The sequence below is a fragment of the Capsicum annuum genome, chromosome 6 (genome assembly GCF_002878395.1).
Source record: "Capsicum annuum cultivar UCD-10X-F1 chromosome 6, UCD10Xv1.1, whole genome shotgun sequence".
NCBI lineage: Eukaryota > Viridiplantae > Streptophyta > Magnoliopsida > Solanales > Solanaceae > Capsicum > Capsicum annuum.
Genome location: NC_061116.1, coordinates 201,367,444 through 201,475,640, shown reverse-complemented (window position 1 = coordinate 201,475,640; position 108,197 = coordinate 201,367,444). Strand labels below are relative to the sequence as shown.

General features: G+C 34.8%; 7 protein-coding genes, 1 long non-coding RNA gene and 1 other non-coding gene across 15 annotated transcripts; 5 read left to right on the top strand and 4 right to left on the bottom strand.

Annotated features, from left to right (window-relative positions):
• The first annotated feature begins 4,091 nt into the window (after positions 1 to 4,091).
• Positions 4,092 to 8,548, top strand: LOC107876122 (protein CURVATURE THYLAKOID 1C, chloroplastic). The gene is made up of 6 exons (XM_016723132.2): positions 4,092 to 4,359; positions 5,931 to 6,025; positions 6,385 to 6,471; positions 7,676 to 7,738; positions 7,900 to 7,937; positions 8,239 to 8,548. Exons 1-6 carry the CDS (start codon positions 4,251 to 4,253, stop codon positions 8,291 to 8,293), a joined length of 447 nt encoding a protein of 148 aa, XP_016578618.1. The 5' UTR covers positions 4,092 to 4,250; the 3' UTR covers positions 8,294 to 8,548.
• A 16,263-nt stretch (positions 8,549 to 24,811) lies between these two features.
• LOC107876121 (golgin candidate 5) lies at positions 24,812 to 42,283 on the top strand. Of its 2 annotated transcripts, none has more exons than XM_016723131.2 (19): positions 24,812 to 25,359; positions 26,646 to 27,724; positions 28,664 to 28,735; positions 29,688 to 29,759; positions 30,681 to 30,795; positions 35,876 to 35,937; positions 36,023 to 36,070; positions 37,112 to 37,396; positions 37,473 to 37,532; positions 37,615 to 37,698; positions 37,802 to 37,867; positions 37,939 to 38,037; positions 38,112 to 38,330; positions 39,058 to 39,169; positions 39,250 to 39,455; positions 39,697 to 39,756; positions 39,889 to 40,002; positions 41,796 to 41,870; positions 41,997 to 42,283. In XM_016723131.2, exons 1-19 carry the CDS (start codon positions 25,197 to 25,199, stop codon positions 42,030 to 42,032), a joined length of 3,027 nt encoding a protein of 1,008 aa, XP_016578617.2. In that variant the 5' UTR covers positions 24,812 to 25,196; the 3' UTR covers positions 42,033 to 42,283. The 2 variants fall into 2 exon arrangements, with proteins under 2 accessions (XP_016578617.2, XP_016578616.1); XM_016723130.2 differs by having other exon boundaries at positions 24,828 to 25,359; positions 39,244 to 39,455.
• A 1,599-nt stretch (positions 42,284 to 43,882) lies between these two features.
• LOC107876120 (probable plastidic glucose transporter 3) lies at positions 43,883 to 52,081 on the top strand. 4 transcript variants are annotated; one of them, XM_047413763.1, is made up of 14 exons: positions 43,883 to 44,067; positions 44,550 to 44,714; positions 45,473 to 45,584; positions 45,713 to 45,780; positions 46,116 to 46,248; positions 46,629 to 46,728; positions 46,792 to 46,904; positions 48,532 to 48,625; positions 49,466 to 49,619; positions 49,706 to 49,849; positions 49,940 to 50,013; positions 50,163 to 50,251; positions 50,586 to 50,700; positions 51,381 to 52,081. In XM_047413763.1, the coding sequence occupies exons 2-14, from the start codon at positions 44,618 to 44,620 to the stop codon at positions 51,561 to 51,563; spliced, it is 1,476 nt and encodes a 491-aa protein (XP_047269719.1). In that variant the 5' UTR covers positions 43,883 to 44,067; positions 44,550 to 44,617; the 3' UTR covers positions 51,564 to 52,081. The 4 variants fall into 4 exon arrangements, with proteins under 4 accessions (XP_047269719.1, XP_047269716.1, XP_047269717.1 ...); XM_047413760.1 differs by having other exon boundaries at positions 43,987 to 44,304; XM_047413761.1 differs by lacking the exon at positions 43,883 to 44,067 and adding an exon at positions 44,074 to 44,315.
• A 3,126-nt stretch (positions 52,082 to 55,207) lies between these two features.
• Positions 55,208 to 57,092, top strand: LOC107876119 (protein PLANT CADMIUM RESISTANCE 8). Its single transcript, XM_016723127.2, has 4 exons — positions 55,208 to 55,632; positions 56,218 to 56,289; positions 56,459 to 56,671; positions 56,842 to 57,092. Exons 1-4 carry the CDS (start codon positions 55,446 to 55,448, stop codon positions 56,922 to 56,924), a joined length of 555 nt encoding a protein of 184 aa, XP_016578613.1. The 5' UTR covers positions 55,208 to 55,445; the 3' UTR covers positions 56,925 to 57,092.
• An 8,826-nt stretch (positions 57,093 to 65,918) lies between these two features.
• Positions 65,919 to 71,672, bottom strand: LOC107876118 (transcription factor bHLH68). 2 transcript variants are annotated; one of them, XM_016723125.2, is made up of 8 exons: positions 71,182 to 71,664; positions 70,200 to 70,614; positions 69,830 to 69,904; positions 69,648 to 69,713; positions 68,660 to 68,725; positions 67,184 to 67,252; positions 66,618 to 66,662; positions 65,919 to 66,397 (listed from the first exon to the last, which is right to left on the bottom strand). In XM_016723125.2, the coding sequence occupies exons 1-8, from the start codon at positions 71,364 to 71,366 to the stop codon at positions 66,269 to 66,271; spliced, it is 1,050 nt and encodes a 349-aa protein (XP_016578611.1). In that variant the 5' UTR covers positions 71,367 to 71,664; the 3' UTR covers positions 65,919 to 66,268. The 2 variants fall into 2 exon arrangements, with proteins under 2 accessions (XP_016578611.1, XP_016578612.1); XM_016723126.2 differs by lacking the exon at positions 66,618 to 66,662 and having other exon boundaries at positions 71,182 to 71,672.
• A 5,076-nt stretch (positions 71,673 to 76,748) lies between these two features.
• On the bottom strand, positions 76,749 to 89,499 carry LOC107876117 (peroxisome biogenesis protein 2). Its single transcript, XM_016723124.2, has 8 exons — positions 89,008 to 89,499; positions 83,618 to 83,731; positions 83,374 to 83,527; positions 82,356 to 82,492; positions 80,488 to 80,588; positions 78,192 to 78,309; positions 77,693 to 77,859; positions 76,749 to 77,145 (listed from the first exon to the last, which is right to left on the bottom strand). The coding sequence occupies exons 1-8, from the start codon at positions 89,149 to 89,151 to the stop codon at positions 77,016 to 77,018; spliced, it is 1,065 nt and encodes a 354-aa protein (XP_016578610.1). The 5' UTR covers positions 89,152 to 89,499; the 3' UTR covers positions 76,749 to 77,015.
• A 194-nt stretch (positions 89,500 to 89,693) lies between these two features.
• TRNAS-CGA lies at positions 89,694 to 89,775 on the bottom strand. Its single transcript has one exon. It is a non-coding gene; the product is annotated as a tRNA-Ser (tRNA).
• Positions 89,776 to 90,367: 592 nt separating this feature from the next.
• On the bottom strand, positions 90,368 to 95,102 carry LOC107876116. Of its 2 annotated transcripts, none has more exons than XM_016723123.2 (4): positions 94,630 to 95,102; positions 92,583 to 93,023; positions 92,299 to 92,414; positions 90,368 to 90,983 (listed from the first exon to the last, which is right to left on the bottom strand). In XM_016723123.2, exons 1-4 carry the CDS (start codon positions 94,632 to 94,634, stop codon positions 90,565 to 90,567), a joined length of 981 nt encoding a protein of 326 aa, XP_016578609.1. In that variant the 5' UTR covers positions 94,635 to 95,102; the 3' UTR covers positions 90,368 to 90,564. The 2 variants fall into 2 exon arrangements, with proteins under 2 accessions (XP_016578609.1, XP_016578608.2); XM_016723122.2 differs by having other exon boundaries at positions 92,583 to 93,027; positions 94,630 to 95,057.
• Positions 95,103 to 100,079: 4,977 nt separating this feature from the next.
• Positions 100,080 to 104,334, top strand: LOC107876115. Its single transcript, XR_001675977.2, has 5 exons — positions 100,080 to 100,355; positions 101,857 to 102,178; positions 102,351 to 102,960; positions 103,617 to 103,701; positions 104,075 to 104,334. It is a non-coding gene; the product is annotated as an uncharacterized LOC107876115 (long non-coding RNA).
• The last annotated feature ends 3,863 nt before the right edge of the window (positions 104,335 to 108,197 follow it).

Here is a 108,197-nt window from a genome sequence, read left to right as displayed (position 1 = left end):
ACTTACAATTCATCTTTAATTTTAGTTAAATCAATATAGTTATTTCTAATTATGGTTTGGTTTAATCATTTCAAATAAAATTGGTCAATTGATCACTCTACTCAGGACGAACACACTTAGTTGATAGTGTAATTACCATGCGATTAATTGAAACTGTAATTGAACTTATTAATTCATGTTTAATTCTAGTTAAATAATTTAGTTATTACTAATATAATGATTTAGTATGAATTAATAGATGACTAACATGTTGCAAAAGATAAGTAATCTGCTGAAAATGACTAAACAAATAAAGACATCTGTTGGAAAGGACCAGAGAGATAAAGATATTTGTTGGAAATGACCAAACAAATATAGACATATGTTGGAACAGATGACTAACTTGTTGCAATAAATAACTCATCTATTGAAAATTGTCAAATAAATATAGACATCTGTTGCAATAGATGACTAAGTTGTTGCAACAAATGACTCATCTGTTGAAAATTATCAAACATATAGGATATATGTTGGAAAATAATTTTAAATACTAAAGCTCAAATGTTTTTAAGAGAACTCAAATGTTTGTCCCCTTGTCTAAGGTCTTGTCTTTAATTTTAGTTAAATCATTTTAGTTATTGCTAATAATTGCTTAATTTGAATCATTTTAAATAAAATTTATCAATTGATCATTCTATTAAGGACGAATACATTAATTGAAATTGTAAGTGGACTTATCAGTTCATTTTAAATTTAGTCAAAATTTATTTATTTATTTATTACTAATAATGAATTAATTTGAATCATTTGAAATAAAATTGGTCAATTGATCACTCTCCTCGAGACGAATACGCATAGTTGATCATGTAATTACTATGAGATTAATTGAAATTGTACGTGAACTTATCAATTCATCTTTAATTTTAGTTATATCAATTTAGTTATTACGAATAATGGCTTAATTTGATTCATTTCAAATAAAATTGGTCAATATTGATCACTCTAATCATGACGAATACACTTAGTTGATAATTTAATTACTATGAGACTAATTGAAATTGTAAGTTTATCTTTAATTTTAGTTAAATCAATTTAATTATTACTAATAATATCTTAATTTGAATTATTTTAAATAAAATTGGTCGATTGATCACTCTACTCGGGACGAATACACTTAGTTAATAATGTAATTATGATGAGATTAATTGAAATTGTAAGTGAACGCATTAATTCATGTTTAATTTTAGTTAAATCAACATAGTTATTACTAATAATAACTTAATTTGAATCATTTAAAATAAAATTGGTCAATTAATTATTCTACTAAGGATGAAACACTTAATTGATCATTTAATTACTGAGTTTAATTGAAATCGTAATTAAACTTACTAATTTATCTTTAATTTTAGTTAAATAAATGTAGTTATTTCTAATAATGGTTTAATTTAAACTATTTCACATAAAATTTGTCAAATAATCATTCTACTCGGTACGAAACACTTAATTGATCATGTAATTACTATGAAATTAATTGAAATCGTAATTGAACTTACTAATTCATCTCTAGTTTTAGTTAAATCAATATAGTTATTTCTAATGATGACTTAGTTTGAATCATTTCAAATAAAATTGGTCAATTGATCACTCTATCCAGGACGAACATACCTAATTGATCGTGTAATTACCATGAGATTAATTGAAACTGTAATTGAACTTATTAATTCAGATTTTATTTTAGTAATCAATTTAGTTATTACTAATAATGAATTATTGTGAATCAATAGATGACTAACATGTTACAACAGATGAGTAATCTGTTGGAAATGACCAAACAAATAAAAATATCTATTGAAAATGACTAAACAGATATAGACATCTGTTGCAACAAATGACTCACTTATTGCAACAACTAATTCATCTATTGAAAAATATCAAACAGATATAGACATCTGTTGCAACAATGACTAAGTTGTTGCAACATATGACTCATCTGTTGGAAATTATTAAATAGACAAAATATGTGTTGAAAAGCAATTTAAAATACTAAAGCTCAAATGTTTTTTAGGAGAACTCAAGCGTTTTTCCCTTGTCTAAGGTTTTGTCTTCAATTTTAGTTAAATCAATTAAATTATTATTAATAATTGCTTAATTTGAATCAACAAATGACTAACCTATTATAAGCATTTATCGCAACAGATGACTAACTTGTTGCAACAAATAGGTGATCTGTTAAAAAATAATTAAAATATTAGGGAACTCAAACATTTTTAAGAGAACTCAAATTTTTGTCCCATCATCTTAAAGACTTGTCTTTAATTTTAGCTAAATCAATTTAGTTATTACTAATAATTGGTTAATTTGAATCAACAGATGACTAACATGTTGCAACAGATGATTCATCTATTGGGAATTATTAAATAGATAGAAAATTTGTTATAATAGGTGGGTTATCCATTAGAAAACAATTAAAATACTAGGGAACTTAAATGTTTTTAGGAAAACTCAAACGTTTGTCCCCTCGATCCTTTTACATTTGATGTATGATACACTATTTTTGTCTTCTTTACCTGTTTCATGAAATTTTTCATGTGTTTCACTTATTCGTTGTGCCCTTGTTGAAATTTTTAGAATTTTTTTAAGTCAAATTTTGTTCGTATATCACTTGGACATTACTTCATAGGTGATTTTGTAAGTATAATTATAATTTTTGTTGAATTTTTTATTTGGTATATTTGCTGCTGCTACAATGGATAGAACCTGCAACATGAATCAAATATATGAGTCATTTATTGCAACAAGTGAGTAATATGTTGCAACATATGACGAATCTGTTGCAACATATGGGTCATCTGTTGCAACAGATTAGTCATATATGTTGCAACATATTACTCATATGTTGCAACAGATTAGTCAATATGTTGCAACAGATTAGTCAATATGTTGCAACAGATTACACATATGTGCAACAGATTACTCATCTGTTGGATTCACGTTACATATTTTATTTACTGTTGAAAAAACAGCAGTAGCAGATACACCCAGATGAGAAATTCAACTAAAAGTTATAATTTTACTTACTAAAATCACCTATAAGTAATTTTCAAGTGATATACGAATAAAATTTGACCTAAAAAAATTTGATCAAGTAGCAATAGTAGCGGTAACAACAATGTTCAACAACAAGAAGATGATGATGATGAACAAGAAGAAATGATAATGACGAAGAAGATGAGGATAATAAAGAAGATGATAAATAAAGCAACAACAACAATGAACAACAAAAATCACGAAGAGAGAGAAAACTTTAATAAATAAGAAGAGAGAGAGACATACCTTTTTTTCCCTCTATTTCTAGTTATATTAGGTTTTACATTGGATCAGAGTATAAATTAAAAAACTTGTGGGTTATTTTTAAACTTTTCTTACTTTCTTAATCTTTAATAAAGTAACTGTCACCTCAACTCAATTATCAAGACTTGTGTCACCCACACTTTATTTTAAAACTCTTTTGTCACCTAGAGCCCAAAACCCCTAGAGAAGGGGCCAAATAATCCAAACCCCTGTACATTAAAGAGTATTTTGATCATTTTCAATCATGGTCTAGCCTTTCTTTTTTGTTTTTGGTTTTTCATTCAGTGTTTGGTATTTGCTTTGGAATCCGATTAATTCGGATTCACATCGGGTATGGCTCCATTCGAAGGATAGAACTCCCTCTCTATCAAAATTTTTTTTCATACCCAAACTTAAATACAAAATTTATGATTAAGAAAGGAACAATCTCATCCAATCCACCTCATCATTTGGTTGTATGGCCTTGCCTTTCGATTCCCCACAATTGTCTTTAAATTGTCAGTCTTATGTTACTTTAGATGTTTGATTTTTTCATAATATTTTAAAAAAATTAATAATAGGTATAAATTATTTCATATGACCCATTACACTTACAATAAATATTGTTAATTATTTTTTTATTGAATAACTAAAAATAAAATTAAAAAAAAGTGTTAAATTATTTTTTAGATTCTTTAAACATGTTAATTATTTTAAAAAGTGTTAAATTATTTTTTAGATTGTTTAAACATGTTAATTATTTTAAAATAACTTTTTAAACAAGTATATCAAGGTATTTGTGGCGCACGCAGGTGCGTGGTCTTCACTGCCTAATCTGCTTCCTATAGCTTTCTTTCTTTCTTTCTTGCTGTATCCTTCCTCTCTGCTTAACTGTTGTTTCCATTTTGACAAAAAAAAAAAAAAGTAACTAAAATTGTCAGATGGCTTCAATCGTAATAGCTAAGCTGCATCCTCCTCCTCCCCCCTCTATCACTGGAAGACACACCCTTTTTGGAACTGTTCTTACATCTACTGTTTCTGTCCCCACCAGTAAGTTTACTTCTTCAACATCCTCAATTTCAGAATTTCATTTTTCTTCTTTTGAACTCTGTTTCTTGCGTACCAACTCATCTGAAAAGTAAACAGTTACGCCGTTTTAATTTGTTTGGCTTTTTTTTCTTTATCACGGAGTTTTAAGAAAGTAAAGTAGACGGTGGAATAATGTGGTCTTAAATTAAAGATATTTTAATTTCATCGTTAAGCATGCGATAATGCTCCTTAATTTTGTGTTTTAAACATGTTAGGTGGAAATTTCAAATTAGATAATCGCTAAAAAAGAAAAGGTTCATTCTTTTTGAAATGAACTTAAAAGGAAAGTATCAGATAAATTGAAAGGGAGGGAGTACTTTGATAAGTGGCAGTACGATTTTAATTCTGAAAATCCATTATTTATTCTTGATTATGCAATTGTATTGAAACTTCTCATTTTGTTATTGATAGTACATGAAGTTGATTTCTCAGTTGTCACTGGACTAGTAGTTATTAACTCATAAAGCTACTTTCTTTGTTGAACAAAACTGGAATCAAGATAAAAAGAGAGGACTTTTTGAGATAATAATTGCTAGTTAGTTGACCATTTGAGAAATCAACCCGTAGTACATGATTTGAATTTGGGATAACTAAAGCTCATTGAAGTATAATCTTGAGGTTGTGGTGCGTATTGATTTGATAGGTGAAATTTCTGTTGTAAAACTGGGTTTGTACCTTTTGGTGAAGGGAAAAAGGACCCGTTTTACAATAGTAAACTGTTGACGTATATAACTCGACACTTCCCAAGTTCCATAGGCATTTCATGCAGTCCTCATATAGTTTAAGTTGGAGAAGGTGAATTTTGCTGCTCATCTGGACATCTAGCTTTTATGTAGTGCACGTTAGATGGAGTTAAGAACATGGGATGACACTACATTTCACTAGTTTTATTTTTTGGTCGTGTCTGGGCCTCAACTAAATCCACAAGCTACATGCCACCAATATAGTTACCAGATAACTTTATCCACAAGATTTGGATAGTAGGCAAGAAATCACCTTGTTTTTGCTACGTTTCACTTGATAGTTTAAAGACTAGTATGAATGTTTCTAGTTAAGGTGTATTTTGTCCATAGGAGAAGACTTAACAAGACGAGTTAGAGATTACTCAATGAATATACATCATTTACTAGCAAAAGAAATATTCTTATTCCGTATTTACTATAGATAGAAGTAAATGAGCCTGTGAATGAGGATATCCTGAATTGTTAATTAACCTTTGTCTACTATGGAGATGAATGAGCTTGTAATAGGACACTCGTGAAGATTCATTTGATTACAAGATACAGGTCTCAATTAACAGTTATAGACCAAGTGATACCGCTCGAGTCTTAACCAGCTAAGATTGACCTTAAAAGCTTATTAAAGATGCCAAGTCATAGTCAGATTGTGGGTTCTGATAAATCACCTTGGCAGTTATGTAGTTTCTCCCGCTCATTTTATGTCTTGTCTCCTCCTTGGTTTGTTTTCATGCTTTCATGTTTAATTAGTACTAACATTTTACAGATTCCTTCTGACTGTTACTGTTTCTGTAGCAAGACAAGGTCATCTGGTCATCACAGCAAAGGCAACGAGTGAAAGTTCTGAATCCTTATCCTCCCCAAGTGTTGTTAAATCAATAAAGAATATTGTGAGTGTCCTTTCTGTCCATTTTGTATTCTCATCTTGATTCCTAGAGTTTCATTGTAGTGACACACTGACACTCGTATGAGAAACCGTATAAATCCACTGCTCATTTCTCTTGGGACAACTCTAAAATGGAGCTGTCAATTGGTTTTTAGTCTTTTTCGTTCTTGCACTTTTTCATCGTTTTATTTTTTGTGGATCGCACAAGAACAAAGATTCCATGCTACACCCCCCCTCATCCCCCTCCCTCTAGAAAAAAAGAAAATAAGTCTCCCGCTGACACTATAAAGCAAAATAAGTCTTGTGACCTTCTTTGTTATGCTTAGATTCGTTGAATTGTGTTTTGTTTGATTGTTGAAACAGTGGGACACGCCTGAAGACCGGATTGCTGTAATTGGGTTGGGAATTGCTGCTGTTGTTGGTTTCTGGGCTGCTTTGAATCTTGTCACGGTAATTTTGTTGCTTTATATATGGATGCTGGAGTTATTATATGTCCATAGTCCATACCACATTGAGAAGTCTACAATATTTGTTGGGTGTGCGTACCAAACTCCCACATTGGTAGCTGAAGTAATTGGGAAGCTACATATAAGGTGTAGGTTCTTGTAATGGTGTGAAACCTTTTGGGAAAATCATGCGTTTAGCGGGAATATGGGATTAATATGTTGATGCGGCGAAGGAGTGTAGGGCTCGGTTTATTACCCTTACGAGCTTGTAGATGCACACACAAGGAGAAGCTAGTTGTGGACTTCAGTTGCCATGTGGATGACACACAATCTTGTTGGGTGTGGTGGCACAGAGTGAATCTCAAAAATTGACATGTGGATCATGGTGCTAGGCCACATGAAACTTAGTTCGAGGGAGAGATTGTTGAGTGTGCAAACCAAAGTCTCATCTGAAGGGATGGGGAAGCTATAGGATCTCTTAATGGTGTGATGCCTTTCGGGCAAAACTGTGTGGACTGCTCAACAACTGGTATCAGGGCCCAAGTTTAGTGGGAATGTGGGATTAATATGTTGATGCGGCGAAGGAGTGTAGGGCTCGGTTTATTTACCCTTACGAGCTTTGTAGATGCACACACAAGAAGAAGCTAGTTGCAGACTTCAGTTGCCATGTGAATGACACACAATGGTGACACAGAGTGAATCTCGAAAATTGACTTGTGGATCATGGTGCTAGGCCACATGAAACTTAGCTCGAGGGAGAGATTGTTGAGTGTGCAAACCAAAGTCTCATCTGAAGGGATGGGGAAGCTATAGGATCTCTTAATGGTGTGATGCCTTTCAGACAAAACTGTGCGGACTGCGGCTTAGCCCAAAGCAAACAATATCACACCATAGTGTATTTAGGCTGGATGAACCCAACAATATTGCCTCTTTGGCAGTTGACAGAATCTTTATAACCAAATGAATCGACAATACCTATCCAAGAACATATTAAGCTCCAACAACGCCTAGTGGAAAAAAACCACTAGTGCAACCTACGACCTCATACGAGTAGTTTTACATCATCCGTAGGCCCATAATGGTTGTTTTCCTTTCCTGTGTATTCTCGGCATGGATGTAGTGTTGTTTTAAAATATACTGTTGAGAGATTCAAAGTTTTTTGTTATTGAGAATTGCGAATGTACTGATGTTTTTTTAGCTTTGAATAGGCAATCGACCGCGTGCCTCTCATTCCAGGTTTCTTTGAATTCGTCGGGGTATTGTTTTCTTCTGTAAGTTCTGAATCACACTTGTTTCCCCCTGTCTTTATTGAGGAACAATAGAAAGATTTCTGTCTCCTTATCGTTTCAGTTGTCAAATAGTGATATGTTCTTATTCTAATTTCCTCGGTAATCACTAACTTAACACGTTTCCTGTTCTTTCTCTTTTGCAGTGGTTTGTATACAGATACCTCTTATTCAAACCCGACAGGTAAAGAACTCTACCAAGGATTGCCTTTTCTCTTATCTTGTGTCTCCAATCTTACTTCCTCCGTTCCATCTGTTAGCTGTTATGTCTGTTTTGCACGTGTAACAGAGTGAAAAATAGTTATAACTTGCGTCATTCGTATGTCCACATTTTTATTTTCAAGCTTCTCCAGATGCTTCATGCAAATGCTTTTATTGTCTTATACCTGTGTTCCAACCATACACATTGAATTGTTTGCTTCACTTTGATCACAATCGATGTTATCGCTCTCCACCTCACGTGTTCTTCATTTTTCCTATGACAGGAAAGAACTGTTCCAAGCGATCAATAAATCAATATCAGATATCTTGGGCCAGTGATCTGAAGATAATCGGATAATACAATTCATATTGTACTTCTGTATCCAAGCATTACAAAAATGCTGAATCATTTTACGGGTGAAATGATATTTACACAAATGAGCTACTTATACTCTGATCGAAAAGCAATAGCAAAGTTGGAATCAGGTTCACGGATCAATTTATGTAATTGCAGCTCAAAAAGGAAGCCTTTCGTTTTCACAGACTGCGATTTCTTACATTTATAATTGTTAATATGCCATTTGCCAACTGGAACCAAAGTGCTTTCACCATCCTTCTCTCAACTTCCTTTGGTTTCTCCTGAGCTGCCATAATCATTCTTGATCCAACAATGGCTTCACGGGTTCAGCGGAATTCAATATGTCAAGGTACAACTCTAGGGAAAAACTAATTTAGATGGAGTTAAATGTACATTTAATAACAAACTTTCTAGTGTTAGAACTCACAGGTTTAAAATTTGGATCCTCCATTGGCCATCGTCAACAATAACATACCCGGTGTGATCTCACAAATGAGGTTTACAGACTTGTGCTTACCTGAAGAAACCCAATAACAGCAGATTTGTCATATATAGACTACTTAACTACAAGTCAATATGACCGCAGAGATCGCATGATTTTAGTTCTATGTTAAAGCTGGTAGGGGATAATCCATGTTGAGCATGAGCTCTATAACACTATGCTAAACGTTAAGAATGTTGTTTATTGGGAGAAAATGAGCAAATAATTACTTTTTTGAGCCGCTAATAACTAATTAAGCAAGACCCAACGTTTCAAAACTAATTAAATTTTTTACCTATTTTTTATTCACGAAACATCATTTGAGGTTTGTTATTTTCAATGTTTTCGGGTACACAAATTTGTATTTAGGCACACAACAACATCAACACAAATCAAGTTATGAAGTTACACAACACCTTCAACACAAGATTAAAAATAATCTATCCAAGAAGTGTGTAATAGTTTCAAAAATAAGATGAAACAAAAATTTAAAGTCAAGTCCCCCGATTTCACGGAATATCTTTAAGGAATAATTTCCCTCACTGTACCTGAGGTTATGGAATTTTTCGTCCAGTATAAAATGGCTTTCAATCCAACAATAGCGGTACCTTAATTTATTGGATTCGTCGAACTCACTCAACGGCTAATGATCACACTGAGTTTTTATACAGAAGAAGAGTGTTTTTGCTGTCAAAAATCATGTTAATACCTGAGGAATATGTCAGGTATTTATAGCCTTAATGTGTCCCTTCGGAAAGGATGCATTGGTTCTGAAAAAAGGCACCTTTTCAGTACAATCACGTCACCTGTGCCCAGTCTGTGCTGGACCTGTGCCTGATCTGCGGCCGCAAGTGACACTGTCTGAATTCCAGTGGCTACTGCGCTGCACCTGCGCCCGCAGGTTGCCTAGGTGCGCGCGCAGATCACCCTATTGCGCGAAACAGTGTGCGTTTTACCTCGAAGGGTCGCATCCTTTCGAGGAGCGTTGTGCATGCGTTTGCATGGAGTCCGAAATGCGCCCGCACATAGAAAAGATAATTCTATCAGATTCTTTTGGATTAAATTTCATTTTTTTCTTCAAGTTTCAAATAAAATTTGTCTAAAAAATAGATCTCATCGATCGATCTCATCTTGTCGAGCCGAGCGAGCGACGAGCGACGACGGCGTGAGGCACCTCTTGGTTCTTGCCTCATTTACCATGTGGATTAAGTGTTCCTGATTATAAAAACTTGAAAGTTCTTTCTCCCACTAATGTGGGAGAAATAGTGAACTTTCTATTTTTTAGTACACTTTCTATTTTTGAGTGTTGTCTCAATTCTTTCCTCCACTTGGTTCCCTCTATTTTCCATTCACACACACACATTGAACCCAACAATCCCCACATGAATGGGGAACGGCTATCTTTTAAAGAATTTACGGACAAGCATGTGATCATTTAACAAAGACTAATTGCATTTGGATAAGTGAGTTTTTCTTTGAACTTTTCGTAGTGAACATGCATCGGATGCACTTGGTCAATCGGTAGATTTAATATCTTTGAACCGCCGAGCTTTAATGTACACCTAGACAATACATGTCACACAACCAGCCTTTTATCGTTTCTGGTTCTCACGGTTTTATTCTTTTCAGCCATGAACACATTCCGGTTTCATGAGAGCTTAGAAAATAGGCCTTTACTAACATTCTGATACAAGAATAATCACGGATATGAACTTAAGAGAGTGCGTGTTGGACTCGAGACTTGGTGGATGCAAATAAAGTGCAAAGGAGCACCTAAATGAACACCAAAACCATCCATACATAGAACTCCAAGGGCGCCTACTTGAAGTCATTCATTAAAGGGTCTTTTTGGTCATTTCACCTTGCTTTTGTAATAAGTCTATAAATAGACTAGTTTAGGTTATTTAGTTGATTATTGTTGTAAGTTCTTGAAACACTTTTGAAACATCAAAGTCCTCTCTCTACATGAGGCAACCGAAACTAGGACAAGAAACTAGTGTGGATTCACTAGTGATTGTATTTGCTTGGAAACATTGGCGCTTGAGTGGTGGACTCCTCTCTTGTTTCATTGTAAGAACTTGGTGTTAGTTTACATGTTTGTAGGGTTTTAGAGTTTAATATACTCTCTAGTTCTTATCTTGCATGTTCTCTCTATGTCAAGTTATTTATCCCTTTGTATCTTAAGTTAGTCTTTGTTGTTGTTGTCGTTTGATGTCTTGTTCGTGTGGGCTGGTTTTGTGAATTTGTGAATTGTTTGAGCCTTCTTAGATACCGAATGGTATTATTTGGTATCAGAGTCATCATTGATTTCGTTCCCACGAGATCAATCTTGGGTTTTTCACTCAAAAAAAAAGTGTTGAAAAAAAACTGAAAAACTCAAAATAGTAATCTGTCCACGTTTTTGTGTTCAGGCCAAAATTTAAATCCTTGTTTTCTTGTGATTTTTGTGTGTTCTAGTGTTAGATCTTTGTTTTCTAACACTAGAAGAGATGTCCAAGGTTGAAAATCTCACAAAAAGAGTTGTGTTCTTGAGTTTGGTGTTCTTGGCCGAGAAAGTTGTTCTTGTTGTTATCTTGGCCGAGATTTGTTCTTTGAGTCTAGATCTAGGTATATTTCGTGAGTTTTGAGTGTTATTAGTGTTGGTTTGTGCTTCCCTAACACTAATAGAGTCAAGATCCAAGTTGAACTCCTCTTGTGTTATTGTACGGATTCAAAAGTTGGGCCGAATTGTTGTTGGTATTGTGGTGGTGGATTCAAAATTTGAACGTTTAAAGGTGTGTTGTTGGTATTGTGGTTGTGGATTTGTGTTGAAAGAGGTGTTGTTATTGTTGGAAGGTTCAACTTGAACCTTGGTCTTCAAATCTTGTTGAAGGTTCTTGGTGTTCTTGGCCAATCTTCATGTCTTGAGAAAAGAAAAACCTTCAATAAATAGTGTTTGATCTTAAGACCAAGTGGAAGAGTGTAGTCTTCTTGTTTATCTTGAAACAAGTTCCAAGACTATACTAAAGTAGTAAGGGACAAAGAGGGCTTTCAAAAATACTAGTTACCAAAAGGGAGTAAAGGGACTTTTCAAGACTAACCAAAAGAGGAAAGAGCTAACCACCCTTTAAAAAGATGTTTTGCCCAAAAGGTGCAAAGAAAGTCAACCTATTTTGAATGCGGAAAAGTCTCTAAAACTTGTGTATTTCCCCTTCAAAACTGAATTCACTCTTCCACAAGTTGGAAAAACACTAAATTTTTCAAATTCCACAACCATTCCAAGGCTTCCACATCACTATCCGCAACCAATCAAAGGCTGTCACGTCACCCTTTTGTACAACTAACTTATTTTTTTTTGTAGGTAACTTTTGGCTACAATGGATAACAATGCTCTTAGTGCTATTTTGGTCGATATTGAAACTCTTTCCCGTGAAGTGGCTAGAATGAATATGGGTCTTGATAGATTAGGCTCGAATATGACATCATTTGGTGAGAAGTTGGATCGTTTGGAGAGTCGAAGAAACTCTCGTACTTCTACTCCCAAAACTTTACATCCAGCGATCAATCCTCCAAGACCACCATAAAATGCCATAAGCCAAGTTTTCAATTATCCTCAAAATCGAGACCTAAGTAGGCCACCTCCCCTGCAAATTGATCAAGTCCAACAAGAAGGACTTGGAAGCCAAATGCCTCCACCAAAACCAAACTCTCCTATCCAAGCTCCAAAACCAAACTCTCCTATCCAAGCTCCAAAATTGAACTCTCCCGTCCAAGCTCCACAATTGAAACTCTACTTCACCAAATCAATCCTCTCAATCGAAACTCCACTTTTCCAAAGCCGAGACATCCATGTAGAGGTATATAGTAAAGAGGAACATAAAGTATATGAAGTCTATGATGAGCCTTATATGATGGAAGAAGAGTTTAAAGGAAGACATACAGATCAAAGGGGATACCGAGGGCATGGAGGAAGAGTTAGTCAATGGAACCAACAAGGAACCCGCCACCAAGTAGAGATATGGGAATTGAAACGGATGAGATTGAAGGAAAATCTCAAGATGGAGAGGAAGCTAAGGTTCAAAAAGAAGAAGTTGGCCGAGACTTGTGTTGATGAGATCCCGTGTTACTCATGTTCTTTGTGGACTGTTTTAGTGCCATGTCATGTTTTGTGGGTTATTTTGAGTGGTTTCTTTTGAAGTGGCTAATTGAGCGAGGTGAAGCCGTAAATATGTAGGCAAATTCCTCTCAAGATGGAGAGGATGATACAAGAATAATCACGGATATGAACTTAAGAGAGTGCTTGTTGGACCCAAGACTTGGTGGATGCAAATGAAGTACAAAGGACCACCTAAGTGAACACCAAAACCGTCCATACATAGCACTCCAAGGGCACCTACTTGAAGCTATTCATTAAAGGGCCTTTTTGGTCATTTCACCTTAATTTTGTAATAAGTCTATAAATAGACTAGTTTAGGTTATTTAGTTGATTATTGTTGTAAGTTCTTGAAACACTTTTGAAACATCAAAGTCCTCTCTCTACATGAGGCAACCGAAACTAGGACAAAAAACTAGTGTAGATTCACTAGTGATTGTATTTGCTTGGAAACATTGGTGCTTGATTGGTGGACTCCTCTCTTGTGTCATTGTAAGAACTTAGTATTAGTTTACATATTTGTAGGGGTTTTAGAGTTTAATATACTCTCTAGTTCTTATCTTACATGTTCTCTCTATGTCAAATTATTTATCCTTTTGTATCTTAAGTTAGTCTTTGTTGTTGTTGTCGTTTGATGTCTTGTTCGTGTGGGCTATTTTTGTGAATTTGTGGACTGTTTGAGCCTTCTTAGATACCGAATGGTATTATTAAGCAAATGATGCCAAACGGTATCTAAAAGAGCACAAAAACAGTCCGCACACACACAAACAATCCATACACACAAGACACTAAATGAAAACAACAAACTCAAACTTAAACGATAAAGAAGATATGTAACTTGACACAATGAGAACTCATAATGCAACAACTAAAGAGTGTATTAATACTCTAAAACCTCTACAAAACAAGTTAACAAGCACCACATTCTTACGGAACACAAGAGGAACTCGGTTTACTTAAGCACTCTCGTTTCTAGCCGATACACACAACACAAGAAGAAACCATTTCTTGTGATGTCAAAGTGGTGGTCTACTCTGTTCTTGAGATAAAAGTGATGTTCAATATTACAAGTGATTCAAGAATGAGCTAACTAAGCAAATAAGACTAAGGGGTTCCTACTTATAGTCTATTACAAAAGAGATGGGAAATGACACATTTACCGTTAATGAAGGGGGTGGGTTTGGAGTGTATAAATGGGGCTGCCTTGTAGTGTTTTTAAGACACTCAAGGCATGTCTTCACACTTTAATACATACACTCCCTTGGAGAACTTAAGACATGCTCAAGCACATCCGTCTTCATGAATGTGCCTTGAAGACGTTGTAGTTCCCGAGCTTGGCTCCTAGGGAATGGTCTTGAGCTCTTGATACCCGTTTTCTACTCTTTTACAAAGGCCTTCACACTCTTCCCTCTTGTTGGATATGGTTCGAGTATGGCTTCTTGTGCTTGTACCCTCTTTGCACTCGTATCACTTGTAATCCTTGTGCTTTTTACGCTTGTATCACATTCTCCTTGAAGCAGCTTCCACTTCGCCCACACATAGTTGATTTCTAAACGTTCAATCCTGTAGATTAAACCATTTGGTCAAATCTGCCAAATTTGGATAATCATTAAAAGATTTCATACCGTAAGTCTTATCCTCGTTTACTAAATTTGTCTACATCATGAGAATGGGTTGGGTATAACGACAATGTTGAACCTGTCAGACACAACTTTGTTTGGTCTCTTTGAACCTAACTTTTGAGATCTCCAGTCTGCTAGGTAGAGTTACCGCCATGCTGACTTGTCCTAGGCCTTAAACCCATTCCCTTGGAATGTACTCTCAACTCCTTCTCTCGACAGACCTTTTGTAAGTGGATCCGATACATTATCCTTTAACTTCACATAGTCAACAGCGATAATTCCACTAGAGAGAAGTTCTTTAACGGTAATATGTGTCCGTCTTATGTGACGAGATTTACCGTTGTACATCATGCTCCCTGCCCTACCTATTGCCGCTTGGCTATCAGTGTATACATAGTGGTGCCACTAGTTTGGGCCAATAAGAAATATTTTTCAAGAAATTCTGGAGCCATTCTACTTCTTTAACGAGTTTATCCAATGCGATGAATTCAGATTCCATTGTACAGCGAGCAATACATGTCTGTTTGAATGATTTCCAAGAGATCGCTCCTCCACCAATAGTAAATATATATCCACTTGTGGATTTTACTTTGTTTGATCCGGTGATCCAATTTGCATCACCATATCCTTCAAGTACCGTGGGATAATATTATAATGCAAATCATAGTCTTGAGTATACTTAATATTCCCCAAAACTCTTTTCATTGCCATCCAATGAGTTTTATTAATATTACTTGTGTACCGACTAACTTACTAATAGCGCATGTTATGTCTGGTCGTGTACAATTCATTATATACATTAAACATCTCAATACTCTTGCGTACTCCAATAGTGAGTCACTTTCACCTTCATTCTTTTGAAGTGCGAAGCTTACATCCAATGGAGTCTTAGCGATACCAAATTCCATATACTTAAATTTGTCAAGTACTTTTTTGATGTAGTGAGACTGTGACAATGCCAATCCTTGGGTAGTTCTATGAATTCTTATTCCTAAGATCACATCCGCAACTCCAAGGTCTTTCAAATCAAACTTGCTCTCAAGCATTCATTTGTAGCATTTATGTTCGAAATGTCTCTAACGATGATCAACATATCATCCATATACAAACAAACAATGACTTGATGATTTGGAGTGTCTTTAATATAAACACATTTATCATATTCATTAATCTTGAACCCGTTTGCCAACATGGTTTGGTCAAACTCCGCATGCCATTGTTTGGGTGCTTGTTTTAGTACATAAAGTGACTTAATAAATTTACACACCTTATTTTATTTTTCTAGAACCACAAAACCCTCAGGTTGTTCCATATAAATTTCTTCCTCCAACTCTCCATTTAGGAATGTTGTTTTCACATCCATTTGATGGATTTCAAGACTATATACTGCCGCTAAGGCAATTAATATCCGAATTGACGCTATCCTCGTCACTGTCGAGTATGTATCAAAGTAATCAAGGCCTTCTTTTTGTCTAAAGCCTTTTACAACAAGTCTTGACTCGTACTTATCAATAGTACCACCAGTTTTCATTTTCCTTTTGAAGATCCATTTAGAACCTAAAGGTTTATTTTCTAGAGGAAGATCAACCAACTCCCACATATGATTGCTTAAGATTGAATCAATCTCACTATTGACTGCCTCTTTCCAAAAGGATGAGTCCGAAGACGCCATCGCTTTTTTAAATGTTTGAGGGTCATTTTCTAAGAGAAATATTACAAAATCCGATCCAATGAACTAGACATAAACACACAGTCCACTGTCTTAGGTCATATCTTTACTCTTTTAGGCATATGAACTTGGACCTTCGCTAGACATCCCCACACTTTGAAATATTTCAAATTGGGTTTTCTTTCTTTCCATTTTTCATATGGAATTGATTGTGTCTTACTACGGGGCACTCTATTGAGTATTCGGTTAGCTATAAGGATAGCTTCTCTCCCACAAGTTTTACGGTAAACCTAAACTTATTAGTAAGGAATTCATTATTTTCTTCAAGGTTCAATTTTACCTTTCCATAATTCCATTAGATTGAGGTGAATACGAGGTTGTAGTTTGATGGACAATTCCATTCTCTACACATATTTGTGCAAAGAGAGATTCATATTCTTCACCCCTATCACTTCTTATCGTTTGATCTTTTTCTCTAACTGATTTTCAACTTCTGTTTTATATTGCCTAAACGCATCTATTGCTTCATCCTCACTATTTAGCAAATATACATAACAATAACTTGTGCAATAGTCAATAAAAGTTATAAAATACTTTTTTCCACCACGAAATAGTGTTGACTTCATATCATAAATGTCAATGAGAATTAAGTCTAAGGGATTAGAATTCTTTTCAACGGAATTCTACAGATGCTTAGCATACTTTGATTCCACACATGTTTGACATTTTAATTTATTTCACTCAAAATTTTGCAAAACTTCTAAGTTAATCATTTTTCATAATGTTTTATAATTAACATGGCCTAATCGTTCATGCCACAAATCGTAAGACTCAAGCAAGTAAGATGAAATTAAACTTTTATTGATTTCAACATTCATTACATTCATTTTGAATAGGCCCTCATTGAGGTATCCTTTTCCTACATACACTTCTCCTTTACTAAGTACAATTTTTTTTTGAAAATAAATACACATTTGAATCCGTTCTTGTCAAGAAGTGATACAAAAATCAAGTTCTTTCGTAAGTCTGGTACATACAGTACATTATTCAAAGTCAACTCACTCAACGGCTAATGACCACACTGAGTTTTTGTATAGAAGAAAAGTGTTTTTGCTGTAAAAAATCATGTTAATACCTGAGGAATATGTCAGGTATTTATAGCCTTAGTGTGTCCCTTCGGAAATAATGCATTGGTTCTGGAAAAAGGCACATTTTCAGTACAGTCACGTCAACTGTACCCAGTCTGTGCTGGACCTGTACCTGATTTGAGGTCGCAAGTGACACTGTCCGAATTCCAGTGGCTATCTGTGCTGCACTTGTGCCCGTAGGTTGCACAGGTACGCACGCCAATTACCCTATAGCACGAAACAGTGTGCCTTTTACCTCGAAGGGTCGCATCCCTTTGAGGTGTGTTGTGAATGCATTTGCATGGCATCTGAAATGCGCCTGCACATGGAGAAAATAATTCTATTAGATTCTTTTGGATTAAATTTTATTTTTTTATTAGAGTTTCAAGTAAAATTTGTCTAAGAAATAGATCTCATCGATCATTATCCAAATCCAAATTCAAATTCAAATCCGAAGTCGAGCTAAGCAAGCGACGATGACGATGGCTCGAGGCACCTCTTGGTTCTTACCTCACTTACCATATGGAGTAAGTGTACCTTATTATAAACACTTAAAAGTTTTCTTCTCCCACCAATGTGGGAGAAATAGTGAAGTTTTCATTTTTTAGTACACTTTTCATTTTTGAGTGTTATCTCAATTCTTTCCTCTACTTGGTTTCCTTCATTTTTCATTCACACACACATATTGAACCCAACAATCCCCCACATGAATGGGAAATGACTATCTTTTGAAGAATGTATGGACAAGCATGTGATCATTTAGTGAAGACTGATTGCATCTAGATAAGTGTGTTTCCCTTTGAACTTTCCATAGTGAACATTCATCGGATGCACTCGGTCAATCGGCAGATTTGATATCTTTGAACTGTCGAGATTTAATGTGCACCTAGATAATACATGTCACACAACCAGCCTTTTACCATTTATGGTTCTCACGGTTTTATTTTTCAGCCATAAACACGTCCCGATTTCATGAGAGCTTAGAGAATAGGCCTTTATTAACATTTTTCTTGAAACAGCTTCCACTTCGCCCTTACATAGGTGATTTTTAAATGTTCAATCGTATAGATTAAACTATTTGGTCAAATCTGTCAAATTTAGATAATCATTAAAAGACTTTACACCATAGGTCGTATCCTCATTTTCTAAACATTGTCTACATCATAAGAATGGGTTGGATATAACGACAATGTTGAACCTGTCAGACACAACTTTGTTTGGTCTCTTTGAACCTAACTCTTGGGATCTCCAGTCTGCTAGGTAGAGTTACTGCCATGCTGATTTGTCCTAGGCCTTAAACCCATTCTTTTGGATATCCTCTCAACTCCTTCTCTAGACAGGCCTTTATAAGTAGATCTGACACATTATCCTTTGACTTCACATAGTCAACAGAGATAATTTTACTAGAGAGAAGTTCTCTAACAGTATTATGTCTCCGTCTTATGTGACAAAATTTACCATTGTACATCATGCTCCCGGCCCTACCTATTGTCGCTTAGCTATCACAGTATATACATATTGGTGTCACTGGTTTGGGCCAATAAGTAATATCTTCCAAGAAATTTCGGAACTATTTTGCTTCTTCACCGGTTTTATCCAATGTGATAAATTCAGATTTCATTGTAGAGCGAGCTATACATATCTATTTGGATGATTTTCAAGAGACCGCTCCTGCACCGATAGTAAATACATATCTACTTGTGGATTTTACTTCGTTTAATTCGGTGATCCAATTTGCATCACTATATCCTTCACGTACCGCGGGATATTTATTATAATGCAAAGCATAGTCTTGAGTGTATTTAAGATATCCCAAAACTCTTTTCAGTGCCATCCAATGAGTTTTATTGGGATTACTCATGTATCGACTCAACTTACTAATAGCGCATGCTATGTCTGGTCGTGTATAATTCATTATATATAATTAAACATCCCAATACTCTTGCGTACTCCAATTGTGAGTCACTTTCACCTTCATTCTTTCAAAATGCAAAGCTCACATCCAATGGAGTCTTGGCAATACCAAATTCCATATACTTAAATTTGTCAAGTACTTTTTCAAAGTAGTGAGACTGTGACAATGCCAATCCTTGGGTAATTCTATAGATCCGTATTCCTAAGATCACATCCACAACTCTAAGGTCTTTCATATCAAATTTGCTCTTAAGCATTCGTTTGTAAAATTTATGTCCGAAATGTCTCTACTAATGATCAACATATCATCCACATACAAATAAACAATGACTTGGTGATTTGGAGTGTCTTTAATATAAACACATTTATCGCATTCATCAATCTTGAACCCGTTTGCCAACATGGTTTGGTCAAACTTCTCATGCCATTGTTTGGGTGCTTGTTTTAGTCCATAAAGTGACTTAAAAAGTTTACACATCTTATTTTCTTTTCCTAGAACCACAAAACCCTTAGGTTGTTCCATATAAATTTCTTCCTCTAATTCTCTATTTAGGAATGTTGTTTTCACATCCATTTGATGGATTTCAAGACCATATACTGCCGCCAAGGAAATTAACATTTGAATTGAATTATCCTCGTCACCGGCGAGTATGTATCAAAGTAATCAAGGCCTTCCTTTTGTCTAAAACCTTTTACAACAAGTCTTGCCTTGTATTTGTCTGTAATACCATCAACTTTCATTTTCCTTTTGAAGATCCATTCAGAACCTAAAGGTTTATTTTCTGGAGGAAGATCAACCAACTCCCACGTATGGTTGCTTAAGATTGAATCAATCTCACTATTGACTGTCTCTTTCTAAAAGGATGAGTCCGAAGACGTCATCGCTCTTTAAATGTTTAACGCTCATTTTTTAAGAGAAATATTACAAAATTCAATCCAAACGAAGTTGACGTTCTTTGACGTGTACTACATCTTGGATTCTCATCATTATATGCATCACTTAGTTCATTTTGAGGTCGTTTAGGCCCCCTACTAGACTGTTCATGTCTAGTTTTATACGGATAAATGTGTTCAAAGAATTCAACATTATCTGATTTAATTACCATATTTTCATTGATATCCGAATGTTCAGATTTATGAACCAAAAATTGACATACTTTGCTATTTTTAGCATATCCTATGAACACGCAGTCCACCGTCGTATGTCCTATCCTTACTCTTTTAGGCATATGAACTTGGACCTTCGCTAGACATCCCCACACTTTGAAATATTTCAAGTTGGGTTTTCTTTCTTTTCATTTTTCATATGGAATTGATTGTGTCTTACTACGGGGCACTCTATTGAGTATTCGGTTAGCTATAAGGATAACTTCTCTCCCACAAGTTTTCCGGTAAACCTAAACTTATTAGTAAGGAATTCATTATTTTCTTCAAGGTTCAATTTTACCTTTCCATAATTCCATTAGATTGAGGTGAATACGAGGTTGTAGTTTGATGGACAATTTCATTCTCTACACATATTTGTGCAAAGAGAGATTCATATTCTCCGCCCCTATCACTTCTTATCGTTTGATCTTTTCTCTAACTGATTTTCAACTTCTGTTTTATATGGCCTAAACACATCTATTGCTTTATCCTTACTATTTACAAATAGACATAACAGTATCTAGTGCAATCTTCAATAAAAGTTATAAAATACTTTTTCCCACCACGAGATGGTGTTGATTTCATATCATAAATATCAGTGTAGATTAAGTCTAAGAGATTGAAATTTCTTTCAACGGATTTATACGGATGCTTAGCATACTTTGATTCCACACAAATTTGACATTTTGATTTATTTCACTCAAAGTTTAGCAAAACTTATAAGTTAATCTGTTTTCGCAAGGTTTTATAATTAACATGGCCTAATCATTCATGCCACAAATCGTAAGACTCAAGCAAGTAAGAAGAAATTGAACTTTTATTGATTTCAATATTCATTTCAAATAGACCCTCATTGAGGTAGCCTTTTCCTACATACACTTCTCCTTTACTAAGTACAATTTTTTCAAAAATAAATACACGTTTGAATTCGTTCTTGTCAAGAAGTGATACCAAAATCACGTGCTTCCGTAACTTCGGTACATACAGGACATTATTTAAAGTCAACACTTTGTCTGATGTCACTTTTCCTGTTCCTTCAACTTTAGCAGTTGCAGAGTTGGCCATGTATATCTCCTCTTCCCTTTGAGCCGGAGCAAAAGCAACAAATAACTCCTTATTAGCTCAAACATGGCGGGTGGCACCGGAATCCATTCACCATTCTCTAGGATTTCCCATAAAGTTGCATTCAGACAGCATGGCACACAAATTATCTGTTTCTTTCTTGGACTCAGCCATATTTTCCTGGTCCTTCTTCTTCCCTTTTTTTGGGGCACGAACATCCGTAGACTTGTGGCCAATCTTGTCATAGTTAAAATATTTTTCCTTGAATTTTTTCTTGGGTTGATTACTTTCATGTCCAACATTCTTCCGCTTTTTGGAGTTGTTTTGGTCGTCTTCTACACTATTTGCTCCACTTATTACAGAGTTTCCCTTCGACCTTCTTTCCATGGCTTTATTATCTTTTTTAATGCACAGTCTTAGTATAAGATCTTTGACTGACATTTCCTTTCTCTTGTGTTTCAAGTAATTCTTGAAGTCCTTCCACATAGGTGGTAACTTCTCAATAATTGTTGCGACTTGAAACGCCTCATTCATGATCAAACCTTTCGCGAGGAGATCATGGATGATTACTTGCAGTTCTTGGACTTGCAATACAATAGACTTGTTTTCAATCATTTTAAACACTAGGAATCTTGTAACGAAGAACTTTTTAGTTCTCGCATCCTCAGTCTTGTACTTCCTTTCCAGCGCCCCCCACAACTCCTTTGCCATTTTCATCCCACTGTACACATTGTATGGTTCATCTTGAGGCCATTCAGAATGCAATTCCTGCATAGAAAAATCTAAGTGTTTCTAAGCCTCCACAATGACAAATCGCTCTTAGTCAGAGGTTCCCTCGGCACCTCTGGAGCGTCTTCAAATGTGAACCTTTGAAGACAAAGAGTTGTAAGGTAGAAGAACATTTTCTGTTGCCACCTTTTGAAGTCAATACCCACGATTTTTTTGGGTTTCTCCACTGGTGCCATTGCTTGCGGAACATTAGTACGACTCGTTGTGGCAACACTAGTTACTGCCACAGTCGTTACATCATTATGCACTTGACTATCCGTAGTCATTTTCCTGCACCACAAGACAGTAACTTTAGTATATCAAAATACTCTTAACAAAGTTGCAGCAACTTTAAACACCCCTTGTTTCATGTTTAACGATGAAGTTTTTATGACTTTCAATCGTCAACCGAATGATCTTTAACTTGTGATGAAGATTTTATTTCTTCAAATCACTAGTTAAGTTCAAACGGAGTAGAAAGCTTAAAGCTTTAATCTCCAAAAATCAAGCAATACAGATTCCGAATTTATTCCTTAAGATTGTTATTTTCAATGTTTTCGGGTACACAAATCTGTATTTAGGCACACAATAATTTCAACACAAGTTAAAGTCTAAAAATAAGAACACTTGTGAAGTTACACAACACCTTCAACACAAGATTAAAAATAATCTATCCAAGAAGTGTATTATTGTTTCAGAAATAAGATGAAACAGAAAGTTAAAGCCAAGTGCCCCGACTTCATGGAGTGTCTTAAGGAATAATTTCCCTCACTGTACCCGAGGTTATGAAATTTTTCTCCTAGGAAAAAATGACTTTCAATACAACAATAGCAGTACCTTAAATTATTGGATTCGTCAAACTCACTCAACGACTAATGATCACACTGAGTTTTTGTATAGAAGAAGAGTGTTTTTGCTATCAAAAATCATGTTAATACTTGAGGAATATGTCAGGTATTTATAGCTTTAGTGTGTCCCTTCGAAAATGATGCATTGATTCTGAAAAAAGGCACCTTTTCAGTACAGTCACGTCACCTGCGCCCAGTCTGTGTTGGACCTGCGCCTGATCTGCGGCCGCAGGTGACACTGTTCGAATTCCAGTGGCTCCCTGCGTTGCACCTGCGCTCGCAGGTTGCCTAGGTGCGCGCGCAGATCATCCTATTGCGTGAAACAGTGTGCCTTTTACCTCGAAGGGTCGCATCCCTTCGAGGTGTGTTGTGCATGGCGTCCGAAATATTCCCGCACATAGAGAAAATAATTCTATCAGATTCTTTGGATTAAATTTCATTTTTTTCTTCAAGTTTTAAATAAAATTTGTCTAAAAAATATATCTCATCAATCGATCCGAAGCCGAAGCCGAGCGACGACGCCAACGACGTGAGGCACCTCTTGGTTCTTGCCTCTCCTACTATGTGGAGTAAGTGTTCCTTATTATAAACACTTGAAAGTCCTTTTTTCAATAATGTGAGAGAAATAATGAACTTTTCATTTTTTAGTACACTTTTTATTTTTTAGTGTTATCTCAATTCTCCCCTCCACTTGGTTCCCTTCATTTTCCATTCACACACATTGAACCCAACAAGGTCACCTCAAAACAACTTGCAAAAAGTAGTTGTTAGCCAACTTATTATCTATTCCTTATTTCCATAAATCTCCCTTTGAAATCTAAAGTACTTCAAAACTACATATAGGTGTTGGATATCCTATATTCCTATTTTAGGGTTGGTGTACTTTCACATGCAATTAGGACTTAGGAGCATAACTCACAGCAATGTTCTTTTTCCAGCAAGTGGATTTTGCAAACATAAACAAGGATGGATAAAATAAATAGTTGGTTGGCACTTGGCAAATGGAATTTATGCCACTGAAAAGGGTAAACTTGTAACGGCATAACGCCACACAAAAATATGCATGAAGCTTTTAACCAAGTAAGCATCATTTTACCGACAAGGATTGTGATGAAGTGATAAATATTCCTTTATTTTTAATTGATCATTGAGACCTTTGGTTAAAATGTCACTTTTATTATGAAGCATTTTACCATGACGTGTACTAATTTAATCGAACTTAAATATAAGTATTAAACATCAGGTGAAAAAAAAGTATTATTTTAGATTAAAATAATTTCATTTAAAAATGTATTTTGCATGTCTTGATTAACTTAAAAGCAAGTGAGCTCAAGTGATACGTATAAGATGGAAATAGTGTTTATGATCTGTTGTTGCTACACTCAAAACGTAGATTTGTTTGATTTTCTTTTTTTTAAGAATTTTGAAGTTGAAAAATAATATTTAAATTTGAAGTTATGTTTGGATAATACCAGTTAAAAAGTTGAAGCTTTCTAAATAAATCAAATAATTAATTCAATATATGATTAAATAATACTTTACGTTTTTTTTTTTTTAAAAAAAGAAAACTATTTTTTTTAAATGTCCAAATGACTCCAGAGGCTTTAATTCTAGAAAACTTGATTGGATGAAAAATATACAACTGTCATCATGAAAAATAAGCATGTACGGTACGAATACAAAAAGTGTACAAAATTATTTAACGGTGAAGTTATCGCATTTAACGTTTAAGTTTAACAACAAAAGAAAAATAAGAAAGACGGTGACGGTGACGGTGACGGTGGACGCAGAAAGTTCACCGTTCCTCTTGCACATCAATTTCTCTTTCTTTTATTAACACCCCCTTCCCAAATCTCTCTTTCTTTAATCACAAATCCCAAATCTCCAATTTTCAAATCAATTCATTTACACAAAAAAAAGTCCATTTTCACATTAATCCATTTAATTTGCGTTACGTATCAAATTGAATCGGCAATTATTGAATAATAATGGGATCTGAGTTTTACCTTCATTAGAAACAATTTTTTGTTTTTTTGTCGATTGTGATAATGTGTGATTGATTTTGATAGAGGATGAAGGAGGAGGTTGTTGTTATGTGAATTGAGGTTTGGATCGATGGCGTGGTTTAGTGGGAGGCTTGATTTGGGGAATTTGGATCTTGCTGGTGCCGTTAATAAGCTCAGTGAGAGTGTCAAAAATATCGAAAAGAATTTCGATACAGCACTTGGTCTCGACGAGAAATCTGATTCTTCTACTACTGCTACTACTACCAATGAAGGTATTTTTTATGGATCGTTATATGGTTGTTATTATTATACTTGTTATCCGACACATTATGTGTTTAAGCTTACCTGAATCAACTAAATGATGCATTAATCCTAAATATTAGTTGGGTTCAGCTATACAGAAAATTAGGATTCTTAAATGAGTTAAACGTCAAAAATAAAACTAAACTATCCTGCTTTTTCGAGTTTCATACCTTAACTAAGTGTTATCAAAAGCAAATAGAACCAAAAAGCTCTAAGGCCCGTTGGGGACTTGTGGATTTAAGCGCAAAGAAGATGTGGGCTTTAGTGAAAAAAGATGCAAAAGGAGAAAAACAGTACAAAGGTATATGCTTAGTCCAACATTAATAATTATAAGGATGAATGACAAATATACAAACAAAAGAATTGAAAAAATATTATGAGAAAGTGAAATACCAATTGTTTAGCTTCATCTCTTCAGAAGAGGCTCATTGGTTAGAGAAAGAATGCCTTAGGACCTCGATGACGATGCTGAAGTGCAGATTAAGGGTGGCAAAAAGCGCTCAATAAGTTTTGAACCTGACTTCATGGCTTAAGTGCGCCTTTGACAACACTGCTTCCTACTCGAACTATCACCATATATCTTGGATTGCAAGACTAAGATCAGAGCTAATTACTGGCCTCTCGGGCCACCAACATCAACAGATTCAGAGATGAGAGAAATGTATGGGGAGAGTATGAAAGAATTAGATCCATTATTTGTCTGGTGTGTCCCTCAATGATTAAGTGGCGGCCACATGAAATCTCAATATTGTATTAACGACTGATTGAACTCCACAGTGTATAAGTAGTGAATGACCTTAAAAGATTGTGATAAACCTATTAATTACAGAAAGAAAATTTGGATGACATTGGTTATCACACAGAGTTGTAGATAAACTTTTGCATCGTGGAAAGCTTGGGAATGGGATGAACTTTGTATCTTTGAAGTTAGAAGGTTCCAAGTGTTTGTATGACATAAACTAAAGGCATCTGTTTGTTGCTTCGGACACTTGCATGCACCTCACACATATGTACAGATGTATGTGTATGTGTTCGAGCACCTTCATAAACTAATTTGGAAGTCCTCCGAAAATATCAAGTAAATGTTGAATTTCTTTGCAGCCTGTGTTACCATATTCCATGCATTCATTTAGGCCTACTTAAGTATATTACCTCATTGCATTTCTTAGGAAAGTCAAATTTCAGATTCAGAACTGACTGACTTATTTCAATGCTTCCCTTTTTTCTTATGGGCAATGCTGTGATTGCATGCCAGCTTCAGGATTATGGCCTTCAACTACAGATAGGAAGGCCTTATTTAATCCTGTCATGTCTTTTATGGGACAAAAAAGTGAGGAGGCTGCTGAAGAATCTGTAGAGAAGGCTGAGTCGTCAAAGTCCATCTTGCCCACAGAGGAAGTAGTTGAAGATTCAGCTGAATCTACAACTCAACGCGATGTCGTTTCTAAAGAACCAAAAGAAGAAACAAGGGACATTATTGAAGAAACTAAATCGGCTGAAGAAGCAACTGAAGAAGCACGAAATGTTGATGACAAACCAAACCAAATGATATCTGCGGAAGAACAAATGGAGGAAGCAAGAGCTGTTGATGTCAAACTAGACTCTGCTATGGAAACAAAGTCTGAGTTGGAGGAGCAAAGAAGTGTTACCGGACCAGATGAAAGAAAAGCTGAAATTAATTCACCGGCTGAATCATCAAAGGTTAATGAACATGATCAGGAAACATCTCCAGAAATCCTCCAAAAGAATATTCCAGAGGAAGAATCATCTGAAAACCTGGAGTTGGTTGCTTCCCAATCATCAAATGCTTTGTCTCAAATCCCGCTGCATGTTGATTCGCAGGAAAATATCGATAATGATAGTGAACAGAAGAAAGAAGTCACCGAGGAATCTCCTCCTGTTCAATCACAGGATGCATCAAGTGACCCTACAGACAGGGAACAGAAGAAAGAAGTCACTGAGGAATCTCCTCCAGTTGAATCACAGGATGCATCAAGTGACCGAGCTGATAGTGGAAGACCTTCTGTTTCAGATTCTGTAACTGCCCGTGAAGGTGGAAGTTTTGAAGAGCGTTCTAACAGGAGCTTTCTTGGTGATCAGCACATAGATGAAGGTCTGAAGAGGGTATCTGATTCAGTTATGCCTGAACACGAGTCACTTAGTAGGCCTGTTGAGGCTACCCAGCGAGGCAATGAGATTGACCTTAAAGAACAACGGTTGAGCTCAGGAAGCAACTCTTCAGATGTTACATATTCACTGGTTGAACTGGAGAAGCTGAAGAAGGAAATGAAAATGATGGAAACTGCATTACAAGGAGCTGCTAGACAAGCTCAGGTATGTCCGTATGCTTTATAACTAAAATTTGTGGACCTGGTGCTTTTCAGCCAGCTGTATTGCTGGGCAGAATGCTGAACCCAGGTTCTGAATTTCCAGATATTACTCGAGTATATGAACTCTTTTGTTGTCTGCACCTGAAGCAAGTGAGTCCAACAATATTTCGTTCTGTTACCTAAAGATTAGCTGAATTGCGCTCATCTTGAATTATTACTCCCAACTTGCGAAGTCATGGATAAAAGTTGCTTCAGTTAAAAAAAGTCTTGATTTGACCTGTGTTTGTGTGTCAGTGACTCATTTCATTAATATTCTTTTGCATTTGTCAAATATGACATAGTTTCCTATCTTGAGGCCCAAATTCCTGAAAACATGGATATTTTTCTCCATAATCTGTGGGTCCTTCCTAAAGTTACGGAATCCACTGGCAATAGGATGTTGGTGTACGCCTAAAGACGAGGCTTAGAGGGAAGCTGCAAATGTGTAGCGTAACAACAACAACAACAACAAACCCAGTGTATTCCCACAAAGTGGGGTCTGGGGAGGGTAAAATGTACGCAGTCCATACTGCTACCTCCGAAGAAGTAGAGAGGCTGTTTCCGATAGACCCCCAGCTCAAGATAAAGAATAGTAAACAAGGTCATAATGAAACATGAAACAGGATGGATGACATAAAAATGTGTAGCGTCCCATGTTTTATTGCAATTTGCTCTTTCTTATTATGTAGGAGGATTATTTCTAAGCCAATAGATATACTTTAGGTTTTCAAATTATTGGGACTAATTTCTTTCTTTATGTGCTTAATTTTTCAATGTCCATGCTTACTTTTATGCATCATGCTTGAAAAAGGAATTTACTTGGGGTGTGCTAGACCTGAACTTCAGTATCTTGTTTGTAAAATACAAATATTCAACGAGATGACATGTAACTGTTTTTCGTCAGGCAAAAGCTGATGAACTTGCGAAGTTGATGAATGAAAATGAGCAACTGAAGGCTGTCATTGAGGATCTGAGAGTAAGTTCCTATCATTTTTCCTATCATTTTAAAGTTCCTTTCAAGGCTATTAACTCAATTTGTTGCTGTCTTTCAGTTTTTCAAATGGCATGAGTCAAAGACATACTATAGTCCCTGTTGTTTCAGGATGGATTGACAATTTCATAAATTTTATTTCTATGATTCTGCTAGTGTTATTTTTCTGCTTGTTATTTGATGATATTTCTTTCTCTTCAGCCCTGCTTGCAATTTTTCATCTAGATAGGTAAATCTTGCATGTGGGCCAGATATTGTGTAAGCTCTCTGCTTAACTGATTGAGTCATCTTAACTACCAGCTAATTTGTTAAGCACTTTCTTATGAACAACATCAATAATCAGACTTCCCTAGACTAGATGTGTGGAGAGCAGGAAGAATTGCTGCTGTTGCGTAGTGTCACATGACTCACAAGTCACATCATTGGCTATTTTAATTAAACTGCTTTCACATCAATACTCATTGCATTTCTCTTAGACGAATTCTAGCTTCTCTCTTTAGTCAGATGATTTGTGCTTCATATGCTCTTTCACTCTCTCATAACTGATAATATCTTATATCAATTAAATTACAAAAAATTATGGGGAACAATCATCCCTGCCAAGCAAATCTTCTGTTGTTCATTTAATTTTCCTTTAATACTAATATCAAATGTGCAATTGGGTTGCTGCTGGGATCAGCATCCAACGCACCAATGCATGTGTTTGTACTGATTACATGGGTAATGAATCCAAACTTTAATTAGTTCTTTTGTTAGTTTTATTTAAACTGATGAGTTCTAATGCTGTTTCTAAAACTTTTTTCTAAGCCCTCATCCCTGCATCTTTCCCCTTATCTTTACTTTAGGTTCATCGTTCAGCCCTCAAGACTCCTTTCCATGTAAAACTTCACCCCAACCTCAATTTTGTCTCTCTCTGCTTACACATTCATTTCTACAGAGGAAGTCCAATGATGCAGATGAATCTCTGCGAGAAGAGTACCATCAAAAAGTTGCTGCTCTTGAAAGGAAGGTATGAATGTGTTCACAGCAACGTTTCAGCTTTAACTTCCATTACTAAGTGCTTGCTTTATGACTTGATGACCAACCCTGCACATCACAGCAGTCATATGAATTCTTGAAAGATGGTTTTTGGCGTGTTGCGTGGTTCTGCTACTTCATTTAAGCATCACAAAAATTGCTCTGCTTCATCTTTTATGCTTTTCACTTTTTTCATATCTTATGGTCACAGATTTTTTATAGTGTATTAATGTTTGTCTGGTCCTTAGAATTTTAGTTTTTAAATGGTTGTAGTAACTCCTAAGGATGCATGACTGACTTGCTGATGGGTGAATATGTGAAGACAATTGTGCCTGTAGGGGGCCGAACCCTTTAATGCCATTTAATATGAACTTATTAACAACATATATGAATCGGAATGGGGAGCTTGGACCCTCAAGAATCCACACACCTCCAAGGGAGAGAATTCCTTGGAGAAATTCCATAACCTTCTTTCCGAGTGCTTCTTACTTCTATAAACAATAGAAAAAATAAAAGTGGAAGCGGCTTCATTTATGCTGCACAGACATGATACTTGTTTGACGAATAAGAGGAACATTTTGTTGGTTGGTAACGTTTCATCCTTTCCAAGTTAATTGACATTTTTGAAGAAATTGCACCATCCCTTCCTAATATATATTTACTGCTGAGACCTCATATTTACTTTCTAGAATTACAGTTCCCCAGTTAGGTCTTTTTAAAACCAAATCCTCCTTTACCATCAGGTTAATCTTTGTCTGTGGCATGCTTGATTGCATCATTGTTGTTTGTGCCTCTGATAGAACTCAAGGACTGATTAGCATTTCTGTTTGCTGTTAAAAGGGGAACATTCAATGCTTCTTTTAACATTTTTGTTAAATGTATTACTGATTTTTTGACATTTCACTTATTTCAGGTTTATGCTCTCACCAAAGAAAGGGATACACTTCGCAGGGAACAGAATAAGAAAAGTGATGCTGCAGCTCTTCTCAAAGAGAAAGATGAGATAATCACTCAAGTAATGGCTGAAGGTATGACAAACTCAGAGTCTGGCTATAAAAGTGGTTTTAATACATTATACCATCATTTGGCCTTTGTTTCACATGAAGCTTTGCTACTATATGTGGCATATAAGACAGTTATACAGTTCAGACAAGGTAAATTTAGATTAATTTTTAGGTGGTATCTTTGTTTTTATATAGACTATGAAGCTTAGATACCATACTTATGCCAGAGCGTGGGGGTCATACTCGCCAATTAAACAAAAAAAGAGATGTGTCATACTTGTCGCAACTATGTATATATTGTCAAACAAAGATTTGAAACAGGAAGAAGGAACAATGTTGATGCTGTAAGAAGTTGATGCAGTGTGTTAGGAATTAGGACTGAAAAATATCATTTTACTTTATCTTGAGCTAGATTTGCACATTTAGTAAAAGGCTTGCTTATGTTGTTAGTATTTGAATGCTTTGAGTCCTATTATGATGTCCGATGATGCAATTTAACTGTTTCTGATACTGCACCAATAACAGCTCATTATGTGTTCTTACATTTCCTTCTGAATGTAATAATCTATAGAGGCTTCTTGCAATTGTTCTGTTGTTTATTTAGGCTTGTAGGTTAGTGGCATCTTAAAAGAGCATAGGACTACAAGCCACCTTAGACTTTGTTATGCCACTTCGAATTATCTCATAAGGTAGTACTGGAGGTGGAAACTGATTTGAAACAGTTGAGATAGTAGGCAGTGTGTTCCTTGGCACTCTGGTGAACTAAATTAGGGTTACTTGGAGAGAATAGGACACTGGCCCAATACTAGACTTCTAGGTACACTGGTCCTTAGAGATCTAACATTTTTTAGCCCAGATTTCTATTATTTTGTGCTGCTATGGCTGAGCCTTTGGCAAGAGTCTCTGTTTTTTTGATTGGTAACCTTTGGCTTGAGTTTCTTTCAGTTTAGTCCCTGGGTGACAGGTAGACCAGATTATCTGGAGAAATATATTGATCTTTTAAAGTTTGTAGCCCTAAATTCATCGATTTAAATAACGGAAAATCTAATATCTAAATTATATCGAGAATGATTGGAAAGATGGAAACAGACTAGATGTATTTTGATCATTATGAACAAATCCAAAATCTTTATATATAGAGCCACTAATATATATATAAATGGTGTTGTTCGCAAATAGGGTAAATGTGCGGAATAATTTGACAACAATTAATCAGTATGACAGCCATCATCATATTCATAGGGCCAATAATCATTATCATCAGAATATGGCCAATAGTCATCTTCATCTGAATCTATATGAGAATAATTATGAATAGACCATTGTTCTTGAACAAGCGGTTCTATAATCTTATCAAGGATTTTCTCCTGTAGATCTTTGTTTAATTTTATCACTTTTAAAATAGTGATTAATGTTTTTTCATCTAAAAAAACAGGTATAGTAACTCATTATGCTGTATAGAGAGTCATTTGTTTTAATTTATTTTTATACTTTTGTAATCTAGATATCTGTATGAATAAAGAACAAGCTTTAAAAATATTACCAGAATTAAAACAAGAACTTAACATCCGAAAAGAAAGATATGCATATAATCAATTTGCAGGAGTTTGCAAACAGTCATTATTTCATCAAAAGAAAACTATTTTCCTTTTGGAACAAGAAATTTGGCATCTAGAATTCAAATTAGATAATAATCTGTTTAAAAATGAATTAACAAAGAATTTATAGAAAGAGTCTTAAATAATTTAGATGACCTTTTAGCTATGCAAAGGCATATAACTCTTAAGGTAAATTTACTAGAAGAAGAGATAAAAACCCTTAAGATTAATTCACTAGCTAATATGGGTAAAATTATTGAAAGAACAGATATTTTCAATAAAGAATTAGAGAAAAGAATAAGAAATGATATTATTACCCCTAGAATCTCAAATAAAGGAAACTATCAACAAGGTAGTTTAGATGAAAAATTATATCTAGATTTTTAGAAATAAAACAAAAAGAAGATTTAGAAAAATTAGAAAAAATTTCTAATAATAATGATGAAGAAGAGGCATCTACTTCCAAAACAAAAGTAGAAGACCTAGTTGAAAAGAAAGAAAATGAATGAACTAGACGAACTAGTCTATGTTTTAGAAGAACTTGATCTAAATGATCAAAATTATCGAGTAAACATGAATAAAGGGGACACAGGAGGACGCCAGGGAACCTTTAAGGCCCGTAAGGAAGAAGAAAGCTCATTTAATAAAGAACATATTCCAAGAAGTAGTTTCTTACCAAAATCTAAGAAATGGAAAGACTATAATAGTCAATACCATATAAATTCCAAGGCTAAATTTATACCTAATAGGCTACCCGTGGGAGATGCTGGAGCAGCACAGTTCCTTGATTTGGACTATAAAAGAGAGCCTGGAGAATTTCTAGATTTATGGGCAAAAAACCTAGAATTATTTTTTATTCAAGGAAAAGGAAGTAATTACACTAGTGAAGAAAAATATTTAATCGCCACAAATACCTTTACAGGAAAGGTAGATAATTGGTTTAGAAGAGTATCTAAAGAAACTGAAGTCGTATTTAGACTAGCAGTTATCGCAGATTTTGAAAAATCAACTAGAGAAGGTATAAACCATCTAGTAAAATATGTAGGAGCTGAATTCTTAGGAAGTCAGTCGGACATTTCCAAAGGAAAAGAAAAACAAGGATTACTAGCAGCAGAATAGCTAGAAAAACTTCGAATTTGTAAAATAAAGTATATTCAAGAATATACTTGTGAATTTGAAACATACTACTACCAGCTATTCGATAGTAGTAAAAATTTAACTCCATTTATGGATAAATATTTTTAAAAATTGCCAGGATATTGGGCTAGTTATTTTAGAATAGAATATGCTAAAGAAGATCAAACTGATGATTCTTTAGGAAAAAGGATTACCTTTCTTAATCAAAGACTTAGTCAACTATGTATGTTGCATAATATGCAGAGAAAAGCCAATAGGATTAGTACTCAGGTCTACTGTGAAGACACAGAAGCAGTATCTCAATGGGGATGTCATGAGAAAAATCTGTTTAAAAGAAAAAGAAAACACAGGAAAACTGAAGGATTAATTAAAAGAAAAAACATTTCTAAAAAGAATTTCATACCAAGGAAAATCTATTACCAAAAGCGTAGAAATTTTAAAAGGAATTCTACAGATAGATGTAAATGCTATAATTGTGGAGAAGAGGGCCACAAAAGTTATGAATGTAATAAGATGAAAGTAAAAATCTCTAAAATAGATAGAGAAGAAATAGAATCAGACTTAGAGTCAATCTCGTCTATTAAAAGTGAAGACTTTTATACAGAACTTTATGAAGAATTCTCAGAATCAAGTACTCATTCAAAAGAATAAATCAGGAGATTGAGAATTTAGAAGAAACAACTCAGGTTATAGAATCTGAAGAAGATCAGTGAGGATACGCATTAAAAGCCACATTTGATGGAGAATTGTTAAGAAAAATCCAAGGATTAAAATTTAATCTTCAAATAGAAGATAGTATATTTAGTAGACTCCAAAGAACCTTTTTAAGAAATAAAATCTCTTATCACGAATATCAGGAGGTTGAAAAGGTGATAGAGGTCACTCAAACGACTGGGAGACATAAGCTTAACCTTTTAACTAAGCCTATGATAGACCAAATCTTAAGAAAAATTCCAGAAAGAAATAAAAAAAAAGATGAACTATGTTTATCTAGGAGGAATCCAGATCATGGTTAAATCTACCTTTAAAGAAGGTATAGATTGTCCCATAGTAATAAATCTCTCAGACGAAAGATTCTTAAATACAAGGGAAGGAAATCTAAGCATAGTTGAAGGAAATTTGGCATACACCAAATTGTTATTATTGCGTATCCTTAAAAGATGCAAATTTTAATGAAGCATTAAGTTTGCATTTTCAAGTAAAAAGAAATGATCTTTTTAAACCATGTAATCATATCATGAGCATCTATTATCCGGCTCTATATACGGTTACTAACTCAAACTATGGAAATGTTTATAAAAACAAAAGTCTTGTCGAAATTGATCAAGAATGTGCAGGAATAGCAAGGATAGTTGAAGCAGAAATTCAACAACCAAACATTCCTACTGAATATGAAATCCAGGTAGGAAAAGCAATAGAAATAGGAAGTTCCTCTACTTCGAATCCAAGACTCTCAATAGAATATGGGAAAAACTCAATAAGAAAAGGTAACTCTACAAGATTTACCATTAATAATACTAACAGTATTACTGAAGTTTCAGGAAGATTCTTTAATGGAAGTGACTGGAACAAACAAACAATTCTGATACAATCAGGATAATCAGCAAATCACGTCAAGGAAAGTATCTTAGACGGATTAATTAGCTATAAAGGTAAACCTTATATTTATAAAACATTTGAAGGAAATAGTTATGAATGTTCAAAAATGGTAGAATTATCAATTCAATTAGGAACAATAAGAACAAGAGTTCCTTGTTATATCAGTGAACATGAAAATGATTATAATATAATCTTGGGAGGATTATTCCTCGATAGTTTAGATCAATATAGTATCCAAAAGGAAGGAATTCAAATAACCTTAGGCGATAAAACTTGTTTTATACCTAAAATTAATGCCTAAAGAAACTTTATTCAGAGTAGCAGTATTCGTAGACTTTACAACCTACGAAACAAAAATAACTTCATGTTGTCAAATAGATAATGGCTCAAAAACTAGTCTAGCCAAATCTTTTTTGATAAAAGATTGGGATATATCTAATTCAAACACCTATCTTGTAGGTATAACAGGTGATAAAGAAAAATTCACGCATGAAAAGAAAAATGTAGAAATAATTTTAGGATCTAAGATAGTTCCTATAAAACATGTTTATTCTTATGCCAAGCTTGACACCGACTTATCATTAGGAAATGATTTTATTCAACAGTTTCAGGACTATCATCAAACTATATACATGGTTAGTTTTAAAACACCATGTAATTATTTTATAAAAATCCCAAGAAAACATAATCCTTATGTTTTAAGAGCAAGGAATTTTTATATATATACTTCTTTTGCAATTTCAATGTCTAAAACTTATTGTTTCTTCCAGGTGAGCAGCTTTCAAAAAAGCAAGCTTCCCAAGAAGCTCAGATGAGAAAGTTAAGGGCACAGGTGTGGAATCAGTCATACTTCTTATTCTGTTTCAGAAAAATATTTAATAAGTTTTAACAAATCTTCCATTTGTTTTGAAAGTTAGATCAGAGAGCTTGAAGAAGAGAAGAAAGGATTACATACCAAGCTTGAGGTCAGTCATTTCTAATTGATTCAGTGACCCGATTATAGATATTGTGAGGGGTGTTTGAATTTTTTGTTGTTGAATAATAAGATGTGTCTTACTTTCAGCTGTCTTCTATTATAGATAATGTGTTCCTTTATGTTAAAATGTTGATTTCCTTGTTTTCATTTTCACGAAATGTTTCTCCGAGTTTCAGCTAAGTTGTTCTTATTTTTGATATGCCTACTATAATAATTCTCGAGTTAAAATATTTTCCAAAACTAACTGTAGATACAGCTGAAGTTCATCTATTCAAGATCTGTTTGGTATGGAGGGAAATATTTGTTGATAATAAGTCACTTTTTGGGGTTTTGTTGCCAAAAAATATTTTCCACCAAAAGGGGAAGGGATAAATGTCTTCCTTAACATATGTATGGATGTTATTTTCCTTCACAGTTATCACAACTTCTAACTTCATACAACAGCTCCGACCAACACCTAGATATTATTATAAATCCTTATTCATCAACATACTATCCAATTTGCTAACATCATTATTAGCTCTTTGATAAATGTTTTTCTTTTTTCGATATGAACTATTTTATACACACGAATGAACCACTGGGAAGCATTTTTCATACTTGTAGCAAACACATTTCATATTTTCTGATAGTTCAACTTGGATAACTTGAATCCGCTTTGAAGAAGATTTTTCTTTTTGCCTGCTATTTGTTTTAAGTGAGAGGTAGCCTTTTATCTTAGAAGTTGCCTTTTGCTAGACACTTGAGTTGAATCACTCAAGGTGAGTGTTTTACATAGCAGGCTTCAGGGCACGACTTTTGAAGGAACACCCTTAAAGAATTTTGGATTGCTAGTAATTTTAATTCAATGTTCCCTCACTCTGTTCTTGACTTATTAAAGGAACTTTAGAGCTGTTTTGAGGCAGTTCTTAAAGTCTTGTCACTTATCAAATGTTTAGTTGTGGTTGATTGCCTTACGTTTCTTATTAAATTTTATGTGGGATCATGGTAGAAGTTATGATTTCAAGTTACATGCTTGTGCCTTTCCTAGGTTGAAGAGAACAAAGTAGAGAGTATAAAGAGGGATAAGGCAGCAACAGAAAAGTTGCTTCATGAGACAGTAGAAAAGCATCAAGCAGAACTTGCAACTCAAAAAGAATACTATACTAATGCCTTAAATGCCGCAAGAGAAGCAGAAGCTTTAGCTGAGGCACGGGCAAACAATGAAGCTAGAACTCAACTAGAGGGTCGCCTCAGAGAGGCTGAAGACCGTGAAGCCATGCTTGTTCAGGCACTTGAAGAATTAAGGCAAACACTTACCAGAACGGAGCAGCAGGTTTATATTCTTGAATAGTTTCCTATTGGGATTGTCCATCTAATTTCCCAGGGCCTAACATTGTATTTGCCTGCAGGCAGTTTTTAGGGAAGATATGCTGCACAGAGACATCGAGGATCTCCAAAAAAGATACCAAGTATAGCTGCTTTCTTTTTTGCAGCTTTTTCTGCTCGACTACTTAATTACGTTTCCTTTATATGTACTTCTTCTGTGTTCAGGCGAGTGAGCGTCGCTGTGAGGAGTTGATAACACAAGTTCCCGAATCTACCAGACCTCTGCTCAGGCAGATAGAAGCCATGCAGGTTTTACTGCAGCTGAGATCTTATTTTTCAAATCCTATGAATGGTCATGGTCTATGGACTGCTTTTTTAACGTGTATGTTTTATGCCGCTTCACTGTTTGCAGGAAACAAATGCTAGAAAGGCTGAGGCTTGGGCTGCTGTTGAAAGATCTTTGAATTCACGTCTTCAGGTTTTAAGAGAAACATATAGAAACTTTATTTATAGTTGAAATTCGAAGAGATTCTTAACTTTACTCTGCAGGAAGCCGAGGCAAAAGCTGCAACTTCAGAGGAAAAGGAACGATCTATTAATGAACGCCTGTCTCAAACCCTGTCTCGAATCAATGTTCTTGAGGCTCAGGTTCTTTACCTATTGCTTTGATGCTGCTTCCATAGAGATTCTACCAGGAATTACTTACAAATTAAGTATTGCAGATATCTTGTCTTAGAGCTGAGCAGACACAGCTAACAAGGTCCCTTGACAAAGAGAGACAGAGGGCCGCAGAGAATAGGCAAGAATATCTTGCTCTAAAGGAGGAAGCTGAGACTAACGAAGGTCGTGTGAATCAGCTTGAAGAAGAAATTAAGGAACTCAGAAGGAAACACAAGCAGGAATTACAAGAAGCAGTAACTCACCAGGAACTCCTGCGTCAGGTAAACCGTATTATGTTTTACTTTCCTATTAATTAGTTGTGCCAATGCCTGTTTTCATCGATGATTGTCGTGGTTTACCGTGCAGCTTAAAGTAAATATGATTAAGATGCTTCAATCAAAGAATATGTGAATCTTTTTTTTTTGGTTGATTTACTCGTTTTTTAAATAAATCAACTAATGTTTAGCTTTCTCGATTTTTGCATTAGTTTATTCAGTTGAAGTTCTCAGATCTGCTAAAATGGTCTTTTAGCAAGTTTCTAACAAGTGGCAGTAAATTTCCTGACAACTGTTCTTCTCCACTACAATTGTCATTGTTCCCCTTTTAATATCGTCTTTAATAGCTTTTTAAAATAAAGACATTAGAAACTTTCTTGTATAAGTAAGGATGCAAGTTTTCTGATTGAATCACTTAGTCTGCCGGTTTAATTACCAACAGTCAGAGCTGCAGGTGTAGCGATTCATCCATGTACAATCACTTTTTATATGATTTGACTCTATTCCTCTCCTATTCAGAAGTCTGTGCCTGTCAACCGTGATGGCGAGGGAAGAGAAACGTTATGTAGGATGGTGGTAGAATAACCTTTATCATATATATATTGGTGGGATCTGTTTAGACTAGATTTGTACCTGGAGACAACATAGGATTGCTTGTGACTTTGTTATTGATGCATTTATTTTATTTACGAGAAATGCATGTCTAAGTCTGTTGTCACCAAATGTTTCACAGGAGTTGGAACGGGAGAAAGCTGCTCGTTTGGATCAAGAAAGGGCAGCTCGTACTTCTAATTTTGTGCCTGATCATAGCCCAATATTGAAGCAGAAATCTGGGATTGAAAATGGTAGTTAATACCAAATTTTGTTTCCAATATGATGCTCCATACATTTATTTTCTCCGAGTTTAACAATCACCTAGCTGCAGGAAGTTTGACACGTAGACTTTCAAGTGCTAGCAGCTTGAGTAGCATGGAGGAAAGCTATTTTCTGCAAGCATCTTTGGACTCATCTGACAATTTATCTGAGCGTAGAAATGCATTAGAGGGTAATATGAGTCCATACTTCATGAAGAGCATGACACCTGCACTTCGGCAGAAGGAAGGGGAACTTGCTTCCTATATGTCTCGACTGGTATGGATTCTCCTGACTAATTCTTTTAATCGCATATCATCTGCATTCATGTTAGAATTTTGAAGTTTTAGTTGGCCTCTTTTCACAATGTGTTGTGAAGTTTGTTCAGTGGTAGCTATAATCTTAGTGGCTGACCATTTGAGCCAAAACTTATAGTGCTATGTTTTCATGCGAGGCTTTTTTCCCTTTTAACCAGTTTTTTCCTTTTGGCTCCCTAGTACTAACTTATTGATTCTTCCAGGCATCTATGGAAGCCATCCGTGACTCCCTTGCTGAGGAGTTGGTTAAAATGACTGCAGAGGTCAATTCTTTTTCCTGATTTCTAACATCTTTTCTTTTTTCCTTAGTGCTTTCCCCTGCTTTTTCTTCTTTCTTTTTTTTCTTTTTTGATAAGGGAATCATTAGAAATACGTCGTCTTTTGTATTTTTTTAGTGTGAAAAGCTACGTTCAGAAGCTTCCATGCTGCCTGGCATCCGAGCAGAGCTAGATGCACTTAGGAGGAGACACTCGGCAGCTCTTGAATTGATGGGTGAACGTGATGAGGAGGTACAAACTAATTTTTTCTATATGATTCAAAAATTTTCTCTGCCACAACTATGTTTGTTGATGACTCAAATTTGGCTTTATAAAGGGAACTTCTTCTTCCTTTTTTTTTTTTTCCATTATACTCATTAAAAGCAACATCTTCATTTGGGGAATCATATCATGAAGTGGAAACTCTGGAAATTTTGTTGAAATCCCTCAAAATACTATGTGATGTAAATCAAGTGTATAAATTGTATGAATCATCTCAACATAGTGAAGTGTACATTTTGGACGAGTAATTTGCGCATTGACCTTTCAACATTTCTGAAACAATCAGTTCCCTTTTTGTTTGAAAGGTCTGGTTCCATTTTTGGTTCTCCTTGTATTTTGGAGAAACTGTGCAAATTGCCACCTAAAATATGACTTACGGTGAAAAGAAAGAGTTATACTTCCTCTACCTTTGCCTTTAAAGTCTGCACTACTAGAGGTCTCGCATTGCTCTGATTCCAGGCTTACTACTGGGCAGATTAAGACCCAGTTAATATAGGATGTTGTCCTTTTTCAATTTATTACTCTGTTTTGTTCGTGTCATCGCATACATGAGTATTTTCCTTTCCTTTATAATAAAGGTGTTCATTTTTTTTAAGATATTTAAATTAAGCTATACCTTGTAGAAAAAAAGATGTATATGAAATTAAATATTGGTTCTGCAAGTTATTTCAGTTTTTTGAAGTACATATTAGTGGGCAAACACTTAGGCTTCAAATACTTACCTGTTTTCCTTTATTTGGCGTTGCAGTGATGAGTGAATTTATCTGTTTGTTAGGGACAGTTTCTCCATGTTTTGGTGATCATTCGTCATCCCTTTAAAGGATCTTCATTCTAGTTAGATGTCTACCCTTTCAGTTTTCATCATTCTTTGTGAAATTATCGTATCTTTCTATGTTGCTCGAACTCTTCAAAAATGTTGCCCGGTGCTTGTCGAGTCCTCCAAAAGTAGTGCATTTTCGGAGGATCCAGCACGGGTGCAGCAGCAGTTTTAGAGAGTCTGAGGTACACATCTTCTGAACCACATTGTAAAGAATAGACTACATCTTTCTGTTTCACTGATTTTTTTTATGAAGTACCTTTTTGCACCGAAAAAAGCCGCCCCAAAATGCTGAAGTGCCCCTTTCTCCTCCAGTTTAGCACAATGTACTTGTTGCATCAGAAATGTGCTTAGTACATTCTCCAGGTCTTATGTACTCTAAAAGTTCTATTTCTACTCACCCTAGTAGACACACTTGCATCTCTGCCTTTGGGATCTTTATGTGTTGATACATATTCTTGCTCCTCTAGCCAAGGCCCAAGCGCAACCATCCATTTACAAACCATCAACACTTTAGATAGTGATGAATGTGTTGATACTTATTCTTGCTCCTCTAGCCAAGGCCCAAGCGCCACCCTCCATTTACAAACCATTGCACTTTAGAAAGTGATGAAAATTCTTTGAACAATGGAAGTATGATACAGATTATGGGCTGTGCTGATGTCGGCTTGATCATCTTAAGTTAGTTTAATTTATTCTTCATTTCTAGTTGTTCGATGTTATTCCATCATTCCTGAATTTGGCAATACTTTGCAATAGTTATTTGGCTGTACTGCCATGTGCAGTTGTCCAAAGGGAGTTAAATCACGTAGGGATGCAATTGGTCAAGTATCCCTTATTTATGTTAGTTATAGATCAGCTGTCCATTTGAAATTTAATCTATATCCACAGTGAAGTATTGATCTTTATCCTTATTTCTTATTCACTGGACTTGTCTTTGTGATAGTTGGAAGAACTCCGTGCCGATATCATTGATATGAAGGAGATGTACAGAGAGCAAGTAAATATGCTCGTGAATAAGGTATAGCATTGCTCAATAATTTAAGCTCAATCCCTTCCTTTGCGATTATTGCTCAATAATTTAAGCTCAATCCCTTCCTTTGCGATTACTGGAAATCCTTGGTTAGAATTCTCGATACTCTTGCAGATCCAGGTGCTTAGCTCATCAATGAGTACCACCTGACAGAGCTGATCCGTTGATGTGTGGCTTGTTCTGGTCTGTTTGTTGCGGCATGTAGTAGGGTACTGCAGTGAATGTGGTGTATTCACATAGATTTTGGACACGATAATTCTTTTGTCACCAGTTTATTATAAATCTATAGAGGAACTTGCTTTTCACAGGTTTTCTGTTGTAACTTTAAGCGTGAGTTGTTGTATAGCATATTCTTTTAACAGTGGCGTATTGCTTTATTAAGCTTGATAAATTGTTTTCAACTTGTTCCCCAAGTTCAAGAAAGGGGACCCAACAAGTACCGTATTAGGAGAAAAATGGTTGGCTACGTCGACTTTCATCTTGGTTAGGATTCACCAACCTTGAGTAGCAAAGGTCTAATTTTCAGATTAATTTTGAATCTGAAAGGAAAAGTTCTAGTACATGTTCTCTTCCAAATTTCGCGGTGATGTTTTCGTATTTGCGTCTCCAAACAAGAGAATATAGCAAGACATTAGAAAAATCAAGAAAGGCATAATACATAAATATGACATCAAATTATAACTTTGACCTTAAACTTTGATAGTGTACAAATAGGATCTTTAACTATTCAAAATCTGAATAAATATGACCTTCGATTTGCAACTTTCATGCGTGAGTTTCACTTGCGTCTATGTGGAAAGGTAATTCAATCACATGGTGCCACGTCATTAAAAGGGCTGACATGATGACGCGGTTTCAATTAAAATGACGTTTTGCTTCTATAAGTTAAAACGATGATTTGCTGATTATTATTATTATTATTATTATATAAAATTTTCATCTTAATAACGTTTTATTAATAATGTTAATTTAGTAATATTTTAATAACTTAGTTTAACAACATTTTAATAACTTTAATTTAATAATATTTTAATAACGTTTTATTAAAACTATAACTTTTTTATTTATTATTAGTATAATTTCATCTTTGAGTTGAAAATAATGAAAAAATAATAGTGAAAAGTCATTTAAATATATAAAAAGAAATTAGTAAGAGTATAATAGTCATTTTATCCTTTTTTTTTTTTTTTTTTACTGTTGGAATGCTCAAAATTTTAGCCCGACATGTTTGCGTGTACAACACGCTTTTTGCCACGTGAATCGGAGGTCATATTTGTTCAGTTTTGAATAATTAAAGGTCATATTTATGCATTGTCAAAGTTTAAGATCAAAGTTATAATTTGATATCAAATTTAGGGTCATATGTATGTATTATGCCATCAAGAAAAAAACAAAAATCGAGAAGTAGTTCCACTGTTCCACGCCTAAATTTTCCAAAATTTCTAGTTGGAATTGATTAGTCATATATGGTGATTACATTTAGATTGTCTAGGCTACTTAATCAATAATTTAGCATTACTGATTTGTTAATGCCTCTTTCCCTTGGGTCGTAAAATTGCGTAAACGAGTTGTGAAGATTATATTAGGAAAAAAAAAATAAACTTGGTGTCCGGCATAAAACATCACATAACTCTATTGTGCCTCTTAGCTAGCCTTTAGCCATAGATTATGAACCATATTTTTGTAAAAGAGCTGTTTCATTCTCAAGTTTTAAAATTGGTTCGAACCTATTTTTGGAGGAACACTCACAATTTTTTTTTAAAGAAAATTTCAACTAAAATTCGTTCAAACGCAAAGATCTCAAAAACCACTGCTTCAAAGTTTAGAAAACACAGATTTTTAAGTTTCAAAGTTTAATTTCAATATGAGATGTGGGACTTTTTTTATAATCTCACAAACAAATGGATCTAAATCTTATACTACAACATTGTTCAACCACAAATCTTACTCTATTATAGCCATAAATTTTTATTTTTTTTTTGAGATAAAAGAAGTAACACACAATTATGTGGTAGTAGTAAAAGTGTTTCATTTTATTTTTTTGATAAAAGTAAAAGTGTTTAACGTTTCATAAATGAAAGAAAGTCCTAGATTGCGAAGGATGATGTGTCAGAATGTCACAGGATTATAGCCAAAAGCATAAGAAACAAAGCAGGAAAAAGCAACAAAGATTGGACCACGTAGAGTATGTAGATGCTTTCGTGTCATCATCTCTGTTTTCTTCTGCCTTCCTTCCATAGTCGTACCACCGCTAATGCATATGCATTATGTACTTTCCTTCTTTGCTTACAAATGAAAACACGTTAGCCACCCTTTTGCATCTGCACGTTTTCCTTTTTAACTTTCTAAATACTTCACTGCCAGCCGCTCCCATTTTCTGCCTTTTATTCTGATTATTGCGCTCTGCAACACTTTTCAGGAGGTAATTAACAAGTACTCACACACACTGACTCGCTCTGCTTATATGTAATGCTAACAAATTTAGTATTTCTATTTTTTCCATTTTTGATTTGAAAAATTAGAATTTTATTTGAGTATTGAATTGTCGGTTACGATTCTCGAAATATGGAATTTTTTTTGAGTGTCGAATCAGATCTGGGACTTTTGCTTCATTTGCATATTACTAATGGTTTTTATACATACCGATAATGGATCTGGGCACTGCAGGTTGGCGTGTGTATATATATATGATTTGGATATTTGTTACATCAGCATAGATTGATCACATTTCCAGTATGAGAGGTGGTCGTCTTGCAGATGCTTACTCCATGTACAAACGTGCATCAACTAAAGATCAGTTTACTGATTATGAAGATAGACAAGAGAATATAGGTATCCTTTACACTCTTTTCTTTCTATTTGCCAGACGGATCCAAGATTTAGAATCACAGCATATATACTCATGAAAAATAATTTTTGATCTATATACTTGTATAATTTTTCAACAAAGTGTGCCACTTAAGTACAATTTTTTTGTTTTTTGGATACTATAATATTGTAGGAGTAGAAAGGAACGTGTTTAAGTTTGCTGCAAATTTATATGGGGTTCAAAGGGTGATCACAAGATGTGTGCTTTCTAAATTATGAGTCATGTTTAAGATCTATTTCTCTCTCTCTTGTTCCAAATGATGAAATCATACAGTATGTATTTTTATGAGCTTTTTTACTGAAAAACTACTGTCAGTCTCTGGATTTTTAGGAGCTCAAATTGAGAAATAAAATGTTGCCAACTTGGTTGAAGGATGTCTCCATTTTCCAATAAAATAATAATATACTCCTCCAATGTACCATCAACTTAGAGACATCCATAGGACATGCTCCCTCCATTTTAATTTGTTTGTTCTACTTTTATTTTGAGCAGTCTAAAAATAATGCATCTTTCCCTTTTTAGCAACTCCTGATTCCAGCTTTTCACATGACATGTATAAGACCACAAAATTAAACGGCATTTTGGTACATTCTAGACACTTTTAGTTTAGGACCACAAGAATCAAAAGTTTTCTTTACTTTCTTAATTTATGTGCCAAATCAAAAGAATATATATAGTTTTGTATGTATTTGATTTTTGATTCTTTCTTATGTGTTTTTAGGTAGTCCAGAAAATGGTGTGTGGAAAGAAATTGGAAACCCCTCATGGAAGCGCCCATTGCCGCATATACTGGTGGCAATTATTTCATCATTTTTGTTTGGCTACCATCTTGGGTACGAGTGAACTTTCAATTTAGTTTCTTTCATAAATCCTACCTTTTTAGTTGGTTAAATGTTGACCTTGTCTACTATTTGTTTTTTTTTTTCAAACTTGGCATTTTATTTCGGTTTGGTTTATTCAGGGTGGTTAATGACACTTTAGAAAGCATGTCTTTGGACCTTGACTTCAGTGGCAGCTCCTTGGCTGAAGGTACTCTATTCCATTAACCTTAAAAATTTCTTAACACCCACCCCCCACAAACCCCCTCAGCTCCACTTACGTGGACCTCCATGTGGGGGAGTGGGGGTTTATTATCACTGCATCCATTACTCATGTATGACAGTGCATGCTACATTTGTATAAACATAGATGTTAAATTTTCTTTGTTATATATACAGAGGTGGAGTCCAAGGCAGAGTTCAGTCGAACCTGCTGTCTAACACTTGCATCTTCCCTTGCTTCTCTTAAGACGATTATCTTCATGTGGTTGCTTAATTCATTTTATACTGTTCCATCTGATATGATAATTTTGTTTTCAACTAAAGGTCTAGTTGTGAGTACATGTTTGGGAGGTGCTCTTTTGGGCTCTATATTCAGTGGTTGGATAGCAGATGGGGTTGGTCGTCGAAGAGGTTTTCAATTGTGTTCTCTACCAATGATAATAGGTGCTTCTATGAGGTAAACCCATAATAAACTTCTTATGCTTAGGCCTTTTCAACTTTAAATGCAGCGTGAACATTTGCTCTGTAATACCGTCCAATTATTCTGAAGTATTGAGTCCTCTTCTGTTCATTGTATAACCTGACTGGGATGAATGGATGTTCTAAAAGGAAAGTGTCTAATTCCTTAGGGGATGTTTAGCCTTGCTATCTTTTGCTTTGGCAAAGTCTCCTGCAGACTTATTCTTAGGAGTCTTGTAAAGGTTGCTTTATGTGGCATGGCAGCCGGGGTGTTTAAGTGCTCTTTTCCTTTTTAAGTTGTTAAATTATATAAACTGGAGCGAATACATTTCGAGTTTCCGGAAATTAACTGAAGGTTCTTCAACCGCATAAATGTAGTGCTGCAACAAGTACTCTTGGACTTATGCTTCTTGGAAGGCTACTTGTTGGAATAGGAATGGGCCTAGGCCCTGCTGTTGCTGCTCTCTATGTTGCAGAGGTATATGATATTATCTTTTGCTCCTAATTCTATCTTTTAGTTACATTTAATTTGTTTGACCAGGTTTCACCAGCTTTTGTTAGAGGCACCTATGGGAGTTTCACTCAGATCGCCACATGCCTTGGGATCCTGGGATCGCTTCTCATTGGAATTCCTGCCAAGGATAATGTTGGTTGGTGAGGATTGTATGACCTTTATCTTCTTTTCCCCTTCATAAAATCAATTGGTAGGGCTGGCTTAGATGAATGAAAAAATATTATTACTGGTCCAGTTTATTCCAGTCACTGTTTGGAATGAACTGTCTTTCTTCAGTTTGAGACTGCTAAACTGCTTTCTACAGGAGCAACAACAACAACAACAAACCCAGTGTATTCCCACCTAGTGGGGTCTGGGGGGGTAAGATGTACGCAGTCCATACCTCTACCTCTAAAGAAGTAGAAAGGCTGTTTTCGATAGACCCCCGGCTCAAGTCACGAGATACCACACAAACTCATAGTAAAGCACAGAACTAGATTACATAACATAAATACGGCACCCATAAGTATTAGAAAACAGAGGAAAGCACACAAATTCGTAATAAAACATGGAACACGGAATCATAACAAGAATAAAACCCCCACCAAGTAATTCCCTACACTAGCGATCCAAACCGGCCCTAGTCTTCTGCCCTAATTCACGTCCTCCAGACCTTCCTATCTAGGGTCATGTCCTCGGTGAGCTGTAACTGCTCCATGTCCCGTCTAATCACCTCACCCCAGTACTTCTTCGGCCTACCCCTACCCCGCCTAAAACCATCCAACGCTAGCCTCTCACACCTACGAATCGGGGCATCCATGCCCCTCCTCTTCACGTGTCCGAACCATCTCAATCGGGCTTCCCGCATCTTGCACTCCACTGGAGTCACACCAACCTTCTCCCGGATAGTCTCATTCCGAACTCTATCCCCTCTAGTCAGCCCACACATCCAGCGCAACATCCGCATTTCTGCCACCTTCATTTTTTGGATGTGGGAGTTCTTAACTGGCCAACACTCCGCTCCATACAACATGGCCGGACGGACTACCACCCTGTAGAATTTGCCTTTCAGCTTGGGCGGCACCTTCTTATCACACAACACCCCCGACGCGAGCTTCCACTACATCCATCCCGCCCCAATATGGTGCGAGACATCCTCGTCAATCTCACCGTTACTCTGGATCACGGACCCGAGATACTTGAAACTATCCCTCTTACATACCTCCTGTGATTCCAGCTTCACTACTACCTCATTCTCCCGCCTCACGTCATTAAACTTGCATTCCACATACTCTGTCTTGCTTCTGCTCACCCTGAACCCTTTAGACTCAAGAGTTTGCCTCCACACCTCTAATTTGTCATTCACACCTCCTCGAGTCTCATCTATCAGAACTACATCGTCTGCAAAAAGCATACACCAAGGCACCTCCCCTTGAATACGCCGCGTCAACACATCCATCACCAACGCAAACAAAAAGGGACTAAGAGTAGATCCCTGATGCAATCCTGTCAAGACAGTGAAATGCTCTGAGTCTCCTCCCGCCGTCCTCACCTGAGTTTTCGCTCCATCATACATATCCTTAATTGCTCTGATATATGCCAGCGGTACTCCACTCACCTCCAAGCATCTCCAAAGCACCTCCCTGGGGACTTTGTCGTAAGCCTTCTCCAGGTCGATAAACACCATTTGCAGGTCGATTATTAAGAATAAGTCTATTATCCTATATGTTTATAGCATTCCATTAATTGATTGGGTGATGCGTAACTACTTCCAAAATGATGTCACAGGTGGCGAGTTTGCTTTTGGATATCCACCATTCCTGCTGCATTACTTGCTGTTTTGATGGAATTCTGTGCTGAGAGTCCTCATTGGCTTGTTAAGGTTGATCACTGTGCTCTTAAATCATCGAGTGTCTTGCAGTGGATAGAAAAGTGGCATTATCAAATTCAGTTTCTTGTGAACCTTGCAAATAGTAAAATCCGCCGAGTATGCAAATTCACTAGGTCACCGAAATGAAAGACACGCTTCTTTATTTCAGTTGACAAGTGATTTCTTGAAATGCCTATGTAGACAATCCAATTTTACAAACTACTGCTTGGTTTCCTGTCTTGAATATATGCTCAAAAGTGTATACGTACTCATCCTCTAAATTGCACCACAATCCATTTAATGTTGGGTAGAATGAACATGCCGACTATTTTTAAATGTCTTTTCGCGTCCCTAAAGCAGAACAACTCCATTTTTCATGGAACTTTGCTGTTTTAGGTGAATCTCCCGTTATTGAATTTCCTTCTTATTATATCTACTTTAACCATGTCTCATACAAGGCCACATAATGAAATAGCTGAAGAAGATATAATCTTTACAGATTCCAACAACATTATTGTAATTGCTTTCTCTATTCATTGATGGGCTTGTATTCTTCCTGTCTCCAATAACTTAGCAGGTTTCAGTACAACTTGAGAGAAAAATTATTGGTTCACTCCTGCCACAATTTGTCTTTGGGCCTTGATACTACAGTCAAGGCCATACATTGTATTTATACCATAAAATAGTGAGCATGTTCTTATACTTATCAAAATAAAAACTGGTTTATGGTCATGGTGCTTTTATGCAGGACCATCTTGATTTAATGTCAATTCTGTCTTCTATCGTTTGCTAACACTCAGCAGCTTATGGTTCTCTTATCTAACTTACCTTTTGTTTCTGGACTTCATTCAGAGAGGAAGAATTGATTTGGCCGAGGAAGAGCTTGAAAAGCTTATGGGAGCAGCGCATGTTAAATATGCTATTGCAGAAATGTCAAAGACGGACAAAGGAGATGAGGTGGATAATGTCAGGTTTGGAGAGCTACTGTATGGTCGTCATTTTAAAGGTATAATTATTGATGATGTGTTTTCATTCTGTCAATATTTTCGTGTGAAAAAGTTGAGCAAGTTTTAACTCTTGCCGTTTGGACAGTGGTTTTCATTGGATCTGCCTTATTTGCTTTGCAACAACTATCTGGAATAAATGCTGTATTTTATTTCTCTTCAACTGTTTTTAAAAAGGCTGGAGTACCCTCAGACATTGCAAATACATGCGTTGGGATCGTAAACTTAACAGGTAACATATCCTCTTTCCACACAAAACATGTGTAACACTCTTGGATCTTTTAGTGATTTCTCATTTCACTGTTGTTGATAACATCCACAGGATCTATTATTGCGATGATTTTGATGGATAGGCTTGGGAGGAAGGTGCTTCTAATTGGGAGTTTCTTGGGCATGGTAACCCAATCTTGTTTACTCATTACCATATCAATCAATAGGAGCATGTAGTTTCAAGCATAGCTCTATGCTTACCATGTATGGTCTGAGACCAGTGTTACCATATTTTGCTTTCTCATGCTTAAACGTCCGAGATATTTTTGGTGCAGGCAATTGCAACGGGTTTTCAAGTAGCAGCTGCGAGTTCATTTGTACCAAGCTTTGCAGTATTATACCTATCAGTTGGTGGGACCCTACTGTGAGTAATCCACTTCAAGTTTGTCTTGTAGCAGTTGATGCATTATTGATAGAAATGACTAGATATGCTCGTTATACTGTGATGATCAGATAACAACAAATAACTATCTGAGGCTTCTGACCTTTTTCCTGGGAAAGTTAATCTTTGTCATATAAAGAGAAGTCAGCTAAGTAATGAAGATAAATAGTTTTGGTACTGCTTCTGTGGATAACACGTTTCAATTGAATTCTAGAGATAAGCGTCATTATGTACTTAGTAACTGTTGACTCTGGTTAAATCCATTAAAGCAAATGCTGGTTGTTTTCGTTCAATAATGGGAAGTTATTTATTTTAGGTGTGTATTGGCATTTTCTTTGGGCGCTGGTCCAGTCCCTAGCCTCCTACTGTCAGAGATATTCCCTGGCCGGATCAGGGCAAAGGCGATGGCTTTATGCATGGCTGCACATTGGGTATTTTCATCCTGCTCTTGATTCTTTTTTTTTTTCCTTTTTGCAAATCATTCTCTTTGTTTGTCCTTGAATGAAGAATTATCAAATGGGGAAGGATCTCTAGAACATTTGTGTCTGACAAGTTTGACCAGTATACGATACGACGACTTGTTCGTATGCAAACCATCAAGTCTGAATAACAACTTTTTTCTGGCTCAAGGCATTTTCTCTTATTAAGTACTGGGATGAAATGGGTCCAAACCAAGTGAAATGGATGTTGAGGATTCATATAGCCTACGGTTACTAGTTTGAGGTTGATGCACAATACTAGTAGTTGAGGAAGGGGGTGACTGCAGGAGTGGCTCAAGGGTGAGGCTAGTAAAGCATTTGCTTTAGGCCCCTAAAACTTTGAGTCCTCGAAAAATTGCGAATTTTTTTATGTTAATGTCACTTAAAACAATATTGAAGATTGTAAAAGATAAAAGGTAAAAAAATCAAATTCAAAAAAGAAGGAAAGGAAGAAAACCTATATACTTTTTATCTGAAATGTTTATGATTTTAGTGTTCTTGGCAATTATCTTTTATTATAATTATAGTTATTGTTGTTGTGGTCATAATTTTTGTTTAATCTGAAATCTTAAAAAAACTATACCTTTTTCTTTCCCAAATGTTTTCACAATATGTATTTTGCTGTTTAACAGGTCATAAATTTTTTGGTCGGACTTCTGTTTCTGCCGATGCTTGAGCATCTTGGACCACAAATTGTATATGCAATCTTTTCCAGTTTTTGCTTGTTGGCAGTGGCCTTTGTGAAAAAGAACGTGGTGGAAACAAAAGGAAAAACATTACAGGAGATTGAGTTTGCCCTTCTTCCGTCTCATTAGTTGGTGACTAGATCACACACTCTATATTAAGTTCAGATTGGAAAATGCTAAGGTCCTAGTGATTGAACATCCAAATTCTTTGCTACCAGCTATTTCTTGATTTGTGCAATTTTGGAGTGTATTCAGAGGCAGGAAAGGTAGCAACGAGAACAAGATAAAGATTGTCACAAAGCGAGTTTTCATTAGGCAATTGTTACTCTGCTTACTTTTGCTGCTCTTCAGCTCACTCCATTGGTCGATGACTATTGCCCGGAGAAGCATGAAATTGCATCTGCCTCGTCAAGTAGTAGATCACATATATACTACAGATTACCTATTGTTGCTATTTTTGTATAACCTTTCTTTTAATATTTGCCTTGATCTGATTTTTTGTAATTAGCATGGCACAGAAAAGCTGAACTGGACATTCGTTACAGAAATAATGTTACGGTTATTGAATTAGCAAGATACATGACAGGCTAGTAGCTGGTTGCTGTAACAAGCATATTGGTTTGATTAATGCAGCTGATATTTTTCCATATTTGTCTTTAGATACTGTTATGTTGCACCTTTCCAGCTAGTAGTTGGGAAGCCAAGCTGTTAACCATGTGGATCATCGCTATACCTTCTCAACAGAATGTCCTACTCTAATTAGGGTGTTTGGTATCAAAGAATAACTTTATTTCCTTAAAAATTAAGTGATTTTATTATATTTTGATGTTGGTAAGTTGACAAAACTCGTTATATCAATAGTTGTTACATATAAATATATAAATAATCTAAGCAAACAATTGTGTGTATGGAAGAGGTACGGGGTGGGGTGTTCATTTTCCTAATTTTTTTAATGAGTTAATTTCCTAAAGAAAATGGTTGCTAAAATATTTTGACCAATTAAAGATAAAGTGATCGTCTTGGTTGTATGCAAGATACAGTTTGGTGATCATGCCATAATGGCAAACATGTACAATCTAGTTATGTGTTGACCTAACTGTTATAATGATGACATAAACGTGTCTTGTTATATGAAATTAGAGCTCATATTTGTGTAAAGAGTCTATTTAATTCATATTTATTGAATTGGATCACTCAGATTTCAAATGGGTAAATATAAACTTCAATTTATTTTAAAAGCTCATACAAATATGAACAAAATAGGTAAAATATGGGTACCCATTTAAACACAGAGATCACCCACTTATGTTTAAAATTTTTTTTTTTTTTCTTTTCTAGTTTCTTTTTTTTTTTTCTTTCTTTTTTCCTTTAATTTACTTTTTTGTTTTTTCATTTTTTACTCGTTTCTTATAATTTATATTTTTCTTTCTCATTTTTTCATCTATTTTTTTTCTTTTTTCTTTATATTTTTTTTCATTTTCCCCTTTCTCATTTTTATTTGATCATTCATATTCGCTTGAAACCTACCTGGGTTAATTAATTTAAGGTTCTAATTATTCCATTTAGCCTATACAATTTATAGCATGTCTTATCAATTAAATATAATCCATAGTCTCACTCCTTTATTATTATTTTTTCTATCTTTTATTTCTCTTTTTTTTCTTTCCATTCTTTTTCCTTTAATTTACTATTTTTTCTTTCTTTTTTCCTTTAATTTAATTTTTTTTTTCATTTTTTTCCACTTATTTTTTACTCGTTTCTTACACTTTCTTCTTTCTTCTATTTCATCAATTTTTTTCTTTTTCAATTTTATTTCTTTTTTCTTCGCATTTTTTTTGTATTTTTCGTTTTCCCCTTTTTCATTCTTGGTTCGTCATTTTTGTCATTTTTCTTCTTTTTTTTTGTTATATTTTTTCCTCATCTTTTTTTTTTCATTGCATTTTATATTTTAATTTTTTTTTACTTTAAATTTATTTGTATTGTACTATATATTTCAAATAATTTTATTATTTGTATTTGAATAGCTTAGTTGTCAATATGTACAATTTATCATTTGTATTTATATACAAATAAGTGTATGAATTAATTATATTTTTTTGAGACTAAAATATATAAATATACTATGTATCATTCAATGCAAATGTGTCATTAGTATTTGTATATCAAATTTATCATTTATATTTGTATATAAACAAGTATCATTAGTATACGTATGGTTCAAGTTGTATAAACATGTATCATATGATACAAATGTAACATTTGTATTTGTATAAGAGCTTAGGGTCGGCAAGGCAGGAAGTACGTAGAAACCTTGATTTGTTTACTTCTTGCGACTGCTAATGATATTTGGTTTGACGAATGTAATCTCAAGATCTTTCAGGATACTATCTCTGTATCTGTCCATTAGGTGGAGTCCATTTGAGTGTACTTACGCAAATTATAAATGTTGGGCGAATATAAATCAATATGCGCTTAAGGTAATTTCGTTATCAGAAAAAAAAAATTAAAAATAGAAAAAAAACAAAAATGGAAAAAAGAAGAAGAGAGAGAGGTAGAAGTTAGATATAGAAGAGAGAAAAAAAGCGTAAAGAAAGAATTGAAAAAAAAATATAAGAAAATCAAAAAGAAAAAAATAATGAAAAAGGAGGAAAGGAAAAAGGAAAAAAATGATGGTAAATATAAATATACTGAGTGGTTATGATATTTCAGTCATCATCCATAATTTGTACTCGATTTAACCAAGTTTTTCAAAAATAAAAAATATATAAAACATAAAATACAACCCAAAAAAAAAAATTAGAACGAAGTAAAACAAAACAAAATAAAAAAATAGAAAAAAAGAAGACTAAGAACGAAAAGAAAAAAGAAAGAGAAGCAAAGGGCAGAGATAGAAGAGAAAAAAAAAGAAATAAAAAAATAAAAAAATAAAAACTAGAGGCTACATATAGAAGAGAGAGAAAAAAAAAACTAAAAAAAAAAACGAAAATAAAGTCAAGTTGATATGATACAGAAATTTTAAGTTTTTGACTTTAGGAATTAAAGTGGGTTAAATTATTTTTACCCAATTCATATTTGATCAAATTCATATTTACCCATATTTATATGGGCGAATTATAATTCAAATCATTTTTGCTCGATCCATATTTAACCCGTCCAAATCCAATTCAATCCACCCGTTTGCCAACCCTATATAGAATAGTGGCTTAGTATGAACATTATTTTATTTAATCATCTGTTTGAATACACTACACGTCTCTGCTATTGCAAGTTGACTTTGAATTATTGAATAACTAACTTCCAGAATGTCATAATCTTTTTATTCATTTTCTAAATCAACAGCAAGTCCTATGTATGGCCTTGGGCATTTTCCTACCAAGGGGATAAAGATTTGATTCCACAGAGCATATTTGAAGAGTGAAGTTAGAGTCGATGATAGTCTAAATAACAACAGGAGAGCTCCCCCTAACTCGTGGAGGTCGAGACGTTTCAAAAAGACCATCAGCTCAAGTACAATAAATCAACGGACGATAGTCCAGATATCTACAACAAAAATGAAACTACTGAAATGCAAATCAAACAAACAATATTGAAAAGGGACGTTATGTTAATCCTCCTCCCAAAGATGTAACTAGCTACCAAACTTGGCCTAGTGGCATATGAATACAATAGCCAACTTGGAATAAATTGTCTTGGAAACTTCCAATAACTTGACAACTGATTTCAAATTTCGTTATTCTATTTTAACCCCTTAATTTTGTTAATTTCTATGATATTGATGTAAAAAACTCTTAAAAAATTGTATAACGTGGAAAAGACATACAATTGAATTGACCACTGCTAATCTGAATAATCTCTCATTGATTGGTTTTTCCAAGTCAAAGATGCCATCCACTATGGACATATCACACAAAAACCCCTTCCTGCATATATATGAAAGATCTCATTGATATTTTAGCAAAAATATTTCATCATATCATATACTAAGGGGTAATTACAATTTTCTTGGATACAATGGGAAGAGTTGGAGCAAATAATGAAGGGGAAACTCCTCAGCCAGAGAGTAGTGGTACAGAACCAAATCCTTCACAACCTCAACAGTTCCAAGGAGTACAAGCTGTACTTCAGTCACCATCACATTTACCAATTGGAGCTCCTTGGAGCACTGGTTTATTTGATTGTCATTTGGATCAAACTAATGGTAATTAGAATTTTATTTTGGTATAACTCTATATTATGTGTAGTTGTAATTAACTTATATATACAGTACTCTTCAATTTTGTTACCTGCTGTTCCCTTATTAGCTTGTTTGTTGTTGCTTCTATTCTTCTCCTCTATCTTAGTATAACTTCGCATTTTTTTTACATACTTGAGTTTGATATGTTTTACTTGAGCTAAGAGTCTATTAGAAACAACCTCTTTACCTTCACAAGGTTGGGGTAAGGCTGCGTACGCACCACCGTTCCCAAACCCACTTTTTGGATTACACTGGGTTTGTTATTGTTATACAATATCACAAAATAAATTCTAGTACTATGGTTCTTCACATCCTCAAACCTAATCCGTGATCTGCATCTGAAAAAGATTCTTATTTGTGTTAAAAGTTTTTGATCCACTTCTAAAGAACATTCTTGTTTGTCTAGATGCTATAACGATCATTTATTATCTTAAAATCCTTGATCCGCCTCGAAACAAAATTATCTTTTGTGAAGCTGTTATAATAATATTCTACTGTCTTAAAATCCTTGATCCGCTACTGAAAGAACATTCTTGTTTGTGCGTGCAGCTGTTATGACAGCGTTCTTACCTTGTGTTACATTTGGACAAATAGCAGAAGTCCTTGATGCAGGACAAATGAGTAAGTTGCCAAGGCGGCCCACAAGTACTTTTTACATTGTCAGTATATAGAAGTTAAACCCTTTCCCTTTTATCTTCTCGTTTTGAAAATTAAACTGTGGTTACTGTAGCTCGTGCTATGAACTAAGACTTGCTAAAGATTGATTTTTTCTTTTTGGTGATTAATGCAGCATGTCCTTTGGGGACTTTCATATACATGCTGATGATGCCTGCTCTTTGCTCTCAGTGGATCATGGGCTCAAAGTATAGAACTCAGTTGAGACAAAGATATAGTCTTGTGGAAGCTCCTTATTCGGACATAATTTCCCACATTTTCTGTCCCTGTTGTGCTCTTTGTCAAGAGTTCAGAGAGCTTCGGAACAAGGGACTTGATCCTGCTCTAGGTACAATGATGTTGTATTGTGTGTAGCGTTCATCTAAAAGTTTGAATTAACAGGACCGGATTGTTACTTGTACACGCTGTTGAATCAAACACATGAAAGTATTTTTGTTAACAGATAGCGATGAAACTATAATTCATGATCTTAACCTTGTTCTAATAAATGTGGTGCAGGGTGGAATGGTATAGTTGCTCAGCAACATTATGGGAACCAACAAGTGAATCAAGCTCCCCAAGTACAGTCCATGTCAAAGTAAAATTCAAAATTGTGAATTTTTGTTTGTTTGATTTGAGGTTGTAGTGTGTTTAAGTCATTTTTTGCAACAACCTTGTTTGAAGTTGTATCCTTAGTCAATCAGGCTGTGTTAATTGTTTGAACTATGTTTCTATAACTTTGTTTCAATTAGATTATTGTTTTACTGGAAGCAATGCCTCTGGTCTATGTACTTGCTCTCTGTGTTGCTTGGTTCAGTTACGTGTTGGATACTCCAAAATTAGTGCATTTCTGGAGAATCTAACACAAATACGATACTATTTTTAGAGAGTCTGAATGACATAGCTTATACTACAAATACCACCGCTGTCAATATTTTTAGAAAATCCGAGTGACATTGCTTACACTACAAATACCACCACTGACAATGTGTGATCAGCTTGTGTAGATGGAGATTTCATTTTACTCAATCAATCAACTATCCATCAATCCAAACTAATTAAAATAGGGGAAAATACATCAAATCCCCCTCAACTTGTCGCCAAAACTTATTTAGACCCTAAACTACGAACAATTATTTAACCTCCTTAACAACTTTCAAATGAATTAATTTCAACCTCAAAATCACAAGCCCACTCTCACAACAGAGAGTGCACTACACACGCGTCATGTCATTATCAAATCAGTGCCACATCACTGCCATGTCATTGCCACGTGATAAATTATAATTTTTTTTTTAAATAATCTCACACATATACTATTTTTATATTTAAAAAATAAATAAAAATATATATATGTATACTATTTATATATATATATTTTAAAAAATAAAAAAATAAAAAAATGCCCCCCCACCCCCATTTTTCTTTTTCTTCGGAACCACGCACCCCACCCCCTCCCCTGTGGGCTTTCTTCTTCACCCCCCCCCCCTCTGACCCCCGCCCCCCCCCCCCCCCCCCCCCCTCCCCTCTTCCGTCTCCTTCCTCCTCATCTGGAGACTGGAAAAAGGTTTTCAAGTTGAACTTTAGCTTTTCAAGTTGTCTTCTTTGTCCATTTTTCAAATTATGACTTTTAAAATCAGTATAATAGCATTACCAAATTAGCTCGGATTTGAATCATGAGCTTCTTACAAGCATAGGAACATTACCTAGCAATCAATTTGAATAACCACCCACAAGAACGAAGAATCCAATCTTGCCTTTATTGAAATTTTTGTAACAATTTTTGTCCACGATAAATTTAAATGAACTCCAAATAACCCTCAAGTTTCAGATTCATATTCAAGTTCATAGATGCTTTCCAACAGTTGTACACAACACCCCTTTTTTTTTATATGAAAAAGTAATGGCAAGAAAATTCATCAATGAAAAATTATCTAATAGCAAGAGAGTTTTACCAAATATATCTAATTGGGTTGGCTTCAGAACATCATAAAGTACATAAATTGAAATGTTTGATCTCAATTATAGCTTGTTCAGCTCTAACAATGGTGCGGGTAGGAAGAAGAAGAAGATGGGTGGATGGGATTTGATTTTAGTTTATCTTTTTTTTTTCATATATATATTTTTTTTTTTTTTTTTTTTTTTTTATTTATATATATATATATATATATATATATATATATATATATATATATAGAAATAAAATTTGTAAAATTTGAAAGGTGGACCCCACCTTTTTTCACGTTTTTAAAGTTATTTATGTATTGATTTTTTAAAAATTTGCCACGACAACAATTAAGGTATTAAAAAATTCAGTTGAAAGCTGTTAAGTGAGTAAATAATTATAAGTTAATTTTAAGTGCTAAAATAAGTTTTCACGACAAATTCAGGGAGGAAATAATATATTTTCTCTTAAAATAGACAATAAGAATCCTCCATAATCATTATGCCCTATGTGAACACATTTAGTTCCAAATAATATGACCAACAAAATAAATAGGGGAAAGGAAAGAAACGACACTTCAAATTTGAAAATGGCCATGGAATTTAAATTTCACTTTATAGCCATTTTAATTTACTAGCTTGTTCTATACCGTTTCTACACACCTTCTATACAGTTTCTATATAAATCTTATACATATAAATATTTTATACGAAAATTATACAGTTTTGATACACAATTTATACAATAACTATACATTTATTTTTACACATTTTATACAACAATTATATAATTTTCATACACTTTTTATATATTATTTTATACATATACATATTTGATTGAACTATACAATTTCTATACATCTATCTTATATAGATACATATTCTATTTAACAATTATATCATTTTTATATAATTTAATTATTATTTCTAATTTAAAAAAAAAATGAATATTTGATCAGTTAAAAAATTTATAAGAAAAAAAATTAAAATATTTTTAAAAGGGCCGAATTATCCAAGTTGAATACTGTATCGTATTGTATATAGACTGCATCAGTATTGTATATGGACTGTACATGAACTACGTAGGACAAAATGACCCAAATTAGGAAATGACTATAAAGCAAAAATAGTATATCCGACTGGCCACTTTTGAAAAATTTTCAAACTTGGGCTATATGTTTTAAAAAGTGCTATAGAGTGTGCTTTTTCCAACAAAATATTTGTCACTGGGAAGCATTAAAACCAAGACTGTTACAAGAAAAAGAATCATTCCATACTTCCATTCCATGCCTATGAAGATTGAGTTTGAAATGTAGTGGTGAAATTTTGACATCTTTACGATGCGTCGGGGGTTACTTTTATGTTTAATTATATCTTTACACAAATACCCTGAAATATTTACTGTTTATTTCTCTACCCGATATACATAGATTATACACGAACACACACATATTATACATACATTATACAACTGTGACTATCTCTTTTTAATTTAATTTGTGGGTGAATAACTATTTAAGTTAATTCTTCAATGGGCAAAATTCAGAAATAGCATACCTATCCCCTTAATTATGAGTTTCATAGCAACAGTTTCATAATTACATAATATAGCAAGTTGTATTTTGTATTTTTGCAAACTGTTGCTACAAAAATATAAATACATATAATCTTTACTGCCCCTATGATTGATATGTATTTTGTATTTTTGCAAACTGTTGCTACAAAAATATAACTACATACAAATACATATACTACAAAATGTAATTTGATAAAAGTGTTGTTATTTTTTGTAATTTAATACTTAAGTATGCTACTTTATATATATTTTCCTTCTTCAATCTTATTTGTCAAGAACTGAACTAATGAAGTTATTGTGAAACTAGCTGGGCCCTGAACTTGGGCCGTCATACTTTTTCGTGTCGGCCTTCTTTTACTTTATTTTGTCTTCAACATTGTCATTTCCTAAATTTGCTTGTTTAGAATTAAAGGAAATAAAAGAGGAAGATTAGGGGTATGTAAAAATTGAATCGATCAATAAATTAAATTAAAAAATTACTATTGATTTACTGCTATGATACAAAAATAGTATTGAAAAAAAAATAATAAATTCTTCTTAATTTGTTAAATTATACAAAGTTGAAAAAATCTAACTTCTATAAGAGTCGAGTAATAATAAGGTGTGTGTATTTTTCTCTTATTGAAGATACTATATCTGATATCAAGAGATTTTACATGTCTTATTATACGTTAGCATCAATTTTAATGCATTCTTTAAGCTTTTTCCTTAGATTATTATGCATGTAATTTGTATTTTTTATGAACATTTTTTAATCGAGTAAATCAAAAATCAAATCGGTAAGTATTAAAAATCGATAAGAAATATTTTATTAGTTTAGATATTAATTTAATATATTTAAAATTTGAAAATCGATAAATCAAACCAACAAAATATAAAATCAAACCAAACCGATGCATACTCCTAACAAAATATAAAATCAAACCAAACCAATGCATACTCCTATTCATAAGTTGCATTATTACCATCCGATGTCATATTATATAGCAAAATTTTTAAAAGCTCGTCTCTATTGAAAAAGTGCTCACTAATAATATATATATATATATATATATATATTGAATATCTACTATAAAAATACATAACGCTGTGATGTTTTATAATTTTTAAAAAGTATCATTATAAAGAATAATAAGGGGACGAAATTGCTACATCAGCCAACTTTCTCCAAGAAAGATTGTAGCTGGCGATTTAGAACTAAAATTATAACTACAATTGTTTGATTTATCATTAATGTTTAAATATTTTTCATTCACTTCAAATTTCAACCCATCTTGATTAGTGAAATTAACCTCGAAATTTGGAGCACTCACTAGTTGAAACCAGAAACTGATAGAAGTCCTCTCTTTCGTATTAGTTGGCCTCCATGGACTTGACACACTCATTAAAAAAATATTCATAGATGCTTATTTTACCAAATTAATTTTATTAATTAAGCTTTAAAAGTATAAATGTGAGTTATACACTTTATATAGTGATCATAGGGATAATCTTGAAAGAACGTAATAAAATTCTCTTGATTTCATAAGTGAAACGTCTACTCCTTTCGTTTCGTATTAGTTGGCCCCTATGGACTTGACCCACCCATTAAGAGAAATATTTATTAGAGGTCTATTTTACCAAATTAGTCATATTAATTATACTTTGAAAATATAAATTTGAGTTATACAATTTGTTTAGTTATTTAATGATAAGGGTATTATTGAAAGAACATATTAAAATCCTCTTAATTTCATTAAAGGAACAACTAAATTGAAACAAATATTTTTAAAAAGAGGATCAACTAAAATAAAATGAAAAAAGTAAATTAAAACAAATATTTTTAGCAAAAAGGACAACTAATACGAAACGGAGGAAGTACATACTTTACAACTTTAGAAAGCAAGGACATATAATTGTTTGTTCGGTATAACATTGATGTTTTGGGATATTCTAAATCACGTTTCTTTCCTCCTAATCTTTTGAGATACCCCCACCTCCACCCCCCACCCCCCACCCAAAATAAATAAATAAAGTTTGAATGAATATATGTTGTTTGATATAGTACCATAAAAAGGTAGAAAGAATTAGTGGAATCGTCTAAATTCAATACTTGTTGGGTCAATTATATGCAAGCTATCATTAAAAGAATATGTACGTTAGCTTATTTTCTAATAAAATTCTTTATTAAGTGTATAAAATATAACCATACATTAATTCATTTGATGGGAAATTAAGAAAATTAATAAACTTATCGAATGCTTGTTGGATATTGCAATAAGCCATAATCGTAGCTCAAATAATGACCATAAGCATGTATTTTTTTTTTAACCTAACCAAATTAAATTATATTTGAATGACAAATTAAACATGAGCAATAATATTGTATCATGATCTCATCCATCGAGTACGAGTTAAGGTTCAATCCTATCCATTGTTATAACGTTTGAGGTTTTTTTTTCTTTCTCAAGTTTCTTAGGGACTAATTTGCTACGCATAAATTGACTGAATATAGAAAACTTTTCGCTAGCTAACAAACAGAGGCAGAGCCAGGATTTCAACGAAGGGGGTTTCATATTCAAAGAAAACTTAGTCGAAGGAAGTTCAATATCTACTATAACCACATAAAAAATAATTTTAATCATGTATAAATAGTATATTTTTCCGTCGAAGGGGCTTCGGCCGAACCCCCGAACAGAAGGCTGGCTCCGCCCCTGCTAACAAAAGGTATCATGTTTTTCATAGAATTATTCGTTACTTATGTCAGGATTTTCACTTCTAATATTTCCGGCCTCTACGTCTTGTCACCGAAAACCTGTCGATGTGTGTATATATGTGTAGACATATAAGAAAAAAAAGCGTATAATAAATCACTCCCACAAAAAACTTACATTGATGGAACTTTGAACGAATTAACAATAATTTGGAGTTACTTTGCTGGCCTATTTCTCAACATGGTAACGACCATTTTCAGCATCAATATTAAAACCTAACTGGGGCGGAGTCAGGTAGGGTCGAGGGGTTCATGCAAATCCATTTTGGGGGAACATTATATTGTTTATACATGAGTTAAATTACTTTTTATGTATGTCGAACCTTCTTCAAGTGTTTATTTCTTCATGTTTTGAACTCTTCATTGATCTTGGCTCCACCATTGCTCTTGTTGTACATAAGGACAACGTTTCATTCATTGTGAACTAAAAAGTGGTTGGCTGATTAGCAAGACGTTAGGCCGCCTAGCCACTTACAAGTTATAAAAGATTGGGGGATGGACAGGGACAGGTATAGACACAAACTTATAACTTTGCTAAGGAAAATTGAGATTGGCCACAACAACCCGGGCATCAGATTCACAATGTAATTATATGTACATTCACATGAATCAAGAATTTTTTGTTAAATCATATACTATATATACAGTAATATATATTATTAAGAAATTTATTAAATACTTATAAATATTTAACGGTGATTTAATTGTTATTATTATATATTAACTTGAGATCGATGCATGAATCTTTAAATTTCAAATCATGAATTCGCCCCGGTATTGCAGGAGCTACTGGCCATTCCAAACTGTCACTATCATCTGTCTTTGAAAACGAATTCAAATATATCGTTAACCTTTTAAAAAAGCACAAGTAGACAACATAATGCTACTATCTTTTTCAAAAAATTATATGTTTTGGCTTGATCATGAATTGATGATTGTATTGGACCATCTTTACTCGCATACAATTTTTTTTTTCTTCTTTTCGTTGTTTGTTAATCATCTTAAATAATATTGTCAAAGCCTCAAATCTTTTATGCACATTTCACTTTGTGAATGTCCCAAGACAATATTGGCATTTAATAATGTATGCATAATTGCTTCTTGACTTTCTAACATTGCCATTAACACACTGATCAAGTACATATAGCCCAGCACGAATCTTAATTATTGTCAACTTTTATAAAAAGATAAAATTAAGAGTTTAAAATAGTTTCCTCTCATCGTGTCATATATGTATTTTATTGAAATTTCAAATAAAAATTATTGGATACAGAGAAACTATAGTATAGTTTAATTCTTCATTTTAAAATTGTTTACCTTTTGCTAGTGGAAAAGAAAGTGGAATGACCTAGGCAATCAGAAAGTTCATGGTCGAGGATAGATCCTTAATTCCGCCGCCCCCACAATCCCCATAGTATAAATTAGTAAAAGGAAATTATTTACTGTTAATTTCGTGCCAATTAGTGTGTGGTTTGAAAGTCCACATCGTAATCCCACAAGTGTGCTAGCTCTGTGCAGGTCAATGTGTATGCAATCTTATTGAGTAATACCTTATGAAGATAGAAAGATTGCTTCAGTTGTGAAGAATGAAACAATGAAGAAAAGAATAGTAACAATAACAAATAATACAATAATAAATATAGCGTGTAGAAGAATTTAACTAGTTCATTTTAATTAGATTTTTCGATCCTGTGCATTGATCTAATCCAAATTTGACATTCGTCATTCGATTTGAATTGCTAACATTCAACCCGTAACCAAAGGTGGAAGTGGAACCAACAAATTAAATAAGCGTGAGTGTACATATATATATATAGATGTAGAAATTCTAGAATGGGACTTGATTCATGATTGTGATCGAGGTAAAAAATGTAAATATTAGGAATCGACTTTGTTCATCCATTGCCCCTAGAATTGGTCGAGGTGCAATTAAATTAGCCCGGACATTACGGTTATAAAAATCCATTGCAATTTGAGATAGAATACGCATATGAGATTTCTAAATTCTAACGTAGTAGTGGAAATGAAACCAGCACTAATTTTTGTATTAATAAGAGCATGGTGGTTTCTGATTTAATCTTTTGCTGCATTAGTTGTGTTGCAATTAGCATTTAGCGTGTTGTTTTCTACCAACACAGGTCATGTAATTGACAAAAATGTCATTTAACCAGTGAACGCACCAGCCACGCCCCTTCTCTCATCAGATTGTCATTCTGGTAAATATATACTAATTTTTCCCATCCATATTATCAATTATGCAATGTATTGTTGGATTCAAGGTGTATAAGTGAATGGAAAATGGAGGGAAATAGTGGAGGGAAAGAGAGATTAAAATGGAAAAGTGTACTCTTTTAATGAAAAGTTTACTAATTCTTCCATATTTGTGGGAGAAGGAAACTTTTAAGTGTTTATAATAAGAAATACTTATTTCACAAGTGAGGCAAGAACAAGGATGTGACTCATGTTGTTGCTCGGCTTTGAGTTTGGAAAAGGATCAATTAATGAGATCTGTTTGTTTAGACGAATTTTATTTGAAACTTGTTTTCCAAGTGAAATTTTAATTCAAAAATCTGATAGAATTATTTTTCTCCAAGTGCAAGCGCATTTCGGATGCCATGCAAACGCATACGCAATGCATCTCGAAGGGATGCGACCCTTCGAGGTAAAAGGCACACTGTCAGATCAAGCACAGGTCCAGCACAGACTGGGCGCTGGTGACGTGGCTGTATTGAATAAGTGCCTTTTTACTGAACTAATGCATCCTTTCTGAAAGGACACATAAAGGCTATAAATACCTGACGTATTCGTCAAGTATTAACATGATTTTTGACAGCAAAAACACTTTGCATATCTTCAAAAACTCGTTGTGATCATTAGTTGTTGAGTGAGTTCGAAGAATCCAACAATTTGAAGTACCGCTATTGTTGAATTTAAGGTCATTTTATCCTAGGAGGAAGATTCCATAACCTCGGGTATAGTGAGGGGAATTATTTCTTAAGGACACTCCGTGAAGTCTGGGGACTTGGCCTCAAAAATTTTGTTTCATCTTATTTCTGAAAATTAACATACTTCTTGGAAAGATTATTCTTAATAATCTTGTGTTGAAAGTGTTAAGCAACTTCATAGGTGTTCTTGGTTTTACACATGAACTTGAGTTGAAGTTGTTATGCGTAAATACAGATTAAGTATTTACTTGTGCACACCTAAATTGGAGGGAGTAAATACCAATTGATATCAAGTTAAAGGGCACATTATATTTATGTGTTATGCCAAGAAAAAAATTACGGTTAATGATGGGTTTAACGATGAGCAAGAAAGATAAAATTTCCTAAACGATATGTTGATTGTACCAATGGATTTCCAAGTTACATATACAACACTTATGAACTACCATGTAGGGTAGTATGATTATTCATGAAAATCAAGAAAATAGGACCATATTGTACAATGTACAATACCACTTTTTATCCTTCACCAGATTTCAAATGCAAAATAGCATCACAAGCAGTCAGCTCTGACTTTCATACTGAGAATGACTGTTTGTGATGTTATATCATTCATTCCATGAGGACACAGAGGCTCCAATCGTCTTATCATCAGTTCGTTTTCGTCCCAACTTTTTTACACTGTCAGTGTATATAACTTAAAATCGATCAGAATAAATGCTTGTAACATCAAAATCCCCCGCCGAGAGCTGGAGCCCAGTAATCAGCGCCAGTGTCGCTTCCTACATTTGCCATGCAAGAAATAGGAACCAAACACAACCCTCTACTCCTTAAATCAGTTGGTTTGTGCTGAGAATCCTACAAATTTTTTTTTTGCAAAATCAGGTCACTTAGATTAAAAGATAATTAGAGGAAATTCAATTTGATAGTATTGATTAGTAACAGAGAACATATGATAAGTAACCTGCTATAACAAGTTAAATTACACTGATAGTATAAAGTGTATTACACTTTCGATCGGTGCTAATTGCAATACTAGAAAAGGCGCATGCATGCATTAAATAAAATTATACCATACCTGTTTATATGCTGACCTCCTTTTCAGAAAATTACCATCCAAAAACTAGATGAAAAGGAATTAGAATTCAAATCAGTATCTAGCGCTTATTTTTGTATATTAACTTTTAATTTAAGACCACAGAAACTAAACGTATTCTCTACATTCCTCAACTTTGTGTTCGGTCAAACTAGGTAACGTAAAATGGGTAATGGGAGTTTCTTTTTAACAAAATCATATATATATTTAAAGAAGTCCTATTGTTGTTGAGAAGTTCATTTCACCTTTAGGTCACTTCTTATGAACAGAAAATTTTTATAACTGTTGCTTTACAAATTAAATGTAAAGTCTCCCATAGCTAGCCTTTGCTTGTACTGGTGAGAGATCCAATAAAGCAGGCATGGTATACCAAGCTGTTTGGGCAGTAAAAAACTAATTTTCTAATTGAATTCAAGTTTTAAAAAAAAGAAGATAATCTTCATAATTAACGAATTAATCACATATGATTAGTCAGTTGCACGTGTATAAATGAGAGACTTAAGGAATCTTGGTCGTGCATTGGAAAATGTGAAAAGAAAAATGCTTACATTTACTGATTGTTGGGGAATGTGACCCATGCTTCCTGATGCATTGCCCAAGTATGGAGAGCTTAATGCCTGCATAAATTGGTGCACCACAGAAAAAAAAAAAATACATAAAGAATTTAGTACAAATAGAGACTACTGAACTAGGGATAATTTTTAACTTATATGCCCTGTAAAAAAAATGAGTATTTGGTAAGGTAAGTAATATCAAGTATCGAGCAACTTTCTACGATAAGTGTTGAGAAATTACCTAATAAAAAATGAATTTACGTTCTGTGCACTGTTAGTGTACAAAATATTCTAAACTATCAGATAAACTCAGGAGCGGCTCTACCTTGTAAGAAAATAGGCGGCAGCCTTAGGCCCCCAAATTTGAGGGCCTCATCCTTTATAATAATATAAATATTTTTTTAAAAAAAAAATAAATATTATTCATAAAAAAATAATTTTTCTATATAAAAAAAAGTTATTAGAAGAAGTTCATATATCTAGTGTACTATGTTTTAGGAAATATTAAATGCATTGATTATGTTATTACTTAAAAAAAATAATTAGAAAAAATCGATTCTATAATTTTGAAAATAGAGTTCATTAAAAGAAAGTTATTTTTTTACAAAATTTTAAGGCCTCCGTTTGATTTTCGCCTTAGGCCATGAATATGCTTGAGCCACCCCTGGGTAAACTTGACTTGTTATTGCAATTTAACTAATTTTTTCTTTTTAAATTTTTGTATAAATAATTGGATAACCTGCAATAGCAGGTCAAGTTAACTGATAGTGTAAAATATTTTGTGCACTGACGGTGCACAAAACTTAAACTCAAAATATGTTGTGTTTACCCAAATATAAAATATATGTTGTAATTACTAATATGGAGTTCATGCTATCGAGAAAACGTGAATATATTTCAGATGACATGAATTGGCTCTTTGCAAACGTAAATCCGTCGAAAATTCCATATTTCTAACGGTCTTCTAACAGAAACGTCCATTGAAATTAGCATTTTTAGCACTTTACAGGGCAAACTAAATTGATAAAAATTTATGTGTATTATCAATGAATATAGCTTAAATATATAGTCATAGTATAAAAGATTTTTCACGCTATTATTTATAAGTAACTAATTAATCTATTATTATAGGACCGTCCATAATATAGTAATCTGACAAATAATTTGACGAATTGGTGGAGTCAAGAATTTAACGAAAAGTATGTAAATTTTCTTTCTAATTGAGTAAAGCCTGTAAAATTAAATACATACTCATAAGTTGCTAGAGATAATCTCTATATTAGACTACATAATACTTGTGAGCCTTCACCTAAGGTGGATCCGGCCATGACAACATGTCAAAATCAATGAATATTTACAGTACTGTATATGCTGATGTATATAAGTTAAATTGGTATCGTTGAAGTTTGAAAGGCACATTATATCATGCTTTTGGTTATGATGAAAAAAAAAAGGTGATAAAAAAGAGACCTGAATTTGTGCTTGAAGGAATCTGATGTAGCCAATAGCTTCTGACAGGACGGAGGCTGTATCAGTCTGCAAAAGAGAAACATGACATGTCTGTCTCACTCACTAACACAAATTAAAGCTCATCTATATTCTTTCTTTTTTCTCTCTCACTTTTTTTACTTTTCTTTTTGTGTTTTGAAAAACTTTAGACAGGGCTTGATGGGTAAGATCACTAAAGCAAATAAAAGGGAATCTAAAATGTTTTACTTTGTAATTTCCACAATATGTTGACCAGTAATTATATTGTAGTTTGTCAATCTAATTCTTTGTTTATTCCTGGTTTTGTTCTTTTCAGTGATCAGTACTGCCACCAGCATGGGAATAAGCCTAAATTTTTACGCAGCACAAGATTCAACTTACATGTAATAATATTGACCCCATTGTAAATAGTTTACACGTAGCTAGTAATTTTCGGTCAGTCATACGACTGTGAATTCATTTTCGGGCCTTGTCTACACTGCTCGTCTGCCCGCACCTACTGCCGGTAGGGTTTGGGCAGTGTCTCAATCAATTCCATCATGATGAATCTATTGGTATATTTTAACTTATATATATTGTTTCTGTTTCAAAAAAAATGATATATTCTTCTTTTTAGTCCGTTTAATTTAAAAAGAATGACTCTCTCTTTTTTAGCAATACTTTAATTTCAACTTTTCACTCGATATTTTTAAAATCACAAGATTAAAAGACATTTTGGTACGTAGGACATAACTTTAATTTGATACCACAAGATTCAAAAGTTTCTTTATTTTTTTTAAACTTCATACCAAGTTAAAATAGGCCATTCGTTTTGAAATGGGGGGAAGTAGAAAATTATGAAGTTAATTGTCAACAAATATACTAGATTAATCTATAGACGTGATCAACTTAATTAGCTGATGGTGTGAAAAAAAAGTTGCACATTCTATGTGCAAAAAGTTAATTAAACCTAGCTAGCTAGTCACTTTACCTTTCCAAATGGAGAAACGAGTTGGTGGAGTGATGTTATTCTATCTCCTAGCTTCTCCTTCCTTACCTGCTTCCAAATTAACAAAACAAAATTCTGTTAATTAAGGACTTTAATTTGCTAGAGTACATATTTTTCAGTGAAATTAAAGATTACAAATATAATTAGGAAGGGATGATAATTGCCTTTAGAGATGGTTGAGCTGAAGAATGCTGAACCCTAGCCTTCTTACTTATCCCACCACTGCTTGTGCTGTTACACTTTTAATGGATACATAAAAGAAGTCAATAAAGTCAAAGAAAGAAAGAATTGGAAATTTTCAGAGTGAATTCACTAACATCTCTACTTTTCGTATTGATTAAATTCCTAATGCTAATCATGAACATGTTTTGGCATTTATTTATAAATCACTTTCACCTTTTTTGAAATTTTAATGATGAATCCATTGACTTATATAAATGCTAGCTAATAGTAGATGGGATGGAGAAATCAACTAGTACTTTTTACCTTCTACCTTTACTTTAATTTAATTTAATTTAATTAAAAAATTCTTACCTCAGTTGAATTATGGTCTGGATGTTGATGCTTGTGTTCCCCTTTGCTATTTGAGAAATTCAAAAGGTTATGACTTAAACCTGTTGTAATACAAGAGCTAGCTGGTGATGGCAAGTCTTGTTGAGACCAATTAGATGCTAGAGGTCTGGTAAAATGATCTGTAGCTAATTCTAATTTTTCTTGTAGTGACGATGTTTGAAATTCATTATGGACATGGTGGTGATGATGATGATGACGATGATAATCGTACAATTGGCCCAATTCTGGCTTTACATCAGCAACAGGAACCCTAAAATTAGTAGCTACTGATGATGATGATGTTGGATGGACGGAATTTAAACTGTGGTCTTCTGAATTACCAGCCTCATGAAAAGGACTTATACCAAACTTTTCTTCATCACCAGAAAATCCACTCCTGTCATTTGAAAGAGGGTCAATTAAAATGAAAAAAGTTTCACCCAGTAATACGAAAACCAAAAAAAAAAAAAAAAAGAAGAAGAAGAAGAAGAACTCTTATTATTACTGAAAGTCGCTTTAGAGTGAATTTTATGTGTTCAGCTAAGCTTATTACTTTAAGCTCGAACTATATAAATGTAAAAAAGAACATCAAAAATATGTAGCTTTGATAAAATCACACTAATTTTGAACCTACGAATTAATCTAGATCCTGTATCCGTCTCTGTATCTGCTCGTGGCAAGAAGACTTGTAGAAATCAAATCATGAGAACTAGCTAGACCAAATTAAAGGGGAAAGTCATCGATTTTTCGCAGGTGGTGAGCTAGCATGGGAATAGAGAACTCAGTAATTTTGAAACACAACAGTTACCCATAAATTTTTAATTCTAACCTATAAACTTAAAATCCTCGATTTTCCCGACGAATCCTTGAGCCTTAAGAAAACTTAACAAAGGGAAATAAGAATTAAACCAAGCTAAGTAAACACTAGAAAGAAAAGAGAGAGTAATTAAAGATGTGTATTTACACAAGTAGTTGGCTCAATGAACGAGGAAAATCTTGATTTGGATTATGAGCTCCATAAAAATGTGAAGAATTAGAAGTAGTAGAAGAAGAGATATGTGGATGATCATCATGAGATAATTGTGGATGTTGCATGTTTCCATTATTCATGATCATACTCCACCAATTAGTAGGGTTTCCAGCCATCATTTGCTACAAACTCATAAACGATGATTATTAGTTCTTCTATCAGCAAATCATCAACACAACTTTAATTTCTTCTTCAAATAACGTCACCAAAAAAGATATTCTTTTCTTCTTCTCTGTTTGTATCCCTCTCACTAGTTGTCTATTTTTTTTCTTCTTTTTTTTTTTGTGGAAAAAAAGGAAACTTTCTTGAAGGGCTTTCAAGGCTTTGTATTATATATCATTGTCAAGTGAGCAACATTACTTTCTACTCCCTCCCGTTTCAAATTAATTGGCTGTTTTAACTTGACACAAATTTTATCAAAATAATAAAAATTTTCAAATATTATGATCTTATAATAAACATTTAATTTTTATAATATTAAATAAATATCATGTGAAAAATTCGATTTAAAGAATTACTAAAATGAAAGAGTCATTCTTTATTAATCAGATTAAACAAAAAAAGTAGATCAAATAAATTTAAACCGACGGAGTAATAGTTAGTTGTAGTATTTCTTACTTGTGGGGTTGATAAGCTTTGTTATTGTATTTTGTTTTTCCCTCTTATTGATCCCTTCTTTTAATTTTTTTATTTCTTGCTTTAACTTTATTGTAAAGTGGAGGCAGAAAAAGGCTGGTGGGTCAGGCCCAAAAACAAATGCTCGTGGAGTTTTTTTTTTCTAACTTCATTGACTTGGATTGGTAAATAAAGATTGTTCTTTTCTGTTACTAGCTATACAGCTGCATTCTCAGATCTTATCATGTGAAAAAGGAGCACGCTCTTTTTCACATTAACATATATAGATATACTAGTTTAGCTCTACGTGCGTCGCATTTGTAATTTTTTATTATTTAAAATTAAACGATTTTATCTATCACGAGGTTTTTTAATAAAGTACAAAAAGTTTAAAACAGATATTTTATCGTAAGCACTTATATATATGAGAAAAATAATTACATTGTTAGATTCGAAGATGCGAGAATATCAAACCTAGAAATCAAAATTCACGAACAAACAAATGTAATAATGCATGGTGTGTAAAACTTAAAATCACTCTCTAAGCTAAAGAAAAAATAGTAAGTCACGACAACCAATAGAAAAGGAAAAGCAACTCAAAAAAGAGAGAGAGAATAACATATTAACCTAGCGGATGACAATTACAATGGCTGAAGAAAACACAAAATACAAGCGTGGGACGGGACAATATATATTAATATAAAAACATGTTGAAAATTAAACCTAGTCCTAATTTAAGAAAAGAAACTTACCATATTTTAAAGTCCTAATCCATTACCATATTTTAAAATCCTTCTAAGATTCAAAATTATCTATATAATTAAATAATAATTGAAGAAAAAAAGTGAAAAGAAGATTTTGTCTATTGTAAAGTGTTTTAATGAAGAGCAAAAAGTTCAAATCACTTTTCTAAGGGTATTCACACTTTTAATATATTATAGATATAGATATAGATTATAGATATAGATATAGATATAAATTCTTCCGGTCATTCTTTATAATAACATTTTATTAATTTGATAATATTTTGTTATCAATCAAAAATAGCCAAACAATAATATTGTTATAAAGAAAGCTTGATTGTATTAATAACACATGCTTATAACATTTTTATACTAGTGGTATTAAAAAAGTTTCAATTATATTCTGGTCGCTTTAAAGATAATTACAAAAATTAGATAGGTGCAAAATAAAATAACTATAACATGTTAAATTATACTGAGTGTAAAAATATACTTTGTTCACATAAGAAAAATTCTTAGTTAAGTTAGGTTTACTTTTTAGTTTTATTGCAGAGAAGGGCTCTCCTGTCCTTTTGACAACAATTCCTTCTTACGTCATGAACCCCTTTAAGATGCTGTATATTGAAAACTACATAAAAATATGACGATAAAAATTTACACGCACTTGATATATACATCAAATTAATGTATTTTTATTGTAGTTAAGTAATTAAATAAAGCAAAGTATATATTAATTAATCATTGTTAAGTAATATGACCTCTAAATTCAAACATATGACATGAATGTGCTGACTTGGTGTATACACCGATTGCGTGTGTAAGTCGCCAACCCGCTGAAGTCAGAACACAAATCAAGAAATTAAAACTTTGTAAGAATTGGATGGGTTGAGTTATGACTTGCTTGTTAGTCCATTCAACCCAACTCATTTTAATCTGAGTAACTTAATGACTCGCTCATTTATTAACTTGCATTGTTTGATTGCGATCACCATTAACACCCCCAAATTGCACCACTCAATTGTCAAGAATAAGTTATAATGATGAACAGTAATCCCCTTTAGGACGACATGATAAACGGCCTCTACATGTGATGACCAACTTGTTATGGTAAAATTTAAGGGCTTTGTTGTAAGAAACGAGAAAGAAGGCGATAAATATTTAACGTTTTAAGTTTATATCTCGCATCAACGCAATTAGTAAATCATTCTTTTGTTCTTTTTAATAACGTAGTATTCAAATCAACTTCGATATATTTCAATCATTTTGTTAGATATCTAGTACCTCATCTACTACACCCCATCAAATTATTTCATTAGATATCTACTATTTCCCATCAATATAAGTATCAAGTAACGCGGTTTATGCAATTACACATATTACCTAATGTCTTTGTCGTTTTCAATTCACTGTGGCCACACGCTGCTCCTAGCCAAAAATTCTTGCAGATGCTCTTTTGTGCTGTATCTACTCAATCACAAGTTTAGTGATCTCTTAACTGCAAAATCATTCGCAGTTAAGTGATGGAGCTAAAAATTGATTGGAGGAGGGTTTTTTCTGTGAAAGGACAGAAACAAAACTTTAAATTAAACTATTTTCATGAAAAGGGCCATGGAATTTAAATTTCACTTTCTAACCATTTCAATTTACTGGCTTGTTCTATACCATTTCTACACATCTTCTGTACAGTTTCTATACATATCTTATACATGTAAATATTTTGTACGAAAATTATACAGTTTTGATACACAATTTATACAATAACTGTACTTTTTTTTTTTTACACGTTTTATACGATAATTATATAATTTTCATACATTTTCTATATATTTTATACATATACATATATGATAGAACTATGCAATTTCTATACATATATCTTATATAGATACATATCTATTTAACAATTATATCGTTTTTATATAATTTAATTATTATTTCTAAATAACAAAAAAAAAAAAGCAAAATATTTGATCAGTTAAAAAATTTATGGCAAAAAAAAATTGAAATATTTTTAAAAGGGCCGAATTGCCCAAGTTGAATACTGTATGTATGTATCAATATTGTATATAGATTGTATATGAACTACATAGGCCAAAATGATCCAAATTAGGAAATAGCTATAAAGCGAAAATAGTATATCCGACTGGCCACTTTTTGAAAAGTTTTCAAACTTAGGCTATTTGTTTTAAAAAGTGTTATAGATTGTCCTTTTCCCTTCTTTTTTTTGCGAAGAAAGGGAGAGTGACAATTCTTAAGACAGTAATGTCCAACTTTATACTTATATATAAGAGTCACAAAAATATCTATATAATGGAATTACTACATATGTCTATTATTTTTTCCAACACATTATTATTTTTGTCCTTATTCATTATTTAATGATTATTTTTATTTGAACTCTATAATTGAATTATATATAATAATTTTTTGTAAATTACTTTTTGTTTCCTATTAGAGTACTTGTTCTTTTTTTTACATATTTCTTATACTGAAATTTAATTATTTTTTAATTTTTTTAGAGAATTTATTAATCTCTAAAACAATGACATGTGATTGATAAAGATAAGCATTTCCTTCTTGCCACATGAATCTTTGCACTTGATAGTGTGTCGTAATATGAAAATTACTGTTGAGTTTTTCATTGTGTTTCAATTACTTAATTATCTTTTTTTTTTTAAGAGTAGAGAGTAGGAAAATTAGTACTTTAGTTTCAAATGTCTCCATATAATTTAATAAATAAGAAAATTTTAAAGATGTTTTGCAAGACTTAAATTTAATCTCTAGCCTCCCTCCCTCCCCCCCCCCCCCCCCCCCCCACCTCTCGTTATTACGTGGTAAATAGATATGTGTTGCAAGTATTTAATTTTTTTTATAAATTTATAGAAAAAATTAATCTCAAAATATATATTGATTCACATAGGAGTGCACCTATTCATGAAATTAGTCTAACATATGATTAAGTTCAATTTGAATTATTGGATGGTACATTCTCAAAATTTTCCATGAAAATAACTTTTATATTACATATCAATTTGAAAATACAAATAAATTTTTCTTTAACTTGCAAATGCATTTATACAATGATCTAAGTTTTACGAGTTTACAGGAAATTTCGAACTACTTTTTCAATAACTTAATGTCACAAAAAACTAAAATATAAAAAAGTAATTACAATTTAATCTTTTATATTAATTTGAATCCAGGCTTATAAGCATCGGTCAAATATAAAACTTTATTAGTTCTGAAATTTTATTGTCTATATATGATTAATCTGAATAATATTGTTGAAAATATGAAACAAATTATACCTATTTGATAAATTACATATTATGTTTATATCTTGAGGTTTGCTCGGGCCACCCAGGACTAGTGGAAGATTAAATAGGTGTTTGGCCATGTTTCATTGTGAAAATAGAAAAAAAAAAAATTAAAGTGAAAAATGATACTTGAAAATTGAGTTATATTTGGCCATTATTTAGTTGTGTTTTTATTTTTTGTGAGTAATTCGAAGTGAAAAGGGTGAAAACATTTTTGTTGTTTTTGAAATTTTAGAAATGTTTTGAAAAAAATAACAAAGTGAAAACAAAACTTTCGCGACTTTCTTGGCCAAACATGTTTTTCGAAGTTCCAACTCCGAAAAAAGGTGAAAAAACTTGATGGTCAAACGCTCCCTAAGTTAAGAATTCAAAATCAAATGGGGGATGCTTTAGCTGACGTTAATCGCATAGCCTTAGTTTAAATATATATATATATATATATATATATATAAGGGCTATATCTTAGAGATATGAATTGATGAAATGCTCAAACTGTTAGGTTGCTAATAGGTGAATTCTTTCTGTTGCCTATGGACCATCTCTAGGAGGATAGTATTAGCCTATAGGCTGGCTAGGTGCTTGTATTGATTGTGTGATGAGGTGATTAGGATTGGATATAGTCATTGCCTAAATTTCATCAACATATCTGTGTCTGGCTTTCTATCTTTCACTTGTTTTTTCCCACTTCAAAAGTTACCTGACGCACGTTTTTTCCACCTTTGCTAATTTGCAATTTGACAACCTTAAGGAAATGAAACATTGTGCTAATTTCTTCTCTCAAAAGTTCCCGTAATCAAAGTTAAAAAGGACAGCTTTTTAGACTCAATTCATCAAAAATTGAATTAATTGCGTGTAGACTGATCCAACATTTGAGAAAATCTTCCAATTAAATAAACAAATGTGATATAAAATATTGGAAAAGGGACAACCACACTACTAAAAAATTAAAGCACTCAATAAAGCAGAACAATGTGCTTTATCAAGGAATCTAGATACCTAGTTCCATTGTCAAGTTGTCTTTTGAGCAACTTTTGATCTATAGTTCAACTAAGCTCCCCCCTTTTTATCATTTCAATTATACTTTGCAGAACAATCATTGTTTCTGAGGAATGTTGCTGACTACACCACCATGCCGTTGCATAGCAGCAACTGGTTCGCCACATCTGGGACAACGAAATGATGGAGATGCAGAGCACCTTGTTTGAAGACAGTAGTAACAATACCTATAAGATTGAAATAGAAACACCTGAAATTTCAGAATCATTTATGCAAAGTAAACTAAAGATAGAAATGACACTGAACACTGTCAAAACGAAAGCATGACAAAAGACCAAGGGAAGATGGCATCTACGTGATTCTGAGAAACACAATAGCTCCTAATAATGAATGCCATGTTGTCTCTAAAAACTAGACCCAATCATTTTAAGTTGCAGACGATGTGGTACAAACAATGCAATGAAACATATTGGATGTAATCCTGAAGTACAAGCAGTTTCAACTTTAATGTTCTGTGCAGCCAGTATATATTAGAAACATACTCAGCACAGGTTCAAACAATTTTCGCCTGGAAGAGCATTAATAATAATGGCGATGCTAACCTAGGATTGTCTAGCAGTAATTTCCACAAATCCACATTATCTTTTGATAAGGATTCTTCGGTTAAGAACCGTAATAGCATGTTCTTAATGAAGGCATATAAACATATATAAAAAATTGAAAGTAATGCATTACCATTCTATCGCATAAATGAAAGCATGTAAAAGTATATACCTATGCTGACAAGGGACAGCTACAAATGGAATCGATGGGGTTCCCTGGCAGATGGGGCATAAAGTTTCATCTACTGAAGAATCTGAAGATTTATCCTTTGAGAATGGACGAAGGAAACTCTTGACAGATGCTGAATTGAGAAGGGGAAGAAGCAAGAGCAGCAATTCCTGTATATTAGAAAATTGTTTAAAATCTGTGTCTCTTCATATTGTGTGTGTACTGAGGAACCAAACATGTCAACAAGTAAAAGCCTGAAATGGAAAGCTGCAAAGCAAAAAATTTATATCCCACCACCAAAAGGAGAAAAAAAGGCATGCACATGCAAGATGAAAATAGGATTCAATTAGCCTCCGGCAGCATGTAAAACAGCTAAAAAAAATGTAATACTCTGTATTGTTATTGATTTAAACTATCTAGAAATTTCTCAGTAAGTCTTTGTTAATACTTTCCGAAAGGGCATATAGATTTAGCAAGATACTGAAGATTGAAGGACAATTACCGAGAACTCATTCCACACCAATTGACGATTCATGTACTCGAAGCTCACAGCTCTGTTCATATTTGGGCTCCCATAAACAAGTCTAGCTCTTAAAGCTCTTTCAATAAGATTTCTGTACCTGTAGGTAGTTGATACATGTCGAAAAACATTAATTTAAGAAGTTTTCATGTGTTAATTTATAAAAGCTCTTTCAATAAGATTCCTGTACCTGTACATAGTTGATACATGTCGAAAAACATTACTTTAGGAAGTTTTCATGTGTAATTCATTGGCCAGATCACATAAAGGGGACAATTATTAGAGTCTGTTAGAATATGAGTAGGAATAGGAATAGCATATAAAATCCTACTTGGAAAAAGATTATAATGTAGTGTCCTATTAGGAAAAAGATTGGAATGTATTGTTTATAAATAGAGTCTCAATGTAATAATGTAGTTACAACAATTCAATAATATTTTTTTCTTATATTTCTCACATGGTATCAAAGCTTCCACGATCTAGGTAAAGAATCAAAGAGTTTCCGCTGCCGACGGGCGACTATAATCCATATATGCCGCCCGTCTGGCCAATGATTATGTTAGCAAAAGCTGGGTCACTAACTCATTGTGCATCTTTCTAGTGATTATTTTCACATATCTTTGCGTAACACCATGCATCTGTCCGGTGAATACTTTTACATATCTATTTTTCTTAGCACTGTACTTCTTTTCGGTGACTATTCTCATATTTGATTTGCGTAACACCGTGCATCTTTTCGAACTACTGTCTCATATCTGAGTTGCATAGCACCATGCATCTTTCTGGTGACTCCTCAGATTTAATTTACATAGTTCCGTACGTCTTTTCGGTGACTCCTCAGATCTTTTTCAGTAGGGTCGTGCCATTATTCCGACCCTGTCCATATAATTTCTCTTTTCCAGTAGGATCGTGCCGTCATTCCGACCCTGCTCATATAATTTCTATTTCTCAATAGGGTCGTGCCATCATTCCGACCCTACACATATTTTTCTTTTTCAATAGGGTCGTGTCATCATTCCGACCCTACCCATATACTTTTTTTTTCCCAGATAGTAGTCACTTTTCAGCCATCAAATCTAATAATCCGGCGTGTGAGCATGTTTCGGCTAAGTTTCCGGTGACTTTCATGTTCAAGATCTACTCGTCTTTTAATTTCGAGATGACCCTATATTTTATACGGGTTTTCGGCAATTTTCCAGTGACGCATCGACTTTATGGCAATATTTACTACTTTTCGGATCATTTTTTCAGTTTGTTCCGTTTCAATTGAGGCCTCCCACACGTCCAAAGCAGTCCTTATCAGTTTTCTTGCAGATACCTTCACCAAGTCCCTCACCGATTCTCATATTAGTTACATCCATAACAAGCTTGGTACATATGTCTTCTATGTAACAGCTTGAGGGGGAGTGTTAGAATATGAGTAGGAATAGGAATAGCATATAAAATCCTACTTGGAAAAGGATTATAATGTAATATCCTATTAGGAAAAGGATTGGAATGTATTGTCTATAAATAGAGCCTCAATGTAATAATGTAGTTACAACAATTCAATAATATTTTTCTCTTATATTTCTCACAACTGATGCTCTGTTCATATTAGGGCCCCCATATATGTTTGTAGAATCAACCATCATAATGTGCTAAAAAGTTAATCACGATGCAGTATTCCTGCAATAAGTTAGGTACCTCAGTCCCTCAAACTAGGAATTACTGGATAGAGAAGCATGTACAAATTGATGACAGATATTATGGACATAGCTCACTACAGTTACCAATCAAAACAGGGGAGGATGAACCTAGAGGCCATTTGCTTTTCAGGGAAAAAAAAAATGGGGTCTTTGTTGCAAGTTTCCCGGTTCAAAGGATGCCCTCGACTAAAGGAGTTATTTCACACAATGATGGTTCCCAACTCAAAAAGTTTGTAATTGGTAACTGTTTTGAAACAATAGGAACTTGGTTAGTTTCTACTCATCCTTTTGTGTTCTCTTCAATAGAACATTAAAGGGGCAGCCCGGTGCACAAAAGCTCCCGCTATGCGCAGGAGGGTCCGGGGAAGGGCCCCACCACAAGGGTGTATTGTACGCAGCCTTACCTTGCATTTCTACCAGAGGCTGTTTCCAAGGCTTGAACCCGTGACCTCCTGGTCACATGGCAGTAACTTTACTTACAAAACAACTTTGTGAAGCAAGAATTTTTTTCATCTTCTTCTTTTATCGGGTGATCATGTCATGCATTGGAAAAGAAATAAAAAGTAAAGACTTTGCAGTAAAAGATATACCTTCCTGTGTAAAGAAAGAGAAGTAAATTGCTAAAAGATGCTGCTTTATATATCCCCTCCATCCGTTGCATTAATAACCACACTCCACGTGCCAAAGACCTCTGAAGCAAATACATAATTAACAACTGGCAAATAAAGTATACATTGACAAAATCCGTATTATACAAGTTAGTATTCTTAGTCTAACTATTACTCCCTAATCCAATTTCAAAAAACTGTTTTGACTGAACATCGATATCAACATAAGAATTAAACTGTGCTATTCAAATGTACATGGCTTCCAAACTTGGTACAAATTTGTACTTTTTCTATGACACTGAACTTTCAATACTTTCTTCATCTCAAGATTCCCAACTTCATATTCCAACTATTTTCTTCTATTACGCCAACATTCCTTAAAAGGAAAGCTCTATGACATATTTTAACTTAACCTCAGTTTTGAACTAACTTTTTTCCTTATATTTCAAAAAATTATCTTGTGGTCTTACATATTTCCCATTTAATATTTAACGAATACATTGTTTATCTCAAATCTCGATAATCACAGACGCTGAATGCATTGTTTATCTCAATAATCGTGGTACCTTAAAAAGTAACATGCAGTCCCTAAATGTGACTCCTCTTTCTCAATTTTTTTGTTAAGGCCAATTGCTACTCATATTGTAATAGCATGGCCAAAAAGATTCAGTTTAAGGAGAAAAGAGAACTATAGCTAGATAGAATCAGCATAATAATGAATGTACATGGTACCCTTATATGGCACAAGTATTCATATAATGTATGCAAGCACTTTCTTTTTGATAAAATTAGACAATATTCGATAGGTTGAAACAAAAGGCACAAGAATACATTTGGTCATTTGGAATATAAATTTTGTTCTACACTGGTAACTTTAGACATTTGGAATATAAATTTCAGACAAACTCTTCTCTAGCAATTCAAATTAACATTTATTTTTGCTAGTAATGAAAAAAAATACTTCCAGAAATTCTTTAAGTACTATATTGCTGAAGGAATATTATTCATCTGAATTTATTTATTTTTCATAAGATCAGTATTCATCTGAAGATGAGATAAAAATATCAAACTGAAATACTTTTAATTGGTATTTCTTTTAATATGTAGAATATCGCCTGCTGTGGAGATTCCATGGCATAATGGAAAACTTTTGTTTGGACATGTTACCACAAGAATCTCGTTGTTCTTGTCTACATGAAATGTTATTTGTGATTTTCAGACTAAAAAGATCCTATATATAACATTTTTGTTAATATTCTACTCTATTTATAATAATAGTTTGGCCCGGACCAACTTGCACACGCCTTGACTACTCCATTGGTACCTAAAACCTCTTAACATATGCATCGGGTAACTATGTCTATCAAAGTTTAGACTTTTATGAAGAAATCACCTAAATCATTTTTGCCTCTGCTGAAATTAGGCTCCTCATGGTCCATGTCAATTTTATTAAACAAAAGGCCCACATCCTTGGGTGTTTATCAGTGATAAATGTTTTTACTGATCCTTATTTGAAGTTGCACATTTTAAAGTTCCAAATCATACAAAACCTTTCAATTTTCCTTCCCATAAAAAGAACCCTTCAACATTCCTTTTTAACATTTTCCATATGCCTAAGCCAAAAGAAAATGACAATCGAGGAATTCCTGTGCATGATTAGAAGTTGTTATACAAACTTAGAATATTGATGAACTTTATAACTAATTATTTCTAACAATAAATTTAATCAAAAAGCCTGAAGAATATTATCTATTAGAGAACAAAGAGTTCTCTTAGTGATCACAGATTTGTCACCACTAAAACAGACATGCATGCAAACATGTCGATATGTGAGGCAAAGAGAGCAGTACCTGCTCAGAGTCGCCCCATCTCCGAAAAGCAGAAAATGATTGTAGACGGGCCCATATATATTGACCACCAACTGTTGCAACACAGTACCATAACTTTTGAGCAACAGTAAGTCCGGGTCCTTCTAATCCAGTCCGCACTACAACAAACATGGAAAAGGAAAAAGAACTACAACTGAAATTATAGCAGTTGATGCAAGAAACAAGAAATGCAACTACATCAAGCTGTCAACCTTCGCATTATCAAACACAAAGCAAGACGGGAGATTTTCCAACACAATTCCCGATGCTTCACCCTTGCTAATTTAGACTTACCAAACTACAAAACTGCAATAAATACAATTACATCGAGCTGCCAACCTCTGCACTTCAAACACAAAGTAAGACCAACAAGATTTTCCAAGTCAATCTCAGTGGCCCTCCATCACAAGCCGATGTTATACACATGGCAATTCAGACTTGCTATAGAATTTATAACTTTACAGGGCTCAAGTAGCTCAGCTGATCTTAAGAATTAAACAGAACAAGACCAAAGGGGATCGTCCCACTCAGCATCTAAGATCCTCCCTAGAAACTCCAAAAACAGATGACGACATTCTTTTCCAAATACCAGACAGCCTCACAGTCAATAACTAAAGTGTAAACTGTAATTTCGAAATTAGTTGCCTACTTCTTTCAGAAAAGCCAATGTATTTGAGCTGACAAAGGAAGATTAAAAAAATATGTCAACATGAGGAGGTGTCATTATTTGCATAAAAAAATGGCTTAATAAAGAAAGGAGAAGGAGAACAAGTACCACCATTGGCTTCAGCAAAAATGAAGGTTGACGCCTCAAAGAAAAACATGGAAAATTAAAGGATATCCAAATGAATAATTTTTCACATCCCTTAAATAGAACTAAGAACAATCTCATCTATCCATATCTTGCAACACAATAAGACAATTTTAATTTTTGACATCACTGAGATACAGAAAAGGTTGGTAAAGGAGAAACGAGATCAAGCTAAGATGTTTTTCTAACCTTTTCCTCTAATCTCGCTTGCACGTTCATCTCTGTATCTCAGATTCATGAGAGCATTACCAGGAGTAGGCTTATCAACCCAGATAGAAAATCGCCAGATTAGAAACTCAAGGAAAGCATCAAGTTCTGGTTCATATTGAAATAACATTCCTGGCTAATCCCAAACAAAAGAAATTGTGAGATAACAGAATCATGAAGACTTGATGAATTCAATGATAAAATAGGAAAGTCACATGATAGGTACCTTCATTAAAGAGAAGACCTTAACCAATTGCTCTTTTAGCATGGCTGACATTTCAATGTCCAGCCTGCCCGCATCTACCTGATTAACTCTGGATATTGAAATTGGAATGGCCAACTGCCAAAAGAAGTTATCAACATAAAACTTCAGTACTTGGGAACAAAAATTTCAGCAAATAAAACCTCAAATGAAAACTCCTTGTTCACCCTTCTCTAAGCCCCCATAGTAAAATGATCTGACATTTAAGACTTTACAACAGAAAAGGAAAGGGAACAGTTTTTGTGTGTTATAATGGAGAAATAAGTAAATTTCCATGGAGAAAAATGCACTAAATCCATAAATGGTTTCAGGAGAATGACTAGTTTTTTCTTTCAGTTGGATTACTCATATTTCTAACCATCATCCCCATGAAGCTCCACCTCTTGCATTTCCATTAATATATTCCAGGTCGAATAAAACTCGAAGAAAATTTAAGCTAATTTGGTCCTCACTAGGGGATCCAAATTCAATTTTCTAACATCCTACCAAAAAGTATAATGCAAATGTCGGTATCAGAACTTTTTCTATGAATATTCTAAGCTCTATTTAAGTTTCCATAACGGGATAGACAGCCACCAGACAGCCAAACCAAAGCCTATTGTCATCAAAACTGAAATTTAACTTATAATACTTCTTTGGATTCACTAGTATCTTTCGGCTTCCCACTCAAACACTCACCTCTGCAGAAGTTGAGCTACAAACACAAACCTAACCAAGTAACAATTCTTTACTCTCAATATTTTCCTCTTTGACTTTACTCTCAAAGTAGGCAGCTCGACTCCGGCGACATAGGCAGCTCACAGCTCCGGTCACAGGCCACCGATTCCGGCAGGTCTATTTGAAGGATCTGCTAGTTCCGACCAGATCTGATTCCGTCAGTTCCAGATCTGAGTCCGGCGGGACTCCGGCGATAATATCCAGGCGACCAGTTTCTGCAATCAGCTTGAAGGGATACAACATTCCAACATAACATGCAAGAAACAAGAAATTGGTCTACACGCGTATCCCGGTGATTCCTAACCTTTGCTATTTCCTCCTTCATATTATTTATCGTATTATCTCCTGTATCTTGACTTGCGTGTCTGTTGTAGTATATTTGTGACTTGCACTGCTCCTTATTATTTGTTTTACTGTCCTTGGTGCCAGACCATTAGTGTGCTCTATTTTTCTTACTGTTAGTTTTGTCCTTACCTTGGTCTTGTTTTTTCTTCCTATTTGAGTTTAGTTTTGTTTCTTGATTATTTCTTCTAATTTGTGTGAGCCTTGTATTTTCTACTGCTGCTTTGTCACTATCATTGTTTATATTTTCTTATATTTTCTTGTAGAAGTGGCTGTGGACGTTGATGGTTGGATAGGGTCATGTCCGAGGGGATTGGGGCGAGAGGCTGTTGTGGGGGCGGGGGATGAGGGAAGGGCGGGGGTAGGAAGGAGGCCAAGGTTTGGCGTCAGGGGCGGTAGAGGAAGACGTGATGATAGAGTTGGTAGGCTGAGGGTTGGGTCTTGGAATATAGGGATTCTTCAGGGTAAGTCCATAGAGCTTGTGAAGATTCTTAGAAAGAGGAGGTTTAATATTGCGTGTGTTCAAGAGACCAAGTGGATAGGGTCTAAGGCTAGGGATGTGGATGGTTACAAGCTTTGATACTCTGGGAGCGAGAGGCGTAGGAATGGAGTTGGCATCTTAGTAGATGAAGAGCTTAGTGGTCAGGTAGTGGAGGTTAAGAGGATCAGCGATAGGTTGATGACTATTAAGTTGGTCATTGGGGGGCTTACCCTGAATGCGTGTAGTGTTTATGCACCGCAGTTGGGCTTGGATGGGGAGGAGAAGATGCGATTTTGGGAGGCTTTGGATGAGGTGGTGAGAGGTGTGCCTAGCTCGGAGAAGATTGTTGTAGCAGGAGATTTCAATGGGCACATCGGGGCGTTACCGGGAGGCTTTGGTGATGTGCATAGTGGTTTTGGTTTTGGGGAAAGAAATGAAAAGGGGGCTACTCTATTGGATTTTGCGAGGTCCTTTAGGCTGGTGGTGGTGAACTCGGGCTTTCCGAAGAAGGACAATCACCTGATCACCTTCTGAAGCGCAATAGCCAAGACCCAGATTGACTTTTTGTTGCTTAGGAAAGGGGATAGGGTGTTGTGTAAGGACTGTAAGGTCATCTCGAGTGAGAATTTTTCGACCCAGCATAGGCTCTTGGTTATGGATTTGGGTATAAAGAAGGATAGGAAGAGAAGGGGTGAGGAGTGTAGACCTAGAATTAAGTGGGGCGGCTTGACGCCAGTGAATGCGTGGGAGATAGGGGAGAAGTTGGCGGGAATGAGGGTGTGGGAGTGTAGGGGGAACGTGGATAGAATGTGGGATAGGGTGGCTAGGTGCATCAGGGAAAATGCTAGTGAGGTGTTAGGTGTTTCTAGGGGCCGGGCCGGGCATCATCGGGGGGATTGGTGGTGGAATGAAGAGGTTAAGAAGAAAGTGGAGACCAAGAAAGGGGCATATGCTAAGTTGGTTGAGAGTAAGGACGAAGAAGAGAAACGGGTAAACAGGAAAGAGTACAAGTTAGCTAGGAAGGAGGCTAAGTTAGCAGTTACGGCGGCTAAGACGGCAGCATTTGAGAGCTTGTATGCGGGGTTACAGGAGAAAGGAGGAGAAAAAAGGTTGTTTAGACTCGCTAAGGCTAGGGAGAGGAAGGGTCGTGGCCTTGATCAGGTGAAGTGCATTAAGGGGGAGGATGGTACAGTGTTGGTGGAGGACGGCCGCATTAAGAATATATGACAGTCGTATTTTCATAGGCCCTTGAATGACGAAGGGGATAGAGCTATTGTGTTAGGGGAGCTGGAGCACCCAGAGGAGTGTCGGGATTTTAGTTATTGTAGTTGTTTTAAGGTAGAGGAGGTTAGAGAGGTTGTTCGCAGGATGCGAAGGGGTAGGGCGACGGGGCCTGATGAGATACCTCTGGATTTTTGGAAGTTTTCTGCCGAGGCTGGTTTAAGGTGGTTGACTGGATTGTTTAACGGAATTTTCAAGACGGCGAAAATGCCCGAGGCTTGGAGGTGGAGTACTATGTTCCCTCTTTATAAGAACAAGGGTGACATTCAGAGTTGCAATAACTATAGAGGTATTAAGTTATTGAGTCACTTTATGAAGATTTGGGAGAGAATGGTCGAGGTGAGGCTGAGATGGATAGTGTCTATTTCGGAGAACCAGTTTGAATTTATGCCCGGCCGCTCGACGACGGAGGCAATTCACCTGGTGCGGAGGCTGGTGGAACAATATAGGGAAAGGAAGAAGGACCTGCACATGGTGTTTATCGACTTGGAGAAGGCATACGACAAAGTCCCTAGAGAGGTGCTTTAGAGATGCTTGGAGGTGAGTGGAGTCCCGGTGGCATATATCAGAGCAATTAAGGACATGTATGATGGAGCTAAAACCCAGGTGAGGACGGCGGGAAGAGACTCAGAGCATTTCACTGTCTTGACAGGATTGCATCAGGGATCTACTCTTAGTCCCTTTTTGTTTGCTTTGGTGATAGATGTGTTGACGCGGCGTATTCAAGGAGAGATGCCTTAGTGTATGCTTTTTGCAGATGATGTAGTTTTGACTGATAAGACGCGGGGGGGGGGGGGGGTGAATGATAAATTAGAGGTGTGGAGACAAACTCTTGAGTCTAAAGGGTTCAGGTTGAGTAGGAGCAAGACAGAATATTTGGAATACAAGTTTAATGACGTGAGGCTGGAGAATGAGGTGGTAGTGAAGTTAGAATCACAGGTGGTATGTAAGAGGGATAGTTTCAAGTATCTCGGGTCCGTGATTCAGGATAACGGTGAGATTAACGAGGATGTCTCGCACCGTATTGGAGCGAGATGGATGAAGTGGAAGCTCACTTTGGGGGTATTGTGTGATAAGAAGGTCCCGCCCAGGCTTAAAGGCAAATTCTACAGGGTGACAGTCCGTCCGGCCATGTTGTATGGAGCGGAGTGTTGGCCAGTTAAGAACTCTCACATTCAAAAAATGAAGATGGCGGAAATGCGAATGTTGCGTTGGATGTGTGGGCTGACTAGGGGGGATAGAATTCAGAATAAGACTATCAGGGAGAAGGTTGGTGTGATTCCAGTGGAGAATAAGATGCGGGAAGTCCGATTGAGATGGTTTGGACACGTGACGAGGAAGGGCATGGATGCCCCGGTTCGTAGGTGTGAGAGGCTAGCTTCGGATGGTTTTAGGCGGGGTAGGGGTAGGCCGAAGAAGTACTGGGGAAAAGTGATTAGGCGGGACATGGAGCAGTTACAACTCACTGAGGACATAACCCTAGATAGGAAGATCTGGAGGACGCGAATTAGGGCAGAAGGCTAGGGTCAGTTTGGGTCGCTAGTGTAGGGCATTACTTGGTGGGGGTATTGTTCTTGTTATGATACCTTATTTCATGTTTTATTACGAATCTGTTTACTTTTCTCTATTTACTATTACTTGTGGGTGTCGTATTTATGTTATGCCATCTTGTTCCATGCTTTACTATGAATTTGTTTATTATTCTGTGTCTCGAGCTGGGGGTCTATCGGAACAGCCTTTCTACTTCTTTAGAGGTAGAGGTATGGACTGCGTACATCTTAGCCTCCCCAGACCTCACTATGTGGGAATACACCGGGTTTGTTGTTGTTGTTGTTGTTGTAATACTTCTTTGGATTAAGCCCAGATGAGAAAGACAATATTTTTGTCGGAAATACTGTAGCAAAAGAACAAATAGACATAAAATGAAACAAAAAAGGATGGTAGATAAATGGAATTTTTCTAGAAGCTGATCCACAAGTTCAATTGAACAGGTGCAGATACCATTGTACCATCACTCTTTCGTGTATAAACTTAACTATACATTTCAAAAAGATTGAATTACACATACTATCTGCCCTAAGTGGAAACCGATTGTCATCTCAAGGGTCATATTGAATAATGTAAACGCTTAATACATAATCAGCTCGTTCAACTTGACACAATATTCCATTTAGACACTCAGAACTAAATAGTGTTACAATTGAACACCTCAACTCCTAAAAAAATATTCCAATTAGACACTTCCACTTCAATTTTTTTTCATTCGACTATTAGACAGTGAAGTTAACTCCATGAAATATGTCATCTCATAGAAAAGGTCCGGGTTTTACAGCTTATTGACGTGACTGCATATAATTAAAAGAAATGATATATTTTATGTGGTTAATTTAACTATACGATTGAGAACACACGCAAAAGAACAATGATTTGAACCGGAAGTATTTAATTGGAACAGTTTACAAAAGCTTGGAATATCTAAATATAATATTCTGGCAAGTTAAAGAGGCAGAAAATGGATGGGCAGGAAGGGTACCTGGTGCGGTGGAGGAATAGACTGCCACTGAGGATGTAAATTCCGGTAGGTATTGATCCAAGCATCTTGTTGTGGCGGAGGATGGACGGCGGCGGTGGCACCACCACGGGAAGAGGACGACGAAGCTAGGTTTTGCCTATCCATATCTCGGACGTAATACTACTACTGCTAGAGATAATTCAATGAATTTTAACTACATAGATATCCTATGAAGAAATTGATCGTCGCCGGCGGCGGTTTATTCCCGGAGTCCGGCGAGGAATCTATTGAGTTGAGCACTGACTTCACCACTCGGACAAATTTGACACAGAACAGTTAATACGTCTTTATTTATTTAGGAAAAAGAAAGGATATAGAATATAGTAGTAGAAAATAAAAGCGGTTAGGGAAGGGTAGTTTCGTCTCTGAAAAAATGGAGAGTACATGGAAGCACGCGATTCAAGATTTATTGGAAGTCTCGTCCAAGTGACCACCACTAGTTTTTCTTAGGCCCACACAAGAGGAAGCTTCATTAAAGCAAACTAGTATTTGAATATTATTACTACTAGTACTATTTGGTTTGGAATTGATTATGAAAGACATTTTTGTACTGTTTGATTGGAAAATAATATACTACCATAATTACTGTAGTTAGTACACAGTGCACTGCGCTGAAATTAAAAGCCTCCTTAAATAAAGAAGGCTCCCGTCGACAGCAGGATTCGAACCTGCGCAGGCAAAGCCCAACAGATTTCGAGTCTGTCTCCTTAACCACTCGGACATATCGACACTCTGCCTTCCATAATTACAAGTAATTAACCGTATGTTGAAAATAGATTCAGTCTTCAGTTACCTATACCGTTGGTAATTTTTTTGATCCTTATATGACAAAACAACAGAAAGAGAAGCTGAGAGGGAAGCTCTTGGCTCATAATGGTGTTTGGCTTGAACCTTCATTTGCATGTCTAGCTTCTATAACCACGAAGCTGGCACCCTCTCTGCATCTTCAAGATCCCCCCCAGTGGAAGTGCTTGCTTCTGTTAGCCTGCTGAAGCTTGAAATGGTTATGATACCCTTCCTAGAATCCTGCTAATGCAGGATGCTTTGTCTACCAAGCCGGAAAAGCTTTTATGTAGGGTGTCACTGGTTAACAGGATGGTAGTGGGGGCATTCTTTGGCAAAGTTAAGGACAAGGTAACCATTACTCTGTTTTGTATGAAGATAATACAGGTGAACTATAACTTGATGCCTCCTCTTAAATATTCTTTCTTGAGATATAGCTTAAGAGTAGTAATATGGGCAAAGTGAAGAGCTATTGCAAAGATCACTTTTCATCCATTGGACTTCTACCACTCCATGTAAATAGTACTGTAGACTCTAGTATATCTAATGATCAGGCATTAGCAAATTTCAGTTAGATTGTTGCATGACTAAATGAACAGGAAGTACACTTGGCTCTCAAGAAATACATCCTAAAGAACTGAAGAAAATAGATAGAGAAGGAAATATACATGTAAAGAACACAACTATAACCTACATCCAGAGGCAACAAAAAACTCAAAACAATTGTGGAACCAATTAAGGTTCTTGCGACACTTGAAGATAGACCATTTGAGTGTAACCATTGAATACAGAAGTTTCAAGTCCAGATAAGCCAAGCCTCTGAAACAATCTATATCTTCCATCTTCAACAATAGGACTCTGTGCACGAGCTGGATCATATCTCGTCTGATGAGTAAGTGAAGGACCAGCCACAGGTGGGAGCTCCCAGTAAACATCTAACACCGACTCTACAAACCTGCTGTTTTGAAAATGCTCTGCATACGTAATCATTTTATTGCTGTGGTTAAAATCATCACGCATCTGCCCTCTCACACCCCACCATGCTTCACCAGGACCACATAGTTCCGCAATATCAACGGCCTTCTCCCAGAAATTCTTCCTTCTTGATCTAACCCTAGCTTCATCGCTGTCCTTAAAGCAGCTATGGCCCCCACCTGGACATCAAATAGAAAAAATGTATTACGCATGTATACAGTTCGAGTAGCACAGCAACTTCAAATAACCATAACGCGTCTATGATAATTCATAAAGGAGGGAAACTCACAACTTTAAAGCATATTAAGAAACACTAAGTTCATCCGTCGCACTAGAAAGACACATTAATCTAATTCTATCTCCACCAACTTCCTTCCCAGCAATCTATACAGCACATATGCCTTACCATTTATTAAATGAGTTTGCCTTTTTTCTTCTTTTTTTTCCTGCCAACGTGTTGGCCTTTTTTTGTGTGTGTGGTTTCATAACAAGATGCCTTCTTTCCAAGAGCAAGAGTTAGCCTTCATTCCTACACATTTTGCTCTGGTTATCTCGGTTTTCCCAATTTCAAAATCAAGAACATCTCAGTTTCCTTATTTGAAATCAATAAGCCATCTATTAGTGTTTCGAACTTGTGTCTTTTTTATACACTTGGAGATTAACGTACTCAAATCATGATATACTTAAATGAAAGTTACACAACATACCCAAGATCTGCGATCAACTAATTTATATTCTCCTGTAGATATCATTGATTTAATTGATGCATTCGTCTCCTTTATCATAGTGATAAGTTACCAAAAAAATCTATTTTAAGAATTTTATTAACTGAAAAGATAATTGTTGGACATGCATGTTTTGTAGTATAAAATCGCTCTGCAGAAACAGTAGAGTATCAATTTCTTTTTAAAAATAAAATACAGTGTCAGGTTCAGCTTGCATGCTCCTGATTAATGCATTAGGAAACCTGCCACAGCCCGCAAACAAGCACAGGGGCTGGGATTGAAATATGAGATCTTGATACTTTTCCCCTCGTTTCAACCACTCAGTAATCCCTTTGGGACTTGAAATGTGCTGGCAATTTTTCATTAGATTTCATGTGATCTGACTTATTGTATTGTAATGTATACAACTTAAGCTATGCATATCATTTCCTTATAAGTGAAACATAATGTTCCATAGCTAATACTAGGAACCTGAAGTTCTTCTTGGGAAAAAACATACTTTTTCCACATTCTTTCCATTTATTTGTTCTTCCCTAGATAGAATCAGAAAAGATGCATAAGGCTTTTCCAGTAAAACTTAAAACTTAAATCAACTTAGAAAGGGGGAGAAATATAATAAGTGAAAAGAAACAGACCTCTAAAGAAATTTAAACTAAACAACAATATTTAAATGCTAAAAAATTATAAAATAAATTAAATGTAAAATAACTTAAATTTCCAGTTAGATGTTGACATATAAAAAACGATAGGAAGTTGAAACGAAACACACCTCTTACATAAAATTGATCACACATCTGCCTAAAAGAATAGTGGTCTCCAGTGCCAGTATCATAGTTGTCCTCAAATATGAGATGTCTGAATCCTGCTTTCAGTGCTTGCTTTAGTCTGTCAATCAAAGTTCAAAATGGAGAGTTATCTGAGGTAGAGTCAACAATTTTGCCAAAAAAAATGGCTGTCAAAACTATTGCATTACTATTAGACCGAACAAATGATCAAGAAATCCTCCATCAAGAAAAACACTACAAGAGCGTCCAATATAAACAGCCATAATACCTTTTCAGTTCATTTTGATGGTCGTCGAAAAAGATAAGAACCTTGCTAAGATCATCGATTTTATGTTTCTTCATAACTTTCACCCAATCAACACTTCCAAAATCAACAAAGTCTTTTCCAGCAAAGTACGTGCAATTTCCATCTACATAAGCAGGTCCTTTCTTCAGATATTTCTCTGGATGACGGGGTGTAATTGATATGATCGGTGTATCTGGCATTGCTTGTCTCAGAACCCAAGTCGAGTGTCCCTTGAAAGCGCCACTCTCAATCATCAGCTCTGGTTTCAACCATCGAGCAATGAACCAAAGCCCAAAGCTGTGATCAAAACCCATCCCATACATGTTATTCTTGATAGGTCGTGTCTCGTATATTGGCACAAACTCCTCCAGGCCTTGGAGTAAGTCCTTGGTGGTCCATTCAACAGATTTATCATGTTTCGATCTGCCTTTTGACAAGGATTAAATTATAAGCTGCATTGGCTCATTTTAGTATCATCTTCCAATGCTAAAATCCAAAATATTCAGATAGCTACAACTGATTGTTTTTCATCAATGATTGCTAGCTTCCTCGTAGACAGAGAATGCACGGAAGAAACCTTCTAACGTTCAAATGGTGATCCACTTTTTTTATACATAAAAATAGATAAATATCTATGTACATGTGTATGCACTCGTGTGTATATATATGAATGTGCGAAATAATTACTTCATTTAATGATACTTGATCCGAGCTATAGCTCAAGACAATTCACGCAATGAAAACATTGTGAAGCAGCAGAAAGTAACCGATTCATCCACTTTATGCCACACGCTAAAAGTTTAAAACGATCATCTATTAAAGAATAGTGTAGTGAAGCTCGCTATAAACAGATAACTGAAGAGTCTACATTTTGAAACTAAATTACTATACCTGCCAAAATCTACAATCATTTCACTCGTGAGTAGCATTCTCAGATATGGTCCCATAACAGCATTAAAATTGCCCTAAAGGACTCCTAATAATAAGTTCCCCAAGTTCCACATCTGAGTGTACCAAATCCCAATTAGATAACAGAAAACCCAACTCAATTCACACATGGTATACCAGCTTTAATCATATTTATATCACCTTATTGGAGGCAAAGGCCAGCCTGGTGCACTAAAACATCCACTACGCGTGGGTCCAGTAAGGGCTAGACCACAAGGGTCTATTGTATGCAGTCTTACTTGGTTCTGCCAGAGACTGTTCCAAGGCAGAAACTTTACCAGGCTCCCCTTTTTTATATCACGTTATTCGAGGATTATGAAACAGCCTCTCTATCTCACATTTGAGGTAGTGATATGGACTGCGTACACTTACCCTCCCCAAACCCCACTTGGTGGGAATATACTGGGCATGTTGTTGTTGTAGTTGTTATTCGAGGATTATGTTTCATGTAGGCACACTGAGTAAATTATAAACCACGAAGAGACTAAAACTCCGAATTAGTAACTCACACTTTAAAAGTTCTCCATTCTAACCAATTAACTAGGTCTTAATCCCAAACTTGCAGTGTGTACTATGAGCTCCTGATTCCACCAACGATCCAGATAAATTTGGCAAACCAGACCTTGAGAGTACTTATAATCAGAGAAAACAGGACCACAAGAACCAGCGGAGACAAAAACACTAGGTGATTCTTCCCATCTATCCTAGCCTTGGTGAATAGATTTACGTGGTATCAGCTGCTGGTCGGAGGTGGAAGGTATCCAGGGGAATTGGTCAAGGTGCGCACACGGTTATCAAAAAAAAAAAAAAAAGAAATGAACCACAAGCAAAAACGAAATGTAGCTTCAATCATGCTGTAAAACAGCCAAATACGTCACATAATCTGTTCAACACAAGCTAATTAAGCATAAATTTTTCAAAACAGTAATATACTCACACGCAATACTCAACACCTCATGAACACAGAGATCTAGACAATTCTGAATAGCAAAAAACAACAACTTTCCAGCAAATTCATAATCTTAATTTACGCACAAAAATCCACACAAAATTTCACAATTTCGAAGAAAAACGAACTTACACCATGGAACACCGAGAGATCCGAAGTCAGTTTCAAGGCCTTGAAAGCCAAAAAACCGCAACCGTGATATGTGATTGGAAGAAGAAGCAGATATACAAACAAGGTCACGAGAGTGATAAGCAAATGAAGTGACGATAACCACCAGCACGATTCCTATAAGAAGAAATGGCCAGATGTGACAAGTTCTAGTCATGTAATTGGTGAATCTCGTTACCGGAGACAACTGTTTACGTTTCTTCAATTCGTCTACCTCTCCGTCGCCGTCTCCGTCGCCGGTGACCGGCGATCCCCTGCGTAAAGAGAGCACTCTTTCTAGCATCTTCAGTTGGAAATTCCAGTTCACTTCAAGTGGGCAGATTCGATAGTTTTGAGGGAAAGAGGTCATAAATGAAGTGAATTACACTTTGACCACTCATTTTTTGATGTGATCAGAATGCCCCTTAAACTATTTGAAATATTTTTAGGAGTCCTTTGGTACGTTTGAGCTGAGAGAGGTAGTGGTAAAACTTGTATACGCTCTATTCTCCGTAGACCATACTTTGTGAAGTTTCATCGGGGATGTTGTTGATATAATTGTTGTTTGATGTGGAATATTTCAAAATTAAGTCTCGAATAAAATTTAATAAATTTATACTTTTAGTCAAACATAAACTGAGTACTTAATTCTATAATATTCACTTTATTCAATCCAATTTGAAATTAGTTTATCCCGTTTCTCAAGTGAGACAATTATGTCCAGGAATTATGATTCGAAAAATATAATTCTAGAATAATTTAGTCCACATACCATCCGACTCCTTGAAAGTCTTGCCGTTCATATCCCATAAGAGTAAACAAACTGCATATTATCGAACTAATCTTTAAGGGCCATTTGGTTACACACACTAGGGAGTTATTATAAATAATGAAATTAGATGTGTCAAATATTTGATTTTTATTTATTAGATAAAAAACTAAGATAACGTTTACACCAAAATTATGGAATTATATATCTTCACTTAGAAGATGAGATTATCTATCTTGATTGAAATTTTAGGATTACAATTTTGAAAGATCTTATTTTGAACTAAACAATTCCGAACGAATAATAGTATAGTATAGCGATTAAGAGAGTACCAAATTATTGCCTCGACTAATAATTTACTTGTACTAGGTGTCACTTGCTAATTGAGAAGCCAATAATTGTCTTGGAACTCTTGTGCTCAATGTGAACAGCTTACTAGTACTAGAATATACGTCTCAGATGGGAAATTTCTAAAATTATGTTATTGGCTTAACTTTATGTTTAAGCAGCATGTTCGCTTTTGTTTGCTAGTTGTATTTTTCAGAAGTAGTACAAAAGTTGAATTAATAATTAACAAACAAATGAAGTAGTTCTGTTGTAGTAAATCCCATTTCAAAGTTCAAACCAAAAGAACACATTACTAGCCTGACAGTAATCGTATTTTTGCATGGGTGAGTACTCCCTTGGCCTTATTTTGTTGCACTTGCCAATCCCATTGAAGCCCAGCCTCTTATAAATCTTGAGTTTTTTTGTGCCGAATGCACGCATTTTTTTTTGGTTGATGAGATTAGCATTAAAACAGAAAATGGAAACTGTTACCCCAACTAACTTGAGAAAATGGAAGGAAAGATGTTTTTAAGTCTTGGATGAAGGATTTGTGATATTGACCAACTTAAATGGTCAAACATCATTAGTAAACTTGATTAAGTTAATTGTGGACTTGATTAATATTTGTAAAACTTTCTAATCTTTTTAAAAATACAAATCAACCCAATCCACACCCCCTTCAATCCAAATCAACCGTCTCTCTCCTCTCTTCTCAACAGCTTCTCTCAACTCTTTCCCAACCAACAATTCTGCAAAATTCTCCCTTCAATTCTCGGCGTTCCCTTTCGACTTTCAATCGTCAATCGACGTGAAAACTTCTTCGACGACTACAACTTCGAGTTCTTCGTCGTCCCATTTCTTTTTTCACAGGTAAAATATTATGAAGAAACAGAGGAACTTGAGCCAACTACTCTTCTAGTATTGGTTAACAATTTCAATATTTCTAGCTTAAATTTGAAATGTGGACTGAATAAAACCCTAATTTCTAGCATTTCTTCTTCTTGTTGTCGAACTATTGATTCGGATTTGTTGGTGATTTTTTGTCACACTTGATGTTCTTAGTGTGTGTGTGATGTGTTGGTGTTGCTGGGATGATTTGTTGTTTGTCTTGGTAAAAATGGTGTTGCAACAAATGAAACATCTGATGCAACAGATGAAACATCTGATGCGACAGATGAAAACATTTGATGCAACAGTTGAAAATCTGATGCAACTATGAAATCTGATGCAACAGATGAACAATCTAACAGATTATTCATTTGTTGCGACAAACGACTCTTCTGTTTGGAAGAAATCTAAATAATACTGATTCAACAGATAACTCATTTTGCAACAGATAAGTGATATGTTTCAACAAATCAGTGATCTATTTTATTATTTCCAACGGGTTACTCATTTATTGCAACAGGTTGGTTATATGTTGCAACAGATAACCTTCCTGGTGCAACGGATGAGTGATCTGTTTTTACCGTTTCCAACGGATTACTCATCCGTTGCAAAAGGTTGGTTATATGTTGTAACAGATAGACTACCTGGTGCAATGGATTAGTAATCTATTTTTATAGTTTCCAACGGTTTACTCATCCGTTGCAACGGTTGGTTATATGTTGCATTAGATAAACTACTTGGTGCAACAGATTAGTGATCTGTTTTTACAATTTCCAACGGATTACTCATCCTTGCAACAGGTTGGTTATGTGTTGCAACAGATAACCTTTCTGGTGTAACAGATGAGTGACCTATTTTTACTGTTTCTAATGGATTACTTATCTGTTGCAATAGGTTGGTTATATATTGCAATAGATAAACTTCCTGATGCGACAGATTTGTGATCTGTTGTATGGTTTCCAACGAATTACTCATCCTTGCAACAAGTTGGTTATATGTTGCAACAGATAACTTTCCTGGTGCAACAGAAGAGTGATTTGTTTTTACTATTTCCAATGAATTACTCATCCGTTGCAATATGTTGGTTATATGTTGCAACAGATAAACTACCTAGTGCAACATATTAGTGATCTATTTTTATGGTTTTCAACAGTTTACTCATCCATTGCAACAGTTGGTTATATGATGCATCAGATAAAATAACTGGTGCAACAGATTAGTGATCTGTTTTTATTGTTTTCATTGGTTTACTCATCCGTTGCAACAGGTCAGTTATATGTTGCAATAGATAACATACCTGGTGCAACGAATATGTGGTCTGTTGGAACTATTATTTTACCGTTGTACATGTTAGATTTACTGTTATCCTTTTTTTAACGACGCATTAATCAATTATAATCTATTTTATGTTTCTGTTAATTTAAGATAATATGGATCCCAAAAGAAAAGAAATCAAATCAAGTCCAAGTAAAGAAACAAGTGCAGCAGCTCGGCTACATCCAAACATTATCTCAATCAAGAGCAGAAGATAATGAACATGGGAAAGAGGAATGTTTCAAAAGAGATGATCCAAATGCTAATAGCCCTTCCGCCGAAGAGTTGGTCAAAACCTTCAACATTGATCGTTATCCTGTGAGAATGCAGTGCGATGGTGCCACAAATTTAATGGCTGAGCTCGTGGTTAAGTCAGCATGGAAAAATCTTTTGATGCCTTCAGAAAAATACTCCAAGAACAAAAATTGGATGCTTATTTCAAGGAAAGCTCCTTTGGGCAATATCTTGATTTGTTGGAGGACAACAATGCTCGTTTCAAAATAAAAATAGTATACGATATTTTCAAGCGTAGGTTTATGTATGAAAATAAAGATAAGATGAATGGGGTGTGGATAAATTACTGTGGCATGCCTGTTTATTTTGGTTGGAAGGAGTTTGTCATAGTTACTGGACTAAAATATTATCCTCCGACTAAAATATTATCCTCCTTCTCCTTCTCAAGTTATACCTACTCTGACCCCAAAAAAAACATCCTGCACACCCAAAAAAGGCAAAGACAAGTCGAGTGATCGTGATGACCTGGTGTCCATTGTTGGTCCAAGCTTCAAAAACAAAAATTTAATAGAAGCGTTGAAAGGTAAAAGACTCTCAAAGAAGCACAAGCAATCATTGTGCTTGGTTTGATTTGTATATAATATTCTTTGCGCGAGAGACGTTAACAACAACATAGCCTCGGTTTAATAAATCTCTTGGAGGATCTTGAGGCATTTAACAGCTATCTTTGGGGTTATGAAAACTTCAAAATGACTGTCAAATATTTGTTGACTCTATTAACGCCAAAGACAATCAACTTATATGGCTTTTCATGGGCCTTCGTAGTAAATATTTCTTTTATTATGATATGATTTTTTTTTTATTTAATAATATTTTTAATTTATTGGCTTTATGTTATAGGCTTGGGCATTTGAAGTCATTCCTTATTTGAGACAACAAGTGAACTATCAGAAAGAAGTTTCCTATCTAAGAATCTTGATATGGTTGTCAATCAAAATTGATAAAAATACAATTTGTTTTGATCTTTTCAATCCCTCGAAGGAAGCAGTAAGTCCAATTATAATCAAGTTTTTGTTTTAATTAATGATTCTTTTAAATGATTTCATCATTATTCTAATATATGTACTGACTTATTTTAGATTGTCCATCCGTGGCTTGTTCCGATCAACCGAGAGTTGAAGATGTCATTTTTTCTTACTTTACGGTCTATACAAACTTTATCGGACCCTAAGATTGTTGTTGTTGATGATGGTAGCGGTAGCGGTAGCGGTGCTGGCTGCTGTTGGGGCTAATGATTATAATTATGATCATACTGGTTATACGAATTTTTCTCTAGATTTTACCATATCTAGCGAATGTTCTGCATGCAAATGTCAAGACTGCAAGGCAAAATATGATGGAGCGATTAATGTTATTAATGCACTAACTGCTTCGGTAAAAGAAATGACATCTAATAGGGGTGTCATTCCATCAAAGAGGATTTCATATCCATACACTCCACTAGAGATCAAGATGGCTAAGAAAAGAAGGAAATATATTTCCAAGGCATCATTAAGCATAAAAAAAAAGTAAAATTGCAATGGCTCTATCTTTGTCTTGCACCGTTATTCAGTGTGCAAAGATTTACTGTTCAGATATATAAAATTGCAAAGACTCTGTCTTTAATCGTACTGCTCTGATTTACCTGTTCGAATTTATCTCAACAGATGATCCATCTGTTGCAACATAAGACTCATCGGTTGCAACAGATGGACAATCTGTTGTTACTACAAAAAATAGGTCTAGTTGTGGGGGTTTATTTGCCAGAATTATTTTAACTCTCGTAAAATTATATGAAATACGAGGGTTAAAAATATGCCCCTAAAAATTATATATTTGAGGAGGTTTTAACCCCCACTATCCATCCAAAAAAATAAATAGCGCTAAATAACAAAAAATTCCCTCTCTTTTCCCCCCAATATCCATCAGAAATTGCCCCAAAACATTTCTCTCTCTCATTTCTCCCAAAATAGCGCTAATTTGGGGTTGTTACTCTTTACTCCGATTGAACTCTCCGTCGTCCATTGATAGGGTAATTGCTACTCTCTACTCCGGCCATTGCTACTTCGGCGTCTCTAATCGGTCATTGCCTTCTGCTTTAGCTTTTTCTCCGGTGTATTCAAACTCTCACAGCTCCCAGGTAATTGTTTCTTATTTTTAATAATTCTTCTTCTGCTAATTGTTCAATTGAGGTCCAGATCTGTGTTATTCATTCTTTAGATGCTTTAGTCGTCACTGTTTAACTGGTCCTCGATGTTCTCCACATTTTCTTTCTGAAAAATATAGCAATGAGAAGCTGTTGTCTTATATATCATGCATAAAACTGCCAAATCCTATTTTTATTGTCCCTCCAAGATAATCTCTGGTTATTTGTCGAATGGTTCTATAATGGATGAATGGTAAGTTGTAGGCCACAATTTTACAAAGGTTGCATTTCTAATATACGTTGGGATATTATATACTATTAACCATGTGTTTAGATAACCACAAGCCTTAACAGATCTGAAGGTACATACCTTTCTTTTGTTGTACTCTCGAATCTTAAAAATTACTGGAGTAACAAGAAACATGCACATGAAAGTTAGCCGACCTATATGCTGCGGTGTTCTGTCAATGTACATGGAACGACAGAACGTTACTGAAATTTTGGCTTCAATTTTATGAGTAGATGGACCTGAAATAATTTCGCCTCTTTATGCGGTCTAAATTTTAGGTTAGCGACATTAGATGTTTGTAATTGAGTTCTGAATTAGTTTTTCTACATATTTAATGTATTTCGTAATATAAATACAAGGTTTGAACTAAAGATACTGAGTTCGGTCAAGCTCGTAGTTCACCTTCTCAGCTTCTAGCTCCGTCCCTCACTTTAGGCACAAGCAAGTCGGGTTTGGCTATATGAATACCCTTCTTCATTTAAGCTCATTTCATATCATCATTCTAATTTGAGACGTGCTGGTGACTCACAGTGAGTTCTCTTGAAATTCTTTGCTCTCACTTTTACCAATATGTTGGTAGAAGACTTATTATCATAGTGACTTTTTTACGCGTGGCATGGTGTAGTTGTAATGGATCCCGAAAGGCAGAGAATGTGCCAGTCGGCTATAATGTTGATCGCTTTAGCTTATTAATTGCTTTGCTTTCAAACATGAGTTTCTTCCTGCTGTATACAAGCCAAAATTTCTAGCAAAGCTTCCAGGATTGTGGCGTAGACTTGTTAATATATACCTCCGCATGCCCTGGTATTATAGAGGCATTGTGCAATATAGCTCGCTCATTACATAACTAGAAGTATATGGCAACTTACGCCTTTTGTGGTTGCTCCAGGATCCGAGTACCTGTAATAAGGTAATAATGTTCTCTACGACTATTCTGCTGGAGCTAATAGCCAGAATATTTATTCGGTATTTGTTTTACGTTCAATAGAATGCAATTCAATTGAATCGTGCTGGTCATATCTACTTAAACGTGTTTCTGTTTTTCATCCTGCGACACCTGATTTCACTATTATTACCATCTCTGATGCTTGTCTGTCTTGAAGGCGTTTGGCTTTGTGCTGTCGAAAAGGCTAAATGAGTATCTTGTTTGGTTGATCTGCTTCTTTCAGATAGTCTGTTTAACATGTTTTCCAATTCTAAATTAAGGTCTGATCCGTGAAACCATCGAAGAAAGATGAGATTGATAGCTTGGGAAGCATTGTACCAATCAAAGAACTAAATGCGAGGATGTTTCAGAGTCGTGCAGATGATGCACGAGGAGAAGCAGGGAGCGAGAAATAGGAGGACGAGTATTCTAAAAAACTCTTCAAACTGTGGTTGCGCGAAACTGACTAAAGGAGGCGAAAGAAGCTGGAAGCGTGACTTTGGAGAACGCGCATCGCATCGCAATTACTACGAGATGAAAATGAGAGTGCATATGGAGATTGCAGGCTTGTTAAACAGAATAGAACCAGCCAAACAGCTACTGGTATAACCTTGTTGCGTACACGTAAATCCTTGTGATCTGGTCCTTCCTCGTATCACGTGCATAGTGCACTGAAACATTGGTTATTTATATCTTTTTTTCCACTTATTCTCATTCTTATGGATTCAATTCCTTAAATTTCTTTTTAACCTAATGAATGATCTTGTATTGGCAGGGTAATGGAAGACATGAAACTTCAGGGATCAGTTCCAGCTAGCCTTTTCAGTCTGTATCAGTTGCAAACTATGTAAGTGTCCCTTTTACTTTGTGTCGTTTAGATTGAGTATCTTAAATGAAATGTCCTAACTCTCTATTATACTGAGACTTGATGACAATGTGCTCATTGCTTACAGCATCTTGAGGAATAACTAACTCAGTGGTACATTTGAAATTGATACCCCATAGAGCAACCAGTTACAGCTTATTGAATCCCTTTGTAATTCAATTGACAGTTTGTGTCCACTTGAGTTGGTGGAGCTGCTGCTGTTTTTGGATGATGTTGATGTTGTTGTTAACCCCGGTTGCTGGTTGTTTAGTTGGCTTAATTTGTAGCAATGTAGATCTGGCACGGAGTTTATTTTTGGGATGCTGCTGATGCTTTGCTATCCAGTATTGTGCATGCACTACTCCATTCTTGCTTCGACATCCATCACACAGACATGAATTCTGGTCTGGCTTATATCACCCAGACTCGAAGTTTTCAGTGTCTTACTTACATTGGGCACCTACACGAAAACTCATGGAAACTCCTCACCTCCAAGGAAGGTTCTGAATTTCAGAATTTGGTATGAGCACATTTCAACTCTCCCCCAAAATTCATATACCTGGTCATATTAGCTGCACATTATCGTCCTCCACCTTTTGTCATCCTGCATAACCTATGAAGCTGGGGCACCTCTAGAAAATTGTTCACGAGCACTAAGCGCCTCCTGGCTAGGTAGAATGTTATATAGGACTGGTTAAGAAAACCTTCTTTATAACTCGCGACAAATTCATTGACGTGGTGATATCTAAACTATCAGGCTGAAATTTTCATTTCACTCAGGAAGGCACAGTTTCTGCTCTCCAATATCCCCTGTTGATTTATCGTCAGAACTTATGTTCTGAAGGCCAGCAGTCTTAACCTCCTGCAGTGAATCCTCAGGAATCACTATCCCCCTTCTCATATCCCTCATCTGGCTTTAGGAGTTGGTATACACAAAGATGCAGGTGGACTCACCATTTTGGCTCAAGATGATATTGGATGGCTTGAAGTAAAAAGGAAAACTGATGGAGAATGGATTAGAGTTAACCCTCATTGTCCATTTTCGTTCAGTTCCAAAAATAAACTAGACCATGACATATTCACCATGATTCTTGTTCTTTCTTGATATCAAAACTATTTGCTTATAGAAAAAGTTGACACTTCTTTTCATAACTTATGAATTCAATTTTGATGCAGGTTGAGACACTCTCAAGAGAAAAGTTGGCTTCCAGATTGACATTGACAGCTGATGCTGCATCAGTTGGACCCCCTCTTCTTCCATGTATGTCTATAATCTGCAAAGCTATATGTTAGTTGAATTTCTGTATGTGTTTGTAAACATGTCCCAACTCCTTTCTTTGTTTTTTTAGAGTATTGACTATCAGGTTACAGAAAGCTATCCTTAATACACTTTGTTGTTGTCATGTTACGTATTTTACATCTGTTCCTCTTTGGAATTTTAGGACATTAATCATTCAAGTTATGTATATGCTGCTGTATTATGCTTTAGAGGAGAGTTGCAGTAACATAAGTATATCTTCTTCTCACATGAAATAATAACATAATATGCAAACACAATATGTAGCACAATAAATGTTTTATAATAAGGACCGAAAGTTTATCGATTGATTCTTGTACTTTGTATTTTTATGTAGCCAAGTGGTGCGGCTAGTGGACCCATTTCGCCCATGGATGCAAGGAGATCACGTGATGATAATTATCCTGATGACATTCTTTGATTTCGTTGCATTTGTCTTGAATATTCAATTATGATGATATAATTGTGTGGTTGGAGTGAATCTTAGAATATTGAAGGTTGTGTTTAAATTTGATTTTGTAATTTGAAGATACTAGTTAATGATGAAAATTTGGAGTTTGAAGATGTTAATGTTGAAAATTTAATTTTGAAGTTTAATGTTCAATGTATTTTTTATATGCTTGTCAATTACAATGTTTAATTACTCTGTTGTATTAATGATATATGAATTGAACAAATATTGGATTGTAGGTTATGCTTAAAGGAACAATCAAATTTTAGCTAAAATTGGAATCTATAATTAGTTATTGAAAATTAATAGGCCCTACTAAATTTTAAAAAAAATAATAATTGTGGAGGTTTAAACCCCCGCAAGTTTTAAATAAAAATTTATTATAAAAAAATTAAATTTAAAATAACGAGGGTCAATAACCACCGCAAATTAATTACGGGGGTTGTAACCGTCACAAATTAATTATGGGGGTCGAAAAAAACCCGCCGCAAATTGTTTGTGATGGCACGTATTTTGGGGGTTTTGGGAACCGCCGTAATTACATTTTGCAGGGGGTTTAAGCCCCCGCAAATCATAAAATTAACCCTTGCAATTTGACTCCTTTTTTGTTGTGTATGTCTGTAATTAACATTGACAATTCTGGCTTTTCAGGTGGATGTCACAGTAGAAGCTACTGCTGAAGAGCATAATATCACAATTGATAATCCATCAACTGCTTCCAAAGAAGAAGAAAAAGTGAAGCCTGTCAGTTCGAGAGAACGAAAGAATTATCCATTTGAAGGGTTCAACATCTCGAACGAGGCTCTAAAAAAACTAACACAGTTGATCAACGACTATTCAGAATGGATTGCCGATGGGTTGTTAAAGCATCATGCCGACAGGTACATAAATCAATTTTAAAGATATTAGTTTATACAATTCTTGTTGTAAGAACATGACATTAACACATATAAATAATTATGTAGAAAACAAAATGATGAACACTATAAATTAAACGAATCGAGTATTGGTTTGGATATGTTCGACTTTGTTGTTGCATATCCTGGAATGAAGAATTGGTTCTATTTGATGTCACAACCCCAAACTTTCTGGAATGATGAGGTTTAAATGCCATACATATTACTATTGATTAATACTTTATTTAATTGCATCTGCATATTAATTTTTTCGTCACGTAATCTGAAATGTTTGATAATATGTGTAGCACATCGATGTCATTTTTTACTACCTCCGAAAGAAGGCCAAGTTACAAATACAAGAATAATATAGATACATGACAAGCAATTATTTGTACAAAGTTTACATCAATAATGCCTACAATGGGTATTGTCAACAACAGCCGAAAGTTTTTCGAAATGAGGAATGCGTAATCAACATCATCGAAGGTTTTAGCATTTCAGTTGGCTTACCTTGGCATTTGGCCGATGAAGTGTACATCCCAATCAATTGTGGTGATGAATTCCATTGGGTGTTTGGCTACCGTCGTTCTAAAAGAGAGGCGCAACCGAGTTTATGACTCGATGTCGCAAAGGAGACGTTTCGGGCTGTCGTCTGAGATACAAAAGCTGGCCCAAATATTGTATACTTACCTTGATATGAGTGATTTTTTAGACCAAAAAGTTCGTACTGATTGGTTGATGATTGAAGCATACCAAGATAAAATGGGTAATCCATTTGATGTAAAATTTGTTGAAGGAATTGCTCAACAAATCATTGGTAACCTGTAAGTTTAAGTGTCATGATTTAGTTTCATTTCACAAATTTCACAGCGCTTGCCTGAACTGCAAGATATGGATTATCTATTTTTTAAAAATGCAGGGATTGAGGTCTTTTTGTTGCCGCCTACGCCGAGTATTTGAGCGATGGATTACAAGTACCAAATGATGGACTTGATGCCGGATTACTCCACAAAAGATATGCTGCTCTTTTATAGAAATATGGAGAAACGAAACTTAGAAGCCGTACACAAGCGACATTAAAGATCCATGATGACCAAAGCCGAATTCCGTAGTACCGAATGAAGAAAACTTGTCCATATTGAGTAGATCTTTATAGCTTGAGTCCGTCAATGTAATAACCTATCCTCCTTGGTTTAACTTGTTGATTTATTTGTAGAGTAAATCATTTGTACCCATAATAATTTTTTTACATTTTATTTATTTGTCGAATTATTTCATGTAATTTTCAAGGCTTCAATTTATTTTATGTTGTCTTTGAATATAATTTAATCCTTAGTTTTGAACATGTTAATTGAAATGGAATACTAGATTCAAATATTGCAACAGATAATACATCTGCTGCAACATACGAAATATCTTATTAAATAGATTTAGACATATGTTGCAACATGATATGCAATATGTAGGTCATCTACTGGAAATTATATAATAGGTCTTCCTACTTTTTTTATTTGGTCCAATAGATTACCTATTAGTTGCAACAGATAGATTATATATTGCAACAGATTGTATATTTGTTGCGACAGACAGACTGGGAACATTTGCATAATGTAACAGATAACTAACCCATTCCAACATATAATCAATCTGTCACAACATGTACTATATCTGTTACAACAGATATATAATCTGTTGCACTATAAAAATTCAACTTTCTTCAAACATAAACATTATTGCCACTACATGTAAAGTGAAGTAGCTTGAAATAAAAAATTATTATCGTGTTCGTCTCTGTCTTTGTACATATTCTTCTTTATACACGGGCTCCAACCATTTAGTTAGGTCATCTGCTGGAAATTATATAACAGGTCTCTCTACTTTCTTGATTTGTTCCAACAGATTACCTATCAGTTGCAACAGATAGATTATATGTTGTAACAGATTGTATATCTGTTGCGACAGACAGACTAGGAAACATCTGCATAATGCAACAAATGTCCAACCTATTCCAACAGATAATCAATCTGTTACAACAGGTACTATATCTCTTACAATAAATATAAAATCTGTTGCATTATAAAAATTCAACTTTCGCTAGACATACAAATTATTGCCACTACATGTAAAGTGAAGTGTCCTGAAATAAAAAATTATTATCGTGTTCGTCTCTGTCTTTGTACATTTTCTTCTTTATACACGGGCTCCAACCATTTAGTTAGGTCATCCGCTGGAAATTATATAATAGGTCTTCCTACTTTTTTGATTTGTTCCAACAAATTATCTATCAGTTGCAACAAATAGATTATATATTACAATAGATTGTATATCTATTGCGACAGACAGACTGGGAAACATCTGCATAATGCAACAGATAACCAACCTATTCCAACAGATAATCAATCTATCACAATAGGTATTATATCTATTACAACAGATATAAAATCTATTGGATTATAAAAATTTAACTTTCGCCAGACATAAAAATTATTGCCACTACATGTAAATTGAAGTGGCTTGAAATAAAAAATTGTTATCGTGTTCATTTCTGTGTTTGTACATATTCTTCTTTAGACACGGGCTCCAACCATTTAGTTAGTACCCCATAAACCCAGACCTCTTACATCTTTCCCACAATAGCGTCGCACATACCGGTCATTTCTGTGCCGATCAACAAACACTCAATGTACGCAAGCGAGTACGGCCCGCATGCTGCACCGTTTCGATCTTTAAAAAGCCATGATTCCTTCCTCAAGACTTCCATCGGTAAATAATCCATCAGCTTACTCTGCGTCAACAACTTGGGGAACAACTTCAAGAGTGGCTTCACGTGGGTTAAAAACGTGACCTCATTGAAGACTGGTAAGTTGCAATCATAAATCTTAATATTTTCCTCGTAGAGTAGTATCTCAACAGCGAGAAAATATTTGATTTCCACATTCATGACTGCAAGGATTCTCTTTGCCTTGGTCCAGCTCTTGCCATGTGGATATGACTTCTTCCCTCTAACATATTTAATTACGTCTTCATCTTATTCAAACGTAGAAACTAACTTATCAAATCTCCGGACATTGGGACCAGCCTGCTGTCACACCCCTTTTTTAACTCCAAAA

Excerpts from the sequence above, each read along its gene's own strand:
- LOC107876116 (XM_016723122.2), bottom strand. The coding sequence starts at position 95,014 with ATGACCTCTTTCCCTCAAAACTATCGAATCTGCCCACTTGAAGTGAAC. Across the intron at positions 92,415-92,582 it reads CATCAAAATGAACTGAAAAG|ACTAAAGCAAGCACTGAAAG; the intron begins GTATTATGGCTG and ends TTTGATTGACAG. Across the intron at positions 90,984-92,298 it reads TGATCAATTTTATGTAAGAG|GTGGGGGCCATAGCTGCTTT; the intron begins GTGTGTTTCGTT and ends TTTGATGTCCAG.
- LOC107876120 (XM_047413763.1), top strand. The coding sequence starts at position 44,618 with ATGAGAGGTGGTCGTCTTGCAGATGCTTACTCCATGTACAAACGTGCA. Across the intron at positions 49,620-49,705 it reads GTATGGTCGTCATTTTAAAG|TGGTTTTCATTGGATCTGCC; the intron begins GTATAATTATTG and ends CCGTTTGGACAG. Across the intron at positions 50,701-51,380 it reads TATGCATGGCTGCACATTGG|GTCATAAATTTTTTGGTCGG; the intron begins GTATTTTCATCC and ends GCTGTTTAACAG.
- LOC107876117 (XM_016723124.2), bottom strand. The coding sequence starts at position 89,151 with ATGGATAGGCAAAACCTAGCTTCGTCGTCCTCTTCCCGTGGTGGTGCC. Across the intron at positions 83,528-83,617 it reads AGGTCTTCTCTTTAATGAAG|CCAGGAATGTTATTTCAATA; the intron begins GTACCTATCATG and ends GTTTGGGATTAG. Across the intron at positions 80,589-82,355 it reads GATGGGGCGACTCTGAGCAG|AGGTCTTTGGCACGTGGAGT; the intron begins GTACTGCTCTCT and ends TATTTGCTTCAG.
- LOC107876118 (XM_016723125.2), bottom strand. The coding sequence starts at position 71,366 with ATGATGGCTGGAAACCCTACTAATTGGTGGAGTATGATCATGAATAAT. Across the intron at positions 70,615-71,181 it reads TCATTGAGCCAACTACTTGT|GAGTGGATTTTCTGGTGATG; the intron begins GTAAATACACAT and ends TTCAAATGACAG. Across the intron at positions 68,726-69,647 it reads TCGTTTCTCCATTTGGAAAG|ACTGATACAGCCTCCGTCCT; the intron begins GTAAAGTGACTA and ends TCTCTTTTGCAG.
- LOC107876122 (XM_016723132.2), top strand. The coding sequence starts at position 4,251 with ATGGCTTCAATCGTAATAGCTAAGCTGCATCCTCCTCCTCCCCCCTCT. Across the intron at positions 7,739-7,899 it reads TCGGGGTATTGTTTTCTTCT|TGGTTTGTATACAGATACCT; the intron begins GTAAGTTCTGAA and ends TCTCTTTTGCAG. Across the intron at positions 7,938-8,238 it reads CTCTTATTCAAACCCGACAG|GAAAGAACTGTTCCAAGCGA; the intron begins GTAAAGAACTCT and ends TTCCTATGACAG.
- LOC107876119 (XM_016723127.2), top strand. The coding sequence starts at position 55,446 with ATGGGAAGAGTTGGAGCAAATAATGAAGGGGAAACTCCTCAGCCAGAG. Across the intron at positions 56,290-56,458 it reads CCTTGATGCAGGACAAATGA|CATGTCCTTTGGGGACTTTC; the intron begins GTAAGTTGCCAA and ends TGATTAATGCAG. Across the intron at positions 56,672-56,841 it reads GGGACTTGATCCTGCTCTAG|GGTGGAATGGTATAGTTGCT; the intron begins GTACAATGATGT and ends AATGTGGTGCAG.
- LOC107876121 (XM_016723130.2), top strand. The coding sequence starts at position 25,197 with ATGGCGTGGTTTAGTGGGAGGCTTGATTTGGGGAATTTGGATCTTGCT. Across the intron at positions 29,760-30,680 it reads TTGCTGCTCTTGAAAGGAAG|GTTTATGCTCTCACCAAAGA; the intron begins GTATGAATGTGT and ends CACTTATTTCAG. Across the intron at positions 38,038-38,111 it reads TCAATGTTCTTGAGGCTCAG|ATATCTTGTCTTAGAGCTGA; the intron begins GTTCTTTACCTA and ends TAAGTATTGCAG.